The sequence below is a fragment of the Tursiops truncatus genome, chromosome 8 (genome assembly GCF_011762595.2).
Source record: "Tursiops truncatus isolate mTurTru1 chromosome 8, mTurTru1.mat.Y, whole genome shotgun sequence".
Classification (NCBI taxonomy): Eukaryota; Metazoa; Chordata; class Mammalia; order Artiodactyla; family Delphinidae; genus Tursiops; species Tursiops truncatus.
The window spans coordinates 107,737,542-107,850,453 of record NC_047041.1 but is presented as its reverse complement, the minus strand read 5'-3'; the positions used below and the strand labels follow the sequence as shown (position 1 = coordinate 107,850,453).

Here is a 112,912-nt window from a genome sequence, read left to right as displayed (position 1 = left end):
AGAAGGAACCAGCCCTGAGGACACCTTGATCAACAACTTCCAGCCTCCAGAACTGGGAGATAATACATCTCTGAATTCCTTTCTCTACATCATATGCAGGAATTTCTGGCATCTCAACCTTGTTTTAACACAGGGCCACTGAGTCCAGCTTCCAGGCAGTCGGCTGCCCAGGCAGACTCAGCTGACCCAGATCGCTGTGTGCCCTGTGGGACTGGTCCACTCTCTCAGAATCCATCCTACACACATTCTGCAGAGTTCGGTCAACAGAAACTCAACTTCCCACAGTTCTCCTGGCAGCTAAGCCTTTCCAATCCGGGTCTGACTTTTTTTAATTTTAATAAATTTATTTATTTATGTATTTATTTATTTATGTACGTATGTATGTATTTTTGGCTGCATTGGGTCTTCGTTGCTGTGCGCAGGGGTTACTCTTTGACTCTTTGTTGCAGTGTGTGGGCTTCTCATTGCGGTGGCTTCTTTTGTTGCGGAGCACGGGCTTTAGGCATGCAGGCTTCAGTAGTTGTGGCACGTAGGCTCAGTAGTTGTGGCACACAAGCTTAGTTGCTCTGTGGCATGTGGGATCTTCCCAGACCAGGGCTTGAACCCATGTCACCTGCATTGGCAGGCGGATTCTTAACCATGGTGCCACCAGGGAAGTCCCTGGGTTTGACTTTGTGTTGGGACTTGACTCTCCCAGGTCGTAAGGGATGGAGCCAGGCCAGGGAGCTTTGCGGGGAGCTGCCTTTCCTCTCACAAAGTAACCCCTTCAAGGGATGTCATGACATGGTCTTCAGGTATGGGGACAACTTTGCCCAGAGAGGGGAAAGGGGCTGTGAAGGGTGATGGGGGCTCCTGGAAAGTAGGGGTTGGGGTCCCCTGGTCTGCCATATTCCCCCTACCCCCCTTCTCTGGGCCCCACCAGTGTGCCAGCTTTTACTGAGCACAGCCGGGGAGGCCATAGATTCACCTTCTGTGTCTCTCTTTTTTTTTAAATAAATAAATTTATTTATTTATTTATTTTTGGTTGTGTTGGGTCTTTGTTGCGGTGTGCAGGCTTCTCATTGTGGTGGCTTCTCTTGTTGCAGAGCACGGACTCTAGGTGCATGGGCTTCAGTAGTTGCAGCACACGGGCTCAGTAGTTATGGCTCATGAGCTTAGTTGCTCCACGGCATGTGGGATCTTCCCGGACCAGGGCTCGAACCCATGTGCCCTGCACTGGCAGGTGGATTCTTAACCACTGTGCCATCTGTGTCTCTTTTGTAACAATCCGAATCTGCCGTGTGTGGCTCTGGGCTCAGTTTCATGGCTGCGAGAGAGGAGCCCCGCTGTCATAGGCAGGTTCCCACCTCCCTAAGGTGAGCGGTCAGGGGCTTGAGCCCATCCCTGTCCGCTAGGTGGTTGGGCTTCCTTCGAAGTCCCCACCCACCACAGAGTTCATATCATTGGCATATCATTCCTGGTCAACACAGGTAGCCACTGGGGCCCCAGGACGCCACATCCTGTCCCTGAACACGCATGGCTGCTCAGGGCCTCTAGCCACGCCTGGACCAGGCTGCTAACCCCAATTTTCTGGAAGGTTATTGTCTGCAACGCACTCCAGAGATATGGGAAGGAAACTGGGTCACTCATAAAACTGACAGGCCCAGGTACAAGTGGAGACACAGCCAGCTAACGCCACAGGAGCCCCCTGGACACCATGGCTCCGGGCTCTGGGCTCCCTGGCTTTCATTTCTTCTCCTTTACGATGCAAGTGTTGGGGCCCTCCCCTCCCGCTAGACACGGAAGGAGAGCCTGGGAACCAGCAATGGCTACAATGGGACACATGTCCAGTTCACACAACCCAAGAAACGAAGCACTGCATGCTGCCGAAAGTGACCTGCCCCTCGCTGAGTGACCGTGGTCAGGGAGGGCCGCATCGACTCAGGCCCGAAGCCTGACGACTAAGTGATCTGCAGGGCGGTGAAGGCGGGGCAGGAGGCAGGAGGCTGGGGGCTTTCGCACAGCCAGCTGTGTGTCTCATCAGGCTCTGGGACCACCCCACAACATACACACACGCTGGTGGGAAGCAATCCCAGGAGGCTTGGGAAGTCCAGGGTCAGCAGTGAGAGGGGGTGGGATGCCTGCCCATCTCCAAGCCCCTCCTCCCAGAAGCCCCTGCACCCTGGGCTGAGCTTGCCCTCTGTCCATGCCCTGCATGAGCCCCTGCAGCCTCTCTGCATTGCCCCGCCCTGTGAGTGGCTGCCAGGGGTGGGTCACAGTCTCCTCCTCCTGAGTCCCCTGGCCTGGCTGTGGTAGATAATCTCCCGGCCTGGGGAAGCAGGCCCTAGGGGTCTCTCCCTCAGGAAGCCCTCTGCTGGCCAGCCCTTCGGAGGGTCTTGGAAGGTGGTGAAATTTCCGCCTTATAAGGATTCGGGTCTCCATGGCTTCTGGCTCCCCCCAGGGGTCCCAAAGGACCAGAGCCTGGGGGCTTCGTCCTCCTGGCCAGGGTCCACCCGGGCCTGGCCTCTCAGCGGGAACTGAGGAAGTGAGCCAGGGTGGGTCTGGGCTGGTTCCAGGTACAGGGCCTGGGTGATCCCAGATGAGGAAGGATCCTCTTCAAAGCCATTCTGCTTCATGAAGGAGAGCTCAGCAGGGCCCCTTGCTCGCCAAACTCCCTGGATTCTGTGCCTGCCTAGGGCCCTGCAGTGTGCCGCAGGTGGGCCGCAGTGGCCGTCCTCACCTCCACCTCCCCAGGCTGCAGAGGTTCGTGGTGCCAACAGTGGCAAAGGGTGTGGTTGGTCAGTGAGGAATCGGATTCAAGACTGGGCCCTGGTCACCTGGTGCTGTCAAGGGATGGCGGTGGAGAGTTTTCTCGGCTCGCCCTCTGTAAAGAAAGGCGCTGGCTCTGCACAGCCCAGGTGATGTGCCGCAGGCCCCCAGAGCTCTGATGGAGACTGGTCCCCCAAGGCCGGCAGCTGCCCCAGGACCTCGGCTGGGCAGGGCGGTGAGAGGTCTGGGGGGAGGGTCGGGGCGGTGGGGTCAGGGCGGCGGTGCGTCCCGGTCAGGGGTCGGGCGCTGAGGTCTCTGGTGGGAGTCAGGGTACTGGGGATCCGGCTCGGTGGAGCCTGGTGGGCGGGGTCGGGGGGTCGGTGGCCCCGGGCAAGAGAACCCGCAACTCCCAGCGCAGCCCCGCGCGCGGCGTCGGTCTTCTGGGCCGCCCCGCGCTTGCCTTTATGGGCCCGCCACCGACGTGCTCGCTCCCGCGCCGCGGCCGCCATCTGTGGCCGCGCGAGCGAGCGTGCGCGTGCGTGGGGCTGCGAGCGTGCGTGCGTGCGCGCGCGCGCGGCGGCGGCCCCGAAAGCGGCGCTGCAGCCTGGGGCGGCTCGGCTGAGGCGGCTCCTCCCCGCTCTCGCTCCCGCTCCCGCTCCCGCGGCCCGCGGCTCGCTCCTGCTCCGGGCCCGCCTGCCCAGGCCGCTCCCCGGGCCCGAAGATGCCGGCAGTGTCGAAGGGGGACGGGATGCGGGGCCTGGCGGTCTTCATCTCGGACATCCGCAACTGTGAGTGGCGGGGAGCGGACCCGGCCTGCGTGGGTTGGGGGCGCAGGCCGGGGTGAAGGGCTGGCCGGCGGGGGCCTTCGGCGGCTAGGGTCCGGGGCGCGGCCCTGGCGGGCGGGGGTCCGGGGGTTGAGGGCTGGGGTCCGGGGCGCGGACCTGGCGGGCGGGAGTCCGGGGGTTGGGGGCTGGGGTCCGGGGCGCAGACCTGGCTGGCGGGGGTCCTGCGGTTGGGGGCTGGGGTCGGGGGCGCGGACCTGGCGGGCGGGGGTCCGGGGGTTAGGGGCTGGGGTCCGGGGCGCGGACCTGGCGGGCGGGGGGTGGGTGGGGAGCGAGATGAGGACTTGTCGTGGGGGCGGGGTCAGGGGTGCGGGGTCAGGGGTGCGGGGGTGAGGGCGGCGTTCCGCAGCCGCGCCGGGTCTGTGGCACCGCTGAGGGGCTTCTGGCGAAGCCCCAGCCCCTCCCCAGCATGATGTCATCTCGAGCAGTCGGCCCGTCTTTCTAGCAATGGAGCATTTAACCCAGCGGTTTCCAAAACAGCGTGGCTTTTCCCGGGGAGTGGGACTAGCGAAACCCGCGTCTTGCCGGGGAAGCAGCTCCTTGACCTGGGTTCTGGCGGCTTATTAGGCCCTGATTAAAATGACTCGTTCCCGAGGGAATCTGGACACCGGGCGGTGGGGGGTTGGGATGGCTTAGGGGAACTGCTGCTCTGCTCGCTGTCTTCCATCAGGGACAGGGTTCTTAGCGACATGTGTCCCCTCGGAGTGGAAAAATCCACCCCAAAAAGTGCAACGGCCGGGGGGCCGGTGGGTGTACTGTTGGTCCACCAATACATTTGACTTTGGTGCGCAGAAACTCCTGTTGCTTTTCAGGTAGCTGTCCCCTTTATCTAATTAAAAAAATAGACACAAAGCCAGCTTCCTGTCTGGTTTTATTTCTTGTTTGTTATCCACCAGACGTTTGTGGATTTCAACACCTGAGGTTTCGGTGTATTTTAAAGAATGCTTGTGACTTGATCTACTGGTAAATGCTGTTGTCCTGAACCCTCCCTTGATCCCGTCATCTCCTTAGACTGGGATGGAGGACCCAGACTGTGGAAGGTTAGATTTTCTGTTCCTTCCCTTTCTCTGCAAGAAATCGGTGTGGAAACACACCCTGAGGTCTGTGCTGTTACAAGTCGGGCAGTATCCTTTCTCTCTTTCTTTGCTGTGTAATGTGATTTCATAGACAGTAATATTTGTAATCGTAATGCGTCTTGGAAAGCTAAGTGTGGGTGTGCTACTGCTTCAGGAGACCCCTTGGGCCAAAGCTTAGCCGCCTTAAATTAGCTATCACATCTGTCCTTCCATTATGGAAGAAAATTGCACTGGGCAGGTCATTGAGATTGAAACCCATTTTCTTGGACAAGTGATCATCTACAAACTAGATGTGTTCTGTGCTGGGTCTGCCGCATAGTGGAGACTTGGCTGTTGACTGAGTGTAGACAGACTCTCCACCCCGCACGGGGGCATTTGGGGCCGATCACTTGTGCGGTGCTGTCCTGTGCTCTGCAGCACCCCTGGTCTCTACCGCCTAAATGCTGCAGTTGTGACAACCAAAAATGTTTCCAGCTGTTACCCTGCAGGGCACAACCCAGCCTGAGCCCCTGGTGTAGACCCATGAATAAGACAGTGTCTTCCTTGACGGAGCGTCTGCAAGAAGAAGATGCGCCTAATCCCTTGGAGGGCGTGGGGGGGGCAGCTGTTTAATACGGCCCCTCCTCAGAGCCAGCTTTCCTCGCCGTCCTGTTACCCCCTCATCAGCTGCGGCGCTGTCCTCTCCCCTCAGAGCAGCGTCAGCAGCTCGTGGCCCCGTGGCCTGCCCCCCCCCCCGCAGTGGAAGCCCCACGGGGTGGGGGCCACGTCTGTCTGGCCCACCACATCACTCCTCCCGGCTGGCAGTGTGGCGTGAGACGACACCCAGTGGATGAGGAGACAGCGCCCAGCTGGGGCCTGCTCTGGCTGAAGGGCATCGCGGGCCGAGGCTGGCGGGTGTGCCCACGGCAGGGAGGAGGAGCAGGTCTGGCTGGCGGTGGGATCGGACAGCGAGCTCTGGTGGGAGCTGCCCCGAGCCGAGCCCTTAGTCGCGGGGAGAGGGGTCCCTGCTGCTCCCTGCCCGGCCGGCTCTGCTTCCCTGTTGTGAGGGTGAGCCAGGTGGCCGGGTTCTGTGGGGAGAGGGCAGCCGGGGCCCTGGCCACGGAGCTCGGTCTCCTCCACTGACACGGACGGGTGGGTTTGGAGCTGAAGTATCACTGAAGCGTTTCAGCTCTAAAATCGCAGCTCCGTTTTCCCTTTCCGCACAACGTAGTCTCTTAAATGTCCGCCTTTGCAGCGAGCTCTGCCTCGGCCTGTGCCTCACTTTGGGATCCGCTGCGGTGGACGGGCTTGGAGGGCTGCGCCTCTTTGCGCTGGTGGCGGTGATCGTGCCCCAGGATTTGAGAGGTGCCCGTGTCCTCGTGTTCCGTGGAGCTTTGTGGCTCAGGTAGAGAACCAATTCAGTGCCCCCAAAATTAACTTGGGGACTTCCCTGGTGGCACAGTGGTTAAGAATCCACCTGCCAATGCAGGGGACACGGGTTCAGGCCCTGATCCGGGAAGATCCCACACGCCGCGGAGCAACTAAGCCCATGAGCCACAACTACTGAGCCTGCGCTCTAGAGCCCGCGAGCCACAACTACTGAAGCCCTCACACCTAGAGCCCATGCTCCGCAACAAGAGAAGCCACCACAGTGAGAAGCCCGCGCATTGCAACAAAGAGTAGCCTCCGCTCACCGCAACTAGAGAAAGCCCACGCACAGCAACGAAGACCCAATGCACCCCCCCCCAAAAAAATTAAGGTTCATTTTACTCTTGTCTGTACATTTAAAAAATGCTGACTTTTTGAAAAAATTGCTCTTCTTGCATATTTTCTTTTGCACTCTTCTGCATAATTTACATTCCTTAGAAACCGATTTAGGAAGTATGTGACGAGGCTCCTGGGAGGGACGGACCACCAGGCTGGGGGAGGAAGGAAGGCTTTGGTCTGGTTGGATGTTTCTGCCAAGGCTGGTGGTTGCTGCTTCTAGGAAATACCTGTGTATTCTTCCCTGTGTTTCCCTTCTGGCTCTTCTGGAGGGGTGGGGGTGGGTCACTGCTTCTCTTAAGAGACGTTGAAATGGCCTGGTGATAAGTGTTCTCATGCCACATACTCAGCATTACTTTTCTTTCCTCTTAAAATGATTTTCACTCTTTTTTTTGGCACCGACACGTGTCAGGATTTTGTAGTTGCGGAATTATTGGAAAGGCTGTCTTTGTGGGATTAAAAGGCATTTCTGGGCTTTAAAAAAATCTATTAGACCCGAGGGTAAGATTCAGGAGTGCCGTGGGAAAAGGCGTTTTGCGTAACTGTGACCAGAGAGAGGGATTCTGGCGGGAGCCCTGAGCAGGAGGGGCTCTGTGTTCCTTGAATGTCACTTGCAGGTTCTTGGGCACAAGGCCGGCCTCCCAGAGCTCAGATTTCAAAACTTCTAAGCCGCCAAGGATGGAAAGTCTTTTTGTGAGTCTGTGGCAGACTTGCTGCGTGGTCCCTTCCCTGTGAGCTGGCCTCCGGGACGCCCTGGGGGCCCACGGTCACATGCTGTACTTCCTCCGAAAAGCTGGGCGGTTCTGAGTTCCGGGACAAGGTGGGCCTCAGGTTTTGGATAATGGGTGGCATCTGGGCTTGTTGTGGAAATGCTGCTGGGGTTCTGAGAAATGGAGCACGCAGCCCTGGTCTCCTGAGGTGCTTGCAGACAGACAGACAGACAGGGTGGGAGGTGAGTTCCCACCAGCATGTCCGTGTGTATCGAGCACCTCCTGTGCTCAGGACTCCTGCGACAGGCACGCACCCCTCCCATCCTGCCCCTCCCTCTGGTCAGCACGGGCGTTGGACACGGACGCCGCATTGGGAGCTACAATGTCCATGCCTTCTGTCAGCCTCTGGCGGCTGCAGCGCGGAGTAAGTTAAATGACTTCGCTGACAGCTCAGCACGGTAAACGGGATGATACTCGCTGCAAAACAGAAATGAGCAATTTCCACTAGGCCACGTGACGCCTAAAATGTTGGATTACAAAACTGTATTTACTGATTTCGGCGTTTTCCCTCTTCAGAATCTTCCTGACTTTGGTATGAAGGTTGACACGTTGAAACGTGTCATTTTATTAGGAGGAGAATTGCAGGATAGGTTCCAGTGGCCATTCCCTCTTGGGGGTGGGAGCTGAGGCTGTGTGAGGAGATAAGCTCTCGCCCTCTGTGCTGGGGAGAGGGTTGTAAGGGTTCAGCCAAGGTGCGTTGAATAAAGACCTTGTGAGGAGGAAGCGGCCCTGTTTTAAAGCGGTGCCTTGGAGACCGACTTGGGAAGAGGACCTAGAAGGGTATGGGGATGGCGCTGTGGGGTGCCAGCAGGGGAGAGGCGAGGCCCAGCCCAGCCCCAGGCGCTGTCACTGCCCACTGGGCACAGCCTCTGCGCAGCACTGTCGGCAGCTGAGGAGGGCCAGGGCTCGTGACCACCTAGATGAGAGCGAGGGAAGCGGGGCCACCGAGGCTTCTGTGGGAGGCACCAGCGGGGACGGCGGGAGACACTCAGCTGTGGGGTGGGCCCGTGGTCTGGCCCTTGCAGTTTGTGTGAGTCGGGGTGCGACGGATTTAAGGAGGGCAGTGATGCGCCTGCAGCTGCCCTGTGCCCAGGAAAGAGAGGAACCCCTATGCAGGGAGGCTGACCCCCTCTTCCCTGGCGCGGCTCTGGCCCCGTGTAGCTCCCTTAGTCTCCTGGTACTTCAGGAAACAGGGAGTGGCTGGCTGACTGCTGGATGTGTTCATTAAGGCAGAAACTTCTGGCCAGTGGTTTGGGTCAGATCCTGATTCTGTCCCTTTTTCTTTTCCACTTTTGCAAATTGTGGCCTTAGACAGCCTGGAGTCTTCATTTTGCCCAACATTTAAACCCAGTGAGGGAATGCCCTGGCAGTCCGGTGCTTTCACTGACGAGGGCCCAGATTTGAGCCCTGGTCGGGGAACTAAGATCCTGCAAGCCATGCAGCGCGGCCATAACAAACAAACAGACAAACAAAAAAACCCCAGTGAGACTTGCAGTGGTTTTGCGTTCAGCCCTCTCCTTGTATTCGGGATGTTTCCCGTGTGCGGTTCTTTCCACCTGCCCCTATCTGCAGGATTGCTTAAAAGTGTGGAGACCAGAATCCTAATTGGGTTGCTGGCTTGTATTTTGCATTGCAAGGTCTGTTTTTTCCTTTAAAATCCTTTCTGACGGCAGCAGAAGGGTGACGTGAGGATTATTTAGTGTACTTAGAGCACCTTGAGCTCCTTAGGGCGGGCCCTGCTGTGGGGATTTGTGTTTTGCTTTTTCTGTGGCCGGCCTGCCTTTGTGTGATGGGGTTGAGAGGGCAGTTATGTGTTTCTGTTGCCGTTTGAACAGCATTGAAAAAGGGCACTATGTTGATGTTGAATAGTGTTTTAAAGCACAGTAGGAAAATTAGAGCAAGAAAATGAGTATTTTGGAATACTTTTGGATTGCATTTATTGCTATTGAAAAATACAGTTCAGTAGCTGTTTTTGGGGGGGAGGGAGTCTTGTACAGTACAACCAGATCAGAACCTTTTGAACCTCACTGTGCCTGTGAGAGCGAGTCTCCTGGGATGGAGCGCGTGCTGACTTGGGCCAAGTGGTCTGCATAAGCCCTCCTTCCCTGGAGCACATTTCTCACAGTCTCAGGGACTTCTGTCCGTTAGCTTGCAGCTTCTGTTCAGTTCATTCCCGGGCTCAAACTGCCGTCGCCTCATTACTTTACTACAGTGTGAGTCGTCCTTGCCTGGAGTAGCACAGCCAGCTTTCCCAGCACTGAGAACGTGGAGGAAGAGGGAGGTGGGAGGGTGATTGTCTGAGGGTCCGTTGGTGCTGAGTCGTTCAGTTCCCGAGGCTTGGCTTTTCTGAGGTTGTCGTCCATGGGGTGGGGCCGTAGGTCCCTTGCGTCTATGGCTTCCTGAACTGTCTTACGGGAAAGCTGGTCACAGAGGGAGGAGATGCTCTTTTGTTGGAGCTGATGTCTGTCTGATGTGCATTCTCTGATGTAGCATTTGCTGTAGATCTAATATAAATCTGCTTTTTAAGTAGCCAAGGAAACACTGTTTTTCATATTATGTTCTTGTTGTTTTGCTATAATTTTGATACAACCCCAAGAGTGAAGGGTGTTTTGAAGGTGTGTATTTCAAAATTTATTTCTTTATTTTTCTGGATTCTATTTTTTGACATAATTGTTTAATTCATTCATCCATTTGAGAAATCTTTTGGGTACCCATTGTGTGCTGGCATTATTCTAGGTATCGGGGATTCAGTGCTTAACCAAATGGACAAAATCCCTGTACTTTCAGAAACTTAAATTCTTGTGAGAGTAGACAGACAGAATAAATGACAAGATGGGTTTTTCTCGTTTACTTTGTCTGTCCGCTCTCACAAGAATGTGCGTTCTAGCCTCCTGTGCCCGTCTCCTCACTTCAGTGACACCTCTGGGCTCCATTTGGGTCCCCTGTCCCTAGGCAGTGAGCCGGGCAGTCGTAAGGCTCCTCTTGTTTGTTTCCTCACTCTCAGTGACCGCTGTTTTCCATAGTCAGTTGTCCAGTGTCTGAAAACTATTGTTTCATATAATTTTGTTCAGGTTTTTAGTTGCCTAAGGTGGGAGGGTAAATCCTATCCCTGTTTCTGGCCAGTAGGTTTTGGGGAGTTAGACAGCCAAGACGAATTCAGAGGCAAGGTCTGAGCTAGAGGTAAGACTACAGCTGCATTGTTTATAGGTGGCTTTTGATACCAGGAGACTGGGAAGCCGACCTGGGAAGCTGACCGAGGGGGTGGAAATATCACAAGCACTTTACCTTTGTTTACACATCTGACCTTCATGATGATACTGTATAGCAGGCACTAAGTTCCTTCCTGTTTCATGGAGGAGGGAGCCGAGGCCCAGGAGCCCAAGGCCCTGTCTCTGGAGTGGTTGAGCGAGGACCCAGACCCAAGCTGCTGGGCTCCAGGTCTTTCTTCTGAACCACAGTGCTGGGCCAGCTCTCCAGGCGGACGGCCAGAGCTCCCGACGTGCCAGCCCTAAGCAGCTGGGCAGCCTGGGCCAGCGAGGAGGGCTGGTCAGGTGGGTCACAGGAGAGGACTGAGCAGGGCTGAGCCCGACGGGGTGGTTTACAAGAGAAGAATTGGGAAATGAGAGTCTCAGCTCTCTTGGAGCTTTGCTGCAAAGAGGTGGTGACGCAGAGGGTAGAGGGCAGGTTGGCCCCTGTCGCTGCCCTGACACTGGAGCATGCTTTTAGCAGCGTTCAGCAGCACCGCTGTAACGACTCGCGTTCTGCGCATCAGAAGTGGGCACGGCCTGGCAGCAGGGTGCTCTGCCTGTCTCCCAGGCTGAAACCAGGGTCCCTTCTGGAGACTGGGTGACGCTGCTTCCGCTCGGTCCCACACGCCTTCTCTCGCGGCCCCTCCCCGGACCCCTCAGGGGAGTCCCTCTCCAGATTTGGATCTCCCTGACCTCTCCCTCCAGGCAGGGAGAGCCTCCGCTCGGAGGGCTCTTGCGAGTAGACTGGGCTGCTTGCATGACCCGGGTCATTCCCCAGCCTTAGTGACATCTGCAGAGTTCCTTTTGCCCTGGAAGGTAGCTCACGGGATCCTAGTATTGGGGTGTGGGTGTCTTTGGGGGGGCATTCTTCCTATCACAGTGGGGTCAGGAACGCTTTTTTAAGATTAATTCATTTGCTCAGCAAATTACTGGGTTCCTGTTTTACACAGTGAGCAAAAAAAACCGATAAGAGTGCTCGCATGTGGCTTACGTTCTAGTGAGGTAGACGTTATAAATAAGTATAATGTACAGTGCATCACATACTATATTAAGGGGAAAATAAAGGGAAAAATAAAAGGGGGTTGCAATTCAGATAGGGAAGCTGGGGGTCAGGTGTCCCTGGAGTGCTGGTGGGCAGGTGGGGAGGCCACAGGGGCTGGACTTCAGAGCCGGGGGACGGGGAGAGGTGCATGGTGGGGATCTCGGAGCCGGTTAGGAGAACTGTCTTTCACCCTGTGTGACAGGCCGAGCCAGTGCAGGGTGAGCAGAGGCGGGACTTACCTCTGGGGAGAACTCCTGACTGCTGTGTTGAGAAGAGCAGGGGAGACCGGTTAGGAGGCTCTGAACCAGGCAAGAAAGGTGAGGACCTGCTAGGAGGTGGGAGGTAGACCGTGTTTGTTGGCTGATGGGAATGACAAGGGCCAGGGGGAAAGTGGAGGGGCAGAGGTGCAGGGGGAGGTGGTGCTGGTGAGGGAACAGGCGCCCCAGCCACCAGTGATGGGGGAGGGAGGAGGTGTTGGAGGAGAAGCTGTGAGGGGGCCCCTGGGAAGAGCTGACAGGACCTCCCTGGGTTTCACATGTGAGGCCAGCCCAGCAGAGCTGGGGGGTGTGTCACCAGGCACGCTCAGCTCTCCAGGCTCACCTGCCAGTTGACCATGAATTGGACTCAGCAGGGAGGGGTTTGGCCAGCAAGTGCTTAGATGGAGGAGAAGTGTCGGGGCTTGGTTTATGTGATGGGATTGAGGCTGGTAAGAGGGCGTGAGGACGGGGAGAGGGACAGAGAGAGAGTGGGTCGTAAGTCCTGGGGGCGGGGCAGTGGGGTTCAGAGTTTGCTTACCTGATGTGGTGAGCTGAAAGGACGGGCTGTGGGGTCCCTGCAGTGGAGCGTGGGGAGGGTGACGGTTGGCGCGGTGGCCCTGGCGGGGCCAGATCTTCTGAGGAGCCGAGATCAGGGCTAGTGGGTTTGGGGGTCGTTCATCTTGTAATGGCAGGGAGAGGGCTAGGGTTATAGTAGGTGCTTGGGCAGGTCTTCCGAATGATATTCATTTTTGCTATTTTCTTGTCCTCAATTAAATGTTTAAAAAAATGAAAATCAAGAATGTAGTTTAAGAAGTTAATTATAAAACACTTGACCCTCACCTCATTCCCCCATTCCTAACCTCGGAGTCAGTTATTTTCATTTTTATCCATCTCTTCTAATATTTACTTTAAAAAATGTGATTATTCTAAATTACATACCATTCATGGTTGTTTTTCCCCATTTAGTCATTATTTATTAACTTCTTACTGTGGAAGATGAGGATTTAACTTAGCTAAGCTTTCCTTTTCCCATTGTCTAGTAGGTCACAATATTTTACCTAACTAATCTGTAACATTTAATTAATGTCTGAAAATATTCTTCTTAGCTGAGAATAACGGTTTGACTCTTTCTCTAATTGAACTATATTTGATTTACAATGTTGTGTTAATTTCTGCTATACAGCAAAAGTGATTCCGTCATACATATATATTCTTTTTCATATTCTTTTCCATTATGGTTTATTACAGGATATTGAATATAGTTCCCTGGGCTATACAGTAGGCCATTGGTATTTATTCATTCTATATATAATAGTTTGTATCTGCTAATCCCAAACTCCCAGTCCATCCCTCCCCAACCCCCTGCCTCTTGGCAACCACAAGTCTGTTCTTTTTGTGACTCTGTTTCGTAAATAAGTTCATTTGTGTTGTATTTTAGGTTCCAAATATAAGTGATATCATACGGTATTTGTCTTTCTCTTTTTTTTTTTTTTGCGGTACGCGGGCCTCTCACTGTTGCGGCCTCTCCCATTGCGGAGCACAGGCTCTGGACGCGCAGGCTCAGTGGCCATGGCTCACGGGCCCAGCTGTTCCGCGGCATGTGGGATCCTCCCGGACCGGGGCACGAACCCGTGTCCCCTGCATCGGCAGGCGGACTTTCAACCACTGTGCCACCAGGGAAGCGCTTTTCCTCGGTTTTGAAGGCATGGCTCTACTCTTAGTTCCTAGTGGTTTGAAATGTTAACATGCTGTGCCCAGGTGTGGCATTCAGTGGCTTTATCATTCTGGTAATTCATGTCCTTCGGGTTTGGGGAAATGTTTTTGTTTTATTTCTTTGATAATTTCTTTTCACTTTCTCCTTTTTCAATAATCCTCTAATAATAGTTGAAATGTGGACCTCTTGGCTTACATTTTCTTACTCTCTTATCTCTCGTCTTCCATTTCTTTGTCTTTGTGGTATTCTGTTTTCTGTGACTCTGGCCCATCTGAATTTTTCTTTCTCCTATCACTTTTACAATTTGAGGGCTTTCTTTTTTTATTGAATTATAGTTGATTTACAATGTTGTGTTAGTTTCTGGTGTACAGCAAAGTGATTCAGTTATACATATATATTCTTTTTCATATTCTTCTCCAACATAGGTTATTATAAGATATTGAATATAGTTCCCTGTGCTATACAGTAGGACCTTGTTGCTTATCTATTTTGTATATAGTAGTTTGTATCTGCTAATCCCAGACTCCTAATTTATCCCCTCCCTTCCTGCCCTTCCCCTTTGGTAATTGTAAGTCTGTTCTCTACGTCTGTGAGTCTGTTTTTTTTTTGTAAATAAGTTCGTTTGTATTATATTTTAGATTCCACATACAAGTGATGCCATGTGGTATTTGTCTTTCTCTGTCTGACTTACTTCGCTTAGTGTGATCATCTCTGAGTCTGTCCATGTTGCTGCAAATGGCATTATTTCGCTCTTTTTCACGGCTGAGTAGTATTCCATTGTATATATGTACCACATGTATATCCATGCCTCTGTTGATGGACACGTAGGTTATTTCCATGTCTTGGCTATTGTAAACAGAGCTGCTATGAACATTGGGGTGCCTGTATCTTTTTGAATTAGAGTTTTCTCTGGGTATATGCCCAGGAGTATGATTGCTGGATCATGTGACAGCTGTTGTCCATAGTGGCTGCACCCATTTACATTCCCATCAGCAGTGGAAGAGGGTTCCCTTTTCTCCATATATATATATTTTTTGGCCCCACGTGCGGCATGTGGGATCTTAATTCCTTGACCTGGGGACCAGGTATTGAACCTGTGCTCCCTGCATTGGAAGTGTGGAGTCTTAACCACCGGACCGCCAGGGAAGTCCCCCTTTTCTCCACATTTTGAGGGCTTTCTCTCTCTCTCTTTTTTTTTTAATTGAAGTATAGTTGATTTACAATGTTGTGTTAGTTTCAGGTGTACAGCAAAGTGATTTAGTTATACATACATATATATCTATTTTTTAAAAGATTCTTTTTCTTATAGGTTATTGCAAAATATTGAGTAGAGTTCCCTGTGCTATAGAGTAGGTCCTGTTGGTTATCTATTTTGTATATAGTAGCGTGTATATGTTGAGCCCAAACTCCTAATTTCTCCCTCCCTGCTCCCCCGAGGGTTTTATTATTGTCTGAGTGCTGCTTTTTTGGTGGCATCTGGTTCTTAAAGCTGTGTTTTCTTTTATTTGTAAGAATATTGATTGTTTTGGAGTTTCCTTCTCTACATAGCCTCTTTGCTCTGAGTTCTTTCCCTGTAGGTCTGTTTTGGTCTCTGGCTCGTGCTGTGAGGCCATCCTGGATGTCTGGTGGTCAGTGTCTGTCCTCTCACGTGGACCAGTGTCAGCCGGCATGGGTACGGCTGTGGTGGAGGCCTCACTGTGTGGTGGTGGGTGAGGGGTCTCTGTCTCACGGAGGGAAGCTGTGTGTCAGACGTATTCTTCGGAAGCAGTTCCGGCTCCTCTCCTGCTCGGTGGGGTCAGGGAGTGTGGGGGGTCTGTCTGCCGTTGTTCTGGATGTGGGTGTCCCACCATGCAGGGAGTCTGTCGCTCACTTGTGTTTTTCCGAGTGTGGAGCCTCACCCTAGCACGTGGTGGTGTCGCCAGGCCTAGAGCTCCTGTGTTCCTGCTTTTCCAGCGAGTAGGCCTGTTGTCTTCTGCTGGGATTAGGGGTATAGGTGGCCTGGCCCTGGGGTCTGGTGGAGGGGCCTGCGGCTCCTTACGTAGACTTCCAGCTCATCTTCCTGATAGCCCCCTCCTGAGGCACCTGGCGTCAGGTTCTGTGACGGACAGGGTTTGCTTTTTACTGGTTCTCCCTCTTGCGGGCGGCCGGGTCCCAGTTTGCTGTGTCAGGCTGAGTCAGTTAACCCCTTGGCCATGTCCTTCCAGTGTCCACAGCTGTTGTGGTGACTGCTGTTGCGCTCTTGTCATAGAGTTTTCTCCTTTTAAATACGTTTTTGACTCATTTTATATGTTACACACACACACACACACACACACACACACACACACACACACACCCCACCCCCCAACCATGCAGACCTTCATAACCTTTGGATTTATACTACTTTGGATTAACCACTCCTTGAGGGAAGGTCTTGGGAGAGAATAGTTTCACTTTCTGCACTTTTACCTTCTACTGCCTAAGTGGAGCAATAATACCTTTTATTACTAAATTAATTTGGGTGGCTGGTTCTCACTATGCAGTTTGCTTGGCACGAGTTTCTAAGCAGAACTTTAAAGAGAACATGTGACTCTGTGGCACTAACTTCTTCCTTGAGGAAGGCAGGCAGGGTGGGCCTTGTTCTCCGCTAACAGAACACTGCCGGCTGTACTTCTGCACGCCTACTTCTCATGGTTCAGGTTATAAGGCTCTGAGACCCAGAAATCACAGCAGGGGAGATAGGCGTCTCATAGGATTTTGTTTCATAGACGTGGTCTGTGTTAATGAGGCAGTTTCTTGCCGGTAGTGGAATATAGTAAATGGAAATTTGTTTCTGTGGTGAAGTCAGTGGATTCTTTTGTGGGTAATGATGAGTCAATCCAGGAGAGTTTGGATACCTAACTTTTCCGAAGAGTTACTTTAAACCCTGAACTGAAGCTTATAAAAACAAATATTTTTAGAATATACTTCATCATGGTGGAGGATGAAAGGGAGACTGCCTTGGGTAGGGTATTCCTAGAGGGCCTCGCTGAGGACGCAGTGTGTGAGCTGGGTCCTGAGGGGGGAAGGGCTTGCGGTAGTCTAGGGCTAGTTCTGCCTCAGGACCCGAAAGCCAAGTGCAGCTGGAGCGCCATGAGTGAGAGGGAGAGGAGCAGAAAGGAGCCAGATTGCTGGGCCTTGGAGGCCCTTCCCTGGCAGGAAGTCTGAGTTCCTCTTGGGTGTCCTGGAGGAGGCGTCTGAAGAGGATCAGGTGAGTGGCAGGTACACCTGTATATGAAGATCACCCTGGCTCCTGTGAGGAAATAGATCGGAGGAGGCCAGAGCAGAAGGTGGAAGTTGTTACAGTCCATACAAGAGACGTTGGGGGCAGTGGAGATGGTGAGAATAGTGTATTTTTCTGGAGGAAAAATGGACAAGACTCCTTGATGGATGGATGTGAGGGAGAGGGAGGGCCTCAAGAGAGAGTTTTCTGTTGGAGGTGAAAACGTCACCCGCATTGGTGGCAATTCTGGCGCTCAGTAAATATTAGTTGTTTCCTAGCTCAGCTGCATAAGAGCTCTTGGGGCAGTTTTCAGCGCAGGTGCTCAGATGTCTGCTGCTGCCATTGAGCACACACTACACTGGGTGTGCGTTCCTCACCAGACAGCTATTGAGCACCCATGAAATGCCAGGGCCTATAGTGGTGAATAAAACACACAGAGCTGCCTGCTCCTAGGGAGCCTACATTCTGGTGGATGGAGACAGACAATAAAAGGAAAATCGTATCATATGTTAGAAGACAGTAAGTACAAGAGAGAAAAATTAAGGAGAGAAGGTGATGGGGAACATTGGGGCTGTGGGTTTTCAACTTCAAATAGGGTGAGCAGGATTGGTCTTGCTTTAAAGGCAACAGCTGAGCAAAAGACTTGAAGGCACTGGGTCATGTAGAAATTGCGGCAGGGGGGTACACCTTAGATAGAGGGAACAGCAGGTACAAAGGCCTTCACTGGGGGGAGAGACAACCAGTGTGTGGAGGAAATAGTAGGAGGCCGTGTGTCTGCAATAGGGAGCCAAGAAGGAGGTTAGGTAGAAGGTTAGGTCGGGGGTATTGGAGGTGGGGAGACGGGTCACGGGGCCTGTGTAGCGCATTGTAGAGGTCGTGGCTGTTTTCCTCTCACATGCCAAACACTGAAGATAATGAGACATGATCTCTCTCCTCAGAGTAGCTCAAGCCCTTGTAACGCAGAGTGGTAAGTGTGTGAGATGAATGGTGAAAATGAGGGATGATCAGCTCGGCAGGATGAGCTGCAGACGGTCAGGAGAGGGTGGTCAGGCAGGGTAACATGGGATAATGCCTGGGTCAGGTCTGCTGAGCTGATAGGGTGTAGGGGGGTGCTCCACGAAAGGGGGGAGCATCATGCGTCACACTGCGGAGTGACATGAGTGGCAGCGGGACACACTCCAGGCGTTGTGGGTGGTTCCTGGAATGAGTAGTGCCTGGTGAGTCGGGAGATGTGGCAGGAGAACAAGGTGGGAGGAGCAGGCCGTAGCCAGATCATGGGGAACTTCCTCTGTGGGACGTAGACCACGGACATATCTTAAACAGGAGAGTGACACTGTACAATTTATTTTTTTATTAGTAGAATAGTAATTTTGAATGCGAAGGATGGATTTTAGACTAGGTTTAAAGGCAGGAAAGCCAGTTAGGAAAAGAATGACTGCTCTGGTCTAGAGGAGATAGCAAGGGTCTGAGTCAAGGCAGTAGGAGTGGAAAGGTGGGGTGGATTTTGGAGATACAGAAATCATAATTGACAGGAGGGACGAATGGGTAAAGTACTCTTTACTCATAGTTGCTTTGACTGTATAGCAGAAACGCCATTTAGTAAGAATGGTGGAGTGAGGACCTCTGTAAACCTACTCCTCCATAAAAGCAGTGAAAACACTGGTAAAAATGGTCAAAATAAACTTTGTTGGAACTCTGGAAATGAACCAGAAATTGACATAATCTCAGGAAGATTTATTCAGGAAAAACTGCTGAACCTCCAACTTGACCTACTGTCATTCTCCTCTCCCATGATCTGTGGTGGCATTGGAAACCATCAGCCTTGCAGCCATGGTAACTGTGAAAACCAGCAGCCTTGCAGCCATTGGAAGGGACAGATGAGATTTGAAGCCCCTCAAAAGTCCTCTTCTCAGAGTGTTGTTACTCTTTGACTGGCCTTGCAGCTTTCTGGAAAAGCCCCATTTGCAGAGCTGTCATTATTTGATCTCACTCACTGGGAAGAGCGTTACCCTTAGTGTCTTTGTGGCAAACGATCAGTGGCAGTTAATATCACAGTTGGGGGCAAACAAGAGTCTGGCCAAAATCTTAGAAGAAAGATACGAAGAATGACATGCTCTTAGGGGGCTTTGGAAAGCTCTGATAGACTCCTGTGGGTCTCGAAGGCTGCACAGAGGCAGGACTGTGTATATGCCTAGGAGAGATTTGAGAGGGCCCCTAGTCTCTCACCTCTGTCTAATCTTGAGTCCCTCCACAAATAAGAAGTGAAGGCAAAGGCAGCGTTATAGCTCCCTGAGTGCCGAAGGCGTGCCTCAGCCCTCGCACAGCTCCTTGGCCGTGTCTGGGACACTTACTAGTTCAACACATTTAAAGAAATTCCTGACCAATCATTAACTGACCACTAAGCTAACTGAGCAAAGACTTACAGTAACTGTAAACTACAGGGAACTGTAGACTCTACAGAACTAGTTCAGTAAAGTCACTAAGCAAATAACTATAGCAATAACAGCCCCTGGGAAAGGGGCAGTCTGAGTTCCAGGGTTGCCACAGTGTATTACCTGAAATACTAGTTTTCAGTAAGAACTTATGAGATGCACAAAGAAACAGGAAAATATGGTCTATTCACAGGAAAAAAGTAGTCAATAGAAACTATCCTTGAAAGGGTCCAGATGTTGGACTTAATAATACTAGACAAGGACTTTAAATTGGCTACTGTAAGTATGTTCTAAGAACTAAAAGAAACTATGTCTAAATAATTAACGTATGAGAATATCTCACCAAGTAGAAGCTATCAATAAAAAGGTAGAAATTATTTTTTAAAAAACACCAAATAGAAATTCTGGAGTTGAAAATACAATAACTATGAAAAATAAAATAACTATGAAAAAATGAAAAATTCACTAGAGGGGCTCAGCAGTAGATTTGAACTGATAGAAGAAAGAAGTCAGTGAATTTGGGAATAGGTTTGTTAATATAATTAAGTTAAGATCTCTGTTAAGGTAAGTACAGATCCAATCTGAGGAACAGAAAGTAAAAAGCATGAAGAAAAATGAACAGAGCCTCGGAGACCTGTGGAACACCATCAAGTGTACTGATATACCCATAACTGGAGTCCCATAAAGAAAGAAGTAGGAGAAAGATGCAGAAAGAATGTTTGAAGACATAAACTCCCCAAATCTGGTGACAAACATTAATGTACATATCCAGGATGACTTCCAAATAGGATCCGCTCAAGGAGATCAGTACTTAGACACATCACAGTCAAACTGTTGAAAGACAAAGGAAAAAAGTTTCTTGTTTTTGGGGCGCACCACACGGCTTGCAGGATCTTAGTTCCCTGACCGGGGATTGAACCCAGGCCACAGCAGTGAAGGCACCAAGTCCTAACTGCTGGACTGCCAGGGAATTCCCTAAAATTAAGTTTGTATCAAGCTAGATTGTTTTAAGTTAAGTGTTGATTATAATCCCCAGGCAATTACTAAGAAAGTAACTAAAAAAAAAACTAAAAGAAACAAATGAATTGAAATGATGCACTGAAAAATACTTCTTAATGCAAAAGAAGACAGTGATGGAAGAATGCAGGAACATGACAGAAGACATATATAGAAAACAGCAAAGTGGCAGATGTAAGCCCTACCTTATCAGAAACTAACTTAAATGTAAATGGATTAAACCCTCAAGTTAAAAGGCAGGATTGGCAGAATGGATTAAAAAAAACATGATCCAACTAAATGCTTTCTTCGAAAGACACTATAGATCAAAAGATACAAACAATAGATACTAGTGAAAGGAAGAAAAATGATGTGCCTTGCAAATAGTAACCAGAAGAGAGGCGGAGTGACTATACTAGTATCAGACAAAATAGACTTTAAGACAAAAATTGTTATTAGAGTTATAGAACATTTTACTGTGGTAAAGCGTCAGGCCCTCAAGAAGATATATCAATTCTTTCTACTTTTGGCCTAGCCTCAAGACTTGCGGGATCTTAGTTTCCCGACCAGGGATTGAATCTGGGCCCATGGCAGTGAAAGCGCCGAGTCCTACCCACTGGACTACCAGGGAATTCCCAATTCTGAACATATTCATACCTAATAACAGAGCTCAAAATACATGAAGCAAAATACATGAAGAGGGACTTCCCTGGTGGTGCAGTGGTTAAGAATCCACCTGCCAATGCGGGGGACACAGGTTCGAACCCTGGTCCAGGAAGATCCCACATGCTGCGGAGCAACTAAGCCCGTGCGCCACAACTGCTGAGCCTGCGCTCTAGAGCCCGCGAGCCACAACTGCTGAGCCCGCGTGCCGCAACTACTGAAGCCCGCGTGCCTAGAGCCCACGCTCCGCAAGAAGAGAAGCCACCGCAGTGAGAAGCCCGTGCACCGAAATGAAGAGTAGCCCCCGCTTGCTGCAACTAGAGAAAGCCCGCGCACAGCAACGAAGACCCGACGCAGCCAAAAATAAATAAAAATAAAAAAAATACATGAAGGATTGAAGGGAGAAATAGACACTTCAACAATAATAATTGGAGACTTCAATACCCTGCTTTCAGTAAGAGATACAAGTAGACAGAAAATCAGCAATGAATAGAAGACTTGAACAACACTAAGTCAACTAGACCTAACAGACATCTATAGACTGCTTCACCCAACAAGTGCAGAATATACACGTTTTTCTCAAGTGCATATGGAACATTCTTCAGAATAGACTGTATGTTAAGCCATAAAAAAAAAGCCTCAGTAAATTTAAAAAGATTGAAATCATACGAAGTGTGTTCGCCAACCACAATGGAATGAAGTTAGAAATCAGTAACAGGAGGAAATTTGGGAAATTCACAAATATGTGGAAATCAAACACCCTCCTAAATAACCAGTGGGTCAAAGGAAAAAACACAAGGGAGATTAAAAAAATAAATGAAAATAAAATCACAACACACCAGGGACTTCCCTGGCGGTCCAGTGGTTAGGACTCTGCACTTTCACTGCTAAGGGCCCGGGTTCGATCCCTGGTCAGGGAACTAAGATCCCCGCAAGCTGTGTGGTGCAGTCAAAAAAAAAAACCAAACCAAACAACCCACAGTGACATCCCACTTCACACACACTAACTGGGATGGCTAGAGTAAAAGTGATGGACAACAGCAAGTGGAGCAATTGGAAGCCTCGCGCTTTTATAGTGGTGATGTAAAATGGTGCTGCCTTTTGGGAAAACGTCTCATCAGTTCCTCACAGTGTTAGACATAGAATTGTCGTACGACCCAGCATTTCTGCTCCTAGGTGTCCACTCGAGAGAAATGAAAGTGTGCGTTGACACAGAGACTCGCACACGAATGTTCATAGCAACATTATTCATAAGAGCCCCCAGTTCATCAGGTGATGAACAGATAACAAACTATGGTATATCCATATAATGTGATATTATTCAACAGAGAAAAGGGATGAGGTACTGATTCATGCTACCTTGAAAACAATCATTGGGAATTCCCTGGTGGTCCAGTGGTTAAGACTCCGAGCTCCCAATGCAGGGGGCCCGGGCTCGATCCCTGAACAGGGAACTAGATCCCGCATGCCGCAACTGAAGATCCTGAATGCCACAACTAAAGATCCCACACACGGCAATGAAGATCCCGAATGTGGCAACTAAGACCCCGAATGTGGCAACTAAGACCCCACGCAGCCAAATAAATAAATAAATATTAAAAAAAAATCACGCTGTCTTTTGTAGGTGGTGAAAGAAGCCAATCACAAAAGAACATATAAAGATTGTATTTATATGAAATGTTTAGAGGAGGTAAGTCTGTGGAGGTGGAAAGGAGGTTAGGGGCTGAGGAGGGAGGTGTTGGTGCATGACTGCTGTTGGGTGTGGTGTTTCTTTTGGGGGAGATGAAAATTTTCCAGAATTAGATAGTGGTGATAGATGCAGAACTCTGAATATACTCAAAGTCATTGAGTTACATGCTTTAAATGAGTGAATGGTTTGATACGTGAATTATATCACACTAAAGCTCTTAAAATAAGATATACCTGTTAACGTTTGTCAGGGTCCAACGTGGCTTTATCTTCTGTGGCATAGCAACTTTTGATTTCTTTGAAATCTTGTTCCAGTCTGCTGCTGCTGAGGCTTTCTGTTTGGAGGCCCATCCTTCCTGTGCACAAATGAAGAGAAAACATAGAGAATAGTCCTGATGACGTTCACGACGGTCTCCCGTGGGCGGGCTGCTCTGTGTGTGCTTTTTTTTTTTTTTTTTGCGGTACGCGGGCCTCTCACCACTGTGGCCTCTCCCGTTGCGGAGCACAGGCTCCGGACGCGCAGGCTCAGCGGCCATGGCTCACGGGATGTGGGAGCCACGGTTGTGGCGCACGGGCTTAGTTGCTCCGCAGCATGTGGGATCCTCCCGGACCAGGGCACGAACCCGCATCCCCTGCATCGGCAGACGGACTCTCAGCCACTGCGCCACCAGGGAAGCCCTGTGTGTGCTTTTTGATGGTCGTCTGTGCAGCCCTCATCACAGCACTTTGTGGTGCCTCATGTGACGAAGGAGAACTGAGGCTCAGCGAGGTTAGGTTGCTGGCCTGGGCACATGGAGTGGCATTCCAGGGCAGGCTTGCTTCCAGAGTTCGCTCTGCTTCCTGCTGTGCTGACCGCCTTCAGTATCATTTTAACAGTGATACCGTCCTTCAAAAATAGGCTTTTGTTTGCTCAATTTTGAGCTTTTGGCTTACTCAGTGAAATCATTTTATATAGAGACTAAACTTTATTTTGACCAAATTTTATTGTAAATTTCAGACTTCCTGCCGTGCGATTTTGGCGGTTTGGCGTGTTAGTTATAATAAGCTGTGATAGGCCCCTGTGCTCTTTGTCTGGAATCAGGCTGTTCCCAGAACACTAGCACTGTCAGTTGATGAGCTCAGCTTGCAGGCAAGAAGAAATCGTCAACCAGCATGTTATTCCGGAAGAACGACCAGGGGCGGTAATTCTAGAAATCCAAGGGCTTTTTTCAAAGCTTGTCCCCCTAGAGTGTGTTCTTTGCTATTTACTGGACGCAAATTGTAGCTTGTTTTTGGCAGTGGTTGTGGGACAGTCTAGGTTACTCATTAGCTACCAGAGCGCCGACATCCACTGTGGGAATTGCCTGTTAGAAGCTTGGTATTTTCTGTGGCTGACAGACCTGCTGCGTTTTAGGTGGAGACAGCACAGGGTGGCAGAGGCCAGAACCTCTTCACTGTGGAACAGAGATCAAGCTACAGGCATGGCGAGGCTTGTCACCGCGTCCCAGCTACGCTGGCCGATGCTTCACCCTGTTAGAATGGGCTTCAGAAGTCAGGGCAGGGCAGTGACCTCTCCCGTTCTCCCAGAGCTGATTCTGCATCTAGAAAGATCGGATTTATCGCTACATCTGCTGCCAGCAGTGTGGGGTGGCTGGGCTTCTGTCGGGAGGGAAGTGCAGCTTGAGTGAGCATGAACTTGGGGTGGGGAAGGCCCCTAGGGCCCCAGCGCGTGCGTTTCTCCCAGGTGTCCTCACCACCTGGAGGAGGATGGCAGTTCGGTAAATTTCGGGCATAAGTTTGATTTGAACGCGTTGATCTGTGTGTGGTGTCAGTCCTCCACGGCCATACTCGACTTTCTTTAAAGCCTCACCTTGGACAGGAGTGTGGGAACCGGAGCAATTCCCAAGGGTGTTCCCAGGGCTGCCGCTCAGACACAGCCTCGCCCCGTCGGGTGGAAGCACCACCACCAGCCAGCGAGGGCCAGCGTTTGTGGGCTTGTGTCCTTGGCCCCCGAGGTCTTGTTTCCCCTGTGTGATGAGGCACTCAGGCATGGTCCAGTCAGTGGACCAGGTGTCCAGCCCACACCTGAGCCTGCACGAGTCTGAGGTCTGAGGAAATCTGATTTTCTTCCTTGTATCAGCTGCTTTTTTCCCCAGGTGTTCAAAAGATTTTTTTCTTCTTCTTCTTTTTTTCTTTTTTTTTTGGCCGTGCTGTGTGGCTTGTGGGATCTTAGATCCCCGTCCAGGGATTGAACCTGGACCTTGGCAGTGAGAGTGCAGAGTCCTAACCACTGGACTGCCAGGGAATTCCCAGGATTTTTTTTTTTTTTCTTTAAAATCCAGTGGTTTTATTAGAATATGTTTTGGTGTGTGTTATTTGGGGTCGGTATTCCCAGGTATGTGGTGTGGTTTTTTATGTGGTTTTAAATCTTTTATTTACTTTGTTTAATTTCAGGAAAGCATTTTCAAATGATGCGCTTTAGGCCGTTCCACTGCCCAGTTGGCTGTCTTCCTCAGGGACTCCTACTGCCCATATGCTGCATCTTTGTCCATTTTCAGTATTTGCTACTTTCTCCTGTATCCTTTATCTCTTTATTCATTTCTTTTTGCTTTAACTAATTTTGTTTCTTTTCATTCTTTTCATCTTCTGTTTCTCTCCAGACCTCTGTTGTGTATATTTGTTCTTCTGTTCCGTTTCTTAATTTATTTATTTTAAAAATTTATTTATTTTTGGCTGCATTGGGTCTTCGTTGCTGCACGCGGGTTTTTTCTCTAGCTGCGGCGAGCGGGGGCTACTCTTGTGTGCGGGCTTCTCATTGCGGTGGCTTCTCTTGTTGTGGAGCACAGGCTCTAGGCACGTGGGCTTCAGTAGTTGTGGCACACGGGCTCAGTAGTTGTGGCTCGCGAGCTCTAGAGCGCAGGTTCAGTAGTTGTGGTGCATGGGCTTAGTTGCTCTGCGGCATGTGGGATCTTCCCGGACCAGGGCTCGAACCCGTGTCCCCTGCATTGGCAGGTGGATTCTTAATGACTGAGCCACCAGGGGAGCCCTCCTTCTGTTTCTTATTCCTCATTTTTTTTTTTTTTTGGATGTGCCACGCAACTTGTGGGATCTTAGTTCTCCGACCAGGGATTGAACCTGGGCCCTTAGTAGTGAGAGCGCAGAGTCCTAACCATTGGACCACAAGGGAAGTCCCTCTTATTCTTCGTTTTTGAAATGATTTTCTAAATTTCTAATTTACCTGGTTTCTCTTAACCAACGTCTGAGTTTTTCTGTGGGTTTTTAAGTGTCTTCCCTGTTTTTCTTACTGTTCTCCAGCTTGTTTGGAGATAGAGGCTCCAGTGTTGCTGTGGTCTGTGCGCTGCCTGTCTGCCGGGTGTTGTTTTACTCTTTCTCCCCTTCCTTGTCGTCTCTGTGTGGAGTGTAACTTGCTTGTCTTACGTGGAGTTCGTCCTCTGGGCTGTGGCAGGGTTGGGGGGCAAGGTCCAAGGTGGCTTTCCTGTGGCACAGACTCCCTCCTCCACCGTCTTCACCAGGCGGTGCTTCCAGGCTTTCCTGGGCCCTGTCCACCGGTCTCTGTGGCCCTCCCTGTCCCTCGTCACTGTGCCAGCCCCCGGTCACGCTCCGCCCCGTGTAGTCCCCCGGGTCTGTTTGGGGCTCTCCCTTCTACCTCCCCTTGCCCAGGTGTATTGCTGTGAGGTCTTGTGGCTTTTAGTAGTTTCCCTTTTGAGGGAACTGTGCTCAGAGATGCGGAGTAATTTCCCCTTGGTTGCAGAGTGAATCAGAGTCTGCTTTTGTCCTTGGACCCCTGTGCCTCTCCTCTGGGGGAGCCTGACCTCCCCTGATTGAAACAAGTGTGTGTGTGTTTGCTCTAAATTGGCTGATTTTAAAACAGCTTTGGCTGGAAAGCCCTAGCTTCTCACCCCAGCCCCGGTCTTGTTGCCCAGAGGGAGTGCAGCTCATCCGTTCGCTTCTGTTTCTTCTGCTGGCTACACCTAAGCTCCAAACTACATGCTTTTGGTTTTATTTTGTGATTTACCCGTCTGGGGTAGTAGCTATAGATCCCCGTAGTTTGTTTAGCATGTTGCCCCCTATCCAGTACCTCCTAATCTTTTTATGATTTCTGCTCTGGTTCTGACCCGTCTTGACTCTGAACAACACAAGTTCCTGCCATGCAGGGGTCTCTGTTTCCCTTGGGCTTGGGCGGGTAGAGCAAAGTGCGAGTACCGGAGAGCAGCACAGACACACAGGTTCCTGCACCCTTGTGAGAAGCACACGCGCACACAAATGCGTATACGCGGGCACGCACACTTGCACACACACGTGGGCCCTCCTGTGCGCCGTGCTCTGTCCACACTCAAGCCAGGCTGTGGGCAGAAGGTGCCCATGACCTTGTTTTCGTGGCCCTTTCAGTCAGGTCAGAAAAGCCTACTTCAGCAAAGGTGTTACTTTTTCAGGAAAACTTAAGAAAAAATTTGCCCTTAACCCACCGCTCCGGGGCATCCGGCCCGCTGCTCTACGTGGTGCCCCCTGGGTTCTCGGGGCACCTCTTCCAGAAGGGGAAGCTGGCACAGCTGGGAGCTGCCTCCCCGCAGTGCACTCAGGGCTGAGAAGGAGGGTCAGGATCCCCTCCCTGACCCCCTGATCCCCCCTGGTTCCCCAGATCCGCCTGCTGGGCTTGTTTTGTTAAAGTTCTGCAACCTCCCCTCCCCCCCACTTGGAACGGCAGCTCCTGAGGGCAGGATGTGTTGTTTTAACCTAAGTCCTGGCACCTTGAACAGCACGTGGGGGGTAGCCTGCCTCTGTGCCCTGTCTGGGCCAGGGGCTTTCTAGGGTAGGAGTGGCTCAAAGGAGGGTTCCATTACACTCAGGCAGATGTTAAACCCTGTTTATTAGCGAGTTAGTCGTGAAAGATAACTGGCGTTGTGGGAGTGCCCTGGGGAGTGGGAGGCTGCCTCACTGCGAGGTGAGATAAGCTCCAGTGTGGCAGTGACGGAGGCTGGGCGGGTGGGCAGCGAGTCTGCAGGACGGCCTGGTGAGCCCAGCGTGTGGGCACCTGTGAGGCCCCAGCCTGGCAGTGCTCCAGTGCGGGTGGTTGCTGTGGCAGCCTTTCCTTCCCCTGGGAATAGAGTCACCGAGCCAGGGACTAGCCTGGGGAGGGCCTTTAATAGTGAACTTAATTCCTGCTTTCCAGAAGCGATGGAAATTTACTCAAGTGTGAACTTACAACTCACCTGCCCTGTGTGACGAACAGCTTCTTATATTTTTACAGTACTTGTTAAGATGTGTGGCCCTGGAAGAATCGTCTCTGCTCTCTAGGCCTGTTTCCACACCTAGTCAAGGTGGGCTGAAGCTGAACGCACATGCCGACGCTTGTTGAAGGAAGGCCGATTTAGCACTAGATGCAGGATGTAGGCGAAGTGGGACTGTCATGTATTTCTTTAATGTACCTTCCATCCTTTTTTAATATATTGGATGATTCCCAAACTTCATTGGATGTTGTAAAAGTGGACCTATCAGATTTTGTAGGTTGGTGCATTTCATAAAGAAAGAAAATTCGAAGCCTACAGTAGTTAAACCTTTATAATTTTTAAAATTATCTGTGGCAGTAAAAGTCAATTTTAGGAGTAAACTACTAGCTGCTGATGATAGCTAGCACTGCTTTGAGAGTTTCCAGGTCCAGGACGGTGGCGAAAAGGCAGAGCTGAACATGTGACGTGGGGTGGCAACTCCCCTCTCTCCTGGGGGCTTCGTGGACTTGCCGGTCCTGATGGGGAGCAGCCGCACCAGACTGTGTCAGAGCCCGGCTTCTGCCTCACCCACCTCCTGCCTGGCTTCAGGTGGAGGCCGGTTGCTTCTTTCCTTGCGCTCCTAAGAGCCCTGATGCTGCATTTAATTCTGATGTGTCAGTTTTGTTAGGGAGTGGGTGTTTGTTTAGAGATCAGTTAAAGCAAGATGCATTTGTGTTCTCTTTTTTTAGGCAAAAGTAAAGAAGCAGAAATAAAGAGAATAAACAAAGAGCTGGCAAACATTAGATCAAAGTTTAAAGGTAAGTGTTTAATCTTTGTCATGAGATGTTCTTTTGTAAATTTTATAAAGTAGGGACTTAATCTCATCTTTATTTTTTTTCACTTCAAACCAAAGTTAAGGTCTCAGTGCAGTTACTGTCCTGGCTTTGTTGGTGTTTAAAGTCAAGCCAGTGGTTATTCTGGAGTCGTTTGATGGTTTGTGTAGAATTGATCAGATAGCGGGTCCCCTCCTGTGACCAGCCTTTTCCTGGAGCTGGAAGGATGCTTGTCTAGAGCAGCTGTCTCCCCACCCCCGGCCCTGGACTCTGCTCCACAGGGTGCAGGAGCACGTGAGTCAGTGGACCTGATGCAGAGTGTGCGTCTCGGGTGGGGAACTGCTCTGCGTAGAAGTCCTGCACGGTCACCTGAGCTCTTCCAACGTGGACGTGTCTTCCTCTGCGTTAGTGAATAACGCACCATGTTGTCTAATCCACTCAGGGAGACAGCCTCTCTGCGAGCCAGGTTTTGGGGCGGACACCTCCCCTGAGCATCCTCATTTGGAGGAATTGTCAAGGGTAGATTTTCAGTCTCGGGACATGTTTATGAAAGACCGGTTAATCCCTTAAGCCTTAATTTTTCAGTTGAGTTTCACAGATTTGAGACCTCGTTCAAGTCTCTGAGCAGACATTAGCCACGGGAGTGGCTGAAATTGCCCAGAAAAAATGAGTAGAGGAGGGAGCCAGGACCGAGACCCAGGGAACTGGGGGCAGCAGAAGACAGGATTTCCTGGGGTCGGAGCTTTTTCAGGGTTTGAGCATGGACGTCCTGTGTGATCAGATGATGCGAACACTCGTGGAATTTGAGTTGTTACCAACATATATCCCCTGCTGAGCCCTCGGAAGGCACTATGCTTTACTGTTAACCAGGCCAAGGATCCGCTAAGGTCTGCGAAACTCTGAAATTGTATGTGAAATGGTTTGGTTATATGTATTTGTGTGTGTGTGTGTGTGTGTGTGTGTGTGTATGTGAGGGGTTGTCTATAACTTTCATTGCTTAAAAATTTTTTTAAAATTTAGACTTAACTTTTTGTAGAGCAGTTTTAGGTTCCCAGCAAAACTGAGAGGAAGGTACAGAGATTTCTTGTACCCGTCCTGTCCCCACACAGGCACAGCCTCCCCATTATCTGCTTCCCTACCAGAGCGGTTCATTGGTCACAGCGAACCTGCGTGGGCACGCCATCGCCAGCCCAGATTGACACCTCATGTTAGGGTTCGTTCTTGTGCATTCTGTGCGTGTGGACGGACGCATGTATGCTGACAGCGCCCAGCGTTGTAGTCTCACACAGAGCGCTTTCACTGCCCTAAGGATCCTCTTTGCTCTCCTATTCATCTCTCCCTCCCTTCGACCCCTGGCAACCACTAATCTCTTTACTGTCGTGGTAGTTTTGCCTTTTCCAGAATGTCATAGAGTTCGCAGCATGTGGTTATATGGCCTTTCCCCGTTGCCTTCTTTCACTTAGTTATACACATTTAAGGTTCCTTCATGTCTTTCAGTGGCCTGACAGCTCATTTCTTTTTAGCTGGATAATATGCCACCGTCCAATGTACCAGTTTCTTTATCCATCCACCTATTGAAGGACGTCTTGGTTGTTCTCAGGTTTTGGCAATTATGAATAAAATTGCTAAAAACATCAGTGTGCAGGTTTTAGTGTGGACATAAGTTTTCAGCTCCTTTGGGTAAATACCAAGGAGCGTGATTGCCCATCACGTGGTGAGGGTATGTGTAGTTTTGTAAGAAACCGCCCAGTTGTCCCCCACAGTGGCTGCACCATCCGCATCCCCACCGGAGCCGGGTGAGGGTCCCTGTGCCCCACGTCCTCACTGCATTTGGTGTTGTCAGTGTCTGGATCTGAGTTGCTGCGATAGTGTGTAGAGGTATCTCGTTACTGTTTCATCATATGCGTTTCCCTGATGACACGTGATGTGGAGCATTCTTTCATGTGTTCATTTGCCGTCTGTATATCTTCTCTGATGAGGGGTCTGGAACGTCCACTACTTCCTAAAAGGGAGCGTATAATGTGGTGATGAGAGCTAGGCTGCCCTGACTACCCCCAGCTCGCACTTGCTCTGATAGCCAGTTACTAGCTGGGTTACCCTGTTGAGTGACTTACCCCTCTGCGCCTTTAAATGGGGTGCTGGTGGCCTCAGGCTGGGTTCTCTGTGAAGCAGACCCTGTGATGGGGTTGGAGGACAGAAGATCGACTAGAGAGTGACACCGCGGATTATAAACAGAGGAAGCAGGTTGGCTGGGGGCAGAGGAGGCCGCAGATAGAGGTGTTGGTCCGTCAGCGTTGTCACTAGCCCTCGAGGGAGCTTCGGAGTGCAGACTGTCTGGTAGAGGGTCTGGCATGGGCTGGGGACGTCGCTTGGCCATGGCTCGTAAGCCGAGGAAGGCAGATCCTGACCCCGACAGAGCTGACCCACTCCTGGCACCTCCAGGCCTTCGTCGAAGGGGCGGATGATGTCTGCTGCTGCAACTGTGTGCGTGTGTGTGGAAACACAGGCGCATTCCTGGGGAGGAACGCAGTGCCTAAGAGATGTTCCCCATGTGGTTAGAAGAGGGTGAATCTTCAAACTGTCTTTAAATATTTGGGGACAAACAAGACTTCTGTAGTTTCTTCTGCCCCCGAGCCTGTCTCAGCTGAGCCCTTCTGGGTAGGGAAGGAGGCTCGCTCTTCTCTGTTAACCAGTTAGCATTTATGGAGCGTGTGTGCCCTGAGTGGCAGCAGACAAGGGAAAACCTACTCCTTGTTCTCAGGAGTATGTGCTCTGGGGGCTGCACTTGCACTTCTCCATCCGTGCTGTCCACCGGAAACGCAGGCACGTGCTGAATTCTCAGTTTGCTGGTAGCCACGTTAAAAAAGAGTAAGAAGAAGCAGATGAAGCTAAATTTAATATATTTTATTTGATTTAGTGTACCTAAAATATTATCATTGCAGCATGTAGTCAGTAGCAAAGGTTATTGAGATGTTGTACATGTTTTTCATGCCCAGTCTTTGGAACGTCCCACGTGGAACACATTCAGTTCAGACCAGTGCAGGCCAAGTACTCAGTAGCCCCATGTGGCCGAAGCCGCCACATCGGCTAGCGCACATCTCAACCAACTCTTCCACTGGAAGCGGCTTAAAAAGAGACACAGTATTAAAAAAATCTTGAAAGCATCATAGAGCAAGAAGAGAAGAGAACTCCTGGCCCATGAAAGCAAGCAGAGCACTCATCTCTCTGTGCCGGGAGGGAGTTTGCTAACCCCAGAGGAGCAGCCCTGAAACAGAGCCTGGTTTGGGTGACCTTCAGTGTCTAGAGGGGCGGTTGTCAGTCAGGGTGATTTTGCCCCCAGGGGACAAAGGCCGTCGGGACTGGGGATGGGCGTGCTGATGCCATCTAGTGGGTGGAGGCCAGGGAGGCCGCCGGACGCCCCACTGCACAGAGGAGAGCCCCCCAGAACCCCCTGGCCTGAGGAGGCCCAGTGCTGAGGCTGAGCAGCTGGGGTCTAGGAGGAGGGTCATCCCAGAGCCCCCAGTGTGAGGCCTCCTTCCATTTTAAACTGAGGCCCTAAAGGTGGCTGCCCTTAGGGCAGGAGTGACCCGGGAGTGAGCCCGTCCTGCCCCAGGCCTGCAGCGGGACTTCACACGCAGTCCTCTGGAGGAAGAGGTTACCATCACAGGCTGAGTGATTCCTCCAGGTAACTTCTCAAGGATGGTGTCCAGCACCTAGTCACAGATCATCAGGCACACAAAGAATCAAGACTGCACAGCGAGAACCAGCAGAGAAAACAGAAACAGAATCACAGAGGCCTCCGAGACCAGATTCAGATGACAATGAAGAACTAGGTTTACTGTTTTTAAAGAAATAAAAGACGAACTTGAAAATTTCAGTGGGAAGCTTGGGAAGTATAAAAAGTGACATAGCAGATTTTGAAATAAGACCAAATGGAAATTCTAGAACCGAAAGATGCAGAACTAAAATGAAGAACTCGGGTGGATATAGCCACAGGCACGTTCTGAAAGATGGGTAAGGAAACAGCCCGTCCTGAATGCAAAGCAGCAGGGTGGGTGAGAGACACAGGCGTGCGGTTCAAAGGCCTGCAGGGTTAAGTGACCTCCTGGGAGGAAGGGGGAGCTGGTGTGACAGAACTTTCCAGAATTCATGAAATGCACTAAACCTCAGACTCAATAAACACAGTTACAATAAATAAATAAGATGAAATCTACACCTAGACACACTATTGTGAAAATGCAGAAACCCAAGACAGGAAATCTTTGAAGTTGCCAGAGGGGGAAGAGATGGGCCGTCTTCACAGGGTCCTCGTGGAAGCCGACTTGTCACAGGGACGAGGGGCAGCGGAGCGGAGGATGGTCCCAAAGTGCTGGACAGTAGCAGCTGGCTAACAGTGTCCTTTAAGAATGAAGCTAAGGGGCTTCCCTGGTGGCGCAGTGGTTGAAAGTCCACCTGCTGATGCAGGGGACACGGGTTCATGCCTCGGTCCGGGAAGATCCCACATGCCGCGGAGCGGCTGGGCCCGTGAGCCATGGCTGCTGAGCCTGCGTGTCTGGAGCCTGTGCTCCGCAACGGGAGAGGCCACAACAGTGAGAGGCCCGCGTACTGCAAAAAAAAAAGAAGAAAGAAAAGAATGAAGCTAAAAAAGACCTTTGCCAGACAAAAAAGGAGAGTTTCCCATCAGAAGTCCTGTGCTGAAGGAGAGTCTAAAGGATGTGCTTCGGGCCAGAGACAAATGGTCCTGGACGCAGATGGAGGAAAGGTGAGGTGGGCGTGCAGGTGAGTGTACAGGCTGCCGGTGGCCATGGCGTCTGGTGGAGTCCTTGGCGGCAGACACACAGAGGTGGTGATGCTCGGGCAGGGCCCGGGGCCTCAGGGCAGTGCCCGTGTGAAAGCCTTGCCCTTGACAGAGCCGGGCCGTGCCCTCACGTGCGCTGTCGACCACTGAGGGAGGGCGTGGCGCCACCTTCTCGCCTAAGCTCGTCTCCCCGGGCAGGCCCAGAGCCCCTTGTAGGTGGGGCGCCCACCCTGCCCTGCCCTGCACACCCGCCAGCCTGCTTGTGGAAGCCACCGAATGGGAGGTCGTTAGGGCTGCAGTGGGCCTGCCCTCAACCTTGGAACCTCTAGAAAACAGCTGTTGTGTTGTCCTGCCCAGAGGTGGGAAAACGTCTTCTGGCTGGTGGCCTTCGGAGGTTTACCAGGTAACACACGCTCATTTGCTCATTCACTGCTGGGCGCTCACTCAATCCCAGGTGCCAGGGGTAGAAAGATGAATAAAAAGCGTTTCTGTAAAGAATGTATGTTTTTACAGGTAAAGAAAGACTTGAAAAAGCCACCCCATTTGATCGAGGGAACGCGAACGTATACGTATGGGGGGGCGCTGTTCCCTTCCCCGCCTGGCGGCCGTCACCTGGCTTTACCACTTGCCGTCATTTTGCCCGTGTTCTTTTTTTTTTTTAAAATAAATTGATTTATTTAGTTTTGGCTGCGTTGGGTCTTCGTTGCTGCGCACAGGCTTTCTTTAGTTGTGGCGAGTGGGGGCCACTCTTTTCTGCAGTGCGTGGGCTTCTCATCGAGGTGGTTCCTCTTGTTGTGGAGCACGGGCTCTAGGCGTGCGGGCTTCAGTAGTTGCGGCTCATGGGCTCAGTAGTTGTGGCTCGCGGGCTCTAGAGCGCAGGCTCGGTAGTTGTGGCGCACAGGCCCAGCTGCTTCGCGGCATGTGGGATCCTCCCAGACCAGGGCTCGAACCCGTGTCTCCTTCATTGGCAGGTGGATTCTTAACCACTGCGCCACCAGGGAAGCCCCTTGCCCGTCTTCTTTCATCTTTTGCTCTTCTTTTTTTCCTGGGATGTTTTGACAGAGTAATTTTTAAAAAATTGGTTTTCTGAGATACAATTTGCTCACAATAAAGTTCACTTGTTTTAAGCGTGCGCTTTGAATTTTGGCAAAAATGCACGTGTTCGTGCACCCACCCCCACAGACACAACAGAGAACATTCCCACCCCCCAAAATGTTCCCTCGTGTCCCTTTGCACCTAACACCCTTCCCAGCCCCCAGCAGCCCCTGGTCTTCCTTCTGTCACTGCATATCTGCTCTTCCTAGAAATTTCACATGAAGGGAATCAGGCAGTGTGAGGCCTCTGGTGTCTGCTTGCTGTGACTTACGTTTGCGTTTGGGGTTTGCCCGCGTCGTGGTGGGTTGCCTCACGGTGCGCTGGCTCACCAGGGTGGGCGTCTGGGTTTGTTCCTGTGCTGTCGGCTAGGCGTGGAGCTGCTGTGAGTCCTGGTGTGCGGGACTTGTGTGGACGCCTGGTGTCGTTCCCATTGGGAAGGTACCTGGGGATGGAGTGGCCGGGCCACGTGGAAGGTGGATGTTTAACCTTTTAAGAACCTGCCACACGTTTTCCAGAGTGGCTGCATCATTTTGTGCCCCCGCCAGCCGTGTGTGAGTTCCCAGTCCCTCCACGTTCTTACCAGCACGTGGTATGGTTAATCTTTTAAATCTTGGTGTTTCTAGTGGGTGTGCAGCGACACCTGACTGTGGTTTTAATCTGCGTTTCCCTTTTTTAACAATTGAATTCAGTTAAGTGCTATGAGAATGAAGAAGACACCCCAGGTCTGTGGGGATGCTAGGGAGGGAAGAGTTAATACCCTGGTGCCAGTAGTTCTGAAGCATCTCACAGCCCGTGGCGTGCTTTAACTGAGCTCCAGAAGACGACAGGGGCGCCCTCCTTGTCCATCCTTGGCATCTTAGTCTTTTTACTTCTTTGAACATAAGAAGATACTCGTTGAGGGTTAGGGTCAGGGTTGAACGCCAGTCTCAGTGAGAGAAAGGGTGAAAAAGGATCACAGTTAAAAGTCCTCCAGAAGGATTCGGTCACCAGGGCTCAGACGCGTTTCCCTAGAGACACTGGCTCTTATCCCGTGTCACGGCAGCACCGGGGCCGAGACCCTTGACTGTTCTTGCCCGCGCTGTGGCCCTCACCTTCTTGTGTGCTTGGCTTTCAAGTGTGTGCGTCTGTAAGTCTCCCAGCGTTGGGCAGGGCTGTGGGAGGGACGCTGGGTCCATGTCCTGAAGCAGCAGAGAAAGAGCCCCTTTGGCCTCCAGGCCGCATCCAGCACGCAGTCTGGCCGGCTGTTCCCTGGGCTCTGAGTGGCAGGGACCACTCTCCAGGGGGTGAGAGGAGGGGGCGGCCCTCTTGGCTTGCTTGTCAAAGGAGGCTTTCAGAGGTGATGGAATTCAGGCTGGTTCTTGAGGGGTGGCCGGGTGGGTAGGAGACGGGGGCTGCTGCTTGCCGTGGGCTGCGTGTCCTGTGTCTGCAGATGCTCTCCCACGGAGACGGGGACGGGTCCCAGCCAGGAAGTGACAGAGCTGGGCTCCTCGGGTGCAGCGGGCAGATGAGCGAGTGGGGGTGGGGGTGGGAGCCAGACCTGGTCTGACATTATGTTGTTTGGTCATTGAATCATATGCCAGTCTGCTGCTCAGAAGGAGGGAGGGTTTCTCAGAGCTCCCCAGTGCCAGGTGTCCAGCTGGCTGGCCGACTCGTGATCACTGTCACCCTGGGGAATCTTGGTGGGGTGCCTCTTTCTTCTAGACAGCGCTTTGATGCCGGCCAGCGCTTGTCCCTGGAGCACGAGTGGCCTGACCCCGCACCGTGAGGAGCGTTGCTGTCATTGTCTTCCTGGCTCCCATGTCTGGCCCTTGACAGTGTGGCAGTGGCGTCAGTGTGATGCCCAGCTCGGAAGACGGCGGCCTTTCTGGCTGTCCTCTTTGTGATCTGCTAAGGAGCGTTTTACACTTCTCAGGGGAAATAAGAACCTCTGGTATTTAAAATGGCAGGGTTTAGTGGTCCTTTTTAAAATGGCATCTTATACTCTGCCAGCGACACGTCTTGAAGGTGCCTTGCTGTGATCTCCTGTGAGAGGCGTAGTCACGCTGTGATTAGGGTGAAGACACAGAAGCCCTTCTGGTCCTTTTATGTGTGACTTTTAGGGTGGGTGATTTGTTCTGAAACTGGGTGTAATGAAAGATTATTTAGAATGTGTTCACCTGCCTAAATTAGTAAACATGTTTAAAAGATTAAGTTGCTGGTTAAGACAGGGCGGCCCTGGCAGGGTTGTGGCCGGTGGGAACGAGGCCCTGGGCCGTCCTGGGAAGGCAGGGGTTCCGGCTGCTGTTCTGTCAGGGAGTCCCACGTGCAGCGCCCCCTGGAGGCCGGCCCCTCGCGCCCCGCTGTCTCGTCTCTGCCCTGCCCCGCCTCCCTCCCGCAGGCGACAAGGCGCTGGACGGCTACAGCAAGAAGAAGTATGTGTGCAAGCTGCTCTTCATCTTCCTGCTGGGCCACGACATCGACTTCGGGCACATGGAGGCCGTGAACCTGCTCAGCTCCAACAGATACACCGAGAAGCAGATCGTGAGTGCGCGGGGCGGGGGCGGTCCCGTCAGGTGGTCGTTTAGCGTCCTGCTCTTTCTCTGCACCTTCCATCTAGTCTGGGGCTTTCCCGTGGCTTCCGGTGGGGGCTGCACCAAACCCCCGTTCGACGCGAGGGGTGCCGTTTCCCATGGGTCCGCCTTAGAGGGCAGGGAAGAGCGTTTCCTTCCCCTCAGTGCCTTGCTGACGCGTGTCACAGATGAGTTCACCCAGTGGCCCTTGCGGCCACTGCCTGTTTCTGAACCAGGCCCCACACACCCACATGGTTTAAGAGCCAAGCGCAGGTGGCGGGCCTCGCCTTGCTCCCAGCTGGCCCAGTGCCTGGGCCCTGCCCGCCCCAGGCTTTGTGATTGTAGCCCTGCGTTCTCTTGGAGTAACCTGATTTGTGTGTTTTCTTGAGTGTTACAAAATAACATTTTCCTCTTGTCCAAAAATTTAACTTACAGAAAGTGAAAAAATACCCTAGATGCCCCAGGAGTTCTGTTAAGTATTGGTATTTACTCAACAGGAATTTATCGAGTGTCTGCCACGGACCCAGCAGTGTGCTGGGGGTCCCTGGGGACTTACGACCATAAGCAGATGTGGACCCTGCTCTGTTCCAGGGGGGAGATGGCATCAGACAGCCCTGTACACAGAGAATAGAGCTGTGGGCAGTGCCCAGTGAAAGAGGCGTGTAGAACCCTCCAGACCCTGAGAAGCGGGTGGCTAATAGGGAGGGCTTCCGGGGGGCATCCTGAGCTGAGACTGAGGCCAAGGGGTGCACCGGGGGCCAGGGCAGACAGAGCCGCAGCACCCAGTCAAGGCGCGTACGCGGAAGGGAAGGCAGTGAGCTCCTCCTGAGACCGACGGGGGCTGAGAGGTCAGCGTGTCCCTGCGTGGGAGGGCGTGGACAGCGGGGGTGACAAGGGGCTGGAGTTTGGCCTGGTGGTAAGCGGAAGCTGGGGCCTGGAGACAGAGTGGAGAGAGGGGACAGCGGCAGTCAGCCGGGTTGCTGGAAATCGCCGTAGCGGCCCCGTTCCAGCTGAGGCGGGGCCTTTCCATCCTGTTCAGGCCGTGCTGAGCACAGGTGCCCATGGATGGGTGAGTGGGATGGGGGCACCAAGGTGTCTGATGCCGCTGGGGACAGTGCCTCTTAGGTTCGTCCCACAGAATCGTTCACAGCGGAATCCGGGGACAGAACTGGCATTTTCAGCAGAAGGCAGCTGGTCCTCCGTGGCCTGACGGCCGCAGCGCCCCGAGCAGATGAGATGGTGCTGGGGCTTGCTGGCGGCCGAGGTGTCCGAGGTCTGCCTGGTGTCCGAGGCACTCGGCTTGTCACGAGCGCTGTGCTCTCTCACCCCTCTGGAACCCAGGGCTACCTGTTCATCTCGGTGCTGGTGAACTCCAACTCGGAGCTGATCCGCCTGGTCAACAACGCCGTCAAGAACGACTTGGGCAGCCGCAACCCCACCTTCACGGGCCTGGCCCTGCACTGCATCGCCAACGTGGGCAGCCGGGAGATGGCCGAGGCGTTCGCGGGGGAGATCCCTAAAATCCTCGTAGCCGGGTATGTGTCCGGTGCCCTGCTGCTGAGAGTGTGGCCACCTCTCACGTTAAACAGATCAGCTGTGTGACTGTTGAAGGATTTATGGAGTGAGCTAACCTCCCCATCTCACGTCTCACGTGGTGGGGAGACGGGGAGGCCAGGTGAACCTTCCGTCCAGGCAGAGGGAGCGCGGCCGTCCTGCGGGCACGGGGCCCCTTCTCGCCCTTTCGCAGAAGCGTTCACACACCCCAATCCTGAGACTTCCCAGCACCCCACACCCCCACCCTCTCCAATCTGGAGGGGAGCTGAGTGGGGCTGAGCAGGCAGGTCTGGAAGAGTTTCCAACAGCGCTGTGCCGGGCTGGGCCACGGGGCATGGCGGAGGCGGGCCCCCCTCCTGTTCCAGGACACGCTGCACCTTGCGAAGGTGACACAGAGCCCACACCCGGGCAGCACGGCTGGCTGAATAGGGTCCCAGCCCAGGGGGCTCGTCAGGACTCAGGGGACTGGGTTCTGTGGGACAACCAGCGAGCAGGTGGAGCAGGACTCGGCAACTCCAGCTCCTCTGGCCGCGGGGGGTGGGGCCGTGGGGGACGGGGCCGCGGGGGAGTGGGAACGACCCTCAGACAGCGCAGTGGAGAGGCGGGGAGGCTGTCGGGAAGCGTACCCACGCCTCACCAGAGCACGTGGGTGTAGACGCCTGGTTCTCAATGAGTGGTGTTGCCCCAGCATGTTCGGTCGTCACCACAAAGGGTGTTTTCCTGGCATCTCGTGGGTGGAGCCCAGGCATGCAGCTATACCCCCTACGGTGCACAGAGAATGATCAGCCCGAGGTGGCAGCTGTGCAGGCCGGAGCACCTTGGCCGTGAGCAAGAAGCAGTGCAGTGGCAGGGTGGCCACAGGCCCGGGGAGTGTCGGGTGTGTGGCTGCAGGCCTGGAGGAGTGCCACCGGGGTGTCACACCAGAGGCAGACGGAGGAGCCAGGCTGGAAGAGAGGTCACGGAACTGCCTGATGGAAAAAGCGGTCCCGAATGTGAGAGCTCAGAGGCGGTGGACGCACAGTAGCACGAGCACAGGGGAGGGGTGGCAGAGCTGATTGGAAGCACGTGGAGAACCAAGGTGACACCGTTACACACCTGTGAACCGGAAGACGCAGAGAACTTGGCGGGTGCCCTGAGAATTAAGTCACCGAGGTGGGAGAAAGACGTGGTATGATCAGAGTGGGCCAGAGGGGCAGGTGGGGCTGGAGGTTGGAGCCAGTCAGGAGGCAGCTGTGCCTCAGGGTCCTGACCCCCTCGTGCAGCCCCGCCCCTGCCCGGTGCACAGCTAACCTGGCTGCGGGTTGCCGGTCTCTGCTTTCAGAAGCAAGTTCCCCGGGATCAGAGCTTTGACTCGCTGTGACTGTTGCCTTCTTTCTAGCATTTTGACAATGCCTGGTATATAGTAAGCGCTCAGTAAATACCTGTTGGATGAGTGGAATGTGAAACAGAGGTAATCTCTGAAAGTGTTCAGATAATTCCAGAACACTTCCCTGAAGTAAAGGGTGGATTGCGCTGCAGGTTGAAAGGACACAGAAGGGTGTGTGCTGAGACACAGCCTGGAGGGGCGGAGCCCAAGGTGGAGAAGAGAGCCTGCAGCAGGAAGATTGCTGAGGGGTGTGCGGGGAGCCCGCCTCGTTCTCTCAGTGTCAGCATCACAGGCAGCCGCTCTCGCCCCAGAAGCTCAGGTTGTGTGGACCTGCGAGCCCTCCTTGAAACAAATGACCAACGCTTGAAATCCAGTGACCAAATAGACTCAAAGTGGAGTTGTGGGGACGGAGGTGCCTGGGCGTGGAGCTGCAAGGCTGAGGGCGGCGGGGCAGAGCCGGGAGGTCGGGGAGGGAGGGACGATGGGGCGCCCTCCAGGCCGGGACTGAGCTCTGGGCCTTGACTGGAGACAGAGTTGAAGCTCAGGGGGCAGCGGTCTCCTTGCTTCGCACCGTCCTCCGGTGTTCCCACCAGCAGCGGCTGTACGGGTAGGGTGGGCTGCCAGCTGGTAGACCCCGCAGTAGAAACCGGCCGGCCTCTTTCAGCCGCAGTGTGTGGGCGCAGACGGCAGACACCCAGGAGGCCGCGAGGCCTGGAGGTTGCCGCTGCCCGCCGCTCCTGGAGCACGCGGCGCGGGGCCAGAGAGAGGGACAGGCGTCTGCCCCTGCTCCCCGGAGGGTTTACATCCAAGAGAGAAATTTTTACTGAAGTAATTTTTCTTTGGCATGGAATGGGGGGTAGTTTAGGGGTTTGTCATATCCGTTGGGAGTTATTTAGGAACAAAAAAGCTAAAAGGAGGTAAATGGTAATGACAGCCCCCAAACCCTGCTCTTCCCTCCACGGAACGGGAACCCCACTGCTTCTGTCAGCACTTAGGGGGCGTGGACAGTTCTTCTCAGACGTGTTTTGATGGCCTCCTCTGGAACGCTCCTCGGTGGGCCTGCTGCTTGCCCGGCTGCATGGCAGCGTTCGGCTAGGGTCTGGGAGGAGGAGGGGTAAACAGCGTTGGGACCGTCTCTGTCCTCGGTCAGCACGAAAACCAGGACAGGAACCCTCCAGATGCCCCTTGCCCAGCGTAGCTGCGGTTGTTCCCTAGGCGCCCGCCGGGTGTGTAGGGGAGGAGATCTCTAGGTGGACACGGGGCGCCATGGCCGTGCAAGGCTCTCTGATACTCTCCCCTTTGGACTCTGTGTTATTAAGTGAGCTTAAAAAATACTGCTATTGGGGGCTTCCCTGGTGGCGTAGTGGTTAAGAATCCGCCTGCCAATGCAGGGGACACGGGTTTGAGCCCTGGTCCGGGAAGATCCCACATGCCATGGAGCAACTAAGCCTGTGCACCGCAACTACTGAGCCTGTGCTCTAGAGCCCACGAGCCACAACTACTGAGCCCACTTGTCACAACTACTGAAGCCCGCACACCTAGAGCCCATGCTCCGCGACAAGAGAAGCCACCACAATAAGAAGCCAGCACACTGCAATGAAGGGTAGCCCCCGCTCTCCGAAACCAGAGAAAGTCTGCGCGCAGCAACAAAGACCCAACACAGCCAAAAATAAAAATAACTAAAAAAGAAATGAAAAAAAATACTGTAATTCAGTTATTAGTTATTGGAACGTTAGCTGTCAGCCTGCGTAGCTGAGGTTGTGCACAGCACTTGGGAATTGCTGCTTCGGCGAGGAGCAGGTTAGCGGTGGCAGGACCCCTTCCCGTACACCGTGTTCGGGGCGACGTCCGTGGAGGTGGCCCCTCGAGCAGACGGCTGTCTGTCACTGTGCAGGCGTGGTCCCCACCAAGACCCATCGCGAGAGGTGGGCCTGAGCTTGCTGCGTGGAGAGCTTGACGCGGCCTTGTCCCGAGTGTCCCTCCAGCCCCCGCACGGGTGCACCTCTGCTTCTGTGGTGACTGGGGTGTTGTCCGTGGGCTCTGGGCCGGGCTCGCCGCTGTGCCCAGGAGTGACTGCTGTCTGTCTTGCAGAGACACCATGGACAGCGTGAAGCAGAGCGCCGCCCTGTGCCTGCTGCGCTTGTACAGGACGTCTCCCGACCTCGTCCCCATGGGCGACTGGACGTCCCGCGTGGTGCACCTCCTCAACGACCAGCATTTGGTAGGTGCCTCTGGGCCAGTGCGCGGCCCCTCCCGTGGGGCAGCCTCTTTCGGGCCAGTGCGGTGCGAGCAGCATTTGGTAGGTGCCTCTGGGCCAGTGCGCAGCCCCTCCCGTGGGGCAGCCTCTTTCGGGCCAGTGCGGTGCGAGCAGCTGTGTGTGACTTCCGAGCTGCTTGGGGCGACGTCCACGACCCGTCCATCGAGCCTGGGAGCGCCTGTGGTTAGGGGTCGGGAGCCCCTGCCCTGGGGACAGGGTGGACTGGACAGGGTCTCTGGCTCACCCTGTCACCAGGCGTTGGAGGGTCTCCAGCTTGCCGGCTGCAGGGACGAACAAGGCACAGCCCAGCATCTTCTGGAAACACTGCGTCCACTGAGGGCTTCACAAGGCGTGCCTGTCCTCACCCTGTGTAAGGCTGTCAGAGGGCTGTCCTGTAGCCCCCCAGGCTCTGGCGTGCAGGCTGCCTGATGCACATAGCTGGTGCGCGAGCCGGGCCCGAGCCCTCCCCGTGTCGCAGGCCAGGGCAGGGAGATGTGGAGCGATTCGCTGGCTGTGGTTGGCCGTGAGTCATGGGCCCTTGTCCACGCTGACACCCGGAGGCGGGGCCGAGTAGGAAATGAGGCTGGACAGAGTGGCCTTGTCCTGCCGGAATCCCGTTGTACAAACGAGAGAATCGAGGTTCCACACAGAATTTCCTGCTGAGCTGATAGGTGTTAGCACATTAGCTGGTTACTCCATTGTTTCCCAGAAGAGAAATTTCCCTTAAAGATTAAATGAAAAGTAACCCATCGGCATATGTAGACTCAGAGACGAGAGCTGGTGGTTGGGCGGCTTGCCTGTTGGGCTGCCCGGCGAGCTGGCCCTCCGTCGTTTCCCACGCTTACCAGGAACGTTCGAGTCTGAATAGGGCAGCCCTTCCTCGGAGGGGAGGGGGCGTCTGCAGGCCGTGCTGCGGGGGCGGGGGCCTCGGGCCGCAGCGTTCACATGCGGGCCTCGCGTGCCGGGCCATGCTCCACCTCTTCGGGTTCAGGCCCTGCCGTGGAGTCAGGCGGCCAGGCTGGAGGCCGTGGGGCGTTTTCCAGTTTTGCAGACGAGGAAACTGAGGCTCAGAGAGGTTGCACGGCTTCACACAGGTCCGGGCTTGAACCCGGAGCCGACGGCAAGGCAGGGCCGGGGCAGGGCCGTCCAGAGCCCAGGTGTGGCGGGGACGCGGCCCAGTGCTCTGAGCAGGCGTTATTGGCTATGGTTCGTGGCATTTTACCAGGAGTTGTCATCACTCCTGCCTTGTCGGGGGAGCCTTCTGCAGCCACATGCCGACAGGTGCCGAGGCCCAAGGCCAGCGACGCCCACACCGAGCGCTTTCCAGGGTGGTGGAGCCGTGTCTCGCCGGCCAGGAGGCTCTCCTCCTTGGACGCTTCTGTGCCCGGCTGTTGGGTTCGCTTTTGTATTTTCACGTACCCGGCTCTGTTGCCAGGTGCACTGCTTGGCGCCTTTGTGGTTCTAGGCCACAGGAGCCCAGCTTGCATTGGGCGAGGTGGAGGGGCGTCTCAGCCAGCCCAGGGTGAGGCCGCGTCCACCGGCCAGCTCTCCCTTCACCTCTGCTGCTCTCTGCACCTGCTCTCTGCCCTCCGCGGGGCTGTGGCTTCTTGTCGCACACCTCCTGACTTTGCCACCAAAGGTGTGAGATTTGGCTTCTTTGGTCTCAAGGTCAGGAAACCTCAGGAAGAGTGTCACTCGCCCACCCAGAGGGAGCAGGCCCTTCCGAGAGCAGCGGAAGAGGCGGGAGGGCTGTGACGTGCAGAGCCCTGCGCCAGGCCTGGCCCTCCCTTAGTCGTGTGCGGCCCGAGCGGTGTCCCGAGGGGGGAGAGGAGGCGGCCCGGGTCGGGGGTTGGGGGCTGGGGCCTGCAGAGCCACGGCTGCGTGGGCCCCCCAGCCCTCTCCTCACACCGCCTTCCTGCAGAGACCCTGCGGGCGCGCAGGGAAGGTGAGAAGCTGCACCTCGGGAGCCAACCAGCCCCAACTGACTTCTGTCAGAATGTTTCCTGATTCATCCCGCAGGTGAATCTTCCTGGGGAAGCAGGCTGTGTCCCAAACACTCAGAAGCCACGGTGAAAGAGACTCTGCCCTGCGTGTTGCAAACGCCAGTTTGTTAAAGCTCTGTGTTTGGCCCTTATCGCCCACTGAGATGTGGACAGTGAGGCCAGTTAGACCCGTTTCTTTAGCGTGGCTTTCGCGTTTCCATCAGAAAGACGAAAGAACAGCACAGCGGTGGCCTCTGATGAGGTGGCTGTGGTGCTGGACCTGACCCCGCCTCGGCTGCAGAAACTCTGCCACCTTCTCCCGCGGGCTCGGGAGTGGGGGTGGGGGAGGGGCTCGGGAGTGGGGGTGGGGGGGGCTGGAGGGATTACTGATGATTCGAGGGGGTTTGTTTGCATCTTTACACCCGTTTTTGTCAATGGGTGTCATTCGTTTTGTCTTTTCTTTCTTATATTTGCAAGAGACCTTCTCTACCTAACCAGCGTCTCCCTCCAGGAGACATGAGTTACTGGGAGTAAATACTAGTGTCCCAGGATGACGATAGAGACTCCCCTGGGCTGCGTGGAAGGTCCCCGTGTGCTGAGGCCAGGGTTCCGCGGGCCTCCGTGGGGAGGGTCAGGTCTCGTCCAGGCCCGGTGGTGCTTTCAGGACAGAGGGCAGAGACACGGCTTGGACGACCCTTCAAAATGGGGAAAAATGGGCTTTTCAGTTGCTGTTTTACACGATCTCAGTTTGGGGTTGTAAAGATTGATGTGAGTCTGAACACGGTGTGTCCACCCGGAATGATCTAGATCGGGGCAGCGAGCGCAGAGGCAGGCGATGCGGGGGGGAGACTGGGGCCCGGAGCCGCTGCCCCGCGCTGGCCTTCGCTGAGGCAGGGTCTGGGCTAGAGGGGTGCTGGATTTCCCAGTTTTCAGAGAGACACTAGAACAAGAAAACAACCAAGTGTGCACCTTGCTTTCTAAGCACATTGGGAGCTGATCAGAGTGGGCCCGAGGTGGCCCTGGGCTGCCTCTGCGTTTGCTCTTCTGAATTTAAAGTTCTGTTTAGAAAAGGAGTTTAAAATGAGAGGGTGTCGTCAGGAGCTTTGGCGTCTAAACGTGTGTGTGTCTCCTCTCAGGGTGTGGTGACTGCCGCCGCCAGCCTCATCACCACCTTAGCACAGAAGAACCCGGAAGAGTTTAAAACCTCTGTGTCTCTGGCCGTCTCCAGGTTAAGCAGAGTAAGTCCGTCGAGGGGAATGGAACTCGGTGGGTTTTGGTCTTAGTTATTTTCTCTAATTAATGTATGTACTTTTTGGAATGCAAGATGTTTGGGTCACTTTGTAAGTTCAGGGGTGGAAATGTGTCTTGGTTCATAGCTGATTGGCTTTTCTTTCGACCTTTTTTTAAAAAAATTTTTTTAATTAAAAGAAGTTTTTTTAAATGTTTTTAATATATATATTTTTTACATCTTTATTGGAGTATAATTGCTTTACAATGGTGTGTTAGTTTCTGCTTTATAACAAAGTGAATCAGTTGTACACATACATATGTTCCCATATCTCTTCCCTCTTGCGTCTCCCTCCCTCCCACCCTCCCTATCCCACCCCTCTAGGTGGTCACAAAGCACCGAGCTGATCTCCCTGTGCTATGCGGCTGCTTCCCACTAGCTATCTGTTTTACGTTTGGTAGTGTATATATGTCCATGCCACTCTCTCACTTTTTCACAGCTTACCCTTCCCTCTCTTTCGACCTTTTTGTCAGAAATGCCCTGTGCGCGCGGCCAAGTGCACAGAGCAGAGCAGCTCAGCCCCTGGCCCCGCTACAGGGAGGGAGCGTCCTCAAACTGCGTTCAGCTCTGCACTTTAAATTTTGTGTGACAAGATCACACAGTATATGTTGTTTTATGATTGGCTTGCTTTGCTCGACATGTGAAGTTGGCGAATTGTTTCGAGTGCCGATGGTTGATCCCTGCTGCCGTGCAGGGTCTGTGCCCCACCCGCCTGTGCCTCGTCTTGTCCAGCACTTAGCCAACCCCCTGGAGGTGACTGTGACGGGCCTGCCCCCTGCCCAGCGCCGGGGGCCACCTCGCGTTGTGATCTGGTCTACGCTTTCCTGCTTATCTGCGAGCTGGGGCAGCTTTGCACGTCTGCTAGCTTTTTGAATACCTTCTTTTGTGAAGAGCCTCTTCAGTCTTTTCACCTATTTTCCCATGGCGTTGTCTTTTTTGTTGTTTTATAGAAGTTCTTATTTTATTTTGTTAATTTACCTTAATTTTGTATTTATTTATTTGTTTGTTTGTTTGTTTTTGGTATGCGGGCCTCTCACTGTTGTGGCCTCTCCTGTTGCGGAGCACAGGCTCCGGACACGCAGGCTCAGCGGCCATGGCTCACGGGCCCAGCCGCTCCGCGGCATGTGGGATCCTCCCAGACTGGGGCACGAACCCGTGTTCCCTGCATCGGCAGGCGGACTTCCAACCACTGCGCCACCAGGGAAGCCCCTTGTATTTATTTTTACATTTATATTTACTTATTTTTTTGGTCACGTCACGTGGCGTGTGGGATCTTAGTTCCCGACCAGGGATCGAACCCGGGCCCCCTGCAGTGGAAGTGCTGGAAGTGAGGAGTCTTATCCACTGGACCGCCAGGGAAGCCCCCTTTATATACTGTAGATATGAGCACTTTGTTGGTTAGATTGGGTTGAACCAAACAAAATTGCCAACTTTTAATCATTATTGATCTACAAAAATGCCACCTTCGTATAGTTCAGCCTACTCTGTGTTTAAAAATCTTGTCCTGCTATGTAACTTGCCATTTCAGTCTCTTATGAAGTCTTCTGTGATCAGAAATTCCACATTTTAATATAGTCAGACTTACTAATCCTTTCCCGCATGGTTAATGTCTTCGTGTCCGTAAATGTCTGAGGTTGTTCCCTGTTCTGAGGGCTCGCGTGCAGGTTGACGATCGACCTGGGGCAGGTGTGTCTGTGTGGTGCCGCTTTCTCCCTGCAGACTCTGCGCTGCCCTCGGTCCCACACCAGCGGCCGGGTCTGTGCTGCACTCCGTTGGTTTCTCTGTACATCTTTGCACCAGTGGTGTGACTTCGGGCTAATTTGATGTTTAGTGGGGCCAGTGTTCCCCCACTCAACAGAATCCTACTGGGGCTGCCTTTAGTCTGTAGGTCAGTTTTGGGAGAATTCAAATCTATGTAGTATTGAGATTTTCAATCTGTGACCATGGTGTTTCTCTCCATTTACTTAGTCTTTAATTTTTCTCAAAAATGTTTCAACTTCTCGAGTAGAGGTTCTTTTATTTTTTATTCAACTTGTCTTTATATACTTTATTTAAAAGATGCTATTCTCAATGGTACCCTAAAAATGTTATTACACGATAGTAGAATATAGTATAAAATGCTTGTTTGCACAGTTGGTTTCTGTATATTGCCCTTGATGTTGGCAATTTTGCCAAACTCACCTATTAATTTTGGTAATTTATACGTGGATTGCTTTGGGCCTTCTCTGTACCCCGTCATGTGGTCTGTGGACAATGGCAGTTTTCCCCTTTCCCAGGCCATGTTTGTTTATACTTTCTGCTTTACGGCTCCAATCCCGACCTCCACTGCAGTGTTGAATATGAGAGATAATCGGTGTCTTGTTTCTGCTCTCGAAGGGAAGGTCTGCGATGTTTCACTGTTAAGCACGACTTAGGCTGGTTTTGTCAGTGTTCCTTCTCTTTGCTACATTAAGGAAATTCCTTTCTATGTCTTTGCTAACATTTTTATCATTGGTTAACTGATGAAGCCATTTGAATTTAGGGTTTTCTTTGTGAGACAACTTCTAATTATGCATTCAATTCAGATTCAGTTCTTGACATTTGCTAACTTGTGTGAATACTCAGACACGTTGGCCGGAAGTTACTCTGTGTGCCGGCTTCACGGTGAGGCCTCCCTTCTCCATTTTGACGCTGGGTGTTCGCCCTTTTCGTTCTTTGCTTGATTAATCTCACCAGGTGTGATGCTGTGTAAGAATTAATCTCGTCAGGTGTGATCCTGTGTAAGAATTAATCTCGTCAGGTGTGATCCTGTGTAAGAATTAATCTCACCAGGTGTGATCCTGTGTAAGAATTAATCTCGTCAGGTGTGATCCTGTGTAAGAATTAATCTCACCAGGTGTGATCCTGTGTAAGAATTAATCTCACCAGGTGTGATCCTGTGTAAGAATTAATCTCACCAGGTGTGATCCTGTGTAAGAATTAATCTCACCAGGTGTGATCCTGTGTAAGAATTAATCTCACCAGGTGTGATCCTGTATAAGAATTTCTTTGGACTTTGTTGATCCTGTTTTGATTTTTCTACCTTATTACTTTCTGCTTATTATGTCTTTATTGTTTTCTCTGCTTTCTTTGGCTTAATTTGCTGGTCTCTTTCCGAACCTTTGAGATGAATTCAATGCTTTTGTTTCTCTATTTGTTTCATTGTGTGCATTTAAGGCTGTAAGCTTGTCTCTAAGTGTGGTGTTAGCTGCATGAGATGTGTTCGAAAGGCTGGCTGTGTCCATGCGATGGCGCGGTCCTTCTACCACTCGGTGCGCCTGCACCTGCTTCTGCTGGTCCCGTCAGTGCTTTACACGGCTTGGAGTTCACCCACTGCAGGAGTGGCCGCGTCCCAGGTCACTCATGACCTAGTGTCGCTCGCCGCTGCGAGCTTTGTGACAGGAGCCGCTCCGAGCTCCCAGACGCAGGACGTGGGGAGGTGCTGGGCTGCGTGTTGGTGGGCGTGTGCTGCCTTAAGGGACAGTCCCGTGTTCAGGAGGCTGAGGGGGTGTCTGTCCTGCCCAGACTGCGTGGGACAGGCGGATGGCAGCGTGATGGGAGGCCGCTTGCTTTTGGGCCTGGGCAGCTCACGGCGGGGCCTGTGCTCGGGGCGGTGTGGGTGCAGGGCTGATGACTGAAGGCCTCCCTTCTGCGTTGAATGCACTTTCCCAGTCTAGGCTCCGAGAACTCTGTACTGAGTGCAGCGTCGCTCTTGTGCTCTCGGGGTCGGGTGCCCAGGGTTTGTGTCCTGCAGGGGAGGGGCGTCATCGCGCAGTGGCTCCTCCTGGGGCCTGGGCGCCTGTGCTCCTGCCCTTCAGACACAGACAAGTGTGCCTCACGCTCTCAGCACACCTGCCCGTGGTGTCTCATCCCCCTGTGCTGTTTTGCAGATCGTGACGTCGGCCTCCACAGATCTCCAGGATTACACGTACTATTTCGTCCCGGCTCCCTGGCTATCAGTCAAACTTCTGAGGCTGCTGCAGTGCTACCCGCCCCCAGGTGACAGCCGTGCAGCAGAGGCCTCTCCGCAGGGGTTTCCTGCAGCGTTTTAGGGTTAGGGCTCTCGTTGGCTACCTTTAAAGTCCTCTCCGGTGCTGGCTCTTGTTCTCTGGATCTTTCTGTGATGCTGCCATGGCTCTTGGCTTTCCCCAGCAGCTGGTAGAGAAATCACAATTTTGGTACGGCTCGGGGTGATCGCTGCTTTTACGAATAATTCTGGAAACTGTTTGAAACCTTACATCCTAAGTTGTTAACAATCTGTAACCTTAAAGCACACATCACGGATGTTGTTATGTTCGTGTTTTATTCTAAAACGTTACATTTGACTAGTATGGTAGGTATCTAGAAATAGAATTTCCTGGTTGAAGAATGCACAAGAGAATTTGCGTTCAATACTTCCAAATTGCCTCTACAAAGATGGTTTTGTTGTTGTAACCTTTACATTATAATCTTCATTTGTGTTTGTACAAGGTATGTCTTTGTTAAATTCCAGTAACTTTCCATTCTGAGTCTGTTCTATACTAAAGCGTGAGTTGCACGCCCTGCGGCAGAGCCCTCGCGTGGGAGCGGGACCCCGCCGTTGCCTCCCACTCCCGCCCACCGGCTGCCCCCATCTCTCCTGCGGCAGTAGTTCTCTCCGTGGAACTGACCTCTGCCTCCTTTATTCCGAGATCTGGGGCGACTCCGACCCCCGATGGGGGTGGATCTCATCACCCTCCTCCTCCTTTCAGGCCCCTGCCCCCAACCCGGGGCGGCTTTGGGAGCCCTGCCCTCCGTGCACGCGGGTGCGCAGGGCCCGCCCTCCCCGAACAGCTGGTGGTTGGGCAGGTGCCTTAGACGCGCTGCAACAGTTTCTGGAGTTCTGGTATTTTTATTGCTTTCTCAGTCTTTTTTTTGGTGCATTATTTCTTTTCTTCTGGTTTGACTAGAACTTAAAATTTCTTCTTTCTCATTTTATTGCTCTTCAGACTGTTTTCTCTATTTCTATTGGTAATAGCAGGTAGAGGAAAAAACCTTTTGCCCCCCCCTTCCCTCAAACTTTGACATCATGTGTTTTGTCCACGTCTCTGAGATTTTATTTTCCTGGACTTATATAATCTATATTTCAGCAAAAACTTGTGTATGTTATTTGTGTTAAAATGTATGAGTAGTTACCCTGGCTGGCAAATCCTCTTATTTTAAGCAGCCACACGGTTTGAGTAGGGGTCCTCGCCCTTCGTTTTGGGGTTGTGAGATGAAGAGTACCAATACTCAGGCGGGGCGGCCGTGTGGGCCAAGGGGAGCCAGGCCAACGTCTGTCTGTCTCGCCCAGAAGACCCTGCAGTGCGAGGCCGCCTGACCGAGTGCCTGGAGACGATTCTGAACAAAGCCCAGGAGCCGCCCAAGTCCAAGAAGGTGCAGCACTCCAACGCCAAGAACGCCGTGCTCTTCGAGGCCATCAGCCTTATCATCCACCACGACAGGTGGGCCCCGCGGCCTGGGCCCCACGCCACCCTCCCTGGCGGGCCGCCCCGTGCGCATTCCGGCCTCAGACCCTCCACGCCGTGAGCGTGACTGCCGTGGTCTTACTTCCCCCAGACGGCTGCCCTGCTTCTCTTGGGCATCCTGCCCGACCCGCTGCTCCCAGGGCCACCTGGGAGTGCAGCATGAGCATGTGTGTCCTCTAGGCTTTGTTGGTCCGAGGCCGTGGTGGGAAAGTGTGTGGAGGTGGCATGGGGAGGGGAGGGGGTGGGGGGCGCTCCTGCGGCCCCGCCTTCCTGCAGCGCTTCCGCCGGGTGCAGCTGCCGGAGCTCTGCGGTCCACGGGGCTGGGCACCGGTGACGAGACTCTCCCCCTCGGAGCGGCCTCCCTGTCCTTGTTAAGTGTTCAGAGTAAAGAGCGAGCAGAGACGTAACGCCGCGTTTCACATAGTCGGTGCTTAAGTAGCCAGTAGCCTCTGTTGTATCACCTCCGTCTGTGCGTCTGTCTCTCGGTGTCGCGACTTTCGTCCAGCTGTCGGCCAAGCGGGTTCTCTGGCTGAGGCTTGGTGAAAGCCGGGTCCCCTGCCGCCTCCGCCCCGCCAGCTTGGCGTGGAGGCTGGGGGTCTCAGCTGCCCTCGACCCTCTGGAGTCAGGGGTTCTGCAGATGCACTCAGAAATGCTCTGGGGGACGCAAGGCACGGGTCCTTGTGTGGTACCAACTAGAGTGAGCGTCAGGTCTTGCGTCCCGGGAGGCCGCGGTGGCCGTGAACGTGGCACGGCCTAGGCCGAGTGGAGGACCCCTGCCCACCCACCTCTCCCGTCCGCACAGCGAGCCAAACCTGCTGGTCCGCGCCTGTAACCAGCTGGGCCAGTTCCTGCAGCACCGGGAGACCAACCTGCGCTACCTGGCCCTGGAGAGCATGTGCACGCTGGCCAGCTCCGAGTTCTCCCACGAGGCTGTGAAGACACACATTGAGACGGTCATCAATGCCCTGAAGGCAAGTGTGCTCTTCTGGGGCTGCCTGGCCACGGGGGCGCCTTGTCCCTCAGGCTGTCACTCATGAGCTACCCGGGGGGGGGGGGTCCCGCGGTCACTTGGGGTCGTGCGCTCGGGCCCTGGGCGATCTGGCGGGCTGCGTGCGTCCCCAGGCGGTTCTGCCCTCTGCCCGCAAGAGACCATGACCACACAGGGCATCTCCCACTGGGCCTGGCACGTGAGCAGAGTCGCAATAAAAATTGGGAATGATAGAAACTGTTCGTTTTGGTAGAAGGATGAAATATTTTGTCCACGTCTCCGAGAAAACTCGCTCCTTGCAGAAGAATATTTGCTTTTGTCAGGGAATTGAAATTCCAGAGCTGGAAGAGCCAAGCTGAGGTCGTCTGCTCTAATGAGGGTTGGTTCCTCAGGGTCAGACACAGCCACATCCACTGCGTTCCTACGTGTTAGAAAACTGAAGGCAGGTGGGGAAGCTACAGAACCCACTGTCTTGGTCCTGGGCTTCCTGCTGAGAACACGTCTGACCCTGTTCCTTTGGGTTTGCGCGTGTTTAATAGACGTTTGTGGTGTGTGTTTTGAACAGGAGCCGTACAAAGGTTTGGAATCGCGCTTTCTGGTGTTTCGAATTCCTCCTGGGTGGTTTTCAGTCACTGCCTGGATCAGAAAGACTTGCTCTTGCCGTGCCTGTGGCTGGGCCCATGGCAGTGCCTCTCATGCTGTCCTGTGCCGGGGAGCAGCTGTGCTCTTGTTTCTGAGGGTCCGGGGTGGGGCTGGGAGCCAGCACGGGGACAGGCTCTCAGGTGACGCAGAAGGGGCCGGTCTGTGACCACACAGCAGGTGGCCTCTGACCCACCCCCTGGGGATGGAGTGTGATCGTGATCTTGGCCGGTCCAGAGCTGCGGGGTCTGAATGCCGGAGTGAGGGGGGCAGTGGGGTGGCAAGTGAGGGGCTCTCGGGGTCCTGGATTTGGGTGCTGAGTGGGCAGAGCTCCGAGTGAGCATTGGGACGGGGGCGGGGGGGGGGGTGCCTGAGCCGCCCGGCTCGGGACCGTGGGAGGGCATGTGTCACGGTGGACTGCCACCGTCCCCTGCCCAGGCTCCTTTCATGTGGCTGTTGGCTCTGTGCTCGTTCCCCAGACGGAACGGGACGTGAGCGTGCGGCAGCGGGCCGTGGACCTCCTCTACGCCATGTGCGACCGCAGCAATGCCCAGCAGATCGTGGCCGAGATGCTGAGCTACTTGGAGACGGCCGACTACTCTATCCGAGAGGAGATTGTGAGTTCTGGCGGCCTGTGTGTCGTCACCGGCCCCGATGCCTGTGTCTCAGCTGAAGCGCGTCCCTGCAGCCTTGTTGAGAATCTACTACGGACTGGACGAGAGGCCTTTGCTTTAGCTTTTTTATCAGCATGTTCAGGGGAGCCTTCCAGTCTTCCAGAATCACTTGGCAGAGGCTCTCCCCCTCCCCCCCGTGCGGAGGTCCCGGGAGGCAGGTGCTCAGCACAGAGGGAGCAGGGCGTGCGTGGGGGGTGGGCGCAGCGGGGACACAGGCCGGCGTGGCAGTGAGGGGGCCCCAGCGCCCAGCTTTGGGCCCAGCTCTGGGCTTGAAGGACTCGAAGCCGAGGGCGGTGACGAGGTGGGTGTTCTGGAACAGTGCTCTGGGGTCGTTACGGAGGGTCGACTTGGAGGCCAGAGGGTGTGCAGAGCAGGTGGATGGGGGATCTGGGGCGCGGTCAGGAGGTCACGCTGGGGAAGGTGGGCGTGCGGGCGGCAGCACGGGGGGCCGGGCTCCAGGTTGGCGACCGATGCTGCTCAGGGCAGGCTCGGGGCAGGAGGAGGCTGTACCCGGGGGAGGTGAGGGGCCTGCTTTCCGCAGCCCGGAGCAGGTGCCCTGGGGAGCTGGGAGAAGGGCTGTCGGAGCAGGAGGCCCAGCGAGCGCGGGCGGCGCTTTGCCAGCGGGGCTGCCTGGGCTGCGGGCCGGGTGGCGGGGGGGAGGACGGGGCTCGCTGTGCCTCTCTCGACACGTCCCTCCACGTCTGCTCCTGGAACCTTAGACTTACGGGCTCCTTTGACAAGTGGGGGTCGCTTTGACGTGGGTTCAGGCCCTTCTGAGGCCCTCCCTGAGTGGCCGTGCCCTGCAGGTGCTGAAGGTCGCCATCCTGGCGGAGAAGTACGCCGTGGACTACACGTGGTACGTGGACACCATCCTGAACCTGATCCGCATCGCTGGAGACTACGTGAGCGAGGAGGTGTGGTACCGCGTCATCCAGATCGTCGTCAACCGGGACGACGTGCAGGGCTACGCCGCCAAGACGGTGTTTGAGGTGTGGCCCCGCCCCGCCCCCGCCAGCCTTCCCGCAGGCCGGGCTCCGGCACTGCTCCTGCCTCCGCTGGAGTCTCGGTGCCCTCTGTCCCTGATTTCAGCACAGCGACCCCGGGTGGGAGGCTCTCGGTCAGCGCATGGCCTCCTGAGCAGGCTGCCCGGGCTGGGGCCTTGGGCTGGCTGGCCTCTGTGTGTCCGAGAGCAGGTGTGGGGCCGCCACGGTGGGCTTGTGGTCTCTGTCGGCGAGGGCCGTGTGCCCCCGCCCCTGCCCAGGGCCCACGCGTCAGTTTTTGGGAGCAGCTCTCGTTCCAGGGGTGGGATCGGCCGTGGCCCTGCCCGTGGGGCTCCCCTGCTACTGATCCCTCTGCCGAAGTGGCCAGGAGAGAGGATGGCGCAGGGAGTGCATTCGGGAGGGGCTCAGGAGGCTCTGGGGGCTGCGGCCGCGTGCAGAGCAGGCTCCCTGGGAAGGCAGCCTGAGCCCGCTCTCCTGGCTCGTCACACGGCTCAGTGGCTTTCTCCGGAGGCCGAGCTCTACTGGTGCTTCCTCTGCCTGGGCACCAGGCTCACCGCGCGTGCTCTTCCGTAGGCGCTGCAGGCCCCAGCGTGCCACGAGAACCTGGTCAAAGTCGGTGGCTACATCCTAGGGGAGTTTGGGAACTTGATAGCAGGAGACCCGAGATCCAGGTGAGTCACCCGGGAGCTGGGAGTCCCGCGTCCAGTGCCAGGCCTGTGCCCACTGATTCACACCCGATGGCCTAGTAGAGGCCAGCTGATGTCCCGAGCTCCCCAGGACAGCCCGTAGCGAGGGGACATCCGCTCTGGTTGGCTGTACAGAACACAGGGATTCTGGGGGGAAGGAGGCATGGCTGATGGCCGGCGCTGTTCAGAGGGGAGCCTGGACTTGGCCTGGAGCGGGAACGCACAGCTTCTGGCTGAGCGTGGGCTCATGCCCCAGAGTCACTCCGCGCTCACTCCCCGTCTTGTGGGGACACACGGGGGTCAGGCTCAGGCGGGGTGGTCCAGGCGGGGAGTGAGGCGTGGAGGTGACGCTGTGCCCCATGTGTGCCCCCCCAGCCCCCTGACCCAGTTTCACCTGCTGCACTCCAAGTTCCACCTGTGCAGCGTCCCCACCAGGGCGCTCCTCCTGTCCACTTACATCAAGTTCGTGAACCTCTTCCCGGAGGTGAAGGGCACCATCCAGGACGTGCTGCGCAGTGACAGCCAGCTGAAGAATGCTGACGTGGAGCTGCAGCAGCGCGCCGTCGAGTACCTGCGGCTCAGCACTGTCGCCAGCACCGACATCCTGGTGCGCCACGCTGCTCTATTGCCCCCCGCCTCGCCTTGGCCACCCTTTCTGGGGGCCGGAGGCCATGGGGCTTCGTGCTGCGCTGACCTAGGGCTCCTTTCCCCCCAGGCGACTGTCCTGGAGGAGATGCCTCCGTTTCCAGAACGTGAGTCTTCTATCCTGGCCAAGCTCAAGAAGAAGAAGGGCCCCAGCACGGTGACCGACCTGGAGGAGGCCAAGCGGGAGAGGAGCGCCGACGTCAACGGGGGCCCCGAGCCCGCCCCGGCCAGTGCCAGCGCTGCGGTGGGTCCCCTCCTGAGGGCCGTACCCTGCGTGAGCTCCTGGGGCACCTGGTCCCCGAGATCCGTGGCCCTGGACTGTTGTCGTTGGGGGGCAGGCTGACCCAGACGCCTGTGTCTGTCAGCCAGACCGTGTCTGTCGGATGGTTGTCTGGGGTCCGCGGTCAGCTCCCACGTCTCGCCTCGGCTTTGGAGTTAGAAGACGTGGTCACCCGTCTCTTGCACGACTGCCGTATAGTCCCGCACCCCTCGCTGGTTTCCAGTGGACCCACCTCCTGCTGTCCTCAGAGGTTTTTCACTAGTGAGCGCGTTAGAGCGAGCGTCCTGTTCACGCACGATGCCCTGAGAACATGTCCTTTGACGTTCGTCGGGGAAGATGCCGTTTTGAGAGTTGTGTTTCCTTTCTCGGCTCAGTGGAGGGAGCCCGGGGAGCAGGTGCGTTAGCCCGGCTGGGCAGCAGCCCCTGCGGCCCTGCAGGCGGCTCCCGAGGACCTTGGTCTTTATGCTTGGCCCGTCGGGAGGCAGCCTGGAGAGCTGTGTGTCCCCTCCAGGACGCCGGTGCGGCACCATGGACGGTGCTGCTTACGCTGCGCGGCGGCCTCCGTGAGGGCGGGCCCCACTGGTGGCGCGTGCGGCGTGTGGACGGCCCGGGGCCCGGCTGGTTTGCTCATCCAGAGCGTGCTCGTGTCTGAGTCCTGCTGCTCCTTGGGGGGCGCTTGCCTGGCTCCACGTCTCCTTGTGTGCCCCGGGGCCTCGGGCCCGCCGTGAGGCCTGTGCTCAGACCTGGCCTGGCCCTTGACTTGGGGCCCCGTCACAGCCAGGACCTCTCACCTGAGCCCTGATACCTTCTCTCCAGGGGCGCCCTTCGTGGCCCTGTGGATGTGAGTTCCCGTTTGTCCTCACGGCTCAGGGAGCTGGGGCAGGGGGAAGGCCTTGACGGGGCTGGGGAGTTGAGGCAGAAGCAGCAGGACAGGAAAGAGGCTGGGGTCCCTCCTGGCTGGGATTCTCCTCCTGGTGTCTTCTCTCTCCTGTCTTCAAACTCAGAAGGGAGGCCCCGCCGCCAGGTGGCGTTGAGATGTCTGGATCTCACGAGAACGCCTGGGCTGCCTTTTGCTTTGGGCAGTAGTGGCCAGAATGCCTTTTATTTAGGGTCGCAGGTCATGCCAGGAGGCGATTTTCTTTGTGGCCTTCCTGGGAGCTCGGCTCAGCTGTGGCTTTGGGGTGCTTGTCTGTGCGCCTTGAGGGTGGGTGTCTGGAGGCTGCCGGTCCTCCTGGGGCTTTGGGCTGGCGGAGGAGCCCAGAGCCACCCTGCACCCTGTGGTGTGCGGCGCTTTGAGCAGGTGTAACCTGTGCAGAGCCGGGTGCCAGGCCGGCTCCTGGGGGAGGGTCTCCCCGAGTCCTGAGAAGAGGGGGAGGCGGCGAAGCGGCGGGGGGTCCCAGTGCTGCAGGGTAGAGCCTGCACGTGGGGTCTGGGGAGGGAGTAGGCGTCTTAGCGGGGCCTCCCTAAGGAGCAGCCTTGCTTTTGTCTGTCCGTGTTTGACTTAATGGGACAGAAGGGTTTGCCTACTTTAAAAAGCATTTGCACTGTTCTTTGGGAACCAGTGGAGACATTGTGCAGTAGGTGGCAGAGGTGCAGTGACCTCGTCAGGCTGCGGGTTCTGTGGCCCAGACAGAGGCCTTTCTCGCGTCACTCACAGCAGGCTTGGCCCCCCCCCCCCCCCCCCCCGGGAGCAGCTCCTAACCTTGGGTGGCCAGGCTCCCGAAGATGGCCTCGCTGGCGGGAGGCTGTTGTGAGGGGCTGTGTGTGTGGGAGTGTCATCCCAGGTGCAGGGCCAGGAGCCCCCGTGGCCATTTCATCGACTCTCCCCAATGGCGCAGAAGCTTCTGAGGAAGCTTGACAGCTCCTCTGGGGGCCCCTCCCCTTCTCCTGGGGAGCACGGCCTGGCCTGTCGGCTCTGCCCAGGAGCCCCTTTCACCCGGAGCCGCCCGCTTCCGGGCCGCTTCCGGCCGCAGGGTGGGCCTGGCGCGCTGCCTGCCCTGGAGCCCCAGGAAGGAGGGCCTGGCGCACGGAGCGGAGCTCTTGGCCGGCTCAGGCCCACGTCCTCTCTGCGGGACGGGACACGTGTTCTGTAACGCCTCTTTTGTCTCAACGTGGAATCCATACAGAAGATCATCTGCCTAAGCGTGTAATGTTTTAGAAATTCAGTGCAGTGCTCTAAAAATAAAAGGGAAGTAAGTAGTTATTTATGCTAATGTAATGATTCCCACGTGTACGTCCTCCGCATGGCCTGAGGGCGGGCTGGCCAGTGCCTGGGGTGGGTGCATCCACACTCCTGAGAAAGAAGGGGCGTTGGCCTCCTTGGGCTCTCAGCGTGGCTGCCGGCGTGGCTGCGTTCCTGGAAAGATGAGTGAGTGCGCAGTAACACCGAGCAAGGTGTTCACTGCAGTGACGGAAAGCAGCTCTCGGATGTAGCCTCAGGTGACTGTAAGTGGATATTTGCCCTCGGGAGGGTCCAGGGGGCCATTTAAAAGTCACTCCAGATGAGTTCTCACAGGCCTGGTTCTCGCTGCGGCAGGAACCTCTGGGTCCTCAGGACCGTGCACGTTCCTGGACTCGTGCGCCCAGGCAGGGGCAGCGCCAGCTCTCTGTGCAGCTGGTGGGGGGCGTCTGGGGAGGGCGCGTGTGATGAGCTGCGCTGCTGTGTCTCCTGCGAGCTTGGAGGGGGATTTTGGAAGGGCTTGTTGTGCCCTTTGTCTCCTGCCGAGGATCAAAAAGCAGCTGTTAGGCGCATCATTGTAAGTCAGCTGTACTTCGATTAAAAACAAAACAAAACAAAACAACGAAAAAAGCAGTTAGTTTTAAAAAAACCCTGTTCTGCAGGCATTTTGTCTGCTCTTCCTCTGTAAGGAAGCAGAACGTAGATGACTAAGGCTGCGCCCTAGTAAGCTGCTGGCTTTTACTTCTTCCATCTTTCCAGACTTCTTCACATGGTTGACAGTGACACGCACAGTCTTGTCTCTGAAACCAGACACTTCTTTTCGGGGTGTGGGTGGGGTGCAGGCCCTTGCGCTTGCCTGGCGTGGTGCCCAGAAGGGTCTGCGCTGACCTTCTCCTTCCCTGTCTTCCAGTCCACGCCTTCTCCGTCGGCAGACCTACTGGGGCTGGGGGCTGCGCCCCCCGTCCCCACGGGACCTCCACCCTCCTCCGGCGGGCTGCTCGTGGACGTTTTCTCAGACTCACCCTCCGCGGTCGCTCCCCTGGCTCCCGGCTCCGAGGACAACTTCGCCAGGTAGTCTGCCTCCTGCATCCCGAGGACAGGGGCTCCCCCCGCCCGGCCAGGCCTGCGCCCTGGGTGCCCAGGGAGGGAGGAGGCTCAGGCGCTGGACAGGTGAGGGAGTGGTGGGCGCCCTGTGTGCTGTCTGCTCCCGTGGGCTGCGCCTGCCCTGCAGGACGCTTGTGCTCTGCTCTCCGTGCTGTGCCCCTGGGCTCTCTAATCACGCCCTGTGTCTGCCCTCCAGGCACCTAGCTTTTTCTTGAAGAGACGCTCTTGAGTTCACAGTCACTGCTTTGTCCTGTGGGGTCTGCTTCCAAGCCTGCTTCCTGCTCCTCCGCTGACCTGTTCCGTCCTTGTCACCTCTGTCTGACCGGTGTCCCGATGTTCACACCCCTGCTGTGGGCCAGCAGAGTCCTGCGTGCGGTCGACTTGGCCCCGTTCCCCCACTTTGAAGGCGAAATCCCAGGCTGCTCTTCCCCGCGCTTCGCTGCGCGGATCCTGCCCCTTTTCCCTGCTTGCTGTCTGTGCCTCTGTCTCTGCTGATCTAGATCCAGCCAGGAGGTGGGGGGCTCCCCCTCCGAGAGGAGAGCGGGTGTGAGTTCTGTCGTCTCCAAGGAGCGGCTGCTCGTCTTGGTCTTTGTGGCCGCGGAAGAGTTCTTGTGGTTTTCTGGTCTCTCCTGTCTCTCTCCGTTCGCCCCGCACACTGACTCGTATTTCCTGTCGCTTGTTGGAAGTGACTGGGGAAGGGCGGGTTTGCAGTGCCGCCAGTTGTCCGTCTGTGGCGGAAAACAGACTCTTTTTCTTAAACTGAGGTATATAGTTAGTTGGTTTACAACATCATATTAGTGTCAGGTGTACAACGTAGGGACTCAACTTTTTTAGGTTATATTCCGTTTAAAGTTATCACAAAATAGTGGCTGTATTTCCCTGTGCTGTACAGTATATCCTGGTGGCTTGTCTGTCTTACGTGTAGCAGTTTGCACCTCTTACTCCCGTACCCTGTCTTCCCTCCCCCCCCTTCCTTCTCCCTGCTGGTAACCACTAGTTTGTTCTCTGTGTCTGTGAGTCTGTTTGTTTTGTTATATTCATTTATTTTTCAGATTCCACACGTGAATGGCAGCATACAGTATTTGTCTTCTCTGTCTGACTTACTGCGCTTAGCATGACGCCCTCCAAGTCCATTCATGTTGCAAATGACAGAATTTCATTTTTGTATTGGCCGAGTGTGTGTGTGCGTGTGTGTGTGCGTGTGTGTGTGTGCGTGTGTGTGTGTGCGTGTGTGTGCGTGTGTTCCATCGTATATTATACCACATCTTTATCGACTCATCCGCTGACGGACACTTAGGTTGCTTTCGTATCTTCACTTTTGTAAATAATGCTGCTGTGAATATTGGGGTGCATGTGTCTTTTCAAATTAGTGTTTTCATTCTCCTTGAATATACCCAGGACTGGAATTGCTGGGTCATGTGGTAGCTGTATTTTTAGTCTTTTGAGGAACCGCCATACTGTTTTCCAGTGTTTCACCAATTTACATCCCCACCAGCAGTGTGCAAGGGCTCCCTTTTCTTCATGCTCTCATCAGCATTTGTTATATGTGGTCTTTTTGATGATGGCCGTTCTGACAGGTGTGAGGTGTTGTCTCTTTGTGGTTTTGATCCCCGTTTCCCTGACGGTGAGTGATGTTCAGCATCTTTCATGTGCCTGTTGGCATCTGTATGTGTTCTTTGGAAAAATGTCTGTTCAGGTCTTCTGCCCGTTTTTTAATTGGGTCATTTGGTTTTTCGATATTGGGTTGTATGAGCTGTTTATATGTTTTGGAAATTAAACCTCTTATTGGTCTTACCATTTGCAAATATTTTCTCCCATTCAGTAGGTTGTGTTTTTGTTTTGTTGATGATTTCCTTTTGCTGTGCAAAAGCTTTTAAGTCCAATTAGATCTCGTTTATCTTTGCATTTGTTTCCTTTGCCTTAGGAGCAGATCCAAGAAAATATTTGCTGCAGTTTACGTCAAAGAGTGCTCTGCCTGTGTTCTCTTCTAGGAGTTTTATGCTTTCAGGTCTTACATTTAGGTCTTTAATCCAGTTTGAGTTTATTTTTATATGTAGTGTGAGATGTTCTAGTTTCATGCTTTTCCATGTAGCTGTCCAGTTTTCGCAGCACCAGGGGAAGGGAGAGCAGGGAAGAGGGGAGGGGAGGACAGGAGGGGCAGGGAGGGCCGCCTGGGTGTGGGCGTGGCCCGCGGACAGCCCCGGTGGAGGCCGTTTGGAGGCCACTGCCGCGTGTCAAGTGGCCGAGCCTGTGGGCCGACCTGAACAAGCGTGTGTGCTTCTGCCGTGGCGCCCGCGTCCTGCGTCAGTGGAAGCTGCTCACGGTGGAGCAGCACCTTCATGGAAGGCAGACGACCTGCTCCTGTGGTCATTCCTTGGTTGTGCCGTGTCACCCTCTCAACTTACCTCCCATCTCTAGCGGGCGCTTTTAATGGTGTTCGTCGGAATATTTGCTGCTTTTCCCTTCCCTCCTGTCCCAGAGAGGTTTTTCTGGTCTTCGTGTTCTTTAAACCCTTTTTCGAAACTGATCTTGGTATTTTTGGTGGGTGGGTGGCTCTGAGTGACTCACATGCTGTCCCTTGTCCCCCAGGTTTGTCTGTAAAAATAATGGTGTGTTGTTTGAAAACCAGCTTCTTCAGATTGGACTGAAGTCTGAGTTTCGGCAGAATTTAGGTATGTATTTTACTTTACTTAATGAAAACTTCTCTTAGAAGTTATGAGGAGAAAGTATTTCCAAATCACAAATCTCAAAAGGGTCTAGTTTCTAGAATATATAGAGGACTCCAAATCAACAACAGAAAAACAACCCAGTTAGAAAATGGGCAGAAGTCTCAGACATTTCCCTAAGGAAGACATTCAGGTGTCCAAAAGAGCATGCAAAGGCGCCCACCATCACCAATAGTCTGAGAAATGCAGTCAGACCCATCGAGGTACCACCTCATACGCATCGGCACGGCTGCTATAAAAAACAAAACGAGGGTTGGCGAGGACGCAGAGAAATTGGAAGCTTGTGCGCTGGGGGGATGTATTTGCTGCTGTGGCAAACAGTCTGGAGGTTTCTTAAAAAACTAAAAATAGAACTCCCATATATATGACCTAGCAATCCCACTTCTGGGTATTTACCCAAAAGAATTGAAAGGAAAGCAGGGACTGGAACAGGTATTCACATGCCCATGTTCACAGTCACCAAAAAGGTGGAGGCAACCCAAGTGTCCATCCATTTGAGTGGATACACAAAATGTGGTTTAAACACACACTGGAACATTACTCAGCCTTAAAAAGGAAGGAACTTGTGACACAGGCTACACAGGGTGAACCTTGAGGACATCACACTCAGTGAAATAATCCAGTCACAGAAGGACTAATCCTGTCTGATTCCACTCCCTAGGGGTCCCTGGAGGAGTCACATCCACAGAGACAGAAAAGTAGACGGTGGGGCCCAGGGCTGGGGGAGGGGAGGGGAGGGAGTGTTCATGGGGACAGAGCGTCCGTTCGGGAAGACGGAACGTTCTGGGGATGAAGGTGGGGAAGGTAACACGACCATGTGAATGTGCTTCGTGCCCCGCCCTGTGCGCCTAGAGATGCGGAGATGGTGAATTGCAGGGTATATGGTGTATGTTTTACCACATTTTTAAAAAAAGCTTTCTGTTCCCCCCAGCCCCCCAAAATTGTGCCCACTGGCTACTGGGGCTGTTGCCGAGGGGCCCTGTGGGCTGCTGGCCCCGCCTCCCTCTTGGCACCATCGTGGAGCCTTGTCTGCGGAAACGAGTGGAGGGTGGGAAGGCAGCGCATCTGCCCCGTGGGGCCCCTCAGACTCCTTCTCACTGAGGACGGACGGAGGTGCTCGTTTCTCATTGGATGAAGGGGTTAGACTCCGGGCCACGGTGGCGTCACCCAGGAGCCGTGGTGTTTCTTAGGCTGTCGGGGAGGCATGCCTACCTGTGCGTCCTCTTCAGGAGATTTGAAGTTCACGTTCCATTCTGAATTCTGAGGGTGTAAAGACGTCCACAGAGGTCTGTGTGGCGGTTCCTGCTGTGCTGGCTCCGAGCCCCCCAAGTGCCGAGGCCGAGGGCTCGGGCGTCACTTGTGTGGGCCGGGGGCTCTGCTTTCCTCCGTGCAGCTCAGGAGGCTGTGGCGTGTCGTGGGAACAAGCTGCTTTGCTTCCTTCTAGGCCGGATGTTCATATTTTACGGTAATAAGACCTCCACGCAGTTCCTGAGCTTTACTCCTACGCTCATCTGTTCGGACGACCTCCAGGCCAATATCCTTGGTTCCGTTGCCCCTAGGCCCCTGGCAGAAGCGGGTGGAGGATAGACTAGGAGGGCGTTTCCAGGTGCTGTTAATGCAACCTCGGGGTACCTTCCCACACTCAGGTTGCTTGTTTATAACGCTGGTGAAGTACATGCAGGCCTGTTCCGGCCTCCACATCTGCTGGGGCTCTGGTCTCCTTGGGGAGTCTCCCAGGGAGCTGCTGCCCAGGCAGAGCGAATGATGGGCCACCTGGGACGAGCTGCGACCGGAGACGGTCCCATATAAATGGCAGAACTGGGACGTGAGCTTCTCCAGCCCGTCAGCCTTGCCATCCAGGTGTCCTGTTCCCGCGATGATGGGCCACCTGGGTAAAGTGAGGGCGAAGGAGGCCCAGCTTGACCACCGAGGATGCCGCCTTCCCTGGAAAAGCCGTGAAGCAGGAACCTCCTTACTACAGGCCAGATCTATTTTTATTTTAAGATAAACACGCTTTAAACGTGGACCGTTAAAGCTAAATGTTTAAGTTATTAAAAACACACGTATGGCAGGTTTCGTCCGAGGTCAGGATGTGAGCTCCGACTCCTGCCGGGCCCCTTCTGGAGCCTCTCTGAACTCGGGGCTCAGCCCATGTTCCCAGCGTCGCCACAGCTTCCTTGACACATGCACATCTGAGCCTGCAGACCAAGCCTGTGGACCCCACCGTGGACGGGGGCGCGCAGGTGCAGCAGGCTGTCAACATAGAGTGCGTGTCCGACTTCACCGAGGCGCCCGTCCTCAACATCCAGTTCAGGTGAGAGCCCCGGCCCAGGCACCAGCCGCTCTTGCTGGACGCGGGGGTGTCAGGCTGGGCCGGCACGTGGCTGTGACGCGGGACCTCTGCATCCTTCCTTCAGAGGGTGTGGTGAGGACCGAGGGGTGACCTGCCGTGCACACTCCAGAGGCGTCTGCTACAGGGGGGTGTGGGAAGTGGGGGAGGGAAAGGGTGCCCGGGTCTGGGACGCCGGGTGGGCGGGGCCTTCTTCCCAAGGCCCGGGGCTTTCAGGCGAGAGACCGAGGGGCCTGTCCCACTGCGGGCGCTGCGCAGCCTGCTGCTCCAGAGGCCAGCCGCCCGGCGCTGGGCCCACCAGGGCCTCGTCTGGGGTGTGAGCGCCTGTGTGTTGTACTCTGAGCGTACACGTCGGCCTGACTGTTTTTTCTGACGTGTCTGTTGCTTCTCGGCTCGTTCCTGCCGTCTTTCAGCGACTGTGGTAGAGTGTGCTTCCCAGCCTTCCCTGTTGGGTATTTGTAAGGTTAACTTTTGAAAAAGCACCTTTCCAAATACGAGGTATACAGGGACCTGCAGATGGTGTACTTTGTAAAATTTAGGGAAATAGACGTGCAGAATTTTTCTTTCATTCCGTAGGCACACTGTTTTCTTTTAGTCTTTTCATGGAAAAAAGAAAAAACCCACACGATTTAAACTTGGAGTTGTAGGACACGGACTCCTGGGGAACGGGAAGAGGCGGCGCCTGTCCCCGGCGCTGCGACCAGCCCAGCAGCCTCGGCCGGGGGTGGCGGGGGCACGTTCCCCGACGTCCTTGGCCATCGATGACGGTGCGCCGGAGATGGATCAGCCTCCCTGGAGCCCTGGGCCGCCCTTCCAGATCTCTCCGCCCCGCCTTTTGCACGCGGCCCCCCTGTGCCCTGGAGGTGGCACACTCGGGACGTGGACTCTTCCCAGCATGCCTCTGTGTTGCTCACAGGTATGGGGGAACCTTTCAGAATGTGTCTGTGAAGCTGCCTATCACACTCAACAAGTTTTTCCAGCCCACGGAGATGGCTTCTCAGGATTTCTTCCAGCGCTGGAAGCAGCTGAGCAAGTGAGTGGCGCCCTGTCCCCCCCGGGTGGGTGGGGGGCCTCGGCTCTGGCTCAGCTGACGGCACTCGCGCTGGCCTCGGTTTCCCACAGTCCCCAGCAGGAAGTGCAGAATATCTTCAAGGCGAAGCATCCAATGGACACAGAGATCACCAAAGCCAAGGTAAAGGTCTTGCTGTGGACGTTCCCAGGGTCGGGACACGACCGGAGTCCTCAGAGGAGGCTGGCGGCTTCTCGCCTCGGAGAACCCTCCACCTCTGCTGGCGCCGACGCAAGGGGCTCCTGTTTCTCCTGGTTTTTCCCACAGATTATTGGCTTTGGTTCTGCACTCCTAGAGGAAGTCGATCCTAATCCTGCAAACTTTGTGGGAGCTGGTATCATACACACCAGAACCACCCAGATTGGATGCTTACTGCGTCTGGAGCCGAATCTGCAAGCCCAGGTCAAGCCCCTTGAGGGAATCGCTGAATACGCTTGCTTTTTTTTTTTTTTTAACTGTGGTGTAATTCACACACAGTGAGATATGCAGATAGATCCCAGGTGTGGTAGTTTGATGTGTTTCGACAGATGTGTACACCTGTGTAACCACCACCACCCACCCGTTGGTGTGTGTAGCATTTCCATCGCCCCAGAAAGTTCTCTGGCACGCCCGCATCAGCCCCGGCCTCCCTAGGAGGCAGCGCCGTGTGGCCCAGCGTGGGACCCGCCTGGCCCCAGGCTCCAGCAGTCACCGTGTTGCTGCTGTGTCCACGGTGGGTCCTCGTGGAGCACGTGGCCCTCCTTTATGGGGAGTTGCCACTCTGGTTTGCCCAGCCCTCCTGTCGATGGACATCAGGCTGCCCCTGTTTCAGGAGGCATTGAATACGGCTGCCGCAGACATCCGGACATGCCTTTGCGTGGGCATGTTTTCATTTCACGTGGGGAACACTCAGGGTGGGATTGCCGGCTCATGGGGTCTGGGCACGGTCAGCCTTGCTGTTCCGACAGCGATGCGGTCTCAGACGCCCACCAGCTGCGCATGAAGTTTCCAGTTGGTCCACATGCACACGAGCACTTGCTGATGTCAAACTGTTTTATTTTTGCCACTGAGAGCGTGTTCGTTGCTTGAACCTGTCAACAGTGGCACCTCCAGGGACGGGCTGAGCAGGGGGCCTTGAGGGGCCGCTGGGCGGGGCTGGCCCCGCGGTGCCTGCCCTGGCACCGCCACTGACCTTCTGTGTCCTCTGTTTCAGATGTACCGACTCACGCTGCGGACGAGTAGAGAAACCGTCTCTCAGAGATTGTGTGAATTGCTTTCGGAACAGTTTTAATCAACAAGGACGGAGGGTCAGGCTCCTGTGTCTGCGTTTTTCTTCATCTCCACTGTCGTCTTCGTTGCCATGCCGCAAGTCCACGCCCTGTGTAGTGTTGCAGCCCCGGGTGCCTCCCAGCCCTGCTTCTCTGGCCTCGTCCCTTGTGGGGATGGATGGGAGCCTGTGTGCCGTCGAGGAAGAAGAGGCTCAGCCTGGACCCAGCCGTCCTGCCAAGTCAGGAGGAGAGGGGCGTGGATCCCGGGATTAACTCTTATAGAAATCAAGACAGTTCTGTGGCTAAGTCTACAAATTAAAGGGAATTTAGAAGTTTGAATGAAAATGGAAAGTTGTTTGAAATTTTATCAAGATGCCCAGGCTGTCTTATTGACAGTTCATCTCTGATGCTCTGAGAGGAGAGGCAGCGTTCTGTCTGCCATGGCAACAGATCTTGGCTACTTGGATGGGAGACGGGGAGGCAGCCCAAGGGCTGATGGGTATGTCCACACGGAGCCCAAGCGCCGACCTCGGCCAGGGTGAGAGCACAGTGCCAGGGGGCTTGCTGGGGCCGGGTTCTGAACCTAGAAGTTAGACAGGGTTGTGTTCTCAATGACGATCAACAAAAACACGTATCCTGGCTGGATTTAATTCTGTTTTCCTTTTTCCCAGCACTGTGTTCTTAAAGCGAGATTTGTAAAGCCATCTGACTGAGACCTTATGTGTGCAGTGCTGGGGGGTGGGGGATTCCTGGTGGCTCTGGAGGGGGTGTACCTAACCTCATGCATCTTTGGGTTTCAAATGAGTGCACTGTCACCACAGTGGCCCAGGACTGGTTCCCGATTGTGATGGCAGGGTTTGTTGTGGGCCAACGGAGAAGATTTCTGGAAGGTGAGCTGGTCTCTTCCCTGTGCAGTGACCTAAAGGTGCCGGGGTCATGATTGCAGGCCAGGGTGCTGTGGACCTTGGCCTGTGCAGTGGGAGGAGGGAGGCCTGCGTGTGGTCAGGAAGCAGCGAGCAGAGTGGGGTGAGCTGGCACCCGGCCCCCCACCCCTCCGTGTGCGCGGCTCTCACGTGCTGTCGCCTGCGCCTCGAGACGCCGAGGCGAGGCCTGTGTCCTGTTAGCGGCAGATGCGCCAGGTGGGCGGCAGGCACAGGCTGCAGGTTTGTCCTCGACAGACACGTCTGCTTTCGACACTGAGGGGCCCAGGAAGAGCTGGGGCCCTTGTTGGTTACCCTGGTTTTCCAGCAGGGACCGGGCTCCCTGCCGTGCGGTGGGGAGAACCACGTGGGGCGGGGGAACACAGTGGCCCTGTGCCGTGGTGCGGGTCGCGGGGAGGCAGCTTCTGGGAGTCGCCATGTGGGTACTTGGGGCCTCCCACACTGCGGACGCCCCACTCAAGGTTCCCACACCCACCACCCTGTGCAGCCCCTGCAGTGCGCAGTGGTGGAGGCTGAGGCTTTGTGCATGTGGTGGCAGCATGGCCGCTGGTGGCACTGCCGTGCACTGCAGATGGATGGCGTGGCCGTCGTGCTTTTGTTCAAGGTGCGGGACGGTGCGCGGTGCTTGGGCTCCAGTGTTTGGACTGCCAGCCCGGGGCTGGTTTCTTATGTCAGCCGACGCCCTCCCTCCACCCACCATTCTGGGTGAACAAATGCTGGGGTGGCGGCTGGAACGTGTGTGGTCTTTGGAGGAAAAGGCGCCCGGCATACGGCTCAAGGTCCCGTCCCGTGGGGCTGCGTGGGGCGCTGAGAACCGATGATGCGGGCCCGTCGTCCGGAACCTGTTCCCCAGTCACGGGGATGGAAGCTGAGGTGTGTCGAGGTGATGTGCCTTTTGCTCTGCACTTGGGTTCAGGACGTGGGCTGAGCCTGTGGGACTCATCCTGGTGGGGCCTGCGGCCTGGCCTTGGCTCCCCCCACTCCGTGGTGCGCGTCGGGGGCCTGCCTTCTAGGGGCCTGCGTCTAGGGGCCAAGTGGGCCCAGGGGTTCCTTCTTGGGGGGTGAGCCCAGCCACAGGCAGGGTACAGGGTCCCACGGGACGGAGGGCCTCACAGGAGAGTAGTGCTGAGCTGGGAAGGGTGAGAGGGCCTGCAGGGGAGGGGAGGGGGGACGGGGGGGAGGGGAGGGGGGGGGAGGGGAGGGGAGGCCGGGGGCCCACAGTGGCACCCCTTCTTGGCCCATGCTTGTGCGGGTCCGACCCCGTGAGCTGGACGCGGGTGTGGGGACTCACAAATGCCCGAGGGGCGCGGGAGACGGCAGGAGCAGAGCTCAGGAGCCTTTGTGCCTTGACAAGTGCCAGTTTATTTGTTGTCTGTTCATGGTGCACAGGGCCTGGTGCCCCCTCCCCAGGGTGAGCTTTGCTGGTGGGCAGGCGGTGACGCTTGCCTCTCCCTTCCCTTCCCCGACTGCAGGGCCCCTCTCCTCGCTGTGACCCGAGCCTCTCCCCCACCCTTCTCTGCTTGGGCGGCCCCTGTTTCCCCAGGAATCCCCTCTGCAGCAGCCTTCCTCACTCCTGCCACCGGGGGTGGGGTTCTGGTCCCAGCAGGACTGGAAGGCTGCCTTCGAAGGCCGGGAGGCTGTGTGGATGGGCGGTGGGCAGTGCCCTGTGCAGTCCCGAGGCTGGCAGTGCAGGGCAGCCTGCTGGGTTTGGTCAGGGTCTGCAGGACCTTTCTCTTCAGATGCCTGGGTGAGCTGCATCTGAGGGCTCTTTGAGGCCACGCCCTGTGCCTAGGAAAGGGGCTGCTGGGCACAGTGAGTCGGGGGGAGCGGGTGCCGGCGGCGCGGCTTGGTCCTCACTCCCGGGGCCAGGTCTCTAGTCTCCGCAGCGCTGGGAGCGGCACGTGCAGCTGCTGAATACCTGTAGCGTCAGCGTCAGCCGCCGTCCCCTCACCCTGGGGTCTGGGCAGGGCAGCACGAGCTGCTTCTCATGGGAGCCGAGGGGGTGGCAGCAGCTACACTTGGTGTCCACTTGCATGGTGTCAGTGTTGAAGCTGCGGAGGAGCGGCGGCGGGGAGCGCAGGTCAGGACGGCGGCCTCGGGAGTGCTCCTGCCCCTCCCCGGTCGCTCGGAGAGGAGGACCAGGGCCCCAGGCTGCGCCTTCGCGGAGGGGCTGGCCTTGCATCGCTGGCCTCCCCGGCTCCCGGCAGGTGTGGTGGAGGTGGGTGCGGGCCGGGGCCGCCGATGGGGCAGCACGCTGCCTGGGCCGGGACCTCGCGGTGGACCTTCCCCAGCTTCCACTGGGAGCGCCTCTGTCGAGCAGGGCGGGTTCCAAGTCCGGGACCTGGACAAGGGCCGCACGGGGCCGACAGCTCACCTGGCCGAGGAGGCGCATGTGCCCTCGCAGCGGGTCACCGTCACGTTGGCCGTGCACCCCTGGTAAGTGACCTCTTCCTCAAACTCCCTCACGCTGCAGGTCCCTGGGAGCCGAGAGTCAGGCATCAGATGGTGGCCCTGTGGCGGGGCTGGAGGACAGGTGTGGCCTCTGGGGGCTCCGCACCTGGCCTGCTTAAGGGCAGGAACTGACATACGTGGCTCTGGGCCTCGGGTTTTAACCCCCTTTTCCTGTGGCATGGTGGATAGTGCCGGCGCCGCCAAGGGAAGGCTGCCAGCTGCCTGACAGCTTAGATCTGGGTGCGGCTGTGTGGGCGCCGCCAGCACGTTAGTGCCCACGGTGGCATCTTCCCTGGGCCCCCACCCTGCACTCGAGCCCCTGCCCCAGGCCATCTCCCCTTGTCCGAGCCCCACTGAGCTCAGACCTCATGGCTTTGCATGGGAACAAAGCCTGATAGCAAGTCTCTCACTGTGTGTTTTCTTCCTGAAAGTTGGCTACACTGGGCGTCCCCAAGGGTCAAGGGTTTTCTCAGAGGACGAGGCAGATTCCCAGCACTGGCCCCAGCCTCCCTCTCCACCTCCCCTCCTGGCCTGACACCAACCTGCGGGCAGAGGTGTTTCTGGTCTGCTGGGCTCAGTACCTGCGGTAGCGATGGGGTATGATATCAGCATCCCCTGAGGGGACGTTTGGTGTCACAAGAGCTCCCTGCAGGGGTGTGGACCTGGCTGTGAGCTCTGTCCTGCATCTGTCCCAGTGGGCAGACTGTAGTGGGTGCCCTGACAGCTGGCAGAGCAGTGTTGCCGTTAGAAGCTGCCAGTGTGGGACTTGAGTGAAAAAGCAAAGGCTGGACAGTCTCTCCTGCCTTCCCACCTGCCCCCTTCCAAGGTCTCCCTGTGGCCTCGAGCCCTGCCTGCCCTGCTTTTCCACTGGAGGTGGGACAAGAGGCCTGGCGGGCACGGGGGTCTTCCCTGTGGCGCCCACTGTCCCCAGCCCTTCTCCCCTCCTGCTCTCCTGCTCCCTCGCCCCACGCCCTGGGTCGCCTCTTCCTGGGCAGCCTCCACCCAGTCCTTGTCCCACAAGAGGAAACACTTTTTTTTTCAATACCGTCCTGCAGTGGTGGACAGCCCTGCTGGGGGAAGGCTGGGGGTGTGAGAGGGGGCGGCTGCCGGGCAGGGGAGGGGGTGTCCTTGGAGGACGGGGGTGCTTAGGCAGGCCTGGAGAGGGAAGGTAGAGCCGAGCTGGGGGCGCCTGCAGCACTGAGACCCGGGTGGGCGCCAACCCTGGAGTGCAGGCGCCCTGGCCGCTAGTCCCAGCTCGGGCCCCGACGATCACCTGGGGTGAGGCGCGTGCCTGCTTTCTGCAACTGGGGGGAGGGTTGCGAGAGTTGAAACTCCAGGTCCTTCTGAGCTCTGCAGAGGGTTGCCGTGGAAGGCTGCTGAGGGGGGTCACCTCAAAGGGAGGCCAGGACTGCAGCAGGGACGTGGAGGGGCGGGGGGCTGAGGGAGGCAGGTGCAGGACAGTCAGGCCCTGACGTGGGGAAGGGGGCGACCTGGGAGAGGCCAGGTGCCCATTTAGGCCAGACTGGAATTCACTGGAGCTGTGTCCTGAGAAGAGGGGAGAAAGGATCTGGGACCTGGCCAAGAAAGGCCGAGGAGAGGCCCCGAGAACATGTAAGCAACATACAGCAGAGGACAGGCTGGAGAGGGGGTTGGGGGAGATGTGACTTGGCCACTGCCTGCTGGTGGGGGCCCTGTCCTTCTAGACACCCCCAGGACACAGCTGAAGCACCAAAGCTCAGAGGCCTGGAATGGCACTCCAGGGCTGGTCAGAGGCCAAGCTGCAGCTCCCCCAGCTGTGCCCGACCCCGAGTCTGCTCAGTGCCCTGCGCTGCCTGGCCGTCCCCAGGCAAGGGAAGTGAAGGCTTTAGGGGGAGGGAAGGAGACACACCTGCTGCAAGGGCTGGGCCAGCCTCTGTGGGTGTGTGCAGGTCATGATGGGGCGCAGCAGAGGTGGGAGCAGAGGCCGAGAGGCAGTGGCCATAGGGTCATCAGGAAATGTGAGGGGACAAGAAAGGCGGAGATCCCATGGGAGTGGCCCAGAGTATTGTCCAGAGCGGAGAGACAAGGCTGAGAAGAAGCGTGCACCACAGGTCATGAGGTGGCTGCAGAGATGTCACTCACCTGGAGAGCTGGGTAGAGATGTGACGAGAGAGGAGATGGACTGGCCCCTGGTGGAAGAGGACCCGGCAGTGGGAAAGGAGGAGCTTCCATGCGCAGTGATGGAGCCGGTCAGGAATACGCTGGCCGGCAGCCCGGTGGTACTTGGCTGTCTGGTGGTGAGGTTGGTGGCTGGGGAACTTGGGATGGCTGTCACTCCCAGGGTGGAAGACAGGAGGCCCTGCGTGGGGGCTCGGGTCGTGAGAGAGGTGGACTTTGAGGTAGTGGACCGAGAGGACAGAGCTGAGGAGGTGGGCTTGCTGGGTGTGGTCTGGGATGTAGACAGGACCATGGTACTGGGAGTGGGGAGAGGGGACAGCGTGGGAGAGGATGGGGGTGAGAGGGAGGGCCTGACGGACACGATGGTGGCTGGGGAAAAGCGGCTGGCAGACAGGGGGGCTGTATGTGATATGGTCACGGGTGCAGAGGGGGAAGGGCTGTGCGGAGCTGAACTAGCGGTTGGGATGCTCTGTGAAGTGGAAACTGCTGAAGGTGATGGGGAATATGATATAAAAGGAGGAGTGGTGTGTGAGGACACGTGAGAAGGAAGAGAGGAAGTAGCGGGCAGGGAGGAGAGAGTGGAGGTGCTGGATGAAGACGAGGGGTAATGGGGAAGGTTCGACACAGAAACAGAAGTGGTGAAAGGACTTTGGCTTGGGTTTAGAGATGGAGAAGATAATGTAGAACTAAAGCTAGAGCTTTGTGGTAGTACTGTGCTGACTGAGTTCTGGGCTCGGGTGGTACCTGTTGTGGTCTTTGTCAGTGGTGGGGCTGTGGGTGTGGTGGTCCCTCTTGTGGTCTTTGTCAGTGACGGGGTTCTGGGGGTGGTGGTTCCTGTTGTGGTTTTTGTCAGTGGTGGGGTTCTGGATGTGGAGGTCCCTGTTGTGGTCTTTATCAGTGGCGGGGCTGTGGGTGTGATAGTACCTGTTGTGGTCGTTGTCAGTGGTGGGGCTGTGGGTGTGGTGGTCCCTCTTGTGTTCTTTGTCAGTGGCGGGGTTCTGGGTGTGGCGGTCCCTGTTGTGGTCTCTGTCAGTGGCAGGGTGGTGGGTGCGGCAGTCCCTGTTGTGGTCTTGGTCAGTGGCCGGGCTGTGGGTGCGGCAGTCTCTGTTGTGGTCTTTGTCAGTGGCAGGGCTGTGGGTGTGGCGGTCCCTGTTGTGGTCTTTGTCAGTGGTGTGGCTGTGGGTGTGCTGGTCTCTGTTGTGGTCTTTGTCAGTGGCGGGGCTGTGGGTGTGGCGGTCCGTGCTGTGTTCTTTGTCAGTGGCAGGGTTGTGGGTGTGGCGGTCCCTGTTGTGGTCTTTGTCAGTGGTGTGGCTGTGGGTGTGCTGGTCTCTGTTGTGGTCTTTGTCAGTGGCGGGGCTGTGGGTGTGGCGGTCCGTGCTGTGTTCTTTGTCAGTGGCAGGGTTGTGGGTGTGGTGGTCCCTCTTGTGGTCTTTGTCAGTGGTGTGGCTGTGGGTGTGCTGGTCTCTGTTGTGGTCTTTGTCAGTGGCGGAGCTGTGGGTGTGGTGATCTCTGTTGTGGCCTTTGTCAGTGGCGGTGCTGTGGGTGTGGCGGTCCCTGTTGTTGTCTTTGTGAGTGGCAGAGCTGTGGGTATGGCGGTCTCTGTTGTGGTCTTTGTCCGTGGTGTGGCTGTGGGTGTGGCGGTCCCTGTTGTGGTCTTTGTCAGTGGCAGGGTTGTTGGTGTGGTGGTCTGTGTTGTGGTCTTTGTCAGTGGTGTGGCTGTGGGTGTGGTGGTCTCTGTTGTGGTCTTTGTCAGTGGCGGAGATGTGGGTGTGGCGGTCTCTGTTGTGGTCTTTGTCAGTGGTGGGGCTGTGGTTGTGGCGGTCCCTGTTGTCTTTGTCAGTGGCAGGGTTGTGGGTGTGGTGGTCCCTGTTGTGGTCTTTGTCAGTGGCGGAGCTGTGGGTGTGGCGGTCTCTGTTGTGGTCTTTGTCAGTGGCGGGGCTGTGGGTGTGGTGGTCTCTGTTGTGGTATTTGTCAGTGGCGAGGTTCTGGGTGTGGTGGTCCCTGTTGTGGTCTTTGTCAGTGTTGTGGCTGTGGGTGTGGTGGTCTCTGTTGTGGTCTTTGTGAGTGGTGGTGTTCTGGGTGTGGTGGCCCCTGTTGTCTTTGTCAGTGGTGTGGCTGTGGGTGTGGTGGTCTCTGTTGTGGTCTTTGTCAGTGGCAGGGTTGTGGGTGTGGTGGTCCCTGTTGTGGTCTTTGTCAGTGGCGGGGCTGTTGGTGTGGCGGTCCGTGCTGTGTTCTTTGTCAGTGGCAGGGTTGTGGTGGTCCCTGTTGTGGTCTTTGTCAGTGGCAGGGCTGTGGGTGTGGCGGTCCCTGTTGTGGTCTTTGTCAGTGGTGTGGCTGTGCTGGCCTCTGTTGTGGTCTTTGTCAGTGGCGGAGCTGTGGGTGTGGCGATCTCTGTTGTGGCCTTTGTCAGTGGCGGTGCTGTGGGTGTGGCGGTCCCTGTTGTGGTCTTTGTCAGTGGCAGGGTTGTGGGTGTGGTGGTCCCTGTTGTGGTCTTTGTGAGTGGCGGGGCTGTGGGTGTGGCGGTCCCTGTTGTGGTCTTTGTCAGTGGTGTGGCTGTGGGTGTGGTGGTCCCTGTTGTGGTCTTTGTCAGTGGCGGAGATGTGGGTGTGGCGGTCTCTGTTGTGGTCTTTGTCAGTGGCGGGGCTGTGGTTGTGGCGGTCCCTGTTGTCTTTGTCAGTGGCAGGCTTGTGGGTGTGGTGGTCCCTGTTGTGGTCTTTGTCAGTGGTGGAGCTGTGGGTGTGGCGGTCTCTGTTGTGGTCTTTGTCAGTGGCGGGGCTGTGGGTGTGGTGGTCCCTGTTGTGGTCTTTGTCAGTGTTGTGGCTGTGGGTGTGGTGGTCCCTGTTGTGGTCTTTGTGAGTGGTGATGTTCTGGGTGTGGTGGTCCCTGTTGTCTTTGTCAGTGTTGTGGCTGTGGGTGTGGTGGTCTCTGTTGTGGTCTTTGTCAGTGGCGGAGATGTGGGTGTGGCGGTCTCTGTTGTGGTCTTTGTCAGTGGTGGGGCTGTGGTTGTGGCGGTCCCTGTTGTCTTTGTCAGTGCCAGGGTTGTGGGTGTGGTGGTCCCTGTTGTGGTCTTTGTCAGTGGTGGAGCTGGGGGTGTGGCGGTCTCTGTTGTGGTCTTTGTCAGTGGCGGGGCTGTGGGTGTGCTGGTCTCTGTTGTGGTCTTTGTCAGTGGCAGGGTTGTGGGTGTGGTGGTCCCTGTTGTGGTCTTTGTCAGTGTTGTGGCTGTGGGTGTGGTGGTCTCTGTTGTGGTCTTTGTGAGTGGTGATGTTCTGGGTGTGGTGGTCCCTGTTGTCTTTGTCAGTGATGTGGCTGTGGGTGTGGTAGTCCCTGTTGTGATCTTTGTCAGTGGCGGGGCTGTGGGTGTGGTGGTCTGTGCTGTGTTTGTCAGTGGCAGGGTTGTGGGTGTGGTGGTCCCTGTTGTGGTCTTTGTCAGTGGCGGAGCTGTGGGTGTGGCGGTCCCTGTTGTGGTCTTTGTCAGTGGCGGTGCTGTGGGTGTGGTGGTCCATGCTGTGTTCTTTGTCAGTGACAGGGTTGTGGGTGTGGTGGTCCCTGTTGTGGTCTTTGTTAGTGGCGGGGCTGGGGGTGCGGCAGTCTCTGTTGTGGTCTTTGTCAGTGGCGGGGCTGTGGGTGTGGAGGTCCCTGTTGTGGTCTTTGTCAGTGGCAGGGTTGTGGGTGTGGAGGTCCCTGTTGTGGTCTTTGTCAGTGGTGTGGCTGTGGGTGTGGTGGTCTCTGTTGTGGTCTTTGTCAGTGGCGAGGTTCTGGGTATGGTGGTCTCTGTTGTGGTCTTTGTCAGTGTTGTGGCTGTGGGTGTGGTGGTCTCTGTTGTGGTCTTTGTCAGTGGTGGGGCTGTGGGTGTGGTGGTCCGTGCTGTGTTCTTTGTCAGTGGCAGGGTTGTGGGTGTGGTGGTCCCTGTTGTGGTCTTTGTCAGTGGCGGGGCTGTGGGTGTAGCGGTCCCTGTTGTGGTTTTTGTCAGTGGCAGGGTTGTGGGTGTGGTGGTCTCTGTTTTGGTCTTTGTCCGTGGTGTGGCTGTGGGTGTGGTGGTCTCCGTTGTGGTCTTTGTCAGTGGTGATGTTCTGGGTGTGGTGGTCCCTGTTGTGGTCTTTGTCAGTGGCGGGGCTGTGGATGTGGTGGTCTCTGTTGTGGTCTTGGTCAGTGGTGGGCCTGTGGGTGTGGTGGTCTCTGTTGTGGTCTTTGTCAGTGGCAGGGTTCTGGGTGTGGTGGTCTCTGTTGTGGTCTTTGTCAGTGGCGGGGCTGTGGGTGTGGTGGTCTCTGTTGTGGTCTTTGTCAGTGGTGGTGTTCTGGGTGTGGTGGTCTCTGTTGTGGTCTTTGCCAGTGGTGATGTTCTGGGTGTGGTGGTCCCTGTTGTGGTCTTTGTCAGTGGCAGGGTTGTGGGTGTGGTGGTCCCTGTTGAAGTCTTTGTCAGTGGTGTGGCTGTGGGTGTGGTGGTCTCTGTTGTTGTCTTTGTCAGTGGTGTGGCTGTGGGTGTGGTGGTCTCTGTTGTCTTTGTCAGTGGTGGGGTTGTGGGTGTGGTGGTCTCTGTTGTCTTTGTCAGTGTTGTGGCTGTGGGTGTGGTGGTCTCTGTTGTCTTTGTCAGTGGTGGTGTTCTGGGTGTGGTGGTCCCTGTTGTGGTTTTTGTCAGTGGCGGGGCTGTGGGTGTGGCGGTCTCTGTTGTTGTCTTTGTCAGTGGCGGGGCTGTGGGTGTGGTGGTCCATGCTGTGTTCTTTGTCAGTGGCAGGGTTGTGGGTGTGGAGGTCCTTGTTGTGGTCTTTGTCAGTGGCGGGGCTGGGGGTGCAGCAGTCTCTGTTGTGGTCTTTGTCAGTGGCGGGGCTGTGGGTGTGGTGGTCTCTGTTGTGGTCTTTGTCAGTGGTGGGGCTGTGGTTGTGGCGGTCCCTGTTGTCTTTGTCAGTGGCAGGGTTGTGGGTGTGGTGGTCCCTGTTGTGGTCTTTGTCAGTGGCGGGGCTGGGGGTGCGGCAGTCTCTGTTGTGGTCTTTGTCAGTGGCGGGGCTGTGGGTGTGGTGGTCTCTGTTGTCTTTGTCAGTGGCAGGGTTGTGGGTGTGGTGGTCCCTGTTGTGGTCTTTGTCAGTGGTGTGGCTGTGGGTGTGGCGGTCTCTGTTGTGGTCTTTGTCAGTTGTGGGGCTGTGGGTGTGGCGGTCCCTGTTGTGGTCTTTGTCAGTGGTGGTGTTCTGGGTGTGGTGGTCTCTGTTGTGGTATTTGTCAGTGGTGGTATTCTGGGTGTGGTCGTCTCTGTTGTGGTCTTTGTCAGTGGCGGGGCTGTGGGTGTGGTGGTCTGTGTTGTTGTCTTTGTCAGTGGCAGGGTTGTGGGTGTGGTGGTCCCTGTTGTGGTCTTTGTCAGTGGTGTGGCTGTGGGTGTGGCGGTCTCTGTTGTGGTCTTTGTCAGTTGTGGGGCTGTGGGTGTGGCGGTCCCTGTTGTGGTCTTTGTCAGTGGTGGTGTTCTGGGTGTGGTGGTCTCTGTTGTGGTATTTGTCAGTGGTGGTATTCTGGGTGTGGTCGTCTCTGTTGTGGTCTTTGTCAGTGGTGGTGTTCTGGGTGTGGTGGTCTCTGTTGTGGTCTTTGTCAGTGGCGGGGCTGTGGGTGTGGTGGTCTGTGTTGTTGTCTTTGTCAGTGACAGGGTTGTGGGTGTGGTGGTCCCTGTTGTGGTCTTTGTCAGTGGTGTGGCTGTGGGTGTGGCGGTCTCTGTTGTGGTCTTTGTCAGTGGTGGGGCTGTGGGTGTGGCGGTCCCTGTTGTGGTCTTTGTCAGTGGTGGTGTTCTGGATGTGGTGGTCTCTGTTGTGGTATTTGTCAGTGGTGGTGTTCTGGGTGTGGTCGTCTCTGTTGTGATCTTTGTCAGTGGTGATGTTCTGGGTGTGCTGGTCTCTGTTGTGGTCTTTGTCAGTGGCGGGGCTGTGGGTGTGGTGGTCTCTGTTGTGGTCTTTGTCAGTGGTGGTGTTCTGGGCGTGGTGGTCTCTGTTGTGGTCTTTGTCAGTGGCGGGTCTGTGGGTGTGGTGGTCTCTGTTGTGGTCTTGGTCAGTGGCGGGGCTGTGGGTGTGGCGGTCCCTGTTGTGGTCTTGGTCGGTGGCGGGGCTGTGGGTGTAGGCTCTGTTTCTGTGACAGGGACGTGTGTCGATGTGGGTGGGGTGCCAGTTGGCTTTGGGCTGGAGGAGGTAGCATGGGGCTCCGTTGATGTGGTGACTCGGTGAGAGGTTGGAGCCACCAAGGAGGTGGCAGATGTTGACACGTTGGGGGGAAGCGTCTGTGGGTGTGATGGGGTGGGGTAGGTGGTGGCGGTCCAGAAAGGTGTTCCCGTGGGCGGACCTGTTGTGTGGGTGGTAGTGGGGACAGAGAGGGTGGGGGTGGAGTGAGTGGTGAAGGGGGTGTGTGGCATGGGGGGTGTGGCCGTGGCGGTGTGTGTTAGGGAGCTGGATTCAGAGTGTGTGGTGTGACTGGTGTCCGCCTCGGCCCTAGCAGTGGTGGCTCCTGACAGTGGACTGGTGTGCATTGTGCTGTGGCCTGTGGTGCTCTCCGGGGGTCGTGGGAGGTCCGTCTGCTGTGTCTCCTGGCTGACAGGGGCTTCAGGGGTCCAACGGTGTGTTGAGAACGCTGTAGAAAACAGTGGTGGTCAGTTCACTCCTTCTCGTTACCCTGCCTTTGGGTGGGACCCGTTCATCACCCACACCTTCCACATCGTCCTCCTCACATGTGGCTTCTGTGTGTCCCTGGTGGTGTGTCCAGGAGTTTCCTGAATGACTATCTCGTTCCTTTCCCAAGCCCCACCCCGGCATTCTCTGTGGACCCTTGTTGCCTCTCAGCTGCTTGTAGTGGGCTTTGGGGTCCCTCCCCGGCAGCCCTGCATGTCTCTGTCCCCTCGACGCTACTCTCAGGGCGGCCGTTGTTCGGGTGGGCTCGGCTATCCCTGCATGGCTCCCCTGCCGCTGGCCTTGGGAAAGGCTTCTCTTCTCGCCTGCTGTCAGGGTAATCGGAGGTTTGGGGCGCTGCCCCAGAGTCGGGGCCTGCACTTGGGTCGGGGGCCTTTTGGAGCCCTGGATCCCCTGGGGCCTGTGGATTCCCTTGGTGGGGGTGGCCGTGGTGGATGGGTGCTTGGGTACCGTGGCGGGGGAGATGTGGAAAGAGGAGCGTGCTGAGTCAGGCAGGCTGCTGCCTCCCTCGGGCCTGAGCCGGTCCTGTGTGGTCGTGGGGGTGGCCCAAGGCTGCTGTCTTCCACGCGGCCCCACATAGCTTGGGCTGGGTGCTGGGGCTGCCCCGCTGAGGCCCCTCTGTGGGGACGGGCAGTGGTGGCATGCTTACTTGCGGGGGACACTGTGGAGGTCCCTGATGTTGCCGGGGTTGGTGGGGCTGCTGTGGTTCGCGCCGTGGACCGAGCTGTGGACCGCGTGGCTGTGTCGTGGGAGGATCCTGTGGGCTGTGTTGTGGCTTGGGTCACGGTGGGTGCCGTGGCTGTTGGCCTTCGAGTGGCCGTGGTGGTCGGCGCCGATGTGGCCCGTGTGGTGACGGTGGAGGTGGTTTGAGGTAAATCTGCAGGGAACAGCGCCCGACATCCCCTTCAGCCCCGTCCGCACTGCCACGGGTGCTTCCTCACCCACCCCGGGGCCCTGGCCCGGGGGCCCTACCTCCTGAGGGGACTGTTGGTTGTGTCTGGGCGGTGGGGGCTGTGGCTGTGGCCGTTGGCGTGGCCGGAAGGCTGGGTGTCCGGGTCGGGGCCTCAGGTGTGGCCGGGGAGCTTGGCGAGGGTCTGGTGGAGCTCAGCGCAGGGGTGCTGGGGGTCACTGTGGTGCTGGCCGCGGCTGTGGTGGGCCTGATTTCCGTGCTGTGGGAGCCTGAGTGTGGCACACACGCTGTTGTTGTGGGGTAGGGAGCTGCTCTGGCATACCCTTTGGGAGGAGCCCTTCACTTCCCTGCTGGGCCCCAAGCCACGCGGGCTGGGCAGCGGCCCTCATGGCAGTGGGGGCTCCCGGCAGGGCGTGTGTCCTTTGGCCCTGCTGTGCTTGGTGGCCAGGCAGCAGGGCCCAGTGGGGCCTACCGAGCCCCTCCCGTCTGACTTCCTGGTCAGCACCTGCCGCCCCCACCGTGCCGAGCAGCCCAGGGCCAGCGCAGCTACACCCTGCCCCGCCCCACGCCCGCAAGCCTGGCTGCGGCCGCTGGGCGGACAGACACAGGCTGGGCTGGCTGCAGCCTGGCTGGTGGAGCCGGGGAGGAGCCCCGGGAGAGAGCCTGCTTCACCTCGGCCCTGGCATGTGTGCAGTCACCTGCCGTGGGCAGCGGCACGGTGGGTGATGACGCCGCAAGAGGAGGGGCGGTGGGGGGTGCTGCCTCCCCGCCCCGTCTCCGCCTGCCTGGGCCCTTCAGAGCCTTCGGCTGTGTCCCCAGGGTGTGAGGCAGAGGACGCGGGGGATGGAGCTACCGCAGAAGTGCCGGGACCCCTGCTCCCCGTCTTCTCTCCCCTCCTCCCACCTCTGCACCGACGGCCTGGCAGGGAGTGGAGGGGCCAGCCGGGGTGCTGCCCAAGGGTAGCTGCAGGTAGTGTCCAGTGCCCACCGGGCCGCCTGCTGCTGAACTCCCAGGAGGTCCCTGCTCTGCACCCACACACCCCAGCAGGCTGGCGGGGCCTGGGTGTGCCCTGTGGCTGCAGGCTGGGTGAGTGGATGCTTGGGGTGGGGAAGGGAGGCGAGGGCCAGTCCCTTTCCCTGTGTCTCTGGCTGTGCCCCTGGGGAGTGGGGGTGCTGGGAGGCTGGCCAGTTTGGGCAGGAGCTGCGAGCTCTGGGCGGGGGTGTGGGGGGTTCTTGGGCAGTGGACTGAGCTTACTGCACGGCAAGCACATCCCCTTGTCGTGATCGAAGTACTCGTTCTGGGAGCAGTTGTAGCAGCCTGAGGGGGGTGTGCAGAGAACAGCCAGACCTCAGTGTCCAGAAGCAGAAGCCCCTTTTCCCCAGGCCTGGTCGCCCCCCCAGCCCCGGCTCTCCTGGCCTCTCCCCCGATCCCCAGGCACAGGTGCCTGCCTGGGTCCCCACTGTCAGACACACCCCCACATCCCACCCGCCAGCAGGCCTTCCCCTCCTCCCGTCTCCTTCTCTGCGCCCAGTACCTTCGATGTTGGGCCCCGGGAAGCTCTGCAGCAGCGCGGGGCAGAGGCACGGCTGGTAGTGCCATGTGCAGCTGGCCTCCTGGGCGTGCTGGTACTTGCCGCCGCCCACCTGCATGTGGGTGTTGTAGAAGTCGCAGTAGATGGCTGCGGAGAAGGGCACCGTCAGGCGGCAGAGCCGGCCCGGGAGCCCGCACCTGCCAGCGGGCTCAGGGTGCCTCTGCCTCCCTGGGGGTGCTGCCCGCCCCCCGCCCCCTGCCCGGGGGAAGCGCTGCAGCCGGACATTCCGCCTGTGGCCCCGCGGAGGCCTTTGGGCAGGAGTGGGACTCACGGCAGAAGTCTGGGGACCGCCAGTCCACGCACACGCCCTTGTCCACGCAGGCCTTGGCGTAGGCGGCCACAGCGTCACACAGGCACTCGCAGTCCCCGCCGGTGTCACACCCACACGTGTCGCGCACGCAGGCCTCATAGTAAGGCAGGCGGTACACCTGCGGGGGCCGACTCTCAGCGTCAGGGCGGGGCCGGGCTCCTCCCGGCTAGCCCTCCCCTGACGGCTTGGCCGCTGAGCCCGGGGCGCCGGCCAGGGTAGGACCGGGCACTGGGGGGGCACCTGGCCCTGACGGCTTGGCCGCTGAGCCCGGGGCGCCGGCCAGGGTAGGACCGGGCACTGGGGGGGCACCTGGCCCTGACGGCTTGGCCGCTGAGCCCGGGGCGCCGGCCAGGGTAGCACAGGGCACTGGGGGGGCACCTGGCCCTGACGGCTTGGCCGCTGAGCCCGGGGCGCCGGCCGGGGTAGCACAGGGCACTGGGGGGGCACCTGGCCCTGACGGCTTGGCCGCTGAGCCCGGGGCGCCGGCCGGGGTAGGACCGGGCACTGGGGGGGCACCTGGCCCTGACGGCTTGGCCGCTGAGCCCGGGGCGCCGGCCGGGGTAGCACAGGGCACTGGGGGGGCACCTGGCCATGGCAGGCGGCGAAGGTCTGGCTGTTGATGATGCTGCACTTGCGCTCAGCCCAGGAGCGACGGAAGGCGTTGAGGCTGCAGGGGTCCTGCGTGAAGGTGGTGTCCCCGCACAGCGGGCTCTCCTTCCAGGAGTTCACGAACTCCAGCTCGCTGGACGCCAGGTACTTGCTGCGTGTCTGGAAGTCGTCCTTCATGTTCCCGTTGTAGTTGCCGCACAAGCCGCAGAGGGCGTCCTGCGGGGGCTGGTGTCAGGCGGCCGGCAGGCAGGGACTCACCACTCCCTGGGACTGTGGGGCAGGGGCGGCGGTACCTGGGAGGCACGGGCGATCTTGATGAAGACGGTCATGTGCTTGTTCCAGATGAGGGTCAGGTTGTACGTGCTGCTGACGGTGGCGTCCAGCACCAGGTGCAGGGAGCCGGCCTTGACCCGGAAGTGCACACCGGGGTCCTCCCCGCTGACTGTGTAGTTCCCATCCGCCAGCACGATGGACAGGCCCTGTGGGGTGCGGCTGTCACAGGATGCCTGCCCACGTCCTGGGTGGCCACTAAATGCCGCTGGGCTCTGCCTCCCGGCCTGAGCTCTCCATGGCAGGGCCAGCCCTGGCCTGCGGGGTCTGCCCTCTAGAGCCTTCTGTCGGCAGAAGGTTCCAGAACATGCTGGAAACTGTGTCGAGGGCTGAGGGTCAGGCTTGTGGGAGAACCCCTACCTGCTGTACGGTTGTCCAGTTCCGGGGACACTGCTGCCGTGATGTGGGCGTGGAGGCCAGGGCACAGGGCCGTGAGGGCCCCGAGAGGCCAGGCCCTGGGGCCCTGGGGGGAGGTTGGGAAGGCCACCTGCCTGCTCACCCCCAGGAAGATCTTGATGGCCCGTGAGCAGGTGACGCCTGACTTCCCACACACGACATTCTCTGTAAGGATCTTGAAGGTGGGCTGCGAGTCGCTGGCACCGCAGCCGTCCTGTGGGGAGACGGCGCTGAGGAGGAGCTGGCCCTGTGGCCCCCCAGGCCCCCCGTGGCCCCCCGTGGCCCAGGCCAGCACTCACCGTGGCCAGGATGTACTCGCAGTTGCCATCAAACACGAAGCGCTGCCCATCGAAGGTGACCACGTGGCCCTCCCCGTAGAGGGTGCAGGTGGATGGGCAGCGGGCACTCTGCTGGCACGCCCACGTCCCCCTAGAGCAGGTGCTGTGGGAGGAGCAGGGCATTCTGGGGTGACTGGGGCACACGCACCCCCGCAGGACCCTGACCTCGTGGGTTGGTAGGGGCCCCTGCCCGCCCCAAGGGCTCAAGGACAGTTGGGCCACCAGGCCTGTGGGTAGGGCTGTGGCTCACCAGCTCTTGCAGTCCGTGTGGAGCTCGGCGCCCTGGGGATAGGAGACGCCTGCAAACTCGCACGGGCACTCCTCGGGGGGCACGCACTGTCCGCTGGCGTTCTCGTAGAGCCCCTTGGCACAGACACAGCCAGGCTCACACTTGGTGGGCACCTGCAGGGAGGAGGGTCAGTGGCCCCTGGAGGGTGGCCCTGCTAGCTGCCTCCGCAGCCCTGGGACCTTCTGAGACTCCCCAGCGTTCTCCCCAGACCTGCTCCCTGTGTCCATCCTGCTCTGGGCCTTCCCTTAGCACAGCTGCCCCTCTCTGAGGGGCATCACCTCTGCGGCATGGCTGGGCTGGTGTACCCTCACCTCAAGCTGGCAGGGCCCACGGTCCTCAGGGAGCCCACAAAGGAGCACACCCGGCGGCCACGCCACCGGTCATGCGCATCATGGGACGGTGGGGATGGAGCATGGCCCGCCTTTCGTGAGGGGTCTGTGGGACTCTTCTTGTGGGCCAAGGAGAAGATGTCGGGGCGTCCGCCGTGGGAACGTCTAACCCAGGGTGTCCCCGGCGCCCCGGGCAGTGGAGCCTGCCCTCCGCGGAGCACTCTTGCCCTCGCTCCACCTGGTCTTACACAGGGGGTGCCGGTGGCTAGCATCTGGCAGGTGGGAGCGCAGGCTGCCCCGAACTTGTCCTCCGAGGACTGGCTGCAGGACTGGAACGTCTTGGGGGCCGAGCAGGTTGCTGCAGAGACAAGGGGCATGGGGTGAGGCGGGCCCAGAGGGGCCGAGGCACCCACAGTCCAGCTCCGCCAGCCTCGGCTACAGCTACGTACCCAAGAGCATCTGAGGCTGTGCCGGGCAGCTCAGCCGCCCGTTGACGCAGTAGCTGCAGGAGAGAGGCCCGGTGAGCGCCGCCTGGGCTGGGCTGCAGGCCGGGCGGCCACCCTCTGGACCCCTCGCTCACCAGATGACGCCATTGACCATGGTGGACTGGTCGGCCAGGATGAACTTGGAGCTGTCCAGGAGGCAGGGACACTGGGCCTCGCGCACGCACTCAGCCTTGTGGTTCAGGTAGGTGCCCTCGGGGCAGTTGCAGCCGTCCACGGGCACGGCGCTGGGGTGGCACTCGACCTCGCGGTCGGACAGAGACAGGCACGTGCGGCCACAGGCCTGGCTGTCGTAGCTGAACGTCTGGTTGCCTGTGCAAGGGGTGCCTGCGGGGGACCCGGAGTCAGGCCCGGTGCGGGGGTGTGGGGGGCGGCACCAGCCCCGCCGGCCCATACGCACTGCAGTTGTCCACGCTGCTCCTCCAGCCCGGGAGCAGGACGCCCCGTGAGGTGCACGTGAGGGCGTAGTCGCCCAGGGCGGCGCAGATGCGCGGGAAGGTCTCCTCGTAGTTGCAGGCCTGGTACACGCACCTCTGTGGGCAGACAGGGGCCGTGGGTGCCCACCCAGGACCCCGAGGGTGCCCCCTGTGCCACCCCCGCCCCGCTGCCCACGGGGCCGCCCACCTTGTAGAAGGGCTTGGGGTCCACGGCGGCGTGGCACCTCTCGAACACCGTGCCCTTCTTCACCAGCACCGCGCAGTGGGTCTCCGCGCACACCTCTGGGGGGCAGGCCGGCGTGGGTCAGCCGTCCGCCGGGGCCTCCCGCCCACCCCGCAGCCCTCCTGGATGGCACCCACTGTTGAGCTGGCTCATGGAGCAGGGGTCGGTCTCACGCTCGCGCGCGGCTGGGCAGTTCCCTGCCCGCCAGGAGTCCACGAAGAGCGAGGCGGTGCCCTCGGTGATGCCCATGCTGGTCGTGAAGTCGTCTGTCGTGTCCCCGTTGAAGTTGCCGCAGAGCCCTGGGCCGGCCGGACGTGAGGGTGGACTGGCCCATGCCCCTGTCCTGCCCCGCCCTCCCCAAGGCCCGTCTTCTCCCCTAACCACACCCCGGGCGAGAGGCCATGGCTGGCTACACGCCTGGGAGGACCAGCCGGCCAGGTGGAGCCGGCCTGGGCCGTGAGTGCCCGACACCTGGGTCAGAGCAGGGCTCTGCCGGGCCCCTCCTCTTCCGGAGTGGCCGAGCTGGGTGGGGACGGGGCAGCGGGGGAGGGACTCACCTCTGGTCTGGCCTCTGAACTGGGGCCCGGCAGTGATGTACACCTGGAACAACGGCCACAGCTGGATCACGAGCTCCAGCCCGAAGGTGGTGACCATTTGCAAGTGGGTGGATGTCTGCCTGAAGACCGTGATGTTGCCTGAGGGGACAGGGGCCTCAGCAGGCGGCCTGCTTTGGGGGCAGGCTCGGGAGGCCCCGGGTGCTGCGGGGGAGCTGAGGACCTACGAGTCTCATACGGCAGCCGCTTGGTGTCCCCGTTGTTGGTGATCACCTCGTCCTGAGAAATCACAATTTTGTCCTGCGGGGAGGGTGGCTGAGTTACGGGGGGCTGGGAGTTGGGGCCAGGCAGGGTGGAGGGGGAGCTGGGACGCATCTGCTTGGGGCCCCGGGTGGGCGCAGGTGGAAGGTGGGGTGGCCTCACCTGGCTGGACACGTAGATGACAGCGACCAGCGATGTCTCCGAGTGCGAGTACCCAGACTTGTCGTACACGGCCATGAGCGAGCCCCCGTCGGGGAGCTGGGGGCTCTGGGAGGAGGGGCGGCTCAGCACAGGGGGCCCGGGCTGTCACGGCGACCCGCCGTGGCGGCCCCCAGGCGGAGGCTGCGTCCTACCTGGAGGAGGATGTAGGTGCAGGTGCCGTGGAAGCGGTAGGGCCTGGCGTCGAATGTGGTGACGAAGGAGCCGCCCTCCAGGGCACAGCGCCTGGGGCAGGGCTGCTCCACGCACTCCCAGCGGCCCCCAGAGCACCGGCTGTGGGCGAGGAGGCGTGACCCAGATGGCCCCCAGGGCTGAGGCCGCCGCATCCCCGTCCCTGCCCCCAGCCTGCCTGCACGCCCCTCCTGCTGCCCTGCGCTCACCAGGTCTGGCAGGCGGCTGTCGTGACCTCCCCAGGGGCGAAGACTACCCCGCTGAGCATGCAGGGGCACTGGGGGACAGGCACGCAGCTGTGGTTCTTGGAGATGTCGTCCAGAACCATACCTGCGGGAGAGGGGCTTCCTGGGGCTGCGGGCGCGGAGACCCCTCCCGCCCTCCTGCTGGGCAGCCCCTCCCCCACCCTGTCCCGCCCAGGGGGAGGGGCTGGGGGTGCCCCAGGAGAGCCTCCGCCTTCAGCCCCGCCTGCCTCGCCGCCTCCCGCCCCCTCGTGCTAGGTGCCGCTCCTCATTGGGCAGCGGGCCCTGTCCAGCGCAAACCCCGCCTCTGCCCACCACCTTACTCCCCGCCGACTGGCACATGCGGCCGTGGCCCGGGGCGTCTGTGAGCACCGTGAAGGCAGAGCCCTCCCCGGGCCAAGCCCCCGCAGAGTGTCTGGGGGTTCCGAGCATCGGTGTGGGCGGAGCGGATGCCCTGTCTCCAGGCTCCTTTGCAAGGGTCCCGGGAGAGCAGCTGTCCTCACCTTCCGGGCAGAAGCAGCCGAAGGTGCAGAAGCCGGAGCAGCTGCGCCGCGGGTTGGAGCAGGTCTGCACGCAGGTCTCGCCGCACTCCCGGTACACCTGGTTGGCTGGGCACTGGCCCACAGCTGCAGGTCCGTGTGGCCCTTGTGAGAGGGGTCGGGCGCCCAGGGCCTGGCCACCCACCCGACCCTGGCCGAGGACTCAGGCCAGCCCCTCCTCCACCTGGGTCTTCTCTGTCTCTCAAACAAGGGGGGATTACGGGCATCGTGTCTGGGGCCCTGGCCCTCCCCCCGACCCTCCCCAGGACTCACAACAGAGGCCAGGGCCTCGCCAGCTGTTGACGGGCTGGCCGGCCATGCTGCACTGGCGCGAGTACTCAGATAGCGTGGCACAGCTGCAGTGGTGCTGGCCGGGCTGGGCACACGTGGCCATGTCCGCCTGGCAGCTCAGCAGGAAGGGCTCCTTGGGCACGTTGCACTCGCGGGACACCAGGGTCAGCAACTGGATGCAGGTCTGGGCCTGGGCACAGGGACACTCAGGGTCATAGGTGTCAAGGCCACATCCCACACCACGCGTGTGACTTGGCAGTCTGGGGGTGTCGCTGGCCTCGGGACCCTGCCAGATCCCGTGAGCCGGCCCCACCCTGGCTGAAGGGCCCCCTTGGCCCCGGGGAGCCCGACCGCCTCACGTACGTTCTCTGCCTGCGGGACCCGGGGGCTGGGGATGGCCTCAGAGGCACAGATCTCGTTGGGGTCATCCAGCTTCTGGAGGGCGGCGTACTTAGGGGGTTCCAGGAGTTGCCCTGGGGTGAGGGGTGGGGCAGGGTCAGCACCATGGTTGCTGGGCCACAGAGGGGTCTCTCCACCACTTCCCCCCACCTACCGTCCTCGCTCAGAAACTCATTGGCCTTCTCGCCGTCGAAGTTCCCACACAGCCCACACATCTTGCCCATGTGCTTCTTCTCCACCAGGACCTGGAGGGGTCGGGCACCGCCGTCGGGTGGGCGGGGAGGCGCACAGGACTCCCAGGGCCCCAGGACCCCTCGGAAGCTGCTCACGCCTGCTCCAGGGGCCCAGAGCACCCCTCACGGGGAGGGTCCTGGCACCATGCCACCCCAGGGTCTGTCCGCCCGGCTCCTCCCAGGGGACCTCCATTCGTGCTCGATGGAGGGAACTGAGCCAACAAAAAGCCCAGGCTCCTGGCCCCAATCCCCAGGAGGGCAGCTCCGCCACCCAGTCCCCTGCTGTGTCCTCACCATGAGGTGGGCGCCCAGACCCCACATGACCACCAGCTCCAGCTCCAGCTGCTTGGCCACCAGCCGCACGCTCTGGCCAAAGGGTGTGATCTGGAGCCCGTTGCTGGTGTAGGGCAGGCTGACGACCCTGCAGGGTGACAGCAGTCAGCGGCCGCCCCTAGGGGCCCCAGCCGCCCGGCCCGGCTCTGCAGCCTACCCCACATCCTTGACGGAGATGACCGCCTTCTGCACAGTGACCACAGAGGCCCCCAGCTCCACGATGACCCGGGAGATGTTCCCGCTCGGCCCTCGCCGTAGCTGCACGCTGAAGGTGGACGAGGCATCCTTGCACATGGCCGCAAAGATGTAGTTGCAGGTCCCCGAGAAGTCATACGTGTGGCCGTCGAAGGTGGTGAAGTGGCCGGGCCCCCACGTGGAGCACCAGCCCCTGTCTGGAGCTGCGGAGGGAGCGGGCGGGGTCTCGGGGCCCTGCGTCCTCCCGGCTGGTGGGGCAGGTCTGGGGCCCCGGGGAGCCCACACTGGCAGACAAGAGGCCTCCCAATTTCCAGGCCCTCCTGGGGTGGGCGGGAGAAGGGCCCCGCGCCCCACACCCATCCCCTGCCTGCGGGAGCGCAGGCCTCTGATGTGGTTGGGGTCTGTGGCCCCATCAGCCCTGGGGTCTGTGGCACGTGAAGCTGCAGCTTAGCCCCCATCCCGCAGGGGCAGCAGGGGCAGCAGGGGCTTGTCTCCCCCGGGTGAGGGTGGTCTGAGGCTCTTCCATAGCTGGAGGCCCTTGTGGAAACACCAGACACGGTTACCCTGTAGCAGGGCCATGGCCGGTGGACACGGGGACAGGGGGCTGCCGTGACCCTCACCTGTCTGCGGGGAGTCCTTCAGCCTCCGGAGGCCTGGGGGCACCGAGGAGCTGTCGTCCAGACCTGCGTGGACAGGGCCCGCGGTCAGTGTGGGGCTGCCCAGCTCTGCTCGAGGGCTGTGGCCGGCAGCGTGTTTCGGGTGAGCCAGGCCCGGGGCACGGCAGGGAGTGCGGGGAGTGCCAGCAGGGCTGCTCCTGGGCTGCACAAGCCCCGCCGTCCCCGCCGTCCTTTCCTTTGGTTGCCTCAGAGGGACCTCTCTGAGCTGTCACCTGCTGGGGCTGGGGACACGGTGGGGATGAGGCCCCGCCCCCAGGCACACGCACGCGTGGAAGGGCAGTGAGTGGGGGGCGGCCGCAGACGCTGGGAGCCGGGAGGTCCCTGGGGAGATGGGGTCCCGAGAGTGGGGCTCAGGGCTGGGCGAGCTGGGCCCCGGCTGTCCGTGGCGTCGTCTGTCCCGCGGCACCTGCAGGTCTGCCCGCCGGGCTCCAGGCACTGGCTCGCTCCCCAGAGAAGCCTGGGCGCCGCGCACGCAGGTGGCGTGTGATAAAGGGGCTCCTGGCTGCGCTGGCTCCCAGTGGGCTCCCGTGTGGGCCTCATGGGGGGTAGTAGCTGCAGGTGGGGGTGAGGAGCCCTGAGCCCAGAAGGGTTCGGTGGTCTGCAAGTGGCGGGAGGGCCAGGGAGAGCTGGGCAGGGGTGCCTGGGCGTCTGTGGGTGACTTGGCCGGTGGCGTGCCGCTGTCCGGCTACACCCGCCGAGTTCCCAGCCCAGCCCACCTCGGGTCCACTCCCTCTGGGGTCCGTGCGCGCTCTGCCGCCAGCTCAGAGGCTGAGTGAGGCTGAGGCCCGCGGAGGACTTCTCCCTCTTCTGGGCCCTAAAAGGGGCTGTTTCTTTGCTTCCTTCCTCCCTGTCAGCTTCCCGGCGCTCTGGCCGTTGCCGGAGAAATGCCCGGTGACGCTGCTTGCGGCGACTGTCGGGGCAGGAGGCACGGGCCCAGCCTCGCCTCCCCTCTCCCTGCCCTGCTGCAGTCCTCCCTGCGGCCCCGTGGGCCCTGTGGGAGATGAGGCCCAGCGCCGGCGGGCGGCAGAGTCATCGCTGAATGCGGCCCCCGGGGTCCCGTCCCTGCTGCTCCCCGCCGCGCCCCCTTTTCCCCGGGGTCTGTGCCTTCCTGGGTGGCACTGACCTCCCGAGTCACGGTGCTGGTCGCTGCTGGTGTTGTTTCTCTGGGTGACGCCAGGGAGCAGGGGTGCCTGCCCGACGGCACAGGGTCCCCAGGCCGGGCGGGAGGTGACACCTGGCCGCCTTCCTCTGCAGTGCCCACCACGCCCATCCACGCCTGGGACCCCTCCTCTCGGCTCACCACTGGCCCCCCGACGCCTAGAGTCGCGCCCACTGGCCCCCGAGGGCCACTCCCAGGTGCCCACTCGCAGCGGCCCCTCCCGTGCTTCGCCTGTCGCCCAGCACCAGCCTCCCGAGCTCGCTGCGCTCGGCCCTTGGCTCCGCCTGGTCCCCGCCCGGCCCTGCGGCCCCGCTGTCTGAACGACAGCCCCCCAGCGGCGTCACTGCTCCTCGCCTGGGACTGTCTGAGCTTCCCACCGCGCTCAGCTCCCTGGCTGGGACCCGCGGGGCCTGCAGGGCGGGCCGGTCCGCCGCCCCTGGCCTTTCTCAGCCCCTGGATGCGCCCTGTGGTGGCTGGAGCACACGCTGTTTGTTCCTTCTGCACGTTTGGCAGCCCTGCCTGCCCTGCCCGTTCTGGGTCAACCCTGGCCCGGCTCAGGGGCCTCTGTCCCTTAATCCCCAGCCCCCAAGATCCTGATGTCTGAACTTGTGCTTTGAGGCCTCTGGTCCAGGAGGGCAGGGCCTGTCTCTCGCTCCCCGCCTCCCCATGCCAGCACGGAATCGGTGCTCAAAGAGTGTTTGCTGAAACGTGGCGAGGCCCCGCCCCTGCCCCGTGCAGCGTTCACAGCCTGGACCCCCATGGCTCCCCAAAGCCATGCCCCTCACTACACCTGCTGGCCTACACCCTGCCCCACTGGCTCCCGAACACCTCCCTCGTCGCCCTGGTTCTGGGTCCAGGTCTGGGGGTCCCCAGGGCGAGGGATGGGCCCAGGGAGGCGGCCTTGGATGGGCAGGGGTCCTGAGTGCTCAGAACCACCCCTGGTGGGAAAGCTGGGGCCTGGGGGTGGGGATGGGGCTTCGTGGGAAGCAAGGGGTGGAACGGGCCCAGGGGAGGCCCGCTCGACTCGGAGCCCCCAGCCTGCCCCCAGCGCCTGGGCCATGGCCAGACGGCAGGCCTGGCGCTTCTCCCTGGCTGCTAGCTGAGGCTGGTGGGGCTCTGGGGCCGCCAAGGAGCGGGCAGTGGGGCAAGGACCGGGCAGTGGGGCAAGGACCTAGGAGGCAGGCAGGAGGAGTCCCGCTGGCTTGGAGACCGGAGCTCTGGGGCGGGTGCCTGCAGTCAGCAGGAAGGGGATTCCCCCGGGCCATTGGGCACCCCTTGGGGCTGGCCCCTCCTGTGGGGCGGGGCTGGGGTGAGAGCCTCCTAGGCCTGCGGCATCTCCTGTGCCTGGGTTGGTTGGCCGAAGGGACCTGGGGGAGGAGGAAGGGGACCCCCGTCCCAACAGCCCGATGGGTGAGGCTGGGGGCACTCGGGTGGGGCGGCCCCTTCCAGCCTCCCAGGTCTTCAGTCCTCACGGCAGCCACACAAAAGGGAGGCATCGCCCACACTCGTACAGACCTAGAAATTGAGGCCCAGAGCCCACTTCGTGGTGTGTCTGTTCGCAGCCAGGACCCGGTGGAGCCGGGGTCTCTCCCTGAGTTTTTGGACTTCAAGGCCCACAAGGACCCCTTCACGCCCTCTGGCTGCCCCTTGGGGACCCCCAGAGGCATCTCGGGACCCAGGGCCCAGTGGGGAGAGCGACAGGGCCAGGCTCTGAGCGCTGAGGCCCCAGCACTGTCCCTGCCTCGCACGCCCACGTCTGCCGCACCCACTACCGTGGAGGAGACTGCCCGTCCCCTCTGATTCCCACGGGCTGGGCCAGGCTCCGAGGCCGCCGGCGGAGACCTGGGCCTCGGCAAGTGTGGGGCAGCCACAGAGCGAGGAGAAGCCTCCTGGGCCTGGCTTCGCCTCCCCTTCCCATTCAGCAGCGTCCCCACGGCCAAGCCGCAGAGGCGAGAAGGCCTGGGAGGACTTCCCACGTGCAGGAGTCCTCTGAGGGTGTCTGGCCGACCCTGGTGCACGGCCTGCAGCCCCCCACTCACCGGCGCTGAGCAGGGCACCCCCGCAGGAGAGAAGCAGCAGCAGCTGGGGCCCGAGCATGGCGCGGAGAGGACAGCGGCCACCGCGGGGCACTGGGCAGGCTGCTGCACCTGTGCGGCCCGAGTGGCCTCCCCCCGACGCCTTATATAGGGGCCAGGGGCCCTGCCCCGCCCCGCCTGCTTGTGCCCCACGCTCCCGTCTGGTAATTGCCACGGCCAGCCAGTCCAGGGGTGGCCAAACAGGATCTGGGGCGCTGCTTTATCAGGACCCGGCCTTTGGAAAATTCTTCAGCGGGCAGCGGCCCCGTTGTCACTCACCTCTGAGCAGGGGGCCGGCACACACCATCTCTGGTGAAACCTCAATTGCCAGGGGTCTCCCTGGGGGTCGGTCCAGCGAGTCAGCGTGGGCACCTGGGGACTGAGAGGGGGCTTGTCCAGGACGTGTGGGGGAGACGCCTGGGCACCCCCTCTAGGGTGCTACAGAGAGCTTCTGGGGGGCGCTTCATCCTCACCTGGACCCAGGACCCCTACAAGGTGCCCGCACACTGGGTCCCACCCCCACCCTGGGAGGAAAGACTGCCCAGTGGCAGGGACTCTCCAGAGGAGGAGGGCAAGCCATTCCAGACTCTGCCCCTCGGGGTGGGGTCCCGGCCGGGGGCGCTCAGGCACGGGCCACTGGCCCTGGGGCTCAGATGGGGGCCTCCCTGGGGGCCTGGGGAGCTTGCGGGGCTGACGCCACGTCCCTGAGGTGCAGGGCCTTGGCTGGCCAGCTCGTTGCCGGAGACCCCCTTCTCAGCTGGCCGCCTGGGCCCCGGGACCCCTAATTAACGGTTGTCTGAACCCACATGGCTCTGAGCTGCGTGCTTCAGGCGCAGCAGGAGTGAGGCAGCCTTGGGGGGGGCATCTCCTGTGCCAGCCTCAGGGTCCCCGGCCCGCTCAGGCAGAGAAGCAGGGGCTGTGCCCCCACCCCCCTGGGAGAAGGACAGAAGGACATGGCTCCTGGGGGAGGCACCCTGGGGAGCGGGAGGCTGGTGAGGCCAGTGGGCACTTGTCCACGGGCAGCTCGCACGCCCGCAATGCGAGGGGTCAGGGCGAGGGTCAGGGTCAGGGTCAGGGTGAGGCGCGGGTCGGGGCACAGGTGTTTCGAATTTTCCACGGGACTGTCTCGCGGTCAGGGAGCAGGGTGGGTCCGACCTCTCCAGGGCATCCTGGCCCTGAGCAGGAGCCCAGGGGGCCTGGCACAGGGAGCTTCCGCCTTCTTGAGGCAGTTCTGCCCCACATGGACCTGGGCTCCTTCCACAGAGACTGTGTCTGGGGCCTCCCCATACCTCACAGACCACCCAGCTCTGCGGGCCCCCCCCCTCCCGGCTCAGAGATGCAGAAGATGCTGTGTGTTTACCTTAAATAAATTTTAGTTTTAATAGCAAGTTGTTTTAACAGGAAACCGCTCTCGGCGAGCTGCTGGCCTGTGGGTGCCTCAGCCCCGGGGGGCGGGCAGGCAGGTGGGATGTTCTGGGGACCCTGTTCTCTGTCATTTCTCCACGATGCTCTTGGCACCCCGTTCGGAGAACCCCAGGCCTAGGAATGCTCCCGGCCCAGGCAGGGCTGGGCAGAGGGGGTCCCAGGGAGGCCCCCCTGGGTGCCCCTACCCCGGACCCTCCCAGACGGGGTCCCTGCAGGAAGGATGGTGCTGAAAGGGGCCTGTGGTCTGGGCATGAGTGGGCTCACGTGGCCGTCTGCCTGGGCGTTGCCGAGGTGCCTCCGTGGGGGCTCCCCCTGCCCTCGGGGAGCTCCCGCTCACAGCGGGACTTGTGCAGCTCCAGACGGAGGGCCAGGGAAGGCTGGTGGGTGGGGCCCTCAGCCCTGGCCAGGGCCCCGGGAGGGTGAGCACACTGTGGGGCTGCAGGGAGACGGCCCCTCGGGCCTTGGGACAAGCAGGGAGGCAGGCGCTGGGCCGTCTCCCACCAGACACAGCCATCCCCAGGGCCTGGGTGCGGCCCACAGTGGGCAGTTCGAGGCTCCAGAATGGGCCGGGTGGGGCTGTCCCCCAGAGGTCCCCTGCCACGGGGCCCGGCTGTGGGATCAAGCCCCAAGCCTTTCTCTCTCACGGCCCCCGTTCCATCCCTCTGCCCCGACCCTTCCGGGTCCCCAGCTGCTTTAGCCCCTGCCCGGCAGGCGCCCGGCCGCAGGGCCTTGGCGTCGGCTGCCCTTGGTGTCCCGCACACGGCCCCCAGATGTCCCCTGGCTCCTCCCCTCCCCTCTGACAGCCTCCCCTGTCCCCTTCTCCAGACTGCGCCCTGCACGTTGGGTGCTGTGGTGTCTCCCAGCAGGTCCTCCCCCCATGGGCCCGTCCAACTGTTTTCCGTGTGTCCCAGCACCTGCAGGGGGCCCACGCCTCGGGACACATCAGGGGACAGGTGGGGCAGACCGTGGTCTCCGGACACTCCTGTGTCCTGGGTGGGGTGGGGCTTGTGGCAGGCAAGGGGCTCCCTCGTTGGGGCCCAGGCTCACCTGCCAGCAGCCTGAGGGTTGCAGGGGTGGCCCTGGCTGGTGTGGGATGTCACCGGATTGCAATCGGCCGCCCCCGGGGCCTGGATCAGAGGCCCGTGTATGTGTGCGTGTGACTTGGTTTGAGTTTCCTGGGAAAGCTGTGCCGTGCGGTCCAGGATCTGTCACCGCAGGCGGCCCAGGTCCTGAAATTAGCGGACAGCTCTGACCTTTCAGCATCGCCGGCGCCCGGGTCCTGTTCCCTCCCAGCAAGGCGGGGCTGAGGCCCCCTTTCCCTTTCTACACAGTGGTTTGGCGGGAAACCATAGAGCATGGCATTGTTGTCTGCTGACCTGGGGGTGCTGGAATGCGCTGAGCAAACGGTGGCAGGGAGATAAGCATGTGTGTGGCCGTTGTTCGCCATTGTCCCCTTGCAGGCTGGGCGACAGGAGCGGTCCCGCTGGCCGGCCTCAGGGAGCGGAACCCCGGACACACGGGTGATTGTCTGCCCTCGCTCCCTCCGCCTGTGTGGCCGGTGCCGTGAGGCAGGGAGCCCGAGGGGGCCTGAGCCCTGGCCGAAGCCTGCCCTGAGCCTACCCCCAGCCCCAGAGCCTAGTGTCCAGGAAGAGGGCCCTACACACCGCTTCCAGCTTCCTGCAGCCCCTTCCTCGAGACCCCCACCCTGGAGCCAGCTGGGACCGGCCACGTGAGGGCTGGGAGGGAGACCCAGGCTCTCCCCGCCACATCCCAGCCACCTTACCTGCAGCTCCCTGGCCTCCTGTCCACTCCTTGGCCAACTCCTGCTTCTCGCTGGCCCTTCTAGACCCCCATCCTGAGCTGCTGGGATCAACGCTGCCGGGCAGAAGTGAAGCCACTGAGCCAGGGACACAGGCGAGGGGCCTGGGCAGCCAGGGTGGGTGCTGCGAGGGGCTGGGGCGGGCCGTTCCTCTGGGGGCCCAGGGCTTCCCTGCCAGCCCCAGCGCCTACCCCTGGGCCCCAGCTCTCCCCCAAAATTCCTGGGCCTGCATTTGGGGTGTGTGCGGCCCCCCACCCCTGCAGGGCAGCCCCAGTGCTGACTGCTGCCCACAGCCCCATCGTGTAGCTGTCAGGTGGACAGAACTTCATGGCTGTGGCTGCAGGAGGGGGCTGAGGCATAGGGCTGGACCCGGGACAGGTTAGAGGGTCCGGGGTGGGGGAGTCACTGCCACAGGCTTGGTGGAACCGTGCTCATGGACAGGCTCAGCTCCACCCCTCTCCTGGCCAGGGCCTCTGGTCCTTTGTGTATATTTTAGGTGCCTGGCCCTGTGCTGGGGCCTGATGGGGGGACAGCAAGGGGGCTGAGGGGCAGGTTGAGCCGCGGTGGGCTGGGAAAGCAGGCCTGGGGCTGGATGCCCACCTGCTGCCCAGGCAGCTCCGGCGGGACGGGGGCCTGGCCACCTGCTCCTCCCACCAGGGGGGAGCGTAGCTGGGGTCGGGGAGACGTGCTCCCAGGAGGCAGTGCTCGGCCCAGCTCTTTGGGCAGCACCTGGGGTGCCCCCTGGCCCCGGTGCTCTGAACGATCCTCCCCCCACCCTGAGTCTGCGCACCTCTGACCCCACGGTGGTGGAGGGGCCCCTCCTGACCAGCACCCACTCCCACTCCCACCCCACTTGGGACCTGGGGCTGCCCCTCAGGGGCTCCGAGTCACGTTTCTCCGGGGCCTGGCTTTCCCCCCCACCCCCGCGCCAGCCTCCAGCCCTGAGCTGAGGGTCCCGAAGTCTCCACCTCCAAAGGCGCTGGAGGTGACTCTGATGTCTTCAGCTTCTGGCCAGAGCCCTGCGCCCCCTCTGCCCCTCAGCTGCGGGCCGGCTCAGCGCGCGCCCCCGGCCCCCCGCCCGGTGCTGTGCTGAGCTGAGTGCCAGCGGATGCCGGGTGGAAAGCAAACAGATAAGGCTGGTCAGGAGCAGCGGGCCGGGAGCCTCACCCCGGGCCAGGGGTTATCGGGCTGCTTGTGGCTCCAGGTGCGGACGTGGCGGGTACTGTTTGCTCTCCGCTGGTGGCCCTGAGGGGCTGCCGGCCGCCGTGGGTGTGACCCGGGAGCTGGTGGCCAGGTGGTGCTGCCGGTTGGTGCACACGATCCGTCCCTCCATTGGGGGGCGGGAGGGCGGCGGGGAGCACATGGGGGGTGTTCTCAGCAGGGTGTCCAGGTCAGGCTGCCGAGCAGAGCCCCGGACCGGGTGGCTCGCCCACACACACTTCTTCTCGCAGCCCTTGGACACTGAGGTCCGAGGTCAGGGTCCCCCCGGGGCCGGGCTTTGGTGAGGGCTCCTCCTGGGCCTGGTGGGAAGAGGGGGGAGGGCATTGATGCCATCATGGCGCCCCACGCTCACGGCCCGATTCCATCGCCCTGGGGTCAACGTATGAATTTTGGGGAAACACAAAGACGCAGCCCCAAACAGGTGGTACCAGGTTGTGGGGGGCTGTCAGGTTGGAGGGCCCTGAGCAGCCCGGGAAGGCTTCCTGGAGGAGGTGGGCTAGAGGAGGGACAGCCAGACCCTCAAAGCCCGGGGTTGGAGCTGGGGTGGGGAGAGGCCCTGCCGAGGCCGGAAGTGCCTGCTTAGTTGTGGGGACACTGGTGAGGGGGCCGGGGCCAGGCCAGAGGGTGTCCTGGGCCTAGCGTGAGCTGGGTGAAGTGGGCAAACTGCAGATGAGCGGCAGGGTGGGGGTCCTGCACAAAGTGGTGGAGCAGCGATCCAGGCACCCGGCAGGAAGCAGGGAGGGCGGGCAGGGCCGGGTGGGGAGGGTCCCAGGGCCAGGCCCCCCGGCTTACAATGGCCAGTCTGCCTGGCTGGTCACGGGGATTCAGCACGTGCCATACGGGACCAGGTGGACGTCCGGGGTCACTCATGCCAGGCACTGGCCCAGGGGAGCCCTGGGGCCCAGACTTGCTGTCCGGCGGCCATGGTGTCACTCTGGTCACCTGGGGGAGGTGTCATGCAGGTACCTGCAGGCCTCAGACAGCGAGTGGCCGCTGGGCTGTGGGCACGGAGGCGGTTGCCAGGGGCTCCAGAGCTCGCGGGACTGGAGGGCCAAGCCTGGGCCGCAGGGAAGGCAGCCCCATGGCCCGGCCCTGGGACCGGGGGGGCCGGTTCACCTGGGAGCCTGGCTCGGGGCACTAGCACCTGCTGTATACAAGCTGTGGCCTCCGTGGCCTCACTCCACAGAGTTTCAGATGGGAGGCAGGTGCAGGAGGGCTCAGGGGCTGCTGGGGCCCCAGTCCCAGGCCAGCTGCAGAGGCACGACACCCCCCAGCTGCTGCCCTGTCTGCTCCAGGCTTGCTGCTGGGTCCCTGTGACCCTGTGATCTTAGCGTTTAGGGATGGTCTACTGTAGTTTATTAAGTGTGCAACAGCGTGATTTCTAACACACACACATTACACATAGCTTAATGAAAAAATGTTTTATTGATAAAAAATGCTAACCATCATTGGATCCCTTAGCAAAGATCATTAATCACAGGTCACCGCAATACATATAATAATGAAAAAGATTGAAATCCTGCGAGAATTACCAGGATGTGACATGGAGAAACAAAGTGAGCAAATGCTGTTGGAAAAATGGCGCCAAGACGCTTGCTTGGCGCAGGGTTGCCTCAAACCTTCAGTTTGTTTAAAAAAAAAAAAAAGGCCCGTGAGCCATGGCCGCTGAGCCTGCGCGTCCGGAGCCTGTGCTCCGCAACGGGAGAGGCCACAACAGTGAGAGGCCCGCGTACCGCAAAAAAAAAAAAAAAAGCCTGATATTTGCCAAACGCAATAAAATGGGTGTGCCTGTCCTTGAAGAGTTCCGTTTGATCAGCTTCGACCCAAGCACACACCCACGAAAACAGCACCACCACCAGGACAGCAGTCACCTCCTCCACCCCCAGAAGCGTCCAGTGCCCCTTTGGGAGCGACCCGTCCGAAACCCGCAGCAGCTGCGGCCCTGCTCTCTGTCCCTGCAGACTTGTTTGCATTTTCTAGATTTTCTTGTAAATAGAATCATACAATATGTACCTTTTTGGTCTGGCTCCTTTCACTCAGCTTTTTGAGAGAAATTATGTTGAGATTCATCCATGTCGTAGTTGATCCCATCGTTGGCTCCGTTTTATCACTGAGCAGTACTTAGTGGTTTGCGTGAGCCGGCCTGCTTCTCTGTCCCACACTGGTGGCCACTGGGATGTCTCCAGTTTGGGGCCGTTACAGATAGAGCTGCTGGAACAGGTGTGTCTGGCCTCACCTGGGCACATGCCCCCGTTTCTCTCGGGCAAACACCTGGGGGTGGCATGGCTGGATTGCACGTTTGGCATGTGTTGGAGTCTTTAAGCCGAACTGTTTTCCAGGGTGACCCCGCCACCTGCATCCCCGCCAGCCACGGATGAGACTTCTGGTTCCCCGCATTCTCGTCCGCACTTGGCACCCTCAGTCTTTCAGACTCTAGCCGTTCTTACGGGTAGTGGCGTCTCGCATACACATGCTTACTCACCACCCATAGGTCTTCTTTGGTCACGTGTCCTTCAAATCTTTCCACATTAGAAAAATTGGATTATTTACTTGTTATTCAGCGTTGAGCGTTCTTTATCTGTTCTGGATAGAAGTCCTTTACCAGATGAGGCTTTGCAAAGATGTCTCTCCTAGTCTGTGGCTTGTCTTTTTATCCTGAACAGTACCCTTCCAGAGCAGACATTGTTAACCTTGACAAACCCGATTCACCAAGTTTTCTTCTACGGATAGTGCTTTTCCAGCGTTGCGTCTAAGAAATCGGATTTTATCATGAAGTGCCCTCCGTGATCCCTGGTGATACTCTTTGCTCTGAAATCTGCCTTGTCTGATGTTCACGGTTGTCCCTCCGTTTCCCTCCCATCTGTTTGCATGTCTTCTTCCTATCCTTTTACTTTGAACGACTAGTGAGCAGCTAACAGAGGAGCCTTGCTTTTCTTATGCAGCCTGACAACCTTCTTACTGGGGTCTCAGAGGCTACGCCGAATACAATTATTGACACAGTTCGGTTAAAACCCCCCATCTTGCGGTTTGCCTTCTATTTCTTCCATCTCTTCTGCCTTGTGTCGGACCCACTGAGTAGTTTTTCACAATTCGGTTTTTACCTCCTTTGCTGCCTTCTTTGCTGGAATCCTTTGTCTTGTTATTTTTGTCGCCTTCAGGGTTATAGTGTTTTTGCCTTAACTTGTCAGATCCCACCTTTAGAGACACAGCATGTGGGATGAGAACCCGCAGTGCTGTGCCCCCTTCTCCCTCCTCCTGTGCTCTGTGTGCACTTTACTTCCACATGTTATAGACCCTCACTAGCTACGTGGTTATTATCTTTGTTTAGTCGGTTATCTTTTAGAGAGATTTAAATAAAATAAGCAAAAAGTCCTATGTATTTGCCTGCGTCATTGCCATTCCAGCTGCTTCCATTTCTGTGTGAACCCACGCAACCATCGGCTGTTGCTCGCTTCTGCCTGAACCTCTCCTGTGCATGGTGGCGCATCTGAGAGCACTGTCACCTTGCCTCTGTTTTTGGAAGATACTTTTCAGGATGGTCGCTTCTTTGTCCTTTTCTCTGCTCGTTTCTGTCGTCACCTTCTTTGTGTTCCCCCCTCTGGATTCTTTTAAGAGTCTCTTTTCATCACTGGTTTTGAGCGATTTGATGATTTGTCTCATGTAGTTTTCTTCATGTTTCCTGTACTTGGGGGGTGTTGAGCATCTCACATCTGTGGTTTCTGGGTTTCATTATTTTGAACTAATTTTGGCCATTATTTCTTCAGTCTGTTTTCCATCTCTCTCTCCTTTGTGGAGCCAGTTACATGTAAATTAAATTGCTTAACGTTGCCCCACTGTTCACTCATGAGCTGTTTGTTTTTGGACTCTTTTGTCTTTCTGTTTCATTTTGGGTAGTTTCTATTGCTGTGTCTTCAGGTTCACTAATCTTTTCTTCTGTCAGGTCTAATTGGATGTTAACCCCTCCAGTGCATTTTTCATCTCATACGTGGTCATGGTTTTCATCCCTAGAACTGTAATTTGTATCTTTAAAATATATTTCTATCTATCTGTCTACCTATCTATCCATCCACCTATCTATCCATCCATCTATCTGTCCATCCACCTATCTATCCATCCACCTATCCATCCATCCATCTATCCATCCATCCATCTATCCATCCATCCATCTATCCATCCATCCACCTATCTATCCATCCATCCATCTATCCATCCATCTATCTATCCACCCATCTATCTATCCACCCATCTATCCATCCACCCATCTATCTATCCATCCACCTATCTATCCATCCATCCATCTATCCATCCACCTATCTATCCATCCATCTATCTATCTATCCATCCATCTATCTGTCCATCCACCTATCTATCCATCCACCTATCCATCCATCCATCCATCGATCCATCCATCTATCCATCCATCCATCTATCCATCCATCTATCTGTCCATCCACCTATCCATCCATCCATCCATCTATCCATCCATCTATCTGTCCATCCATCCATCCATCCATCCATCCATCCATCCATCCATCTATCCATCCACCTATCTATCCATCCATCCATCTATCCATCCATCCATCTATCCATCCATCTATCCATCCATCCATCTATCCATCCATCCATCTATCCATCCATCCACCTATCTATCCATCCATCCATCTATCCATCCATCTATCTGTCCATCCATCCATCCATCCATCCATCCATCCATCTATCCATCCACCTATCTATCCATCCATCCATCTATCCATCCATCCATCTATCCATCCACCTATCTATCCATCCATCTATCTATCTATCCATCCATCTATCTGTCCATCCACCTATCTCTCCATCCACCTATCCATCCATCCATCCATCTATCCATCCATCCATCCATCCATCCATCCATCCATCCATCTATCCATCCATCCATCCATCTATCCATCCACCTATCTATCCATCCATCCATCTATCCATCCATCCATCTATCCATCCACCTATCTATCCATCCATCTATCTGTCCATCCACCTATCTATCCATCCACCTATCTATCCATCCACCCATCTATCCATCCATCCATCCATCCATCCATCCACCTATCCATCCACCTATCCATCCACCCATCCATCTATCCATCCACCTATCCATCCATCCACCTATCCATCCATCCACCTATCCATCCATCCACCCATCTATCCATCCACCCATCCATCTATCCATCCACCTATCCATCCATCCATCCATCCATCCATCCATCTATCTATCCGTCTATCTTCCTGGTCTCTGCTTAACATGGTCAGTCTTTTCTATGGCTTTTTCAACACAGAGAATACAGTTCTAATAACTGTTTCAATGTCTTTGCTCATTCTAACATCCATGTCAGATTTAGGCTGGTTTCCAATGACTGATTTTTCTCCTGATTGCGGGTTGGAGTTTCCTTTTTCTCTGCCTTCCTGGTACTCTTTGGTCGGATGCCAGACCTTGTGCATTTTGCCTCGTGGGGGCTGTGGATAGTTTTGTTTTCTTGAGCTTTGCTCCGGGGCACGGTTAAGGTGCGTGGATGCAGTTCGGTCTTCCGGGTCTTACTTTTGTGAACCATCAGATGGGGCTGGAGCAGTGCTCTGTCCAGGCAGGGCTGGGGAGTGTCTACCTGCTGCACTGTGATCCTGAGGCTTTCCAGCATTGCCTGGTTGGGGGTGGGTGGCGGGGAGGCTGCTCCCTGCCTGTGGGAGCCCTGGCCACTGCTCTCTCTGGTCCTCGCAAGTGGCTCCTCCCAGCCTGGGCATATCCTCCCTTGTGTGTCCTGCCCCGTGGGTCTCGGGCAGCTTCTGCCCACCCAGGGCTCACTCTCTGAGGCCCTGTCCTCTCTGGCATCCCCTGAACTCCAGCTACCTTGGTGTCCAGGGGCCTCAGCTGAGCTCCTCCTGGCCCCCTCCCTGCACCTTGTCCTGGAAGCGATCTCAGGGCGTGACCCGGGAAGCTGTAGGGCCCCTGGTGCATGCCCCACCTCCCCTGGGATCCCTGCTCTTCATTGCCTGATGTCCAGCATCTTGACCACTGTTGTTTCACATATTTTGTCCCATCTTTTAGTTGTTTCAGGCGGGACTGAATCCAGCCTGTGTTACTCTTTTTGGAAGTTGGAGCTGGAAGAACTTGATGAGATGGAATCTAAAAACCTTATAATGTGGTTCATAGTCACTAACAGAATGTGGGCAAATGCAGAAAAGTAGCCGGAAGATACGCACTGCCCCGCGGAGTCCCTCTGCCCAAACCCACACCCTGTTAGCCATTAGCCCTTTGCTGTGTCTCCTCCTGGCTGTTTTCTGTGTGAGACATTGGGCAACACTGTTGTGACGCCTCTTACTTTTCCAGGGTGCCTTCATGCCTGGAATTTATCATCTCTCGGTTCTAGAGGCTGAAGTCTGAGACCCGGTGTCAACAGATTTGGCTCCCCTGAGGCTGGGAGGGGCATCTGGTCCACACCCCTCCTCTTGCTGCCGCCGCTTCCTGGTCACCTTTGGGGTTCCATGGCCTGTGGACACATCACCCCCATCTCTGCCTGCATCTTCACGTGGCCTTCTCCCTGTGTGCGTGTCTGACTAAAATGTTCACTCTTTTTATAAGGACACCACTCGTATAGATTAGGGCCCACCTGTTCCAATGTGACCTCATCTTAAGCAATACATCTGCAAGGACGCTACCTCCATGTCATGTCCCATTCTGAGGTGCTGGGGGTCAGGACCTCGACCTGGAAATTTGTGCATTTCCACAGGAGGCCACGCACAGGGACTCCTCTCTCCTTTGGAGACTGTTTGGGGGGCTATCTTGTGCACCTTGTTCATCTCTGTGGGGAGTGGGTGGGGCAGGCCCGTTCTTCCCGAGGCTCTGCCCGTACCCTCCATCCTGCAGACATCTTGGACCACTCTCCCGAAGGAGATGCCCATCTCAGGGGGTCCTACCCTATGTTGCTGTGGGGCCTCCAGAGGGCCATGGATACACCCTCTGAGCTGGACCTCTCTCCCTCAGGCCTCCCCACCCGCTGGGGGACCACTCAGGGTAGGAGTCTCCCCTCATCTCCTCCTGGGTATCACTGAGATGAATGCGGTGCCCCCAGGCCTGGGCCTTGCTGTCCTGAATCAGCCCCCAGCCCTCTGGCCGTAGCCTCACTGGGCACACACGGCTTGTAGAACAAGGGTAGGCTTCCCAGCAATAATAACGAGAAACATGGCAATGGCTGCTACTGCAGTCCACGCTTACAGCCCTGTGCCGGGCTCTGCCCTTGGAGTGTTTGTGGCTGGTGGGGGCACCTGGAGTCCGGCCCTGCCCGCTGGGCCCCGTTCCCGTGCTGCTGCCCCCGGAGTGACCCTGGCCCACAGATGACGGGTAGGGCAGTTCCCCCCAGCTGCTCCTTGAGAGGTTTCTGTTGACTCTACCCCTCGCCAGCTCTGTAATCGGCTAGAGCAGAGGCCACATCCGCTTCCTCGAGGCCTGCACACAAGGAATGTCCCTGCTCCCGCGGCGCTGCGTCACTAGGCCTGGCTCCAGGTCCAGCTCTGGGCCTGCCGTGTGGGGCTCTGGCCCCTCCCGGGGGATCACCACTCACAGCTGCACTCCCCACCATAGGAAGTTGGGACACCAGAGGCTCTCCGTACGGTCGCTGTGCCGAGGTCAGACGTGGCCACGCCTGGGGAGGACAGGCCCCCTTTCCGAGGGAAGGAGGGGCAGATTCTAGTCGTCCAAGCTTCACAGCCCACGGGTGGGGGTGGCGCTGTGGCCGACTCCAGGCAGGGTCGCACCTCTTCCCACCCCCAGAGCTGGGGCCATCATTCCGGGCACTTCTGAACCCTCCCCTGTCCCTGGCCCCAGGGGCTGGCCGCCGGCGTGGCCCTTCTGCCTGCATCCTGCCCCCTGGCTTCCCAGGGAGGGGCTCAGGCCAGGTGGGCCCCAGGCAGCCTGGTCATGAAGGGCCTTCTAGGGTGTGGGCTGAGGCCTCAGAGCCCTGACTATCCCCAGGGGTCTGTAGGCAGAGCCCCAGGGCCTCCGGGTGGAGTAGGGCTCCCCTCTGGAGGAGGGAGGCCGCCAGGATGCCCAATGGCCTTCCGTGCGCTCATCTGGCCAAACGTCAGGAGTTGCCCCTGCACCTGCTCACTGCCGCCCAGTTCCCCAAGCACAGGGTCAGAGATGGGCGGCCCTCTGTGGGGCAGGGCCGGGCAGGGAGGCCTCGGGGCCAGGACGAGCAGGGCTGCCCAGCTGGGGAAGGGTCCCCATCGGGTGTAATGCTTAGAGTGACTGATGCTTCCTGACCATCACTGTGCGGATGAGAGAGGCCAAGGTCGGGCAGGCGGAAGCGGAGGGGCCGACTCCCTCCGGCCCAGCCTGCGTGCCTGCCGCGCATGCAGGATGCAGACCCGGCAGCAGACGGCGCCCGCTTGTCACAGGGGCCGCGGCACAGAGACAGATGGGGTCAGGTCACCGCGGGATGCCCTCTGACCGACCTCCCCTCACTCCGTTCCAGGGCCGCTGAGGCCCAGAAACAGACGCAAGGAACCTCCGAGTGGGCGTGGTCCACTCAAGCCACGCCCACGAAGGTCCGTCCGAGTGGGCGTAACCCGCTCATTCACAGCCACACCCACACACGCTCGGGCCCGCCCACGCTCCGGCACTCGAGGGCGCACGCGCAGCTCTCCTCCCGGAAGATGTGCGGGCGCTAGGCGTCGCCTGCTGCACATCGGCATCACGCGTGCCTCCTGCCTCTGGAACCTTCCATGGGACGGTCGCGCTGGCCGAGGTGTGGGCCTTCCCGGATGCTGAGACCCTTCCTGCACACCCGGGACTGGGAGGGGGGCGAGCTCCCTGCACGGGTGGCCGCAGGAGCGCCCAGTGCCCAGAGGAAGCACTGAGATGGGCAGACGAGGTGGCATCAGGGTTGGGGGGCAAGGGACCGCCCGGCTCCGGGGACCTCCAGGCCTGGTGGGCCCTGTGTCGGGCTCCAGGGGTGTCCCAAGTTCCCCATGGCTGTGCCGAGCCCCCCTTGCTTCTGAACGTGCAGAAGGGGCAGCTGCCAACCAGACTGCAGACACAGGAGGCCGGTTCCCCATCCCCGCTGCCACCGCCAGGTCCCTGCAGACCCCCAGGCTGGCAGCAGCCCCCGCCCCTGCACGCCAGACTAAGGTTCCGCCTGAGTCTGCGGGGATTTCCCCCCAGGACCCTGTTCCCTCCCTGCAGCTTGCCCGCACCCCCAGGGCCACTCGCTGGCCAGAGGGCACAGGTGGGGGCACGAAGTGGCAGCGCGCACGGGGGCCCGGAAGCGCCACAGTGTGCAATGGAACCGCCCTCGGCCGTCCCAAACCTCAGGCTTTGATTGAGTGGCAGCTGGATGCAGAGCATGCTGAGGGTGGGAGGCCCGGGAGCAAACGGTGCGCTGGGCCTGAGGGCCAGCGGGGACCTGTGGTTCCAGAACCCCCCCCCCCCACGTTCACTCCCAGCCCGCGGCGCCTGGGCGGAGCTCCTCTCCCCCCTCCCCCTCCCACCTTACCCCAGCTGTTTGGTGCCCCTGCAGGCTGCCTGGTTGAGCTACTTGCAGGGGCTTGGGGGGGCGTGTTGGGAGTGGGTGTGGTCATTGTCCCCCCGACCCAGCCCATAGATGGGCCTGGAGGAAATGATTTCCCCGGTGATCTTACCTGTGGCTGGAGGAGTGGGGCCACCAGGCTCTGCATCTCAGGCCCGCCCTGGGGCAGAGCCAAGAGGGGCCGCCTCGGCCCCAAGGACCCATCCAGCTGTTAAGGAGATGCCTGGTGGCCCCCACCTGGTGGCTCTGGGCCTGAGGGCCCTGGCTGAAGGGAGGGGTCAGCTGGATGTGGCTGGTGTTCCCCTGCCCTCGCGAAGGATGCAGGGACGAGGAGGCGCCCCCAGCTGACCAGTGGAGGCCCTGCCGCAGGGGTGGGCGCCCGGGTCCCACCCTGCTGCCCTCACTGCTTCCCAGAGCAGTGCGTCCCGTCCTTTAGTGGGTGACGGTGGTCCCGGGTTCCTGATCCTAATTCCCCCCCTTCCGGTGTCACCCTTGCTACACCTGCCCTAAATTCCCACCCCAAGTCCCCTTGGCTGTAACACCGTAGCCCTCAGCCCCAGACCTGTGCCCGAAGCTGTACCCCTTAACCCCCAGCCCCACCCTCACCTCCCTCCCTAAATCCCCCCCCCCCCCCCGCCCTCTGGGCTAGCATCTTCCCTAGCCTCAGTCTGTTTAACACATGGAGGCTCAGGGGAGGCAGGTGGGTCCCCACTGCGGCTGCACCCCAAGTGTGTGGCCATGTGCATCTGCCTGGGGCGGAGGGCAGCCTGGACCGTGGGAGCGCCTGTCCTCTGCTCTCTGTGACTCTGCCCCCGATTCTGTGAGCTGGATGGGGGGACAGCTGGCTGTCTCCTCCATCTCTGGAAAGTGAGAAGTGGGTGTTCTCCTGGCCGGGGCATCCTGGCCTCCGGGATCCCCGGCTGGCTTCCAGAAGATGCCGGGAGGAGGGAGGGTGGTGGCGCTGGACCTGTGCCCCAACAGGACCTGGCCATAAAGAGGCGGGGCGGGGGCTTTGGCGTGGACTGCTGACCCTCCCTGCCGGACTTTGCCCCCAGCCCGGCCCCCAGCTGTCAGTCCTTCCCAGGAATAGCCACCTTTGTTTGCTCCTTGAGAGTGTGGGTGGCATTGCCTGCCTGCACAAGCCCTGGCAGGCTCCTCTGTGGGCCTGGGGAGGGGGCCAGCAGGCGGCTGGGGTTCCCCTGGGGGCCCTGGGGCTGCAGGCACAGGCCCTCCCCCACCCAACAGTGGGGCACAGGCCTGGAGAGGCCACCAGTGACCAGGCAGGCAAACAGGCCCAGAAAAGGCAGGGCCTGCGTGCGTCCACTCGGCCAGCCCTGAGCTGGGATCAGGGCCTGGGGTCCATCCCTTCCACGGCCTGGCCTCGTCTTGGATTGAGGAAGGTGGGGTCAATTGAGGCAGAAATGATCACTTTCATATTTTAGTTTGGAAAGAGGCCACATTGGGGGAGGATATAGTGTTTCTTCCAGCTGCTTGCTGACTGCCCCTGGACAGGGTCCCCACCCAGGCATCAGTGTTCACCTGGGTGATTCTAATAATATTATCAGGTGATGCATCGTCTCAGCCACTCCCCAGCACGGTCCCCGAGACATTTTTTGGGGGGAGGCTGAGCGCTCTAAACTATTTTCATAACAAGACCAGGTGAGCTGCCGTTTTCACTGGGCTCCCGTGCCACAGATGGCGCAAAAGCCCCAGTGGGTGAAGCTGTTGGCTCAGCAAGGATCCCGGGGTGGCCACGGGGCAGGGCCCCCCGTCTTCCCCACACACTCTCCCAGGGAAAGAAGCGCTTTCAGCAAACGCTCCGAATTTAACTGGGCCGTGGCGCGTGAGGGGTCGGGTGGCGTGAGTGTCCTGCTGCGCTGGGCTCGGGTGCCGGGCGAGGGGTGAGAACCACTGACCGATGGGCCGTCGTTGTTCACACCGGGGTTCTCGGCAGACGTTTTCTCCAAAATGAGAAAAACAGCAGACAGTCCTTGTTGCCACGGTAAACTCGAGCTCTCTAGTGGGAATGAGAATTTTGGAACCTGCCAGCATCAGCGAGACGGCTTCCTGACCTGAAGGCCTTTCTCCGAGCGTGTGATGGTGTGAGTTCCACGTGGACACGGAATGGGAGACTCTGAACCAGCGTTTTCCAAACGACCGATGCGCCATGTTACAGCATCACGGCGGCCAGAGACCCGTCCACGGAGCGAGATGGACCGAGGGTCCCCGGGGCCCCAGTGAGCGGTGCACGGGGTGGGCTCCCGGTCCAGACTGCAACCGCCCCGAGAGATGCCACGTGCTGGGGTTTGGTGTCGGAGCAGAGGAGAAAGTCCGCGAGGATCCCAAAAGGCTGTTCATGTGCTCCTGCCTTTCCAGCTGCAAGTCTGGGTGAGGCCGGATTTTCTCTGGATGCTTTGACCAAGACGACATTTCCCAACTGACCGAAGACAGACGCGGTGATGACGTCCAGCTGCCGCTGAGAAGCCTGACGTCAGGGAGGTTCGCAGAAACGTGTATTCATGCCACTCTTCTTACTGAATTTTTTTTTTTGAAAATATAGTTTGTTGGGGTAAAAATGTTATTTATGTTAGCATGTAGTGTATTTATCTTTATTTTTAACTGAAATAAACATTTAAAAATTTTCTCAGTTTTATTGCCTAACATGGCAAATATCAAGAGATATCACCGTCATAAACCGAAGCTCTTTGGGGGCTCTCAATGCTTTTCAAGGTGTAAAGGGGTCTTCAGGTGGAGGAGTTCATCCTGTCCTGCTGGGGACCCCCTTCTTGCCAACCACAATGCATGCTCCTTCTTAGGGGGGGTCTCTGACCTTGGGGAGTGGCAATGTTGCCCCCATGCAGAGGTGCTGACCCATCCGGAGCAACCCACGAGAGACCCGCCCCTCCCCGGGGTCCCAGCTGGGGGCTGCTTCCCTGACCTGCATTTATTTATTTATTACTTCAAATACATTTTCTCTCTCTTTTGAAAAAATTATTCTTTTATTTTGGGAAAGTACACGTAACATAAAATTGACAAGTTTCGCCATGTCTAAGTGCACAGCTCACGGGCATTAAGCACACTCGCATTGCCGTGCAAACTTCACCCCCATCCGCCTCCAGAACTTCTCCATCCTCCCAAACGGACGCTCTGTCCCCATGAAACACTCCCTCCCCTCCCCTCCCCCAGCCCCGGCTCCACCGTCTACTTCCTGTCTCTATGGATGTGACTCCTCCGGGGACCTCATGTGGGTGGAATCAAACAGGATTCGTCCTTTTGTTTCTGGCTTATTTCACTGAGTGTCCCCAATGTCCCCAAGATTCATCCACATTATAGTACATGTCAGAATTGCCTTCTTTCGTGTACCCATTTGTCCGTCAGTGGACACGTGGGTTGCTTCCATGTTTTAGCTGCTGTGAACACGGGTGTGCAAGTGTCTGAGTCCCTGCTTTCACTTCTTCTGGGGAGGTACCCAGCAGTGGGATTGCCGGATCAAATGGTAGATCTGTTTTAAATTTTTTGAGGACCCTCCGTACCATTCCCACAGCAGCTGCACCGGTTTACATTCCCACCAACAGCGCACGGGGTTCTGGTTTCTCCACATTCTCGTCTGCACTTGTTATTGTCTGTTTTCTGGACAGCAGGGCAGCCTGGCGCGTGTGCTGTCCTGGCCTCTAGCTTGAGGTCCATTCCTGGCGGGCCCCAGGGCTCAGACCAGGCCCCTTTGCCACCTGCCAGACGCTCCCGCGCCCCACCCTTGCTGCCTCCTCTTCCCTGGGGAGCCCCTGTCCTTGGTGCCTGTCTGCTCAGAGGCCCAGGGGTCCTGCCGGGATGGGGTGTCCCGGGGTCTCCTGCCCCTAGAAGGGTCCCCAGAGCTTCCCCCGGGGCCCAGGTGTCAGTGTGTCTCGAGTCTCAGAGCCGAGGCCTGGAGAGCAGCTGGGGTTCAGGCCCAGGCCTTCCCGTCCTGTCAGGGAGGGCCCCAGCCCCCAGCCCCGGGGGGTGGGATGCTGGATGTGGGCCCGGGGACTGACGTTCGCCTGTCTTTCCGGTGTCCTATCTTTACTGTTCTGTGTGATTGCGTCAGGAGGTCCCCGAGGGCCAGGAAGCAGGTGTTTGTGGCCTTGGGCGAGCCTGGCCTTGGCGTCACTGTGAGTGGTGTGACGTCACCCCGCCCACGCCCACGTGGCAGGGGTTTGGAGAGACGCCAGACACGCTGATCCTTTCTGAGTGCCGGCCGTGCTCTACCAGCCCAGGAGCTGGACACGCAGACCGCCGTCCTGTCTCCTACAGAGGGGCCACACCCCGGCTCCCCCGCCCCTGCCTCGGAGCCCTGAGCCCCCGGTGCCCGGAGGCAAGGGTTCCCGCGCCTGCCTGCGTTTCCCTCGCGGTGAGCGGTGGATGAAGACGGACACCCCGGCCAGCTGGAGGCCACAGGGCTTCTCAGCAAGGGGCGCCCACCGCCTGGCCCAGGGGCAGCTGGTGGGCGGGCTGACGGGGACCTTCGTCCTGGAGGAACGGGGCGGGTCTGCGGGGCTGGCGACACCCTCGCTGGGTGTGATGAGCCTTCAAGGGCGTTGCTGGGTCTCCTCGTGCCGTGGCCCGCTGGGCGCTCCCCTCTTTCCCTGGCTGTCACCTTAGGTTGTTTTATGGGCTTGTTTTCCCAACAGTAGATCGGGGAAATGAAATCAAACATTAGATATTCGCTGAGAACTTGATTTTTAACGGCTGTGGGCTGTCCTGGGGTCCAGCCTCACGGCCCTTCATCCATCCAGGCCCGGTGGCGGGACAGCAGGCCTTCGCTCCTGACGGTGGACGCTTAGGGGGGCGCTTATTTTCTGACGTCACGAAATGCTGCTCCGGGTCATCTCAATGTTCTTGCCCAGAAGCTCAGCTACTTCTCCAAGGAACCCTGGTGCCTTTTATGGGAGGATGGTGTTGAGAACCAAGAGGGGTTGTGCATCACATTGGGTGGTCATTGCTCGTGAGGTGTCCTGTTTGCAGGCCCTCTCAGTGGACAGCGCTAGGAAGACACCAACTGCATACACATCTATCGCCCATGTGTCTGTCTATCTATCTACCTCCCATCTGTGTGTCTGTTATCTATCTATCACCTGTCTATTATTATTATTATCTATTATCTATCACCTTTCTATCTACCTCTATCTGTCTATCTGTCTATCTATCATCTATCTATCGTCTACCTGTCACCTATCTAGCTATTATTATTATCACGATTATTATTATCTATCACCTATCTATCTATCTATCATCTATATATCTATGTATCTATCATCTATCCTGTGTTTATGGTTTGAACACGCTGGATTTGAGGTGCTGTGCTGTGAGTGATGGCTGATTTATACCTGTGGCTGGGGACTCCCTGGCCGGCTGCCTCCCTGGAAGGCACTGTTGGCGGGTGGGGAGGGGAGAGGGAGGAGGAATTCCCGTCCCCTTTCTGGCTTCTTTTGGAGTCCTGCTGTCCCAGAGGGTGGCTTTTGGGTGGTCCCACCACCAGCTGCGCCCTAGCCCCAGAGGCCCCTCCTCTCTGCTCCCCCCAGCCCTGGGGGTGGAAGCCACTTCCTGCCGCTCCCTCAGGGCCTCCTTTTGTCCTCACAACTTCCAGCACTTGCGTAACTAGCTCTGTGCTGAATCCTGTCTGTTTGAAATACCTTCTGTGGTTTCATTTTTCTGATGGGACAGTAATTGGTACTGGGTGGACTTCCGAGGTCAGTCCAGGGTCCAAAGTCAGGAAAGAGACTGGAGGGCAGATGGGCACCCTAGAGACAGAGCCCCAGGGAGGAGGGGATACCGTGAAGGCAGTGTTTGGGGGACCTGTCAGGCACGAAGCAGCTGCAATAGCAATGAGGAAAGAAAGGTCGCACATCAATGCCTCAGAGTCCACCTTCAGAAATTAGAAAAGAAAAAGAGCAAATTAAATCCAAAGTAAGTGGAAGAAAGGAGTATCGTTAATAAGAGGAAGCAGAAAACAAAGTACTGGAGAAAAAAGCAAAAAGGACCCAAAAGCTGGGCCTTTGAGAAGGTCGATAAAATAGATAAACTTCGAGCCAGACTGATAGAAGGAAAAGAAAGAAGACGCAAATTACCAGTATTAGGAATGAGAGTGGGGACATCACCACAGATTCTACAGATATTAAAAGGATAATAAGGGAATATTATGAACAATTTTCTGCCAATAAATTTAGCAACTTGGGTGAAATGGACAAATTCCTTGAAAGACATAATTCACTCAAGAAGAAGAAATAACTGAATAGGCTTATATATTCAAGAAATAGAAAACAAAACAAAACCAAAAACCTCCCCACAGAGAAAGCTCCAGGCCCAGACTGCTTCAGTGGTGAATTCCATCAAGCATTTAAGGAAGAAATAATACCAACTCTGCACAGACTCTTCCATAAAGACTGAAAAAGAAGAAATATTTTCTTTCTTAAAAATTTATTTATTTATTTTTGACTGTGTTGGGTCTTCATTGCTGCATGCGGGCTTTCTCTAGTTGCGGCGAGCGGGGGCTACTCTTCCTTGCGGTGTGTGGGCTTCTCATTGCGGTGGCCTCTCTTGTGAAGCACAGGCTCTAGGCGCACAGA

The 112,912-nt window shown here is 57.6% G+C and overlaps 2 protein-coding genes across 6 annotated transcripts; one reads left to right on the top strand and one right to left on the bottom strand.

Moving 5' to 3' along the window:
- Positions 1-3,333: 3,333 nt before the first annotated feature.
- On the top strand, positions 3,334-67,184 carry AP2A2 (adaptor related protein complex 2 subunit alpha 2). Of its 5 annotated transcripts, XM_073809373.1 has the most exons (23): positions 3,413-3,536; positions 27,710-27,779; positions 28,418-28,486; positions 31,498-36,914; positions 38,285-38,478; positions 41,955-42,084; positions 45,239-45,340; positions 49,299-49,407; positions 50,720-50,870; positions 51,697-51,865; positions 53,001-53,138; positions 54,002-54,184; positions 54,770-54,867; positions 55,258-55,489; positions 55,598-55,771; positions 58,897-59,057; positions 61,680-61,762; positions 63,261-63,352; positions 64,009-64,130; positions 65,083-65,199; positions 65,289-65,358; positions 65,503-65,637; positions 66,428-67,184. In XM_073809373.1, exons 4-23 carry the CDS (start codon positions 36,864-36,866, stop codon positions 66,503-66,505), a joined length of 2,589 nt encoding a protein of 862 aa, XP_073665474.1. In that variant the 5' UTR covers positions 3,413-3,536; positions 27,710-27,779; positions 28,418-28,486; positions 31,498-36,863; the 3' UTR covers positions 66,506-67,184. The 5 variants fall into 5 exon arrangements, with proteins under 5 accessions (XP_073665470.1, XP_073665473.1, XP_073665472.1 ...); XM_073809369.1 differs by lacking the exon at positions 27,710-27,779 and having other exon boundaries at positions 3,334-3,536; positions 36,772-36,914; XM_073809370.1 differs by lacking the exon at positions 27,710-27,779 and having other exon boundaries at positions 3,335-3,536; positions 36,772-36,914; positions 50,723-50,870.
- Positions 67,185-80,939: 13,755 nt separating this feature from the next.
- On the bottom strand, positions 80,940-92,316 carry MUC6 (mucin 6, oligomeric mucus/gel-forming). The gene is made up of 27 exons (XM_073809459.1): positions 92,259-92,316; positions 89,004-89,066; positions 88,346-88,586; positions 88,150-88,276; positions 87,777-87,867; positions 87,587-87,696; positions 87,206-87,413; positions 86,897-87,019; positions 86,361-86,481; positions 86,115-86,253; positions 85,924-86,028; positions 85,728-85,800; positions 85,504-85,641; positions 85,084-85,245; positions 84,911-85,005; positions 84,687-84,819; positions 84,364-84,613; positions 84,233-84,285; positions 84,032-84,141; positions 83,416-83,567; positions 83,127-83,268; positions 82,931-83,041; positions 82,395-82,580; positions 82,078-82,326; positions 81,454-81,610; positions 81,126-81,269; positions 80,940-81,007 (listed from the first exon to the last, which is right to left on the bottom strand). The coding sequence occupies exons 1-27, from the start codon at positions 92,314-92,316 to the stop codon at positions 80,940-80,942; spliced, it is 3,609 nt and encodes a 1,202-aa protein (XP_073665560.1).
- Positions 92,317-112,912: the final 20,596 nt, after the last annotated feature.

Bases quoted from the DNA above. Each gene is read 5' to 3' on its own strand.
- AP2A2 (XM_073809369.1), top strand. From the start codon at position 3,470: ATGCCGGCAGTGTCGAAGGGGGACGGGATGCGGGGCCTGGCGGTCTTC. The intron at 28,487-36,771 runs GTAAGTGTTTAA...TCCCTCCCGCAG, and splicing joins CATTAGATCAAAGTTTAAAG to GCGACAAGGCGCTGGACGGC. The intron at 55,772-58,896 runs GTGGGTCCCCTC...CCTGTCTTCCAG, and splicing joins CGGCCAGTGCCAGCGCTGCG to TCCACGCCTTCTCCGTCGGC.
- MUC6 (XM_073809459.1), bottom strand. From the start codon at position 92,316: ATGCTCGGGCCCCAGCTGCTGCTGCTTCTCTCCTGCGGGGGTGCCCTG. The intron at 86,254-86,360 runs GTGAGCGCAGGG...CCTCGCCCACAG, and splicing joins ACAGCCGCCTGCCAGACCTG to CCGGTGCTCTGGGGGCCGCT. The intron at 83,269-83,415 runs GTGAGCCACAGC...CTCCTCCCACAG, and splicing joins CACACGGACTGCAAGAGCTG to CACCTGCTCTAGGGGGACGT.